Source organism: Callospermophilus lateralis, chromosome 4 (assembly GCF_048772815.1).
Source record: "Callospermophilus lateralis isolate mCalLat2 chromosome 4, mCalLat2.hap1, whole genome shotgun sequence".
NCBI lineage: Eukaryota > Metazoa > Chordata > Mammalia > Rodentia > Sciuridae > Callospermophilus > Callospermophilus lateralis.
In genome coordinates, this window is record NC_135308.1 from 49,948,890 (window position 1) to 50,093,068 (window position 144,179).

General features: G+C 42.4%; 1 protein-coding gene across 1 annotated transcript; it reads left to right on the forward strand.

The window, feature by feature from the left end:
• Window positions 1-13,261: 13,261 nt before the first annotated feature.
• Window positions 13,262-53,925, forward strand: Sfrp1 (secreted frizzled related protein 1). Its single transcript, XM_076852475.1, has 3 exons — window positions 13,262-14,092; window positions 19,150-19,227; window positions 53,603-53,925. The coding sequence occupies exons 1-3, from the start codon at window positions 13,549-13,551 to the stop codon at window positions 53,923-53,925; spliced, it is 945 nt and encodes a 314-aa protein (XP_076708590.1). The 5' UTR covers window positions 13,262-13,548.
• The last annotated feature ends 90,254 nt before the right edge of the window (window positions 53,926-144,179 follow it).

Below are 144,179 nucleotides of genomic sequence, written 5' to 3' on the forward strand. Positions count from 1 at the left end.
AAATATTTGTTGATTGATTGTTGGCCTAAGAATCCTCGCTCCTTTATTCACTTCTGTGTGGTCTGGAAGAAAGATGGAGAATATGACTCCACATGCATCATGAACTGGACAATGGGGGCAATTATCCAGAAAATGTGAGCCATCGCTCACCTTCCCTCTCCCCACCAAGTCTTTTGCAATAATTACCTGACATTTCAAATGAAGTAGGATTTTTTCAGAACCTATGTAATGGAGGCTACTATGAGAGACTCATATTGTGCCTCCAGCGCATGAGGAGATGGGTGAGGTTTTGTGAACCCAGCTTTTTTTCCTTTAAAATTAATATTTATACCTTTACCTGTTTTTTGCAAACATGATGTATGGTTATTATAGAACTTCTAGAACCTGAAGCAAAGCAAAAAGGAATCAGTACAAACCATCTATGAGAAGGGAGAGTTAACATCTCAGTATCCCATTTCCAGTATTTCTAGCTTTTTCTTCTTCTTTCCTTCCCTCCATCCTTTCTTCTTTTCTCTATTCTTTCTTTCCGCAAAATTGGGATCATACTATATTCGTTTGTAATTTGTATTCTTCTCTGATATTCATCTACTCCTTCCTCCTTTCTGTCCTTCACCATGTAGTCTGGAATGAGCACTTTCCTGGTATGACAGGTATATGACTTTCCAAGTCTCCCCTGTTGTCATGGCTCCCTTATGGGTGAATTTCTGTCTTTCCTTTCTTTTTTTTCTTCCACAAGCTTTTACTTATTGTGCCCTTATCAGGTAACAGAACACAGTTCTGTGGGATGTGACAACAAAATTGATACAAATCTGTCCTTGGGAAGTGTCCATTGTGGTGTCAGTGGTGGTGGGAGACAGACAACAAACAAAATAAGTGGATGAACTGTAGTGCATTCGAAGATCATTAGACATATGTGGGGGAAAAAGCAGGAAAAGGAACTGGGCATTGCGGAGAGGGGCAGGGACCATTTTTAATAGGAAAACCTTCACTGAGAAGGGATCTCTGAGTCTGAATTGGCAGGATAATGTTCTTTCCAAAGATACTCTGTTTCCAATGTCAAATCTCTTGGTGCTTGGAATGACTTTCTCAGGGACACAACAAAATCAAGGCAAAAATTCTCACAGCAGCAATATTAATAATGCAATGATTAAAAGATACAGGACTGGGAGTGTAGCTCAGTGGTAGAACATTTGTCTAGCATGTGTGAGGCCCTGGGTTCCAACCCTAGAACTAACAACAATAATAACAAAAAAGTGCTAAAGGCTTATGACCCAGTAATCCTGGATCTTTCCCCCATGGTGATGAGAGTAAATTAATGGCAGAGAGTAAGTTAATGATCTCCCCAGCTTTAACATATGAACTACAGAAATAAAAAATATTCCATCTGAATATCTCATTTGGTGTTGTCTAAGGTTCATAATAGTCACTAACTAACATTTGCATTGGACTTTAAAGTTTTCAAATTTTGTTTTCAGTCTGGAAAGGTAAAGGAAGCATGGTCAGAGTTTTTTTTTTTTTTTTTTTTTTTCTATTTTTTTACACATAATAACAAAGTTTGCAAGGGATTTGAGTCTATCTAGCTTAATTTCCTCCGGTGCTAAGAACCCAAGAGTCAGACGGGAAGGGATTATAAAAGCACACTCAGTTCCCTGGGGTTGGGAGACTGGACTCTGCTCAGTGTTCTTTCCACGATGGCAGGTACCCTACCTAGGTTGACATGGCTACAGCGCATTCCCTGATAGCAGCCAAATTGGTTTTTCCTAAGCAAACTCCAGATAATAAAGCTTGTTCTGGAATCCACCCATGGGATCAGGTCTTTTACGCTGAACACAAAATTGGTTTTCCCCCATCTCAGGACTGGCATGGGCTATGGATTGTCTGGGTGACTGGTGTCAGCTTCAGGGCTCTTTCTTGAGCACCAGGATGTTTGGGTGCAGGGTCTAGAAAATAGCTGGTGCCCTAGTGCCCATTACCCAAGTCCTTCTGAAGCCCTGAATATGGACTTTGTCTGGCGGGCTCCACACTGCTCCGAATGGACGAAAGCCAGTCATTTGGCAAAAATCAGCTCAGTTGCCGCCATTGTTCTTAAAGAGGCAGAGCTGAATGGCTGTGAGACTAATGTATTCTATTATGCCCCAAGGCCTGGCCTCTGCCTGTTGAGAAGAGGGCGGCATTCCTCAGGCTCCCTCCCCCAATACTCCACTCTCCTGCCTGAAGGCCCCAGCCCCAGAGGGGAACTGCTCAGCAGCTGAGCTATCTGTCTGGGGGTATCTCTCCACACAGAAGAGCCCTGAAAATCTGCTGTGGGGAAGGCACCCCCTTGAACAGAAAAGATGTTGAGAGTGACTGAGAATCCAGTAAGAGGGCTAGGAATGGAAAAGGGGTGTCAGGACAGAGAGGATGAAGAGGGAGACTAGATGGCTAGGAAGAGCAGGAGGCAGCCAGGGGCTTCTACGTAACAGGGCCCCTGGCCCCTGCCTGCACTCTGTCTTCCCTCACAGGTCAGCTCTGCAGGGCACAGACACCAACCATGCAACCTGGGTTTGCAGCCCTTCTCCTCTGCATCAATTTTCCCATCAGGAATATACTTCCTCCAGAGGACATGGGGGTCGAGGGTCTTGCTTTGAGTAGTCTGCAGATCTCTTGTTCTGGGTTCAGTTATGCCTGGACCAGGAGAAATATGATGTGTGAAAGATAAGTGGGAGAAGGCGTTGGAGACGAAGAGCCTGCATTTGCCCATTTATCACATAGGCCTTTTAAGTACAAAGGAGGGGTTTGTGTGCATCTCTGGGTCACTACCTCTGGTTGCAGCATTTTGCAAAGCTAGGCCCCCATCCAGGACCTCCCTTACCTTGGAGAGCTGGAGGGAAACTCGGCCAAGGGAGGAAGCAGGGAAGGCAGGGTGCGGCAGCCTGTGGGCTTAGGTGTCTTTCCTACCAAGACAGAGGATTGGAAGTGTGACTTCTCTGACTCTGGGATTGGGTGAGCTCATTCTTCAGAGCTCCTTTCCTTTTTTGGACATTAGCACTGCCTGACTGTATCCCACCCCACACCCTTAAACCTATTATAAGTGTACTTATTCTCATTGACAACAATTACCCAAACTTTGGGAGACAACAACTACTCAAACTTTGATCAGCAAAGCTGAAGGCCTGTTTGTGGAGGATAGTTTGAGTGAGGTAGAGGGCTGGACAAAATAATGGAGGGGTATGTGAGTGTAGAAAAGAGAGAGAGAGACTACCTTCCATTTGAACAGAATCAAAATCTTATTCCTCTAATGCCACAGTGGGGTGAGGTGGTGTCCTGTGGGCTTGTTCTGGGCCATGACCGTAAGATGTCTGCTAGTTTCTCTTGCTGTTGGGCAGTGGGAAAGGCAGATGAATCCACCAAGATAAAGTGCACAGTCCTAGCTGACTATGTTAATTAGCTGTTTGTACTTGAGATAATCAACTTAAAAGGTGGAGAGGGGAATTTTGGCTAATGGTTTCAGAGGTTTCTGTCCTTGGTTGCCTGGCTTTGTGGTTTTGGGGGCCTGTGGCAAGGCAGCAAATCATGGTGGAGAGCATGTGGTGGAGCCATGGAAGGAGAGAGAGAGAGAGAGAGAGAGAGAGAGAGAGAGAGAGAGAGAGAGAGTGTCCAGGGTCCTTGAAATGGTATGCCTCCAGTGACCTAACTTCCTCCCACTGGGCCCTACCTTTTAAAGATTTCACCACCTCTCAATGATGCCACAGGCTGGTGACCCAATCTTTAAAAAAAAATTTTTTTTAATTTTATTTATTTGTTTTCATGCAGTGCTAAGAATCAAACCTAGTGCGTCATACGTGCTATGCAAGCACTCTAGCACTGAGCCACGACCCCAACCCTGGTGACCCAATCTTCAGCACATGGCCTTTGGGAGACATTCAAGATCATACTGTAACATTGACTATCAGAAGGTGATTAGTCACTGATTAGTGACTATGATTAGTTATAAGGTGGGTGTGTACTCCCTGCTCTCACTTGCCCCGTTTAACGCTTTGTTCCACACACACTGCCTCCTTGTTATCTTTCGTGTATTTCTTTCCTCCACACCCCAAAGCTTCTTGGAGCTAGGGAATATATTTTAGAGATTTTTCTCCCCACATGACCCTGCACAGGACCAGGGACACACTATGTGGTTGATCAATGTGTACTTGTTGATTCATTCCAGGAGAGGATAGCTCAGAAAGGGCCAGCCGTAGGCCAAGGTTATGTCTGGAGAAAAGGGAGCCTGGAATTAAACTCTAATCTAAAATACCTTTTTGTGAGGAGGCAATTTCCTTGGGGGTGAGGATAGAAATAAAACCCCAAAGCTGGGAATTTAGATGAGTTAAAATCATGCAGGATGTAGAACATTTCACCCTCCAGAAAGAGCAGTTACTCTGCTGTCAAGACGATGATGATAATGGCAGTAAAAGAAAACATAAGTGATGGTGGTGAGGATTATGCAGCAATTTAAGGAGCAGCTGGTTATACATTTATGGACCAAAATGGCTGGAAAGCCCTTCACACCGGAGGAGTTAATGCAGAGCTTGGAAAACACTCTGAGACTGAGAGGCTCTATTTGGGAAATTGTTATTTATGGAGCTTTATGCTCCATATTAAGCAATTTGGTGGTCTAGACTACAGTTAAAAATAAAGAAAGAACAAAAGGGCTTGATGGACAAATTATGTTTTTCCGGGTGGGGGAACTAAAGCTTTCTTGTAACATTAGGGTTAGAAGGATTTGATAAAAGGCAATGTTTGTATAGCAACAGATATTAAATATGATAGAGTGTGAAACTGCTTCATTACAGAAGCCTCCAGATACACAGCTGCTTATGTTTCTGTGTGGGGGGAAGAAAGAAAGGTCTGTGGGGCTCCTGGCAGCTCAGAGGGGCCTCGGGAGGCACTTCCTTAAGAAAAGAGAGTTGCTTTGTCCCCTCTTTCTGCTTGGGAACTTGATTTCATCTGATTGTTTAAATGCTGTGTACCTGGGTGGCTGATGAACCTCTCCACCACTAAATCTCCTCTTCTGAAAAGTGGGGCTCCACAGGATCCACCAACAGTATGCTAAATAGAGGGACACAGTGTAACACATGGGTCCAAGCATTGACATTTACAGTAACACTCAGAACGGGATGTTCTAGGAATCAAAACAAAGATGTACAGATTTCCAGAAACACAGTAGATGATTCCCAAAATGATGTTTCTCAGTCTTTAATATGCACCAAATTCACCTAGGAATATTATTAAAATGCAAGGTCTGGATTGAGCATCTGTATTTTGAACAAGTTCTCAGAAGACATTAATGCTGCTGGACTGAGGACTAAGCTTTGAATAGCAAAGTCCTAGGAGATAGTAAAAATTGATCCTTCAGTCTTTGAGTTTCCTGACTATTGCCAGAGTCCCTAAATTATTTGGGTTAGTTTTTTTGTTTTGTTTTTTTTTTTTTTTTTACCTGAAAGAGAAAACCCAAATGACTGTGGATTTAAACAAGTAAGCATGGAAAATTGTGCAACTCATCTAACAATGTAAGGATAGGCAGCTCAGGGCTGGTACAGTGATTCTTTGTAACCTAGGCTCTTTCTGTCTTTCTGTTCCACCACACTTGTGTGTAGGCATTTATACTCATGGTTATAGTCTCATGGTTGCAAGATAACTGGGATACCTCCTAGTATCACATCTGAATTCCAGGCAAGAAGAAGATAGAAGAGTCTAAGTGCATGTCCTTTAAGACTGTCTATTCAAAAATGTTTTTTCACTTCTCATTGGACAGAGTTGGGTATTAAGACCATTTTTTTCGGGGTGGGGGTGGTAATAGGGATTAGACCCAGGGGCACTCAACAACTGATCCACATCCCCAGCCTTTTTTGTATTTTATTTAGAGAAAGGGTCTCGCTGAGTTGCTTAAGACCTCACTAGGTTGCTGAGGCTGGCTTTGAACTTGTGATCCTCCTGCTTCAACCATCCCCTTCTGGGATGACAGGCATGCACTCCATGCCTGACCATAAGACTGGTCTTGAGAAGGCAGCTTATTTAGTGAGTGTGTGTCTGTTACACACCTGCTATATGGCTACGCTGGAAGTATAAAGATAAAAAATATATAGTTTCTCAAGAAACTTCTGGAAGAACTCCAGACATGTAAGCAAGCAAAAGGTGAAGAGAAGATCTCTGATGACCGTCATGTCTGGGGTATACAGAGTCTGACTATTTTAGCTGGAAGGCTTTGGAGACAGGTGGTTAGCTGAGTCCTGGATACTGACTGGGAATACAGGCCTGGTGGCAAGGCAGAGGCATGAGACTAGAAACTGCATGTCCACTTACCACCTCTGTCAGAGCAGCACCAGTGCTGGGCCTAGCTGGCACGCTCCTGCCAGGCTTGAAGGTGACATTTGTCTTTCTACAATCCAATGGGTTGGTTCCCATGTTATATTAGGTTTTAAATATTTTTATTACCACTTTTGAAAAGATGGAAATTCTAAAAATCTCCAGGCTCTAGAAAGGACCAGAGACCTCTTGGCATCTATCCCGGACTAATTCTCATACTGCCCCATCTTTCTCTCATGAGTATATACAGAGCCCTCTTTCAGTGTTTTCACAACTAGAACAGTTCTTTGGGGCCTCCGCATGTTGGCAGGTCAGCTATACTGGGTTTCTTGGCAGCTGCTTGCCCAGAGAACTGGGGTCCCCTGTGTGACACAGGATAGGCACCCTTCCCTGCAGCAGTCCCAAATCTCCTACTTCCAGTCCTGCAGGTGTGTGCTACGTTATCCTCCTTGCCTTCTATCCCAGGACCCACCGTTTCAGGACTCTTATGCACTTGCCCAACCTCAGTCCTGTATCTCCACTCTCCCCTCTTTCAAAAGCATTTTAACCTTCTGGATGAATTCACAATAGTATGTGACTGACTGTCAAAGGTGCTCCAGGTCTTTCTCCCCAGGGACTGGCATTGAACAAAAGCAATCTGGTCTATTAAAAAGTCAACAGGAATTAGAATCCAAAGATCTGTGTTCCTGATCTAAGCTTGTTTCACACCGGAGTGCTTTGGTGGGTAGACTGCCAGCCTAGGATCCCAACACACTGAACCTCTGTGTCTTCTTCTGTCAGCTAGAAATACTGAAACTCTCTGTTAGCTCAGAGGCTTTTTGTGCCCAGTTGTAATAATACACATAGTGTGCAAACTGGGAAAGATGGCAGAAAGGCAGCCTGCTTGCTGCTCAACAGGGGACTTTGCCTTAACCTAGATGAGTGATGCTCCTGATCGCCAAGGATAAATGCATTATCCAGGCAAAGAAGAGCTGGCAGGAGAGGCTCTCCAGCACCACTGGATGGAGACATGTTGGACATGGGTGCTTTTTCAGCTGAGGGCGAGGGCATCAGGCGTGAAGCCAAGGGGTTCTCCCCTGTGGGAGAGGAAAGTGATGATGGGCACCCCCTCTTGCCAGCACCTCATTTATTTATTTTTCTGCTCAAATCCTACAGGAAGGCAGTGGACTGTCTGGTGTGCTTGCCATGAAGGGTTAGATAAATAAGCGTGGGGCTCTTTGGGGAAATTTTCCTGGTGCTGGGCTGCTGCCCATCCTGCAGCAATGCTGGCAGATTTATTGGCCTCCCATCTCCAAAGCATGTGCCACTTCACTTCATTTCCCTGGGGAAGGGGTTTCCTAAAGGCCTTTCTCTCTTGCTCTGTAGAGTCTGAATGAAGCTTTCAGGTCCTGAAGCCCAGATGTGGCAACCAAATGTTGCATCTTGGAACCCCCTCTCTTGTTCTTCACTTCCAGGTACTGTCAGAGGCTTCCAGAAATCCCAGACTTCTAGGTACTAGTGCCTGTTTTTGTACAGTGTTGAACTGGGGGTTGGGGGAAGAGTTGTCCAAGAAGCTCTGCTCTCCTCCTAGAAATGGCTGGTGCATTCCTAAGCCCACCCACTTCCCATCCTTCACTGAGCAACCTACTGGCCCTGTGGGGAAAGAAGTGACTTGGATATGGCTCCTGTTCACAGGTCAGCTCTGGTGTGGGAAGAGAGCCAGTACTAAAATCCTATGCTCCATGGTCTCTGTATAAAGCAATGAGGACCAGTTTCCTTAGGATTCAGATCTAGGAAGATTTTTCTTTCCTGAAGACAAAAGAAACCATGTGAGCTATTTCTGCTTACTTATTGTCTTGGTTCTCAAGACATTCAGTGCAAAACCAATGCTGAAGTACAAAACATGGATGAGCCTGGGTATTTTACATATTTGTTTCAGTCTACTACATATTTATTTATATGTACTTATTGAACATTCAATATATACAATAGGCTAGATGCTGGGGATGCAGGCATGGTACAGATCAAATAAGTCAAGGTCCTGGCTATCCAAGAGCTCACAGTCACATAGCATATACTAAGAAGTCAGCTGTTATAAAATGTAGATTGAGTGCTATAGGGATGTGTGCACAGGCTCTGAGCACAAGGAAAAGAGGGCTATTAATTTGACTAAGGATGGAGGAGGGAAGTGATGGGCACAGAGGAAACCAGGCATGTCTACTTGGAGGAGGCCATGCTAGAAGGAGAAATAGGTGAGTTTAACAGATAAAATATAGGACTTCTATAAAATTTGAATTCCAGATAAATAAGAAATAAATTTTTAGTATAAGAGTGTCCTGAATATTGCATGGGACATACTTATACTGTAAATTTTTCATTGCTTATCTGAAGTTCAAATTTTATTGGGAACCTTATATTTTTATTTGCTAATTTCATGAATTCTATGAGAAGAAGTTTGTATAAAGGAAATGGAGGGTATTAGAGACAGAAAAAGCAATATAGAAGAATAGTACATAGAAAAGATTGGAAACAAGAAAAAGCAGGTAGGTTGGGGAAGTGCAAGTATTTCTTTGAGACTGGAGACTGGGATGGTAAGAGGTGGTGGAGAGACTTTGGAGGGTAAGATCCTGAAATCCTACTGGAGTTTGGGCTTTGTCCTGTGGAACTGTCCAAGAGTCTATGAGGGTTTGAATCTGAGAAGTAGCCAGTTAGATAGCTTTGTTTTTAGTTTACAAATCATGTTAAAATTATATCTTTTACTTTCAGATCTCTCCTTCCTGGAAGATAATATAATGCTGCTGGCTGATGGAGCGGATGCTGAGTGTATCTTTGGAGAGTGTTCAAAAGTCAATGATGATATGATAATAGAATATATATTTACGAGTGAATGACTATATTTATGAATGAATGAAAATTCTCAAGCCCAGTTTGACAAAGAGTCATCTGGAGAGTGGGTTGAAATGTCCATCTGAGCAGAGAAACAGAAACTGTGATCATGGCCTCACCATTAAGGGCATGGCTGAATGCATTTTCTCAAGGTCACTCTGGTAGATGAGAGTAGGAATCAATGCATGGATAGTCTCATGAGTAGCCATTACAGGGTACAGTTTCTCTCCAGGGAAGGAAGAACATTCTGGTGGATTGCTTCAATGTGGTGTCCATGTCCTAAAGAAGCAAAAGGGTCCAGTGATGGCAGCTGTGATGCCAAGGTATCCTCCATCAAAAATGGGACAGAGAAACACTTACATAGGAAGAGGTGGATTGGAGTTTGCCTTCCACTCCAACTTTTCAAAATTCTTCCCAGACATTCCCAAAGCCCAATAGCAGGTCAGATCAGTTCCTGAACAAGTTGGGGGGCTTGAGATTGCTTGACCACAATGGTGGGATAGAAAAGATGTCCAATTAAGAATAACACTGAGCTTCATGGCATCTTGTACCAAATTAAGCTTTTCAAACAATTGAAAGCCTGATGGGGCACCTTATGTGTGCCTAGATGCTGAGAACTGACACCCATTATTTCAGGAGACAGCAGAACAGGCATGAATAGCTATGTTTTGGAAAATTCTAAAGCCAGAGGGATGGAGTGTGTTTCTTCAGAGTTGTCCAGCCTCTTAGGAGCAGAACTGAGGCCATACCTCCTGTTTCCTGACTCAGGGCCAGAATGCTTTTCTCTGTCTTGTGCCAGACCCATGTCCCCCCCATTCCACCCCCCAACCCTGATCCCTGGCCACAGGCAGGAGCCCCTTTGTCCTGGTATAATGCTGCTGGCTGATGGAGCGGATGCTGAGTGTATCTTTGGAGAGTGTTCAAAAGTCACTGATGATATGATAATAGAATAGAATAGGAGCAATGGGCTGAGAAGGCTCCTCCCCTCCCAGTTTTATTCAAGAAGAGGCCACCAGATTGGCACCAGGAGGCTCCTGGTGACCCTGCTTGACTGGATAATCAGCTTCAAGCAATGGGAGACTAAGAATACCTCCTTAAGCTGGTTCTGTGAAGCAACAGATAATGTACTTCCAATGTTCATCTACTGCAAACTTGCAGTGTGGGAAAATCAGAACTTTTTCAAAATGAGAAATTTAAGTTTTAAACTTTATTTTTCCCTGGTTCATTTAAACCGTTGGAGAAACAAGGTAGCCTGAGTTTCTCTTGACCCACAGTTTTCATACTCAGGAACCATGGTTTCTAGGAGATGTGTGTCAAGCATGTTTAGAATCTTTGTTCTAGAACTTTCTCCTGTGTGTGCATGTGCACATGCACACACACACCATTAGAGAAAGGAAGACTGGATTTGAAGTGTAAAGTTCTGATACTGTTAAAAAGGACAAAAATACTGTATGCACCTCTTAATCACAAAAAGGCATCAGCCTATTCCACTGGGTGCTACATACAGCATGTGAGCTTGACAGTAATCATTTCCCCAAATCCTGGGAATGGATTAGAGTCTGTTCTAATGGAAGTGGAACTTATAGTTCTCTCTTTTCAGTTGAGTCTTGTAAGGAACCAGAAATGTACTGGATTTAGAATTCTGGTGTCTACTAATTCTAACACTCCCTGTGTGACCTAAAGACAACTGTGTCCCAGGCAGAGCCCCGTGGGACTCATATCTCAAGTAGGAAGACCTCTGGAGATGAGGTAAGAAGATTGGGCACTGGGGTGATCAGTGTCAATGTGGGTGACCAGATCCATGCTGGGCTTTCCCATGAATGGATGTGTAACAGCAACTCCTGCATTGAGAAACTTCAGGGTTGGTGGAGGCAGTTAGTTACCTGGATGAATTTCCAGAACGAATTTTCTCTGGGTTTCCAGAATTTTAATGGCTGATTAAAATTGATGATTGATGAAAGTCCTCCTACCATTTGGGAAAATTGTGTCAATATTGTGGGGGCGGTGTGTCCGGTCAGCTTAGACTGGATTCAGGGTGAGAGGATGTTATCTACAAACACCAATCTTTCCAGTGAGTAAGTAAACAGACACATTTGGCTCAGAACTGAGAGCCTGTCCTGAGGAGAGAAAAGGACCCCCTACCAAACAGCATTTTTCTCTAAATGCCCCTTGAATTGAGACACAGTTGCCTGGTCTCCTGCGGTCTATTCTCTGTGAGGAATGTCTTCCATAGCTCCTCAGGCTGAGCATTACTAATTGTCTTGGGATTAACCCTTGGGCATCCAAAGTGTTGCTCTGTATTCTCCCTGTCTTTCCCCCTATTCTGCCCCTCTGGCTTTGGGTCAGCTTTTATTGGCCTAGAGAGGACAGCAAAGTTGACCATCCACAGATGCTTCCTGAGTACATCATGTAAATACAACCTCTGTATGGGCATGGTTCCTTTAAGAAAATAGCTCTGCTTCTTCACAAACTCTAGTTGTTTTACTTGGAATCTGTCCATTATGAAATTAGGTCTGCAGAGTCCAAAGCAAGTTTCCCTGAGAGCTTTACAAACAAGCTGGCCCAGCAAGGCAGCCCCTCATATGGTGCTCTGTCTTGAGAGCTAAAATCTGAGGCTCACTTGCCACATGGGGTAGCATCCCTTTGCTCATTATGATTTTTAGCATCATCAGCTTCCCTCTTCCCACACTTAAGGACACTGATAAAGAGACCAGTGAACTTCACAAAATATTTACTGTTGTCTTCTGCCCCGGGATCATTTATGCTCACCCTCTCAGTTATGAAGCTTGACTATTATCAGGGGAATGTTTGAAACATACAAAGAATATCCAGGAACTTGGAGGTGGAGGAAGACAGCAAGACTCTGGGATTTTTTTTTTTTTTTTTTGGTAGTTGTAGGTGGACAGCATGTCTTTATTTTACTTGTTTATTTTTATGTGGTGCTGAGGATCCAACCCAGTGCCTCACATGCGAGGCAAACGCTCTGCCACTGAGCTACAGCCCCAGCCCAAGACTCTGTTCTTGGGGACTAGCACAGCCGTGTTTCTGTTCATACTGTTCTCTTGGCTTCTGCCTTCGTGGGGGACCTTTGGTTTTGACCTAAGCTTCCTTGACTGGGTCTGAATGTAGCATGTGTGCCCAAGCCATGACTTGTTATTTACACAAGCCGCAATGATAGGTGCACATGTGTTTTTAATGTTTTGACTTTCGACACCACAAACATGTCACTGTGTATATGCCTGCACACATAGACATGCTGTCAGCTGGGTTGGGGCTTGAATAGGGTTTTCAAACTTCATTTTAAAACTTAAAAAAATTGTCCTCTTGAAGCTAACAATTTTGTGAGCAATATTTCCCACCATACTGAGCAACTTTTATCCACTGCTGGGGGTGCTGTTGAAGACCACCATCCTGTTGTTCCACCAGGGAAGATGTTGCATTTTAAATGCAGCAAACACCAAATGCCACCTTCTCATCTTCACGGGGGCCCAGCTGAACACACTGGGGATTTAAAAGCAGCCCCCACCCCTTAACTTCAGCCTTCTCAATTCCCAGTTAGCCCAGAAAAGACCGGTCTTTATATTGTTGTTACAGAGAACAAAACCTTGGAGCAGAGCTGCTAGTCTGGTGAGTTGTTAGAAAATTAGGAAAAAGCATTAAAAAAAAATTTGTAATCTCATGAATCTGTAAGACCCATGAAGATTCTTTGCTTTTCCCCAAACTGGCCCAAGTTAACTACAGAACTAAACATTCTCTTTATCCACTAGGCCCTTGTATGTATACCCCCACCCAACTTTCTTTACTTTTCCTTTTTTCTTTTCTTCCGTCTTTCCTTCTTCTTTTATTTATTTATTTAATTTTTTGGTTTTGCTTTTTAAGGGGAGTTGACCTATGTCTAGTTCTAGTAAACCAAATCCTTTCGCCCGTGAAGCGATTGGTTAATTGTGCTGGTGACTGACAGGGTAATGAGTGCGGCTTGCGGCAGCCGGGAGCTGATTGGCTGCGCGGGAAGACTCCGAGGGCTTGGCCACTGGAGCACGGCGCACTCGAGTCCTGCGGCTTCGGGAGGAGGTGTCGCGCGCCCGCCTGCAGTCCGCTGCGCCTCCTGGGAGCCGGGACGGCACTTGGTCCGCCGCGCTGCGCTTCGCTCCCGGTGAGAACTCCCGCCACAGCGCCTGCGGCAGGCAGAGGGCCGCCACCGGCGGGAGACCCGGCAGGAGCGCGCGGCTTCGGTGCTGGGCAGGGTTGGGGACGGCTCCTTTTGTCCCTGGAGATCCGGAAAGTTTGCGGCGGGACGCGCGCGTGAAGGTAGCGCAGGCAGCCCCGACGTCGCGGCAGCTAGTGCTCTGAGCCAGCATGGGCAGCGGGCACGGCGCGGGGGGCCGCCGCTGGGCAGCCTCCGGCGTGCTGCTGGCGCTGGCCGCGGGGCTTCTGGCCGCGGGCACGGCCAGCGAGTACGACTATGTGAGCTTCCAGTCGGACATCGGCTCGTACCAGAGCGGGCGCTTCTACACCAAGCCGCCTCAGTGCGTGGACATCCCAGTGGACCTGCGGCTGTGCCACAACGTGGGCTACAAGAAGATGGTGCTGCCTAACCTGCTGGAGCACGAGACCATGGCCGAGGTGAAACAGCAGGCTAGCAGCTGGGTGCCCCTGCTTAACAAGAACTGCCACATCGGCACCCAGGTCTTCCTCTGTTCTCTCTTCGCGCCCGTCTGCCTCGACCGGCCCATCTATCCGTGCCGCTGGCTCTGCGAGGCCGTGCGCGATTCGTGCGAGCCGGTCATGCAGTTCTTCGGCTTCTACTGGCCAGAGATGCTCAAGTGTGACAAGTTCCCCGAAGGAGACGTCTGTATCGCTATGACCCCGCCCAATGCCACCGAAGCCTCCAAGCCTCAAGGTAAGGGCGTTCCTTTCCTTGAGCCCGGTGTCCTGAGCGGGCGCTATCCGCGGGATCCGCCAGGACTTAAGCGGGGCCGACGTTAGAGCCCTTGTTAGCTCACCCCGTCCCACCACTCCTCCCTGTAGTTGACATGTGCTGCTAGACGTTGCTCTGAAGGTATGCCTACTGACTCTTAAAAGCGCCTATTCTGCCCGAAGTGTCGCTCTGGTCTCTCGAGACTCAGTTGCCCGGTGTGGCTTGCTTAGGAGCCGTGGCTCTCGGCCTCGGACTCCGCAGAGGCTTGGTCCGGTCCCTGGAGCAGCTCTTCTTGGGATTCAGTCTCTTTTTCCATACCTGAAACAAAGCATTACCCTTCCAGTAAAAAGGAGAGGTCTACTTTCTTTTGGGAGGGTACCAAGCCCCCATCCAAAGTTTTTAACATCCTAATCAGGAAATTGGGTAGGAAACCCCCAAACTCAAATGTAGAAAGCCCAGAAAGGTCGGGAGAATGCTAGATGCAGCTTTATTTTCATAGGTTCCAAGAGGATTCAAACAAAAACTTCTTTCCTTAGCGGTCATTCAGTCAAGTAGTCCTAGGGCTGCTGTAGAACTGGCCAAGAAAAAAAAAAAAGTTTAGAAACTGGAGATTTCTGTTTCTTTACCCCATTTCAGGTAACTGCTCCGAATCTGGGAGGTTTAGGAAGTAGAAAATCTCTTCTCCAGCATCCTTGCATACCCCCTGCTTCTCTCATTTACACAAATCCTCAGGTAATTAGAAAGATAAAAATGTAATTAGCTCATTGTTCATCTCCTCCACGGGGGAGTGGGGTGCTGCAAATTGGGCTTTGTAAATTCTTAACAGCTCCAGGGACCTGAGGTTCCTCTCAGAGACCCCTCCCGTTTAAAGGGCAGTTTTCTAATGGGAACAAAAAAGTTTTTTTTTTTTTTTTTTCCCCCTTTGGTGTGTGTGTGGGGACATCAACCAAAAAACCCACAACAAACAAACAAACAAACAAAACCCAGCCTTGGGCCTTTTATAGGAGTGAATCCAACCCTGAATTCTTCTAAAGCAGAGTTAAGGCTCAGATACTCTAGGATGGGGGAGCTATGCCCCAGGTATGCTTAGCACAGGGGCCAGCATCTTGAGGGCTCCTTGAGGAGTGGGGAGAATTTAGCTTATCTTGAAGTATTCAGTATTATTTACCTCTGTTGTTGATGATAAAAAGAGGAGTGAGTGGTCACCTCACTTCGGAAGAGATGTGGGAAGAGGGCTGCCCCAAAGTTTGAATACTCTTGTTTATTCTAGGGAGGGAGATGGGTCCAAAGTGACCAACATTGGGTGGCATGGGCTCCAGTCTACACCACTGGCCCCGGCGCTGGGGGTGGGAAGAAGAATAGGAGTCAACCTGCCTGTAAAGATGACTTCTGGCACCTCTGTTCTCAGGGTTAATCTTGTGCAGTGGGGTATAGCTCTTTGAGAGCAAGAGCTGAGCAGTTACCCAGAGCAAAGCCCGTTAGCTCTGTTGGTATAGAACCATCCCCTGTAGCCGGCAGGGTTTTCCTTCTTCACTTCCTCAGCCAGCTGGGGGTTTATCCCAGTCCTGCAATGCTTGAGAGGTTGTGGTCAGTTTTGCTTGGGCTGAATCCATTCCCCATGGCCACAAATGATTGCCTCTTTCTGAGACTGAAGGTGGACATAAAGTGGAGACCCCTGGAGGAATAGCGTTTTGCAAAGTAGATGATGCTTAAGGACGAAGTAGAGGTGGGGGGGCTAAATGAGGTAGGGCCTGCTAATGAGAGGAAAGAATCCTCCAACCCAACCTTCCAAAAAGGCTGTGGCAGAGGGATGCCTGGCCATTGCTGACTTCTGAATGCCTTTTACCCTGTGGCTGCTGTTCTGCTTGTCTTCTCCTTCTTGCTCTGGGCTCAGGTAGTCACTTTCCTAAGACCAGTTCTTTTCTGAACCAACACAGAAAAGTTGTGAGGCAATCAGTCAAAAGAGTGGGACTGTGGACTTGTTCTCTTCTCAGCGATTTTGGTGGGAAGTGTCCTCCTGAGAGGGCACACATTCCTTTCAAGACTGCAGCCCCTGGGTATGAGGGAGCCCCACATGACTTCCCTGAGACTTTCTGGCCATTGACTCTTAGCTGAGGGTGGAGCTAGGAGCAAGTTGTGTGTGTGTGTGTGTGTGTGTGTGTGTGTGTAGGAGTCAGGCTGAGACAGACCAAACTAATAGTCCTCAAAACTTTATAGCTAGTGGCTCCAGGACAAAAACTGGACCTTTTGAATGAGAATACGCACTGTGACACACTCCATTTACCCTTTATTCTTTCAAATTAAAACTGGATTTTAAAAGCTGGATCTTGTATTTGCATACATTAGTCTGGTTTCTGCTCACATACTTGGACGTATACAGTTTTGGCTAGCACTTTGTTATTAAGGATAAGCCTGATATTAAGAAATGACTCAAAAGATTTTTTTTCCTCCCAAAGGCAGATGCCTAAGTCACAGCAACTTCTGTTATAGGAAAGGCAATTGTTCCTTTTCCAGGGAAGCGATTTCTAAATCTTACATTTACATTAGACCTGTTAACTCCCAGGCCAATAACTTGTTCCCCTTTCCTGCCAGTTTTTACTGATTCAAATTGTATGAGTGATCACATTTAGTTTAGTTGTTGTTTAGGCATGTTGTGCATTAAATCAGCCTGGATGTTTTAGTCGGACTGTAGAGGTGATGGTACCCTCACTTCCCCAAGAATCTTCCTTAGTGTTCCTTTTCTGTCTCACAATGAGCTGGCCAGGGAAGATCTGGTGGTGGTGGTGGTGGTGGGTGTATGTGTGTGTTGTCTTTAAAGATTTCACTTAATTTTGATTCCCAGTGTTGGGCTTACTCCTCTTCTCTCCTTTAAAAATTAATAAAATATAAAACCTTTTCTTTTTCTGTTCATTTGCTTTAAACATGACTTTAAACACACTTTTAAATAGTGATTTACTTCTACCTCTTAGACGAAAGAAAGCCTGGGAGGATTTCTCCTGCCAAGGCAGCCTGCAGGGCCCCAAGGACACACGAGGAGGCGCAGATTAATATTGCATTACACATTCCTCCTTCTTTCTCTGGATAAAGCTGCTCCAGAGTCTGGCTGTAAGAAAAGTCAAGATGAGGGAAAGCCATGTTGAAAACACACAGAGTTCACCCTGCCCCATGGAGTTTTTTCCGTGGAATTCATGAAGTCCAAATGTAATTGATGGGACTGAGGAAAATACCCTTGTGGGGTGCAGAGCCTATAACTGCCAAGGGGACCAGAGGGACCAAGAGGGGCTGCAGTGAATGTGTAGAGCCGGCAGAGACGGACCTGCTACTTGTTTGGTTAACTTTATGTTTGTAGAACCTTGCAATGTGATAAGTTCTACTTAAAAAATTAAAACAAAGCAAATGCAAGAACATTCAAATGAGAAAAATCCCAAAGCAGGTTCATAGTCCTGGTATGGGTGACACGGTCCTTTCCATATTGCAGGACTTCCTTTCTCTTTTTTTTTCTCCCCAAGGAACAAGAACCATGATGGAAAATTCTTTTTTTTTTTTTTTTTTGGTCCAAAAGCATTACCTCTAAAACCTGATTTCAAGTTCTGGGTGCAAAATATGTTTCCAACATCAGGCCTAATGGTCGTCATGCCATCCTTTGCTTGGAGTATGGTTCTTGCTGCCCTGAAAACCTGAAAGGTGTTTGGTCCTGGGTGCAGTACAGCACAGGTGGAAGAGGCATCTTGTTAATACAGAGTAAGGGGTGTAGCCTCTGCTGGCCCCTTCAGGCACCCTGCTTAGAAGACTGGAGAGTTCTTGGAGCCCTGATGGTGGCGACTTCCTCCTCCACCTTGGGGTGCTTTTGCTGTCAGAGACATGGGGAGTCTCTTAGGGGAAAGAGATGCTGCTACAGAAACCACTGGAGAAGGGAATGGGGAAGGAAGACAAGGGGTAGAGATGCTCAGCACACGAAACCCTACTTGGTCTTCCATCTCCCTTGGCTTCAGTCTCAAGGTGACCTTCTTGTGCTCTGTAGCACAGCTTGGACCTCCTGTGCAATGAGAGGGAAAGGAGTGGACTGTCCTCAGAATATGCTAGTGCTCCTAGATCCTCCATAAACTTCACATTGTTTGATAGATAATGATGGCCATGGCAGGGATGATAAGTCATTTCATCCTTTGGAGGATTCCATTGCAGTGCTTTCTCTGCCCTTCCACAGAGGGGGATCCCAGCTTTGACAGCATTTTGACTTGGAGAAAGCCTCTGGCCCTGGTCTCAGGATTTTCTTCTCCTGGGGCCTAGCTCCTTCCTAGTGGTATGCATGCACACACGTGTCATGCGCGCGCGCGCGCACACACACACACACACACACACACACACACACTTCTTCAAAGCACTTCACAGTGGCTCATGAAAGAGCCTTCAAGGGGTCCCTCCCCAGCCAGCTCCATTTTCCCATTTGGCGGCCCTCACTAGTGTCTCCCCACCCCCACCCAGCTGCTCTGCTTCCTGCTCAGCCTTTAACTTTTACTGAAGTGACCTTTTTGGAGAGGGGTTTTCAGGGCCCTAGGGTTGAAGTTAGTAAGTTTGACTCCTTTTTCTCTTGGCTTCTAGAGAGCTGGTCTCAAATTGATAGGTTGTCTTGTTGGGAGTGTGCAACTGGTGGGGGGGGGCAGAAATCAGAGGGGACTAAAAGGGAGAGGGCAAAGGACAGGAAACAATGGACTATTTTCGTTTATAAGCAAGCTTTTACCAGGGACTCGCAATAGCCCCTAAGTCATGATTCACAGGACCTGCCTTCATCTACCTCAGACACCTTAAATAATGTGTCATATTCAGCTCCTCTAGGCCAAAATGTTTCAAGAAACTATTGGATTGTTTGTGGCTCTAGATTCTGGGCTCAAGAGCCTTTCTTTTCTATTCTCAGATCATCCTTTATAAATTCCAGAAGATGTTGAACCACTTTCAGCTTGGTTCCAGGCCCATTTCTTCCCCAGGGGTTGTTTTCTTTTCATAACTTATAGCTTTCTGTTTCTTCCCCTTTCCCTTCTTAGGTACAACTGTGTGTCCTCCATGTGACAATGAGTTGAAATCTGAGGCCATCATTGAACATCTCTGTGCAAGCGAGTTTGGTAAGAAAGTGTTCCTGGCAGTCTGGGGTTGGGGTTTGGAATCCCCTGCCTTTTCCTGGCCTGTGTCTCCTGAACAGAGAGCCTGTGGGGGGGTTTTGTTGGAGTTTGACATTCTCTACCTCCATCTTCTCCAGGTGGCTACTTTCTCAGGTAGACAGAAGACAGGCTAGGGCAGGAACAGAGCAGTTTCTATTAAAGTCAAACTGTTTCTGCTTTTCTGCACAGGGAGGTGTCACGGTATAGGTCTGGGGAGACCTTCTCTAGTAGCACAGGGTGACAGATGTGGGGATAGGTGGAGAGGAGTCTGGGAACACACCAACCTTGGGAAGCTACAAGGAGGCACAGCCCCCTCTCACCTGCTCCAGTGGGCAGCCTGCTGGCCTCGGTCTGGATGACTCTTTTTTTTTATATTCACCCCTAGATGTCAGCACTACTCTACACAGGGTTTAAAAGGCTGACTGCAGGGTACTTTCCCAGGAGGGGGAAATTTCAATGCTGGGGGAGGTAGGGGGGTTCAGAGGAGAATCCCAGTCATGTTCTTCCAGGTAAAGCACATTGACATCCCCATAGTGGTGCGATTTCTCTCCCCTTTTCCAAATCATTCTGAATCAGCACCCAGGGCTCCCGGAGCTGGAAGGATGTGGCCTGAGGAGCAGATCCCAGGGGACTCTGGGGATGGTTTCTCACAGTCTGAGTGTAGGAGACCTGAGTTCTCAACAATCCAGGAGTCTTTTCTCTAGGAAAAGCAAATGTGAATTGCTTCCTTTTGGAGGGCCTGCTCCCTTCGTCTCTCTAGCTCTACCTTTAATAGATGCAGAGATGTGCTTGGGCCAGGTCGGGTTTGCTGAAGGACAGGTTCAGCCTGATGCTGAACAGTGTGTTTCTCTGCAATGTGTTCCTGAATTTGGATTTCTTACAGAATTCTTATCAGGAAAAGCATAAAGGTAGGTAATGTGAGTCTTCATGTTCATCAAGAATCACTTTGTGTTCATTAATCAAACTTACCACTTATTAAACTTTATCATATACAAAAAAAGGTCTTGTACTAGTGAAGTGCCATGTCTGAATGAAATTCACACCCATGTAGGTGCATACACAAGTCAAAGGAAATTGTGCATCACAACAGGTACATTTTCAGAGTATTTGCAGTTTTGCAGAAGATAGAAGTTGGAGAATTCAAACTGTTTGCTACAGAAAGCATCAGGAGAATGGATGTTTATTGTGGTTTTTATTTCAACAGCAAACTTCTGCCTGGCTTCTCTGTTCTTGGAAAAATTTGGTCTCCAGTCCTTTTTGCTATCAGTGTTTGAGTCATTCTTTTTTGCCATTTTAAAAGAACTCAAATAAAATTGTAGAGGGCACCGGATGAAGTTTTTCATGTGAAGTCTGATGTCCTTCCATCTAATTCATGGTAGTAGTATTTACTTCTTTATGGTAACACTCTTGCTTCATTAGGGGATACCCCAAACTGGGCTGAGGCTGGTGAGTGTCTTGCTATACAACTCCACACTACCTTGGCAGCAACAATATTTTCATCCACAGGATACATTTGGTTCCTTCCCGAAGGACTTAGAGGAAACAAGGGCACAAATAAAATCTCTTAGAAATCCTGACAGGTAGTGTTTAGTTGCATGGTCAGGACAGGAAGAATGGGCTTGGATATGACTAAGATCCCAAAGTATCCTCAGGAGGGATAGTTAAAGGTATGTGCTTTATAATATCTGAAGAGAATCAACAAAATTTGATTCTCTTCAGATATGGTAAATTATAACACATTTAGCAGTTGGCCCCCTGGCCTTTTATAAGCCCAGGGAATCATATTAAACTCTGAAAGGTAATGTATTAGTGGTTAGTTTATGTTCGTATGATTTGATCAGTTTCTGCACCCCAGAGAAGAGTGATAGAAGGCCTTGGATTTGAGTGTGTGGCAGACTGGCAGGTGATGTCTTCCCATTAAGAAACTCAAAATTTAGTGTGTCTATCATTTATATGTGTGTGTCCCTTCATTCAACATTTATTGAATATAAAGCACCATGTTAGACACCATAATCCAAAAGTATCTACCTTGAATAAATTAAAATGTAAATTTTAGCTTTTTAAAAAATTCCTGGCTAAACCCTAGTCAGTGATTTGCTGTAGAGTGAGGTAGTTAATTTATAGCTCATAGGCTCTAAAGTTCCTGGGGCTGCAGAAACTCAAGGCCAAAGTTAACATTAAGGAGCTGAGAAAAGCGGATCCATGTCTTTGTGCTCAGAATCTTGATCTGAAACTCAATATCCTCAAGTCATCATTGGGTCTCCTCCCTATTCTTCCAGTTGTCCCTCAAAATTCTGGGGGCTTTGTGGCTACTAGGTAAACTAGATGAATTCTTAAACGTGGTCTGAAGAGGCAGTCCTTGAATTTGGATGGGCAAGGTTGACTTTATAATGTAGGGCAAAGGTCTAGAGGGCACTAGGGTAACTCACCTGCTGCGCCCTGCAGCAGGCACCTACTAAATCAACAAACCACTGGCATACTGCTTACTGGAAGGAGAGTGTATTTTTTGTTAATAACCAATCCGATTTTGGTGAAGCTGAGTAATTAGCTATTTGGGATTGTGTTCCTTCAGCCTTGAGCTTACTTTCATCTTGGGTTCATAGAGTTCCTCTGGAACCTTAGAGATCATCTTATCAAGTCATCGTCTTTGATAAATAAGGAATCTGACTTTGCCACCTGGAGTCTTTTTGTTCACTATGGTGCTGGCTTCCTCACTTATGAAATGATGAACAGTGTTTCGACTTTGCCATTGAGGTACTGAACAGCACAAGTATGGTGTATACCGGATTTTTTTTTTTTTTTTTACCCTGGATGCAGGAAAGACTTTTTTTTTTTTTTTTTTAAATATTCTTATAAAACAATAAATAGGACCCCTAGCACCCCACTGTCTCTCTGCAGGAGCCGAGCTTAGCTCTGCCCTTCTTAGCACTCTGGAGAACACAGCCTTGTTGAGAAACTTGTTTCCTAGCTCAGTTCATTTCAAATAAGTGAGGCAGTCAGCCACGCTGATGGGATTCAGTTAGGAAACAAAGACATTCGACAATGCAAGCTGACACACAACAGAGAAGCAAAAGAATGTTTGACTCCCTACTCCAGGGATCAAACTTTGCATTAAGTGGTCTTGCCATTCCTGGTGGGAAGACATAGGTTGCTAGAAGGCTCTGTGAGCTCTGGAAGCAAGGGCTGCATTCCTTCTGGGTCAGCACTCACCCTTACACATTTGCCTGCATATCCTTGGACTCCGGCAACCTCTGTGGAGCTGACCATACCCAGCCCATTACTTTCCCCTGGGCAATGCATTTTTAACCCTCTGGCGGGTCTGCCTGGCCATTTTTCTCTCCACCTCTGCATTGTACCCCCTCAGTTCAGAGCACATTTTTTTCCCCCAACAGGGAAAAACATCAGCAGAAAAACTTGTGTGCTGATGCTTTGGAATGCAGCTGGATCAGCCTGGATCAAGCACCAGATGTGGGAAGCCAAAAGTTAGGTGGTGCAAAGTCTCTAAATTCAACATGGCGGCCAGCCTGCCTGCTATGCTTAAATTAGGATGCACTCTTCTGTTTTTTGTTCTCTCTGCTTTACTTGCTGTATGACATCAGGGTACTCCTCTTGCCTCTTAAATAGGCCAATGTAGAGTTTGCGAGCTGCCACACAAATAATCTTGCTGTTAACAACTTAGTACCCACATCCATCTTTCCTTCAGGTTAGTTTATCTTAGGGAAGTGAGGATCTGATTTATAAATGCTATGAAGTTAAGATCCTCGCTTCTGGCCACTTTTCTGAGCTTTTTTTTCCAGTACCTGTAAAATCCCTTAAGCATTTCTGGCAGAAATTTGCATGATGATATTTAGTACTTTCACTACAGATAGTTAGGAACTTCCTCTTTTTTTTTGCTTTTTGAGTTTTTTGAGCTTAAGAATTCAGGTGGCAATTCTTTAACTCCATAGTTTCTTGCAGTACAAAAATATTCCTTTACTCCCAGAAATTTTCCTTGCCTTCTGGGAGTATCTCTCTCTCTCTCTCTCTCTTTTTTTTTTTTTTGGTTTATATATTTTCTCATAAAGAGAAAAACTGTACTTGGCAACACTAATATTAGCCAAATAGGAAAGAAAAAGAAAAGCAGCTCTCACAGTTAGCATTTGGAAATTTCCTGGAAGAAATATTTTCTGAGGTCCTTGCACCTCTGCTGATCTGTTCTCACTCTGCCTCACACCTCTCTCAAGGTATCTGGACTGTGCTGCTATTTGTAGTTTCATTCAGCAGGGCAGTTTGCTGTCTTGCAAAAAGGAGTTTAGGCTTTCCAAACTAAACGAGTTTCCTCCCTAAGAAGAGGAAAATTGGCTGCCAACCCAGTAACAGCAACATCTGTAAGCTGCTTGAGAGCAGCGTCTGTCTTATGCCACATTTTAGTGTAGGATGCCCATTAATTATGAGATGCATTATTCGTTTTGCATCACTGACAAAGAAAACATCCTTCATGCTAAAATGCAAAAAGAATCTGAGTCTCAGAGTGAACAAAATAAGGCCTGTTTGTACTCAAAAAGTCCCTGGCACAGTGTCCTATACAGGGTAGGTAAAAAATAAAGGTTTGTCAGAAGAGTCCGTGAATGACAGGGACCTGGATATCGGATTTGCTTGTTTTTAAAGGGGAGAGCTCCTTTCCAAGTAAATATGTACTGTGTGTTTAATTAAGTTCAAGGAAAGCTACATGCCCTGTTTTTTAAATTTTTTTAAAAAAAATATGTTTTTTTTTTTTTATATTTTAAATGTGATGCTGAGGATCGAACCCAATGCCTTATGCATGCTAAGTGAGCACTCTACCACTGAGCCACATCCCCAGCCCTACGTGCCCTGCTTTGAGTGACTTGAGTGTCTATGTGTATCCGGAAAAAGCAACCCTAACATCCAGAAATTTAGTTCAATCAAAGTTAAATAGACATGGGAGAAGGAGCTATTACCCACTCCCCCGTGTAGAGTTGGCAGGCTGAAGACAACTGGTTTTTATTGTCACTGAAGATGTCTAAAATACATATCTTATCTACAGATTTGTAAATGCTTGGAATTAATTGTTGTTTTGTGTTTGAGAAAACATGGAATTGCCTCTTTGTTCAGTTCATTGGAGGTGTAACACATGGGTTACCATCTGTATCTCATTCTAAATAGTCTTCCCAGGCTTGAGATTGTATGGTGCAGTGCCGAGATCCTGATTAACCAGAAGCTTTCAAAGCCTTCCAGTTGGAGTGGTGTTTGTCAATTACTTGCTTATCCAGTCTCAGATTGGAGGTTCTTCCCAAGGAATCAGGCCCCTGGCAATTTAGGCTGAGGTCACACATTGAGGAACCCAAAGTAAAAGCTGTAAAGAGCCAAATTTTCCCCCTTCAGTGAGTATAATGCACCCTTCCTCCATCATGGATTCTCTCTTGGCTATGATGGTGGCAGAAGATGCTTAGATAAGGCAAATTCCACTGAGCATCAGTTTACTGTAGTAACTTTAAACCAATGAAAGTCTCCTGAAATGTGTGCAAGGGCACAAAAGTCTGGGGTCTGTGGATGGAGCATTGTATCCTCTGGAACTGAGTTCATTTCTCCCTCTGCCTCCTTTGCTACTGTGTGTACGCCCTGCCACACTGGGCAGATCTTCTCCATGTCTCGGTTTCCTTACAGTGAATGGTAGTTTGTACCCAGAAATAGATTTTGATGATGAGCAGATAAGGTGAGATAGTATCTTACAGCTGAACTCAGCAGTTGTTCCCTTTGGTGCTCTTTCCAGGGATGGAAGTGTAACCAGTGATTTGACTTCAGCATGTGAGGCCTCCTTGTATGGGTTTCACTAATGAAGTGAGGAGGGATGATTTGGAAAGCTCTCCTGTCCTCTACTGTCAGTGTATTTATTGAACCTGATTCTCTTTCAGTTCTTTGCCCTCCTTGCATCATGCTGGAATGGTTGCCTTTCTTTGTCCTGAGGCAGATTAAGGTATAGCCATAATTGGGTTGGAACCAGCTGACCTATGGCTTCTACTTGTGATTAAGTCCAGTTCTGACTGGGTTATTCCTTGGGATGGGCACTTGCCAAACAGTGTGATCTGGGTGTGCTTGGAAGTGCTCTTCAATTGCAATTCTGTGACTCTGGCCCTGACCCACGGGCTGAGCCCTCCCACCTCTTCCTTTCCTTTCTTTCTTTCACTGGGTGGCATATCATATTAACATAAAACTAACTATCGTAACCATTTTTAACTGTTTAGTCAGTGGCATTAAAGTACATTTACATTGTGGACCAACCATCATCATCATCCATCTCCGGAGTTTTCATCATCCAAACTAAAATTCTATACCCCCTGAACATTAACTCCCCATCCCACTCTCCCAGGCCCTGGTAACCACCATTACCCTTTCTGTCCCTATGAATATGACTACTCTAGGGACCTTATGGGAATGGAATCCTATGGTATTGTCATTTTGCATCTGACTTATTTTTCTAAGCATCGTGTCTTCATCTTTTGTGGTATATGTTAACTCCCAAGGAGAAGGGGAGCAAGGAGAAGGATTTGCCCTCAAGTTCACCTTTATTTTCTGAAGCTTTTCTGGTGGGGAAGATGGGAAAAGAGGGCTAAGGGTAGAACTGGGGTAACAGGGCTATTCACAGCCCATGCATGCTATCTTTGCTTTGGGCACCATGTTATTTGTCTGAATCAGTTATTTGCTAATTTGGATAGGACCCTGAAGATCAGCCAGTCCATGCCCTTCTCTTACAGACTGAAGAAAAGAAAAAGGAGTTAGTCATTCTGTTGCCCAAGGCTCCTCCATCTGGACTCCTGACAGCTTTCCTTCTCATCAGCACATGTTAAGGAGCCAACCCAGATTTCATACCCTCCTGCCTTCCTGTCCTCTCATGCCCATCACGTTCCCATCCTGCCAGGAGCCCTGGAGGAGCCTCCCAGGTTAGGGAATTGAGTGAGTGCTCTTTTACTCTCAGAGTTGGTGGAATCTGCAAGGACAGAGAGAGAGAGAGAGCTCAGTGGTTGTTGGATTTCTTCTTGGTGGAGAGGCAGGCAGTGTAGCAAACTAGAAAGAACACAGGCTGTGGCCCAGACAGACCTGGATTGAATCCCAGCCCTTCAAGCTGAGCAACCATGAGAAAGTCTCTTAACCTCCCTGAACTTGCCTCCTCATTTGCAACATATGAATGGTAATTCCAATCTCATTACATTGTGGGGAAAATTGAATTAATTAATCAGATTAATTAATTTCAGTCACTAGAATGTGATGGTTGTTCAATCCATAAGAATGATATTCTTTTATTATAAAGTAGTTTCAGGGTAGAACTTTGCCTGGGAAAGGGGATTTGATTCTAGTGCTCATGAAATTAGCTAGTTTGGCAAAAATTAAGTGAATCAATCAATCAATTAAGAAGTGGAATGGAATGTATGGGTTAATTCGTTGTTGACAGGATTAAACTGAAGAAGGCTTTTAAAAGACCTGTTTGGAAAAAATTTTTGCAACTTCTAGGTACTAGAGTTAACACAAACAAACATCCGCTGCCCCTAAACTTCAAAACTTATGAATGATAGAAAAGAAGGACCTCTGGATTTTAGTTAGATCGCTGACACCCTGAGGTCATTCTACAATTGGAAGCCATCAAAGAATTATGACCGAATCTACGCCACTTCCAGGACATGTCCACTTAAATTTTCTTTTGTGTGTTTTTAGGTGCTTTTAAGCAACCTTTTACCTAATATATTCTCTCATAATTTATTGGGGTCTATTTCAGAGAGATTTTAGCGCCCCTTTGTGTTGTCGCCCCTCCTCTCCCTCCCCTTTTTCTCATGCAACACCTCCTGGGCAGAATTTCTTTTCTTTTCCAACAGCTGCCCTGTGATATTCATTCCCTTTGACCAAAGAAATAGGCTATATTCAGAGGCAAAGGAGCATTTAAATATTGGTAGATTTCATCCAGTTTTGTAGAAATGAGCCAGAAGCTCCAATCTGTATTTTTTTTTTTTTTTTTAAAGAGAACAAATGGCCAAAGAAATGTCAGACCCTTGCCCTGCCCCAACCTGCTTAGAGCAGCCAATTAAACATGCATTAGCTTTGGAAGGCTTCTCAAAGGCCTATAGATTGTGCTTGAAATCTTTGTTTAGTCTTTCAGGAACACTGTCACACGGATGATTTATCAAAGAAAGTTGTTTATCTGGCAGTAAAATAAACTCTGGGCCTGTTCAGACTAAGATTTCCCGTGAATTTCTACCAAGGTAAACACTGGTAACTGGCAGGTTGCAAATTCCGTGTGAAAGCCAGACACATACAATAAATATTTGAACTACGGCTTTGCCGTGTAAGAGGCCTTGCCTGTCACTAGCGCTGTCATTCTCGATGTGCCCGAGAGGACCTGGCATAGCAGCCTGGCTGGCTGGACAGACTGGCATCATTGATGTCTTCAGGAGTCGCCTCTGCTGCGTGAGCCTTCCTGGATCTGAGTGCCACTTAGTGCTGGCACCTGGGGACTTCCTGGTTCAGAGGGGGCAAGCCTCAGGACGGCTTCCCTCAGCATCACAGGGACAGCTTGTGATGGGTTCTGAGGGAAGTGAACCAGAAGCAGCCAGCTTAGGTTTCTTTGAAAATAGACGTTTGTTGAATCAAATTGGCAGGGGGTTGCGTGTGTTGAATGATTTGGGAGTCGGGGCCAGGGCATGGTGGTAGGGGATGAAATCACCTTCTGGATTCTGCTGAATTGGAGTTACAGTGGGGAAACACTCTCTTTCTCTTTCTCTCTTTCCCCAGAGCCTCTGGTTATGCTTGTTAGTGGTTTCAAGAGATCTGTATTAGAATCAAGAGGAAAGATGAGCCCTGCGCAGGCAAGAATAAGAACCCAGGGCAGTTTTAAAAGATGCAGTAATGAAGAAGTGAAGGGCAATGATGAAGGAGCTGACATACAGTTGTCTAGGTCTTTCAAAGGATTATGTTGTGCTAATTGCCTATAATCATTTTTTCAGAGAGGGACTGTTGAGTTGTAAACCTCTTGTTTTCCGGCAGTCTGAGATGCTGGAGCTTCAGGATCACTGTGCTCTGGGCTCCTTACCGCAAGACCTTACTCCTATGACTTAGGCCCCATCCTAGGTGCTTCTTATCTTGACCTCCTTGGCGGAGCAGGGATGGGAAACAAGCACCTCAGAGGACAGGTGATATTTGTGTCTGTTGGAGGAAGGCTTTGGGGTGGGAGCCTCGGCTCATGTGCAGAGCTCCCATGCTCACATTTGAGTCTTGAGAGTAAAAAGAGTTGGTCTCTCAGGTTCTGTAGCGGGTTATGGGCCTGGGAGGAAGGCTGCTCACAGCTCTTAAGAACTGATGTTTACTGGCTTGCAGGTATTTGCGGGGAATAAAGGAGTATTTTCTTCAGGGCAGGAATTAAGGGAAATCATTTACAAATTCTGAAAGGATGTCTGTGAGTTGTAAAGCGTGCCAAAATAGTACTTTGGTGGTGGCAAAAAATGAGGAGTCAGGTTCCCTAAACAGTGTTCTTTCTCATTCAGGTAGGATTATGAAGGGGATTTTCTTTCTCTTGTTTTCTCTAGTCCTTCTATCAGCCTGCTCTCCAGGACATTTCCTCTTGGGACTATCTCAGAGGTGTTCTTCTCTGTTTGTGAACTTTTTGAAAATTAGTTCAGACCTGTGTCTTTTATTAGATATGAATCCATTCACACTTGGGAATTGGCTTATGGCTGAAGGAAATCCCTACCTCTGTGTCTGTGGCCTGAAATAAGCACTTTAAACCCTTAGACACAACAGCTACCTGAAAAGCATGTTCCATCCTGCGGTGCCTCAAGTGGGGTGGCCTTGCCAGCTTACCATGCATGGCTCAGGGACTCACAGGCCCCCATGTGCCTTCCAGACTGCCTTCCGTCTCCATTCTGTACCCAGGACTCAGTTCCTGCCCTTGACAAATTTAAGAAACCAGCGGTGAGACAGGCCTTGGCCACTCTTATCTCTGTCATCCACTCACTTCTGAAGCTTTAGTGCATGTTTTAGCTCTCTGGCCTGAGGGAGGGAGAGGTCTTCTGTGAGAGCTGCAGAAATCAGGGAAGTTTCCTTGAGGGGATGAGTAGCTAAATGTAAGGCTTAAGATCAGAGGAGAAAGTCAAGGGCATTCTGATGTCAGGTGATGAGGGCAGGGGAAGGTGTTAGGACTCACACAAGTAATAAATGTTCCAATGACAAAACCTGTCAGGTAAATAACTATGGGTGAAGAATGTCAGTTTTCATTTGTCAGTTCTAGCAATGAGCTCAGCATCCTCTTAGAGAGCTAGGCCTATCTAAATACTTGGGGACTCACAGGCTGATTGAGGTATGACAGAGGAATTGGTCCTTTTGATTCTCCATTTGTCTGTGTACCTGACTAAAAAGGTGACAAGGTTCTAGCAGTGCTGGGCCTGCTTTTGTGGAGTGGTAGGTGAATTGAAAACCCATATGTGTTAGAGTTGTCAACCAACCCACTTGTGGCCATGGGCCCTAGTCAGAGATACCACCCGAGGCACAGCTGTGGAAAGGAAGGCGGTCAGCCAAGCAAGTACTTGTTGTCAGCCCTGGACAAGGTGCTGAGAAGTAGAAGGGCAAGACTGAACCACTGAGGGCAGCCCCTAACCTCCATGTAGTAACCTGCAGGCAGCCTCTCCTACCAGAGGGAGCAGGGCTGGCTGCAGAGTCAGGGCCTTTGTTCTAAGGTGCAGAGGTGCAAAGAGGATCAGCTGCCTGCAAGGTGCCAAATGCTGGCCAGCACCTGGGCCTCTCAGGTTACAGATTCTTTACTCTTAACATGCATTCATTTAAAAGCAGGTGTGTATGTTTTCTTTTGAAAATCTAACCATGCACTCTTGCAGATTTAATTGAGTATACAATCATTGGGCTTCTACTGAGTACAGATTCTTGCTTATCTTTTATAACACATCCCCTAACTTTGGAACCATCACCTGGAGAGATTTTACCTGTGCAGACTGAAGTGTTTATATTGATTCTTTATTGATTCTTCATAGGGCTTGGGAAGAGGGAGGGGTCTCCACAGTCAGAGCCAAGCAGGGCAGCTGGAAAAAGTTAGTTCTGCACTCTGAAGAGTCCTGACTTCTTCCTTTCTCCAGGTGCCTTGAATTCTGAGTTAGGTCCTTGGCAAGAAAAGTAAAGCCTTTCTTGGCTATAAGATAGCTCTTACCGGTGCATATAGGTACAGGCAGGAGAAATTTTTCAGTAGGCAAATTCTTTTTGGTTGCATGTTGCCTTTAAAATTATATCAGGAAAGAAAAGCCGTGCAGAGAGTCACCTGGATGAGGAAGTGCATCCACTTTATCATGCCTTGAAATGAGCAGATAGGAGCTGGTAAGGTTTGGCAGTGGGGTTGGGGATCGATTAGTGGGTGAGCTCATGTGAAGATTAGGGCCCCTCAAAGTTTGGGGTCACTGGAGGGAAAGTTTCAGGTTTGCTATGGGCTTCTGCCAGGTGCATCTGTTCTGCCTCTTAGGCCTCAGTGTCCTGTGTTTTGTACTACTCCTGTGGTATTTCCTGCTTTGGGGAGGAAAGCACCTTGATGAATTTAATCACATGGTAGTGTTGGAGGCTTAATAATGCCAGGTGGATTGAACTGAGTGTATTGTGCAGGTCAGGCTTGTACTTAAAACAGTTATGTAGTTGGGATGTGGTTCCTGCCCTCAGTGGCCTTACAGCCTAGAGAGAACAGGGTAAGTAGAATAGAATACTGCTTGACCAAATGGTCAAATTTCGTAATAGTAAGAACTGGGGGCCATAGTAGTGTGGGGAAGGCAATAGTTCATCCTTGGAAAGGGTCAAGGAAAGCTATGGAGAAGGCATAACATGCTGTCCTCCAAGGAACTGCTGGTGGTGGTTTGTTAGGCAGAAAAGATGGGCAGAGGATGTTCTAAGCAGAGTGTGCAGCAGGGATCAAGGCATGGAGGCATAAAGTTGTCTCCATTTTGGAGAGCGGTGAGTCTCTTTGTGGTTGAATTGTCTGGTGTATGGTGGTGAGTGTCTGGAAATGAGGCCGATAAAGTAGGCAAAGGCCGGTCACCAAGGGTCTTGAATGCCATGGTAAAGAAGGGAGACAATGCCTTTTGGCAGTGGGAAAACATCAAGAACCGATTTTAAAATGTTCTGTCACTCTAAATAATTAAATAAGCAAACAAATAGAAGAAAAGGAGATGATGAAGAAGACCTCAAGGTCCAAAGGAAGGAAGTACTAATGGCAGAACTTCAGGCTTTGATGGGTGAGATGTTTTGGACAGGAGAGCCTATGAGTGGAGGGGAGAGAGAGGAGGCCAACAGTCATGTCTCTTACGAGATGGCTCAGGGTGGTACTGGCTGGGTGTGGGCCAGCTCAGGACCACCCACTTGAAGGAGGCAGGCCTGATGAGGTCCCAGCAGCCAGGGAAGGGGCCATCTGCTGCGGTCAGTGCCCCCGGGAAACCTCTATGCTGGGTGTGCTGAGCAGGAGCCAGAGCCTATAATCAACTCATACTTGGGTCACCGCAGAGCTGGTCATTACCAAGAGCAGTCATCATTAGGAGCTGTCATAAACCGCTCTGACTTTTCTCTCCTGAGCTTGTTAGTGGCCCAGGCAGGCAGCAAACACAGTGTTTCTGGATCCAGCCCCATAATCGCTGGATTGGAAATGACATTAGACAGGGCCTGGGGACTGGATCAGCTCAGGTGTCTCAGGCTTCTCTGGAGGAGGGAGGCAAGAGAGGCTGCAGCTGTATTAAAGGATGAGGGTCATGACATATAGATGGAGTGTGTGTGTTTACATCTCTGTGGGTGCATGAGTATGACTGAGATATGTGTGAAGATGTAAGTGAGCAGTGTGTGATGCAGTATTAGTGTTTGCACATGTGTGCTATGTCCGTGAGGTGCATGGTTGTGGTATGGTGGATCGTGTGGATGTGGCCCTTTTGTGTTTGTGTGTGGGGGCACAGTGTAGCTGCCGGCTGCTTACAAAGCTCAAGGGGAGTCCGTCGCAGCTGGCCGCGCTCTCCCAGGGTTGTGGTCTTCACTCATGGGACTGGAGGCTTACTTCTTCCTCCACTGCTTCACAGAGAGGTTTTTGAGAACATGCTGCTAATTCTCCCTCCTCAGGAAGGGCTTTAGAGAAGCCCATCCAGGATTTCTCTGCAGTGGTTGACATTGTGCAAACCAAAGGCCATCTTTACAAGGCTTAGTGTTTTGTTTTTTACTCCAAATGCTAAATAGACCTGTTTTGTTTAGGTTTTAGTATTTTCAGTAAATCTGTTTAAAACTGCTGATTTTCTGGGCAGGAGTCACTTCCTTAGCAGATTCCAGTGGTTAGCAGGAATTGTCCTAAAGGGCATGGTGTAATCCCTAGGGTTTTTTAAAAAAAAGCATGTTGGAAAGAACACATTAAGTGTTAGGAGTCAGACCGGCCTGAGTTCAAGGTCTGGCTCTACCCCCTGTCAATGCAGCCAAGATACTTATTCTCTTTGTGGCTCAAAGGTTTATGCACTTGTTCAAAAACCAAAATGAAAAATTTCTATGTTGGGAGATAAAATATGATGTGGCCCAAAATAACACAGATTCTGCTATCCTAGGATCCAGCTTCAGTGCTGCCTTTCGGACGTGGGCCAGCCAGGGAAGTCTTTGAACCTGCATCCCTAAGTGAATTGATGGGTCCCCATTGGTGGTCTCTCTGGCTTCCAGCTTAGAAATAATGTGGTTTTGTTGTATAAGAACTCTGTGACTAGGTTTCTTGATGTTATATCTTCGTGGACTCCCCAGGCATATCCACTGGAAATTTTGGGCCTTCTTCTTAGAAGCCTTTGTCTAATACCATGGTGTGGAGGAAAAGTGAATTGGATGCACACACTGAAGAGTTAAGTTGGGGGTGGAGTTAGAGATTGTGGGACCATAGCAAAGGACAGTGTATCATACATATTGTAGATAAGAATTCTCTGACCAGGGTCTGGGTGGCTGGTGGATGTCCTGACCTCAGCTGCCTCTTCTGGGGGTGGTCCTTATCTATGGGATCCCTCTCCTAAATGTGTCCTTGGGCTTCTTGTTCTTCCTTGTCTTTACTCAGAAACCCAGAGATGCATGGCATAGGGACCTCTTCACCTGCATGAGGTTGATAGTGTCTTTTAGAGAAGCAGTTTGGAAACACAGAAAAAGTATTTTCTCAGTAATTGCTTTCTACAGAATTGAGTTTTTTTTTTCTTTTTTTTTAAATTGAGATTTTTATTTCAACCTTTATGGAACAACATAATTTTTTTCCCTCATTTTTAAACTGGTGCATTGTAGTTGTGCATATTGATGGATTTATTGTTACATTTTCATACATGTACACAATGTAACAATATAATTTGACCAGTATCACTCCCCAGCATTTCCCCCCTCCTTCCCTGTCTCCCATCCCTTGGTCCCTTTCCTCTATTGATCTCCCTTTGATTTTTAGGAGACCTACCCCCAGCTTTGTTTTTCTTTTTCTTCTCTTACTTCCACATATGAGAGAAAGCATAGGACCCTTAACCTTCTGAGTTTGACTTATTTCACTTAACATGATGGTCCCTAGTTCCACCCATTTTCCTGCAGATGGCATAGTTTCATTTTTCTTTATGGCTGAATAAAAGTTCATTGTGAATATATGTCACATTTTCTTTATCTGTTCATATGTTGGTGGACATCTAGGCTAATTCCATAGTTTCACTACTGTGAATTATGCTGCTATAAAATGGGTATGCATGTATCACTGCAGTAAGATAATACTTTGATTCTCCAGGGTAAATACTAAGGAGTAGCACAGCTGGATTGCCTGGTGGTTCCAGGCCTAGTCTTTTGAGGAACCTCCATACTGATTTCCATGATAGTTGTACTAATTTATAGTTCTACCAACAGTGTAAAAGTGTTCCTTTTGCTCTACATTCTCTCCAGCATTTATTATTAGTTGTATTCTGATGACTGTCATTCTGACTGGTGTGAGATGAAATCACAGTATAGTTCTGATTTGCATTTCCCTAATTGCTAATTACATAGAGCATTTTTTCATGTATTTGTTGGCCATTTGTATTTCTTCTTTTGAGAAGTATATATTTAATTCATTTGCCCATTTAATAATTGGGCTATTCAATTTTTTTTGGTGCAAAGTTCTTTGAGTTCTTTATATATTCTAGATATTAATCCTCTGTCAGAGAATAGCTAGTAAAGATTTTTTTTTCCAATTCTGTTGGTTCTTTCTTCACATTCCTAATTGTTTCCTTTGTTGTGCAGAAGCTTTTTAATTTGATTCCATTCCTGTTGGCATTATTTCCTGAGCTTTAGGGGTCCTATTAAGAAAGTCTCAGAATTGAGTTTTAATTCCTGTTCCACAATTTGCCAGCCACATGAGTTTGGTCAAGTGCAGTTTCTCTGAGCCACAATTTTCTCATCTGCCAAGTGGGGGATAATCATAAATACTTCACTGAGCTGATGTTTGAACCCTATAGATTGTATTGGCATCCTGGAAACTACAAAGTCCAGTTTATATATAGCATGTTACTCATCCTGTGGAGGCTGAGTCACAAGGTGCCATCTTATAATTCTTCTTGGCATCCCCACAAAAGGCTTCCTCTTTAAGCAGGAGCTGGTTCATGGTAATGTTTTTCTTAGAGGAGCTTAAAAAGAATTTTTGAGGCTTATTAAAATAGAGGCTGAGCTAACCGTATGCATGTCTTGTGGGTCCTTGAGGGGAGCTGATATTAACAGAAGAATCAGATTGAAAGCACTGGGTAGGAGAGGAGGCTAAGAGGATCTAAACTGGAGACCTTGCCCTCCAAGAGGGGACAGTACCCACAGCAGACCTTGGGGCAGATGTACATGCCTGGAGACCGTCAATCTTTTGTAACAAATGACTAGTGCTTTTATCAACATTCTCAGTGCTCTTCCTCTGACCCAGTTCTAAGCGTGCAGAATGAGCACTCTGCATTCCTTTAGCTTCTGGTGGCTGACGGCAGATATTTTGTATAGGCAGGATCTGTGAGGAGGACAAAGTAAGCTACCAGGTCCCTGGTTTCCACACATGGCAGTGTTAGGTTGACTCCTTTCCAGTTTCTAGGCTTGGCAATCTCACATCTTCTCTTCAAATGGATGAGCCTGCATGCTTCAGGATGTCTACCTCTCAGGATTACAAATGTCAGGATGAAAATTGAGAGAGCCGAATCTGTCTAATCCAGCAAAGAGAATACTTATTCTGCATAGCTGATAGGACTTGACTTGTTGCAGCAATAAAACTCTGTTCAACAAAGGGGATGGGCTGTCTGGTCATCCGGGGGGGCTGCACCACAAGAATTATACAGAGGTACAATGGCCTCTCGTCTGTGATACCCGAGAGAACTGCCTTTGTTAGAAGCCAGAAAGTATGATGCAAAAAGTCCCTTCTAACCCTTCAAATCCCATGATTCAAGGATTTCCCAAGCACCTGCGGTGTGTCTTCTGGTGGGTGACTTCTACACAGTGGCGGATGTGTTGGTGGGTGAAACTTTCTTCTCAAGGGGGATGTAAGATGATTTTCTTGGAGAAGATGGAGGAGTAAATGGGGTCCTCCAGCTCATGAGATCACTGGCAGTATAGAAATCCTATCCTTAAAGTGTGTTTTTCTTCAGCCCCTGGCCTCACAAGTAGACAGACCTCTTCGATGAGAAAAGTAACAACACCTGGATGTGCAATACCAGAAGGTATGGGTTCTGAGACTTGCAGATGAAGACTAGGCGGCTCTGAGCCTTCTAATGATCATGACTCTGGGGAACAGCTGTCCAGTTGCCAGGAAGGGGGCCTATTGGATGGCTTCCTGCATCCTTCCCCCACTCTGTCCTTCATGCAAGCAAAAGCACCTGGACCCCCCCACCCCCCACTCCTTGTGCTTCCCTGGGTATCAGTTTTCCTTGTGAGTTTGAAAAAAAAAATTTTTTTTCCCCTTTACAGTTGTGTGTGATAGGGTGGGGGAGGTGGTGAGAGGGTTGAGCATGAGGCTGCCCTTCGCTGAGAAAAGAGTAGAATCAATATATTGTGTTGATTTTTCCCTGTGACTGACAGCTCTTTGCCTGGAGCCTTCTTCTCTTACAGACTTAATGTATCTCCTGGCAGATTTCCCTGTTTGGAATGGTTGCTCAAAGTCAAGAGCAGGCAAGCCTAGGGAAGCATGGGGGAGCTTTCCTGTTCTTTTGCTCATTCTCCCCATCCCGGCTCCCTTTCCTGATGCTCTTTGGGAATTGGATGGTGTGAGGAATCTGGTTTGGATCAGCTGAAGGCATGTATTCTCCTCCTTGCCATCCAGGTTCCTCAGAATGAGAAACCTGGATTGGGCTGGTATTTGGAAGATTTTCTTTTCTTTTCTTTTCTTCTTCTTCTTCTTTTTTTTTTTTTTTTTTTTTTAGGGAGTTCTCAACCTGGAAGTTCCCGGTGGCAGCAGGGTCAGAGGGGCACAGCCTCCCCAAACTCTAGCACAAGACTTCTGAGGTGACCTGGTGAGGTCATTGGTGGCCTCCTGGGCTTGCTTCTCTGGTGGTGCTGTGAGCACTTTCATCTGTGCTAGGTCTTTGCCTTCTCTGGATGCTTGGAAGACAGGGCAGGGACATACCTGCTGGATGAGCCGCAGGGGAGCTCAGTGAATGGTTTCTGAATTGGACCCGAGACTGCAGCCTGCTTCTTTGTCTGATGAATGGTCCTGGGAGGAATGAGGGGCCCAGGGCAGCTCTGCCCAGGCTCTCCCTGAAGTGAGAGGGCTGGGAGGACTGTGGAGGGGCCTATGGACATGGCTCTCCTCTTCTATTACAGCCATATTTCTTTCAGGAAATGATTTATCTGATAACGAGCTGGGGTTGTACTTCTTCAGGCTGGAGTGGAGCTTTGTTTTCTGGGGTTTGGCACTTTGTTCTGGCATTGAAATAGGGAGAGGACTGCTTGCATTTAGAGAAGGAGGGAGCAGGGGGTGGGGGAGGCAGTTTGAGCCTTTGGGACTGCAATCTAAGGGACTTCAGGGACTGTGCATGTGTGTGCATGTGTGTGCATGTGCACATGTAGGAAAATATAAGAGGAAAAAGTGTAGGGGATGAAGGGAAGGGAGCAATGGTGCCTGGGGATTCAGGGGTCTGTCCTGGGTCTGCTTGGCTGCTAATGCCTGAGTGATAGGTGGTCTCATTTCTATTCTGGGCCTCGGTGTTCTGTTCTATAAAATGAGACTCTGGTTACATGGCCTCTTAAATTCCATGCTGCTTGAAAGATCTGCATATTTGTCCCAAGTTAGTGTTCTTTAAACTGGGGGTGTATGTAACTCAGTGGTACAGAGAGCATGCTTAGTATGCGCATGAGTCTGGGTTGAACCCCCAGGAGCAGAAGAAAAACAATGGCATCTTTTAAATACACTCAGGCCATTAAGCAGCCTCTTTTCTTTGAGGGAAATCTTACCATGGACTCCATTATAGAAGACCAGCCACCATGAGCCACTAGGTAGTAAGAGGAGGGACCCAAGGCTGGTTGGTGTGGCCATTGCTTACTCTTGGGGCACATCTGTGGGATATATGGAAGAGTGTCTGACCTCAGGGAAGAAAGACAGCAATTATTCAATGAGAAATGCACTCTGAACTTTCTCCCTGCACTTAACATCAGTTTTTTACCAAAATGTCCCTGGCCTTGTAGCCTATGGGTAGAAATGATGTCATTTTTACCCAAACCAATGTTAGCCTATTAACCTGCACTTGTTTGAGTTCTTCAGTTGCTCATGAAGGGCTTTGTGCGGTCTCTAGGGTAGTGGAGACTCTACTCCCTGTGCTGCCCTTTGTGGCTCCATTAAATGAGCAGCTACTGTACCCCCTATAGGTTGAAGCCAAGATCTCTGAGGTTGCCTTGTTTGCTGCTGCCTTGAGCTGTTGTCTCCATTGCTGTTAGCCAATCTGGAGATCCCTGGGTATTTCCAGCCCAGCTCCTATAGAGCTGCACCCACTGCCATGCTAAGGGTCCCTGGTAAATGCTTTCAGCAGCTGTGGAGCTTTGCTCTGATCAACAGCTCTTTAATATATTTACGTAGTACTTCTCCCTGCATTAAAAAAGGGTCTGGCTAAGTTGCTAAAGCTGGCTTTGAACTCACAATCCTCCTGCCTCAGTCTCCCAAGCTGCTGGGATTATAAGTGTGTGCCAACTCACCTGGATGTTTTTAATTCCATAAAAATTAGTGCTGATGTGGGAGGTTTTTGCAAGCTCAGTTGCTGATTTTGGTCTGCTCCTCTGATCCTGAAATTGGATTTGTTTTTCAGTGCATCTTGAGAATGGCTGAAAAGCCATCTGGTGTTTACCTGTTGCATTTGCAAGGATGATTTCTCTGGGTTTCCTGTCTAGTCTCCAAGTCTGTCTGACATAGAGGACTTGACATAGTTCCAGGAAAAGGCCTGACAATCCTTTCACTCTCATTTGAAAGGGAGAATCCACAGACTTTGAAGGGAGACAAGGAGGAGAAGTAAGGATACCTACCTGGTAGTCTCTCTCATTGTAGCGCTCATCAAGGGAAAGTGCTTTTTGTTGTAACCAAGGAAAAAAGCAGCAAAGATGTGACGGTGTCCTGAAGCTCAGCAAATAAAGATCTTGAAATCTTTGTGCCAGAAAGAGAGGGAGAAACAGAACTGGAATACATGTTTTAAAAGAAGTCATGTCATCAAAAGCAAAAATCTATGTTAAGCAGTGCTTCTATGTGTTGGGTGGCCTGGAATTTTCATGCTTTTGGGAATGGGGTGAAAAAAGAATGAGATGATAGACAGTTACAGAGAGCTTCTTGAGAGACTGTAGGAAAAAGAATCCAAATTTCTAAAGCTGGAGTTGTTTTGGCCTAATTAGAGTAAAAAAATATTTGTGTTTCTCTGCGTCTTCTGAAGGCAGAGCAGTACTTAAAAATGAGATAGAAAGTAAGGAAAATAAAGTAAATGAATGAATGAATAAAATATAGATTAAAGGCATAAATCAATCAACCTATCTATCTATCTATATGTCTATCTATCTATTTAAAATTTATTTGGTGGAGGAAATTGTAGGTATGTGATAGTAACCCAAGGTATGCCGTCACAACTGGCAGACTCTGGCTTCTGGTACCTACTGGGAAGCAAAGAGCTGTTTAGAATATGGCAGGACTCTGCAGTTTAGACTCTGGGGCCAAGAGGATGTGACAAGAGCTAATTTCTAATATCACGGCCAGGCTTTGTGAGTGGAGTCAAATCCAGAGCCCTGAGGTATGCACATCTAACCACTTGGGGTGACAGGATATCTGCCATGCAGCCAAGGCAGGGACAGTGAGGTTCAGACATAGATAGGGCAACTGATAGTTACCGCAAAAGGCCCAGAAAGCAGGCTTAACAGGATGACAAGAGGGGACCCCACTGTGCCCCTGGCACTGAATGCTCTAAAGGTTTCTAGTGTTCTTATTGCCCCAGCAGCTCATTTCAAACTCTTCAGACAAATAAGGACCCTTTAAAAATTCTTTATTTATTTGTTGATTATTAAGCACAGATACGCACTTGCCAGATACTCTGGGGGATCACGGTCAAGGTAGACTGCAATACCTTGGGAAAGAATCCTAGATCTTGAGGATGCTTTTTTCTCAACTGGCCGTGTCAACAAAATTCTTCATCCCTGAGGGTGTGACTCTGAATGCTGCACATGGGCTATGATGATCATTGGCCATAGCGTGTGCTATCTGAAGCATGGTTTCATAGCAGACCCACCATTTGTGACAAATTGGCACCACGGCTGTTATTTATATAATGTGTCTGTATACACATCTGTCCACAAGATGTAATCTTGTCCTGGTGTCTGTACAGCATGTGACAGTTGTCAGGATGCCCTCCCACTCACCACTTGTCTGAAGTCTTTAGATGGTGGCCAACAGCTTGAACATTTTGTGTTCTGAAGTGACTTTGCTAGTATTGTAGCTCTGACTGTGTGCAAGGTGACATTTGTCTTCCATGGTCCCCTGCCTGTGGCTGTACCAGTCATCATCCCATGCTGAGAAAGTGAGAGATGCTGCTACCCTGTTCCTCTTGCACCTCCATGAAGGGCCTGCCTGGCATCCTGGATGTTTTGGCTTTGTGATGGGGAGCTTGCTGGTGAGGTCTGTGAGGTGGGAACATAAAGGGGGTGAAATCACTGGGGGCCTTGGACAAAAACTTGGAGAAAACCCCCAGACCCCTCCCCACTCCCCGTGTGGGGTGGAAGCCCTTGCACAGGATGCAGGAGCCTTGGGCCCGTAGCAGGAGAACAGGGAAGAGGAACTCAGGGGAAGTGGGGGTCCAGCTCTGAGGGTTGACTCTGTAAATCAGTAATGACACTCCCACTGGGGGATCTGGGGGCTCACAGGACTGTCCCGTGGTACTCAGCCATCACCCTAATCCTGGATTTTGCCTGTCTTCAATAGGAAGAGAAGTGCTATACATGGAGGGTACTGTGATCCATTAAAAGAAAAGCTGTTAGTTTTGGAGCTAGGAACTTGGTCAGTATACCTAGAAAGCATTTGCCTTCTGAACAGTAGGTGTGCATTGAGAATTGAGCCTGAATGTTGGCCCAGTAGGTGTCATGGGCTCTTGCAGGTCCCTCTGTTGTTACTGAGTCTTTGCTGTACCACTCGACTTCATGCAGGTCTCTGTGGAGTTGTCCCTCTCCTGGGGCCAATGTGGTCCCATGGGTCAGCAGCCTCCAGAGCCATAGGAAGCTTTGTGTTTATTTCTTTTCAATAGGTGGCTGTCTTGAAGAAGCAGGAAAGGAGAGCAAAGTTGGGGGTTTATGAGTTTGTGTTGCCTTCATTTTTCCTAAACTATTTGCTTTCTTTCAGTTCTTAGGTTCTCAGAATCCCTGCAGTGTTATTTGTGAGTGAGAGTTCGGATGGGTTGAGAGAGAAAAGACTCAATGAGGGTCAGAGGACCCAGAAGCAGAGGACCCAGAAGGATATTCAGCTCAATACTGATAGCCATGGCTGCCCTGGATGCGGGCCGGCCAAGCTTGGCAGAGAAGAGGAACTCTAGTAAACAGGGACAGTGCCAGCCTTGAGACAGGGCTGGTGCCTGCTACAGTTCACTTTTTAGGTTCTTGGCTTCAAACAAATCCATTTCAGGCCAAGACCGATTTCACCTCCAAGAAATTATAGGAACATCCGTCCTGTTTGGTGCATGTTGTTGTCCAACCTGACGTGTCTGTTTCTGGTGGGCCTTTGCAGGGTGGGTGATAGATAGGAGAGTCATGTGTGTTCTGTCCCCTTTTTATAACTGTCTCCAGGTTTGCAGTGAACCCAGGCCTGCCTGTCTGATGGATGGGAATTTATGTGTCGTGGGCCCAGTCTGGACTTTGGTGCTTGCCAAGGGTCAAAATTGGGGCAGGCTGCCAAGGCAACCTCATCTTCCCAGCATCCCTGCTATTAGCATAAAACCCAGAAGGGCTGAAAAAAAGAATAAAAGGGAAAGAAAATGTAAGTGTAGAAAGTTGAATAGATAGGCATGGTCAGGTGTGTGAATGAGCAAGAAGGAACTTAACCTATGATTGGGACACTCTGAGCGGTTTGGTGGGCTTGGATATAGAAAGAATTGAATGATGGTTCGAATGAGGGATTTGGGGCATAAACAACTTCTTTAGCTTTCTTAACAGAAGTTTATGATGAATCACTGGAATGTCTCCCTCTCTGAATCATTTTATACCTAGAAAGCCCTCAGAAATGGAAAGGGTCAGTGTGAGAAACCCTTCCTTGGTAAGGCATTGCACTATTCCTGCACAGAGATGAATAAGGCTGGCAGGAACCTGCAGTGGGGAGGAGGACATAGAAGGTACACCTGGGAAATTATCATGCAAAGGTTGAGACAGGGAAGGCCATGAAGGTCAAGACTGGAACTGGCTAGGGGCTTCCTGGGGAAGATGGACTATAGCTTGTGTTGAAGAATGGGGAGGAAAAGCATACATTTTACCTGCAGTGTACTCTCTGCCTTTAAATGAACTGGACTGAGAAAATAATAGAAGGAGAAGAGCTGAGGTGTGCCCATGGCAGCCACTGTGCAGGGGCACTGGATTCACAGCTTCTTCAGGGGTATCCCATCTCAAGGGGGGTGGGGGATGCAGCACTTGCTCTAGATCTCTTCTTGCTATCTGTCAAATGAGATGGCATACAGCCTGCTAGACATGCTTCAAGTGTTTCAGGTCCTTCTTTGGGGTTGTCCTTGTGTTTAGACAGCTTCATGACCAAGACCAGTGCTATTGGGTCTGGGCTGAGGTACATGCAAATGAAGTATTTGGATGATGCGAACAGACAAGGTTTTTTTTTTTTTTTTCCCTCCTCTTGGATGGCCTAGGCTTCAATATTGAATTTCAAAGACAGAAGAAGGAAATATGAAGATTTAGATTTAGATTGCCAGTGATGGTATGGGAATAGAGATGACTTGCCTAACACATTTGTTTTGAAAACGGCTACACTAAGATCCACGGAAGTGAAGTGATTCATTCAAGTTTATACAAAAAGTTAGTAATGGGTTTAGTCAGCAGGCATCTGCTGACTATGGATTTGGGATCCTTTCTTCTGAAATGTGCTGCCTGTTGGCTATCAGAGCCTTGTTTTCTGACTTTGCAAGTATCAATAGCTATGCAACTGGTGTCTCACAATCCTTAGCAATTCTGTAAATGGTGCTACACCACATTGCCCGGGGTCAGCTGGGTTCTTGGACATGCTATGCTGATCTTCCTGCCATCAGTCTCAACTTCTGTGAATTTGAGGGGCTGCCCTGAGTCCCTGGATTGTTTAAACATCATTCAAGAAAGAGTCCTTAAAATGTGCCACTGTGAATAACCAAGGTTATTCATAGCTATCGATACTTGCAAAGTCAGAAAACAAAGGCTCTGATAGCCAACAGGCAGCACATTTCAGAAGAAAGAGCCCAGCCTATCCCCACCCTCCAACCCTTTAAACCAGTGGTTCTCAAATGTGGTCACCAGCTCAGCAGCATCAACTTCTCTTGAGAACCTGTTAGAAATGTGAATTCTTGGCCCTCATCCCATTGCTTCTGAATCAGACACTCAGGGGTGGACCTCAGCCATCTGCATTTTTAACATGTGATTTTGGTGGTGCTCAAGTCAGACCTGAAGCATCTCTCAGAGCTGGGGGAGCAACTCATGGCTTTTCCAGTTCATTAGTTCTGAAGCCCACTTTCCCACTCCACATCTTTATCCTTCTGAGAGACCATCTCACACTTCAGCTTGCCATTTGGGTGAACACCAGGAGGTAGAATGAAAAGAGATGGAAAACCAGTGACCCCATGGTAGGAACATCTGTTTTCCTTGGCAGATTTGCCTGGACTTGGAGCCATGATTCAGTCCATCCCAATGGTGGACTCTAAGTGATTCTTCACTGCTCCTCTGTCTCCTGCTTAGGGGTTGGGAGCTGGCAGGTGGAGGTGGTGATGGAGTGCCCTGGGAAGGGAAGAACCAGAGCTCTACTTTGTTGTCCTGCGAGACCCAAGCCCTTGCTACCAGTGCCACCAACACACATGCTTTCCCAGATAAAATCACACAGGGCAGTACTTTGCTCTCAAAGTGGGTTTTTGTTTTGCACTATTAGCTTAAATCAGTAGGGATTTAACACAATCCACAATGTCAAGCAGTTAGGCAGTGGGATTCTGGATGGTTGAAATTGATGCTGCTTGTGTGTTTGTGTGAGTGTGTGTGTGTGTGTGTGTGTGTGTGTGTGTTGAGTGTTGGGGGAGCATGTAAAGTTGCCACCTCTACCCTCCTGCCTGACCACTTCCCTAAGGTGTCCAGGATCCAGAAAACAGGACAACTTCAATTTAATAATTTGCCTCAAAAGAGTCACTTAAAAGCATTTTCTACATCTGCTTCTTATAGATAAGAGGGGAAAAAAAGCTGCTTTCAATCTTTTTAGGTATATTTTTTTCTGTAATGTATGAGCTATAGTCAGTAAATGCATGTAAATATGCAGCATGTGGTTTGTGGTCAGGGGAGGGAGTCTGAGTTATTGTGACAAAGTGCCAACTCCTTTCTCTGCTAAGCGAATTAATGATGCCAAACACCAGCTCCTGCTGGGAACAGAGGGTTCCGCTAAGCTGCCATCAGGAGGCCTTTGTCACTAGGACTCATTTGGGCCCTAATGCCTCAAAGCCAGCTCTCCATGGTGCCCAGACCCTCTGCTGAGTGTTGGAAAGAAGCAGCAGTCTGTCAGAGCCAAGGGCCCTTACCCAGCACTGTTCCCCAGTCTCATTTGCACAGTTGATTTGAGGATGGTGCTTTCTGCCTTGGGCCTTGGGGTTGCCCACCCAAGATTTGTGAACCATGCAGAGGAAGCAGAAAATAGGGTCCCTCTGTCTTCATAGCTTAGCGCGGCTTTGTTATCTGAATAGACTCTTTCACGTGGAGGCTTCGTGTGGTAGGAGGGCTATAGGCCGGGTCTTCAGGCTGATGGGTTGCCCATCTGTGTGCCCTTCCTAATTCAAGTGGCTGGCTGACTTTGGCTGGTGAAAAGCCACTTTGTAAAGAGATTACCTGTCTCTGTGACTGGCTTTCCCTCCTCCTCAAGTCATCTATTCGGAATCTTTGGACCTCTCTGAAAGAGAAAGCCATTTAGGAAAAAAGCAAATCTCTTCAGAATCAAGATGTGCAGTCTAGTATGTGCCCCTGGTTGAGTTTTTCATTGGCATCTATTGGAGAGAATGTACCCAAGGGTTGGTGCAGTGTCCCCACAGTTGCTGGGACTCTATTCATCTCCTCTTACTTTCCTACTCACTACTAACATTCCAGACAGAGGAGCAAGGAAGTAGGTGGGAGTCACAGCTGTGAGAACCTCCAGCTGTATAACCTTGGCAAGTTACTTTTGAGCATCATCCCAAAGAAGTTTAATGTCCCTTCTAGTTCAAAAGTAAATAATCCACATTCTACACTCTAACCTAATTTTTTTTTTAAGTCTGAAACTTGATGGGGATTGACTAGATCTGCAGGTTTTCTCTCGTTCCCTTAAAACAAAACAAAACAAAACAAAACCCCCCCCAAACCAAAAAAACCCAAAAGGTTGAAAAAGCAGAATTCTTACTCAAAATCCCTAAGAAGTTTCAAGTTGCTCCAGTTGACTGGAGAATGGATGGCCTGAAAATGTAATCTCTTGTTTCTTTAATGATCTAACATTTTGTGATTCATTTATATTTTTATAATTTATTGGACTATAAACTTTTAAAAAACAAAGTATTTTTGCTTCCAAATAAATTCAGTTTAGAAAGTCAAATAGGAATAAATGGCTTTTAATAAAAAATTGCAGTTCATTACCCCATGCCTTCTCACCCCAAATTCACATGACCCAAAAATAATAATTTTCAACTATTTTAGCAATTTCATGCGGTATTTAGCAAACTGGAGCGAATATATGACATATAAGTTGTTTGATTTCTTGATTTTAATGTTTAGACATTATTTAATGATATTTCTGTTATTGAAGTTAAAGATTTCTCTCCCTTGCACTATTTCTCCTTTGTAGTTGTAACATACTTTGACTGAGTTGATATTCAATTTTTAATTTATTGGAGTTATGCAGCTATCATTTGTAGCCAAGCCATTAAGTATACTGCATTTATATTTCGTTTCTTTTCACCTGTGTATGTGTGGGTGTGTGTTTGAGATACTAATAGTCTAATTTTATTTGTCCTATTTTTTATGTTCATGTTGTGAATTCGGTCTCTGCTTTTTCTGGAAGATTTTTCATTCAGACCCTCTGCCTGAGCCCTCTTGCCTCAGTTTCAATTTGGATTGATTGAGCTTTAAGCCTGCTCTGCAACTGTTATGGAAAAACATTCTAAGCCTTCTTTTTGCCTTTTTTATGTTTGATCTTGCTTGAATACTTTCTGTTCTTATGTACTTCTGCATTTTTATAGATTCTTAAGCTACATGGGAGATAATTTTGTTTTTAATCCTGTAATACCTGAAGATATTTTTATTCTACTCTCATATGCTGATTGATATATTCAGCCCAGTGTCAAATTTTGGGATTTTATTTATTTATTCATTTAATTTTTTTTTTTTTTTAAATGGTACTGGGTGCTGGGGATCAAACCCAGGATCAAACATGCTAGGAGAGTGTTCTGCCACTGAGCTACACCCCTGGCCCTTAGGAATTTTGCAGACATTCATTCATTATCTTATAGTTCTCTAATGCTGGCTATTGAGAAATCTAGTGCCTGCCATTCTGATGCCTGATCCTTTGTATTAGATATATATTCTCCTCTTCTCTAGAAGTTTCTAAATGTCATGGTTCATGTGTTGGATACTGTTTAACCTGGGAACTCATGTTCTTCGTTTATAGAAAACTTTCTTGTATTATTTCTTTGATATTTTTTCCCATTAATTTTCTTGGTTCTGTCTTCCTATAATACTTTTTATTCAGATCCTTAGATATATGCTGTGTCTTCTCTTTTTTTCTATTTCTTCTCTCTTGGTCATTTTGATCAGTTTTTCAGGAAATTTCTTCAATCCCATTTTAAAGCACTTGTATTGATTTTTTTAGTTTTCATCTTATATTTTAAATATCTAAGTATTCTCTCCTGTTCTCTGATGGTTCTCTTTAATAGCTTCTGTTCTTGTTTTATGAATGTAGTATCTTATCTAATACTATCATTTTTAAAAGTTTTCTCATGATTGTTGCATTGTCTCTGTTATTTCTGAAAGAATTTTTTTTTCTATTTGTTTGGAATGTTTTGATCTCCACCATTCACATTTAGAAACTTTCCTTAAATCCTACCAATTTTGACTGAATTTGAATTTAAGAGTGAGGTATGAAATTGGAAGCTGTTTGTTTATATGCAGGGCCTATGAGTTTTGGGCCTCATTTTGGAGGTTTTCTTGCGGGGTTAGGGTGAGGGCCCATATGTCTTTCCTTTGGAGCAACTAGCTTCTTTAGAGGAAAAGCATTCAGTCTTTTGCCTGGGTGATATAAATGTAGTTTCCTAAGATCTGAGGGTCTCACTTTTTACTGTGCAGATTTTCACTTACCCCTTTGGGGTCTGTGTAGCACTTTACCACCCTTCTTCCTATGTTCCTGGTTTAAACCTTCTGTATTGGGTAAACCTATTGGCTACTCTTGAAGCTGGTAAGGGAATGTTTTCTTGGATTCATGACTCAGGGGAGTGGATCTAAATGTCCCTATACAGACTTCATACCAGTCCTCATGTTTAATATTACCTCTACACTGGTATGCAAGTGGCCCCAGTCCATGACCACTTCTGGATCCTGCAGTGTGGATCAGCTTGATTCTTCCTGGCATCTCTCTTGTAACTAGTTAGATTTCAGCATTTATTTTCTCTGGCAAGCCAGGTTCCATCATCCATTTGCTTTCTGGTATACAAAATGTTGTTGATATATTCTTGTTTCCCTTACCATTTTTGTGCCTATGTTTATAACTTTTTTTAAACTATAATCTTAAATTGATTTCAGGAAGGAATGGAAATGATTGTACATGCTCAATCTGTTTGGCCAAAAGTGGCCAGTGGTAACTCTGTAGGTTTCCAGGAGTCTAGTGGTTGTCTGTATGGCATGCCTTTGTTTTTTTTTTACCTCCAGTTGGTTTTTAGCTCTCTGGAATTCACCCTGGCCCCTTCAGATCCTGGCCTTCCATAGGGCACCAGTGACCCTAATCATCAAGTCAAGTGACCTAATTTCAGATTCAAACTTCTTCAGCTTTGGGGGTTGAGGGGCATCACCTTCATTTAAAACTGCTTCCTCCTGTGGCTTTTGTGACACTGGGCTTCCTGGTTTCTTTCTTTCTTTCTTTTCTTCTTCTTCTTTTTAAAAAATCTTTGCATCTGATGACTTTTACAACAACTTTTCTCCTTGCTGTCACTCCAGCAAGGTTTTGCTTCCTTGTTTTTTTTTTTTTCTTCTTTTCTCTATACCCTTCATTGTAACTGTTATCTATAATCAGATGAGTCACAAGTCTGATTCGTAACTCAGCCCCATTCTTACTTTCCCCATCATCTTCTTTTAAGATCCCTACAGAAATTTCAGATTATTGGTTATATAAATGGCTGGCCCCTGGCCAGTGTCTGCCTTGTGTCTAAGCACTGTGTCTAGGTTATGGGAAGAATGGTGGTTCCATTAGTGAAAGCAGGAAAGTCAGGAGGAATCGATAGTTTGAAGAAAGTATGGGTTTGGGATGAGTGGAATGACTTTTCTGATTTTCATCTCAGCCTCAGAAATATGGCCAAACTTTGTGGGAAGGCTATCAAGGAAGTACAATTTGTGAGCAAAAAATATGGTTTGAGTGACTGAAAATGCAATGAAGCTTTAATGATCTACTCAACCGTAAGGGATTATTTGTTTTCAGATGGCTGAGAAAGACCCGGAAGTCCCTAATTGCAGCTGCAAATTTTTAGCTTTTAAGGTTTCCGGGTCTCTGAATTCTTGCTGACAGTAATAGATAGGTGGGAATAATATCTTACCCTTAGGGGATGTTAAGTTGTTAAGGTATTTTGTTTTGTTTTAGTTCATTCTCCAACTGTTACAGGTAACTGAGATCAAGGGTCTGAGATGGAGTTTAGATGTAGTGTTATCCATCAGAGTGAGCCAGGCACATGATGATGGGAGGGAAGAACAAATCTAGGGTAGAGACAATGCCGGGGATGAACTGAGATGGTTTCTCAGTTTTGCCTAGCCTGGGATCCTCTGGATGGTAGTTTTGCCAGGCTAGTGGTCAGATTGTGCTGTATACCTTTCAGATGGGAAACTGAAACACCAGGTGTTTAAAACCAGATTTTGAGGTCACACAGAATCTAGGACCCAGAACTTTGGTCAGCTGTTGTCCCCACTTCTCCCTAATTTCTGCCACCATTGGCACTGTGGGCTCAGCCAGGGATGAAATCCCTGCGATCTAGCCATGTCAGCATGGTGGACTGGGGAGGCAGTGGTGGTCAGCTCCTGGCTATCCCTGGGCCATCACCCACCCTGTCCCTGTAGTGCCTGGGTGTGGCATGGTGGGGGGTGCAGATACATCAATAAGGCACAAGAAATCAACCTTAGACAAGTAATTGCCTATCCAAACATTGCTGGTAATCTGCATCCCTGAAATAAACCCTTGCATGATGGAAAGATGTTAGCAATTTCTGGCCATATGTTCCCTCTTCCCTATTTTCCCCACCTCAAAATAGAAAGTGATCCAAATGGCAAGAAGTAAAGAGTCTAATGCATAACACATTTCCATCATCTGATTTCCCTTCTCCCCTCACCGTTCCCCCACCTATGTAAACTAAATTCCTTTACATGGTCATGGCAAAGAAACATTAATTTTTGATTTGAGTTGTGATTAAAAGCAACACAATCAAAAGAATGAAATAGTTTCCACTGAAGCAATATTTTAAACTGAGTCCTGGTACAGTAGGAGAGAGTATACTCTATAGGTTTAGGTGTGGGTTCTAATCCTGATTATGTCTCTTGCAATTTGTGTCTCATGCAGCTTGTGGCCTTGTGCTGCCATTGTAATAAGATACTAATGATGCCTATGTAGCATGGTTGCTATAATAAACAAGGAGTCACAAGCAGAGCACCCATCCTATGTTTATCTATACAGCTTAACTCATGGTGGCTACTCAGTGAATAATGGCTCACTCCTCTGCAGAAAAGAGGATTCCTACATTATCAGGTAGTACACCCATTAGTCTCTCCAGGTGATGTACTGGTCACTGCTGTAGAAACACTTGATTTCAAGCTTTAGACTTTGGGAAGTAGCTTGGGACTTATCTAATAACCTGGGTCACCTTTTGGAGGGTCTAAGGAGAGGAGCAGAATTGTTCTTACTCCGTTGCTTTACCTTTTGAAGTCTTTCTTTGATCAATTTTGTATTAGCCAGCTTTCTGTTACTATAAAGAGAAAAGGTTTATTTTGGATCACAGTTCTAGAGATTCCAGTGCATGTTCATTTGGCTCTATTGCTTTGGGTGAGGCAGCACATCATGGCAGGAACACATGACAGAGCAAAACCACTGGCCTCAAGACCAGGAAATAAAAAGCAGCAGAAGAGGAAGGAGTTGGAGTCCAATAATCCCCTTCAAGAACATGCCTCCCCCCAAGTCTTTGCCCCGCCCCCACCTCCGCCAATGACTTAAACACCTCCTGCTAGGCCCTGCCTCTCAAAGGTTTCACCATCTCCCAGGAGTGCCAGGTCTTTAACACATGGTCCTTGGGGGTGCTCTTAAGATCTGAACCATAGCAAGTGCTTTCTCCCATTCCTATTTGCTCTGTTTCACAGAGGGGAGGCAGAGATGAGATTTGTTTCTGCTTTGGCCTGGGCAATGAGTCTCTTCTTGCTGGTCCCTCACTTGACCCCCTTGAGAATTTTTCTTATTCAGTAAACCACACACTGGAACAGGTGAAGTCCTGTGTCAGTTGAACCACCACTTCATTCAAGGTTTGTAAGGCAGCAAGGGAAACTGAGCCAGGTGTGGGCCTGTGTGGGCATATCTGGGGTGAGGCTTCCCCTTCACTGCACTCCTACCTGTTGGTTCCTAGGTGCTCTGTCCATTATGGGGATAGGAGCTAAGCATGATGCCAAGCCCTGGGCAGTCACTTACTCAGGGAAGAGAGAGAGAGTGTGAAAAAACCAAACTCATTGGGAAGCTGTGCTCAAATCACTCCCGTGTGCTGGGCAGCCTGGGACAACTTGGAGGTCAGTCTTAATCCTCAGCTAGAGCAGTCTGCTCATTAATACCCAGTTCTGACCTTTCTGCCACCCTTGGGGTGAGGCATTTCTCAGGCCCAGGCTATTATATGGGGCTTGAGTTAAGTAGGCATCAAGATCTGGAACTCCTTTTGTCAGAAAAAGAAAACAGTGGGAGAGGATTTAATTTACTGACTTTGACACATTCATTACAGATTTGCTCCTAGGATTTTTTTTTGCCCTTCTTTTTACTTGTGGGTTAGCCAAGGGTGTGGTTTTCTAATCAACTAAATATTAAATAACAAAGCCTTTGCAAATGCAATTCTTCCTTTGCTAGGGTAGTCTCTTTCAGCCCCAGGAACTCTTTCATCACTCCATTTTAAAATGTGGGAAGAGTGTTTGAATTCCTCTCCCTTATTTTCTCAGTCCATTTAATGAGCACTCTTAAGTTTTGGGTTTGTTACAAAGAATTTTGGAACCACAGAGTCAGCAAGGATAGCATCATGATTAAAAGTGCACAATCAGACACGGTGCTGCCATTTGGATAAGTGTCCCCCAAAGGTCCATGTCTCAAAGGCTTGTTGCCTAGTCTGTGGAGCCACTGGGAGGTGGTAGAACCTGTAGGAGGTGGGTCCCAATGGGAGGAAGGTAGGCTATTATCCTTAAAGAGGATATTGGGGGCCTCTATCCCTCTTCTTCCTTTCTTTCTCTTTTTGCTTCCCAGCCATCATTAGGTGAAAAGATTGTTATGCCACGTGCCTCCACCATTAAGTGCTGCCTCACCAAAGCAATAGGGGCAATTGACATGCCCTGAAACCTCTGAAACCGTGAGCCAAAATGCACCTTTCCTCTTTATAAGTTTACTATCTCAGGTATTTGTTACAGTGATGGAAAACTGACTAACACACATGGGTTTAAGTTTAGGATTGATGCTAGGCGTGGTGGCACACACCTGTAATCCCAGAGGTTTGGGAGGCTGAGGCAGGAGGATTGCAAATTCAAGCCAGCCTCAGCAAAAAGTGAGGTGCTAAGCAACTCAGGGAGACCCTGTAAATAATATGCAAAAAGAAGACTGGGGATTTGGCTCATTGGGCAAGGGAATATGCTAATGGGGCAAGTGCTCCTGAGTCCAATGCCCAGTACCACACCTCACTCCAATATTGTTTAGGATTGATGACTTTGGGCAAGTCAACAAGTCAAACATTATTTTCTCATCTCTTAATCGGGGAAAATAATTGTACCTTCCTTATGAAGTTATTAGGATCAATTGAATAAATACATGCAAAAGAACCCTCTCTAGCATGCCACATTTCTTTATGATCACTGACTTCTTATGGAGTATAGGTGGAAACATTGGGTTATTAAAAAGAGGGCCTTGGTGATTTTTAATTAAGAAGATTTCAAAGGACATCCATATTATCTGGTGACTGGCACCTGAAAAATGATTTCCAATTTCTAAATACCTGGGGTTGGCCAGTTCTAGAGGGGAATCAATTGTGAAAGTGACACTACATAATTAGCGTGTCTACAGTTTATTGAGTGTTTCCATACTAACTTGTCTTTATCGATGAATCCTGTCTGGCCATCACTGAAGGATCTGGCCCATGGGTTAAAAACAATGTTAAGGGCTGGGAGTGTATCTCAGTGGTAGAATGCTTGCCCAGCATGTGGGAGGCCCTGGGTTTCTTCCCAGCACCACAAAACAAAACAAAACAACCGTCCCCACATACAAGAAAGACTCCAAGTTGTGGCACAGTCTGTAGAGAGGAAAAAAAGAGGAGATGGACTTGGTGGGTAGGCCTATTCTTCCTTTCTGCTGGGGTTGTACTGAGAACAGAAGCAACCCTGTACCATATTAGGTTTGAGGAGAGACCATCACCTAGTTTTATCTATCACAACCTCACTGGGGCTTGCTCTGGTCTGTCAGGAAGTCAAAGTCAAATGCACTAAGTCTGTGTTGGTCTTCTCAGTTGGTAGAACCTTAGTGGTACTTGTAAATGGTTGATTGATTAGTGGTGAGGGGACCTTAGCGGTACCTGCTATCCAACTTTCATGGAGAGATAGCCATGAGAACTCTGATTTTGCCCATGCTGAAGTTGGATGTTGATATTTAATGCACCCAAGCCTGATAATTCAAAGCGTTCTTTAACTTTCCCTTGCTGAATGTGAGATGAGGCAGATTGTCTCTGCCTTATTTATAGGACCCAACTTTCAAGGAATTTTTGAATCTACTTTCTCTTAAAAAAAAAAAAAAAATCAGAGTAGGATTTCTTCTTTGCTGGAATTTATAACATTAGGTTGCATGGATGAAATTGGATTGTTTGACCCCTTTCTTCCCTGAAAGCATCGTATGATATTCTGAGTTACTTGGGGTTTACAAAAATGAAATACAATTTAGTTATGAAAATTTATTTGAAAGTCTTATGGTGCCCTATGGCAATTCCTGAGATACCCTTAGACTCCATAAAACTAGGGGTCAGAATCAGCGGCATGGTGAGTGACTGGGACTTTGGTTTTGGTTTTCGAGAACTGCCTCCTTCTTGCTATTCCTCTCCACATCAGCCAGGCGTTTGGGTTTTTGTTTTAGATGAAAAACTGTGTTCTAAAATGCTTTCTTTTCCCTTTTCTTTTTCTTTTCCCCCATCATCTGTAGCACTGAGGATGAAAATCAAAGAAGTGAAAAAAGAAAATGGTGACAAAAAGATTATCCCCAAGAAGAAGAAGCCCCTGAAGTTGGGGCCCATCAAGAAGAAGGAGCTGAAGAAGCTGGTGTTGTTCCTGAAGAATGGGGCAGACTGTCCCTGCCACCAGCTGGACAACCTCAGCCACCACTTTCTCATCATGGGCCGCAAGGTGAAGAACCAGTACTTGCTGACGGCCATTCACAAGTGGGACAAGAAAAACAAGGAGTTCAAAAACTTCATGAAGAAAATGAAAAACCACGAATGCCCCACTTTTCAGTCGGTCTTTAAGTGATTTTCACGGGGTGGGTGGGGGAGGGAGCCGTGGGTGGGGGTGAGGGGCGGGGGAAGAGCGGACGACCCTGGAACCCGGTGGTTCCCACACACTGCTCCTGTTGGTAGTGGACGTTTCCACCCAGCTGGCTCTGTTCTTGCAGATTCCCATTCCCTTCCCTTGGTAGCCACACTCCAGACCCCAGTATAGCCACGTCCAGGTAAGGAAAGGGCCATTTAGATTAGGAAGGCTTTTAAGATCTGCAGCGCCGAATAGCAGCCACTGTGCTTCACCCAGAGACAGAGTCACCAAATATAGAAAATATTTTTTTTTGCCAGTTAAAAAAAGAGAGAGAGATTGGGCAAAAAGTGAGAGAGAGCATCTTTCCTAGTGTTATAAATTGCTTTTGGGTCTGCCAGCTAATCTGTGCCTCTGGAACTAGGAAATTCTGCTGGTAAATTGCATTGCTTTTGGTTCCAGATAACTTCTCTGTCTGCTTCAGATAGAAACACATACACCGCACTTGTTGTTTAAGATAAATTTTGAAAGTAATATGAAAAGCAGTGAGTAATATTGAAAACAAAGTGACTAGAAGAGAGGTCATTGCCTGCTCTGCCCTCAGTTCTCTCATGGGATCCTCTTTTGATATGAATTGGCCAGTCTCAGATGCCCTGTGTGTGGTGGCTCACGACGGCCTTGTATATGACCTCACTTCCACACACGTGTGGGGCTGCACATGTGCCCTCTTTCATGTAAGGAAGAGGAACACAGTGGGCATGAGAGAGATGAGGATTTTCAGGCATGGTTAATTGTTTCCAAAAAACATAAAGAAGAAAAGAAAATCTTTTGAATGCTTCAGCAAATAACTAGTCAGGGTAAATGGTGAAATTGGGTGAAGAGCTTCATATTCTAATTTCACATGTTCATTTCACATTTTAAAAGAATAGAAATGACAACAAAAAACATACCAACTTTTCAAAGTTTAAAAAAGTTTACATTGAGCATTTGAAAGGTGAATCAGGACCAAGGTCCTCTGATCCCTATGAGAAGCTCTTTCACTGGGCCTTTTCAGGTGGAGGTGGATTTGAAGTCCTCCTTCCTGAGTTCTCAGATGCCCTGGGGCTAACACAACACTGATGAAATTCCTAGCACTTCCCATCCTATGCTCTCCTGTGAAGGAACTGATTCCTTTAAACTTGGCTTCCTATAGATCAAAGAAATTCTGAACATCCTGCCTGTCTGACCCCTCCACTTTTTACTTTTGTTTTTCCCCCACCCCATTTCTTCTGAGGGAAAGTTGACATAAATGTCCTCATTGAAGAAGAGAGTTTCAAAGGCAAACCATCTCTGCAGTTTTTTCCTAAGTGCCAGGAGATGTTCCTCAAAGCCGTTATGCCTAATAAGTGATGTAAATAAAACAATTCTCTTAAACCACTTTCCTTTTTTTGTCCAATGTAAAGCAAATAATTCTAAAACAAAGAAAACAACACATTCATTTCCTCTGCCAAAGCCTGATTCTTAATTCCCTATCACATCTCAAGGACCTTAGTGGTTGTCCCTCTGCACAAACATTCATACCCAATCCGAATATAGTAGTGAAACTGTACGGTGTCAATCACTGAAGTGGCCCTGAGCTGACACAGAAGCAGTGGAAGATTCTGTTAATTATGAAAAACTCCAGTCTGAAAATCAGCATGGAGACTCAGTTACCTACCTGAGAGTTATCCTGATGTAATTAACCTCTCACAATTAGTAATCCCATCATTTTAACACTTTTTTTTTCTCTCTGATCCTTAAAGTATTGGAAATTTAAATGATTTGCCTGTAATTTTGGATGGTTTATAAATGTGTGTATATATATACTAGTAATTAGAAATATCATAGTTTTCTTTGTTCAACTGATATTCAGAGCAATTTCATGAGTGCATGGAGTTGGGCCTTCGTTTTGGTGGATTAAGTCAAGAGCTCAGTTATCGTTATGTATCTAATGCACATTTTGACAAAGTCTGTCATAAATCAGGGCCCTTTACAGAGGGATTATTTTGGGTACCAGCAGTTACCACAGAAAGAGTAAGGAACAGCAAGTGGCCATGCTGTACAACGGAAATTCTCAGGTAGGAAGCAACATTTCAGAAAGGGTTCAAAATAACTTGGCAATGTAAACGGTGGCTGCACACTTCACCCAGCCGCCGAGTCTCTGGCCTTTGGGTTTGACTGTGTACTTTGATGAAGAATTCAGACACATATCAACTTTGTCTCTACCACATCAGCAATTTCAGGACGAAATGGGTGATTATCCATGGGCCCAAAGCTGCATTATTACCAGCTGTTTTTTTTTTTTTTTAAAAAAAAACCAAAAAAACAACAAAGAACATAACAAAACCAATGTGCAGACTCATTGGCTTAGTCATTGGTTTCCAAAAGAGGAGGTCTATGAGTGATTTGATAGTTTTTGCTAGTGCGAAAGTTGGATTCGTGAAGCTTTAAAATAATCATTCTGGAGAGAGTCCCATGAGGTCGTTGGCAGATCGCAGCTAAATCTTTGAAGAATATTAGTAGTTATCTTAGAAGATAGCATGGGAGCTGAGAATTCCAAGAACATTTTATTTTTAAGATATCTCGTGTAACACTTGGCTCTTGGTGTTGGTGGATTAGCACCAAGTTCTCCCCAGGGCAGAATCCAATCAGAGCTCCAGTTTTCATTTGGATCTGTAAATTACAGAAATCCCATTTCCCAAACCTAGAATCTGTTTTTCTCATCAAACTCCATGTAGCTAGTTGCTCTGTTGTAACTTCATAGATGTGTTGAGCTCAGTGACCGAGCTGTTTTAGAAGTGCACCTTAGACAATTTCCCCCAGAATAATGTGCTGGCCGTTCTGACCTGTCTGTCATCAGAAGATATGCAGGACATGGACGGAATTCCCATTTCCTTGAGTTCTTTTGTAGTCCTTCTCTCTTAGAGTCTAAATCTTTTACACAAGCTTTGAATACTGTGAAAATATTTTACATTCCATTTCATTTGTGTTGTTTTTTTAAATGCATTTTACCAGATGTTTTGATGTTATCACTTATGTTAATAGTAATTCCCGTATGTGTTCATTTTATTTTTATGCTTTTCCTGCCATGTATTCACTTGACTAAAATCACTCAATTAATCAACAATAGTGTGAATTGTGACTCCCTATCCCCTACTCCCCAATCATACACTTGTCATCTTCTTCCACTGCACACATACCCACTGGCTCTTGTTTCAATGTTGTTTTCTGGTTCCAGTTCAACTGCTGTCTGGGTGTGGGTGGGCTGGGGGAGACCCCGAGATGCACTGGATGTTCTCCTACCCTCCCTGTGCATTTAGCATATGCTCCTATGGATAACTGCCTGAGGCGCTTCTCCTGGCTGTGTTTCAGATCAGAGAGGTTAAATACTTACTCTACAAGAAGACAGTTTCCAGCTCTGCCTGAGCTTCTTTTCCATGTTTTTGGTTTTAGGTGCTCTTTCCCCTCTGGCCCAAATCAGTGTTCAAATTACCAACTAGGACTTGAAAACTTGTTTGTGTCTGGAATGGTGGATCTGCACGAGACGTTAGAGATCATGTCTTCCTTCTTTACAGATGAAGAGTCTTAAGATGGGATATGGTCAGGACTTGCCAGGGGACCTGTAGGTCACTGGCATTGCTGAAGTTAGAACCCAGAGCCTTTGAACTCCAGTTGTGTAGGCACAGGGTCGGAATTACTGCTGAGCTTCCTTTTGGACCCTGAATGTCACACTCTGGTGAGCCCAAGCTGTTTCCTATTAGGCTGTAGGTTTTTTGTTTTTCCCCTAAGGAACTCTTCCATGTGACTTTTAATTCTGTAAACAATTACAATAATGACTTCATATGAAGTAGTTCCCTGATTGATAAGGCATCTCCAAACCTGAAACAACTGGCATTTCCCGACAAAGTGAGCATATCCCCAAATCACCCCAAAGCCCACACCCAACCACAGAGACAGTAATTTAAAAAATTAGTTTAAAAAGACTTCTAAGATTCTATTAAAGTCATCGTCTGGCACAAAAAGTTGTTCATATACTAATGTACCTGGGGAAATCATGGGATGCTAGCACAGCCAGGTGAAAACATTAGCATTTACTTTTAATTCCCCTGTAGTTAATATGAAAGAAGACTTCTTCTAGGCTACCCCGAAGCCTCATCACCATGACCTACAATTTCCCATTGCTATCTTGACTTTTTTTTTTTTTTTTTTAAACAAACCAGCACAAGGACAATGAATTGGGTGTAAAGGCATCTCAGCTGCAGCTGCTGGAGTTGCCTTGGAGTTTGGGGTGTGTAAGGGCCAGAACTGCTCAGGTCTTATGCTGAAGGATGCTGACAGCACCAAGAGCTGCAGGCTTGCCCTCAAGCTGCACAGCACACAGCCCACCTTAATGAACTACACAGGTGCTTCCATACCTTTGGGAAATAGAAGACATGGGTCACAATGTGCTCCTCCAAGTAAGATTGGTCTAAAAGCCATCCCCCCATAATGGATCCAGAAGTGCCAGCAATTCACACTTGTTTCCAAGGAAGAGAAATCTGTACTCATCATCCAATAGCAATCACAAGAGAGAAGACTAGAACCATTCTTAAGTTTTAGCAGGTGTAAGTATCACTGAGGGGAGCTTGCTCACACACCATTCCAGCTTTTACCCCCAAATATTCTGATTAGGAAGGTTTGTGATGGGGCCTTGAACTTGTAACTCATGCATTTAGGTTTTTCAGGTGCCCACAGTCCATTGCATCTTTGCAAACATTCTAATACGGTAACTGGCCTGGGGATGGGAGTCAGGGGATTATTTTGTTTTCTTCCTTTTCCCTACCTGCACATGTCATATTGCTGTCATCCCGTCTGAAGTTTGGTGAATTATTTTACTTGGGTATTGGTTATTAAAAGTAAGTTTCATATGAGAGGGAATGACTTTGTTCTTCCCTTTAGGGCTGGGTACATCTGGCTGTTCAGAGTGCTTCTCAGATTTTAATATGCACATGAGTCTTGTAGTAACCAATGTTAAAATGCAGATTCTGACTTGGTAGGTCTGAGGTGGGGCATTTCTGCATTTTTCATGAGCTCCTGAGTGAGGCTGGGATTGCTGGTCTGCAGAACACACTTTAGGTAGGGACACTCTAATGGGCTGGTGGTGTCCTTGCTTTTGTTGTGGTAATGCCATCCCTGGGATCCCTGTGTAGAACCTATGTAGCTCAAAATATGAACAATGCTTTGGGCTGAGAAGATAAACAGGAATGAGAGCTTGTCATAGCTGATCAGAAACCCAAAGACCAGTATTTAAACCAGTTACTTGATTTTTATCCCCCAGGGCTTTGTGCATGCCAAGTATGCTGCCACTGAGCTATGCCCCTGTAGCTAGGTTTTATTGCATGCTAGGCAAGTCCTCTATGCCCAGCTTTAGATTTCAACTCCTTCCAGGTTGATTCTTTTCCCTGACTCTGCTCATTCTGGAAACACAGATCCCATCATCTGTTTTTTTTTTTTTTTTCCTCCTCAGTAAACTAAAATTCCAAACTGTGTCCTTTTTCAGACTTCCCCATGCCTGGCCCCCCTCATCCGCACATCCCCTCATCCCCACATCCATAGGGGTTATCGTAGTTAACCAACTGGTGGTATTTACCTGGTCAGCTAAAGTAATACAGGGATTTGACAACAGAATTGGAACTTTTCATGTTCCATTTGCTCACATCTGGGCAGTTTCAAACTCAGGTTCTGGGAGAAGTCGAGAAACGCGGGGTGACTGAAGTAGTTGGAGGGGAAATCCCACCTCTGATAAATTGAGGCCCACCTGCCATGCAGGGCTGATTTACTGGGGCAGCAGGCCTTAGGAATTTCTGCCAGCACAGGACAAGGAAGACAGCTTTTTGTAGGTTTGGAGGAGATGGGTACCAGAACAAGCTCCAAATAGGAGCAGAAAGCTCCCGTGTCTTCATACATCTGTGGACTATTTAGATAAGAAGGGGCTGTGCTTAATCATGGAGAGAGTTGTTTGCTTAAATAAAGGGAGGAAAGTTACATGTGTGTGTTTAAGAAGAGAAAGAGGAGGTGGGAAGGAGGAGAAGGGAGCCAGCAATTTTCCACAGCTGAAACCCTGCTGCGTGGTTTTGATTTAAGTTGCTCTTCCTATCACCTGAGCATCAGGAGTTGGCGGATGGGAGTTGGCAGTAGAAGATTCAGAATCTACATGGTCTCATCCTTGGGATTTCAGCTGAGCTTACTGTGGGCAGTTGTGACCTCCAAGGAAAAGTTCTTGTCTCTTCCTTCCCTAGAGTATCTTCAGGAAGCCCATGCATTGGATGGTTTCATGGGCCAGAGTTTCCCTGAGATCCCCTACATGTCAGGACCTAAAGAACACCATCAATACCCAGATATGCCCGTTAGATTTCTTTCCAAGAAAGAGAATTAGAAAGAAAATGGGAGATCTTGCTGGGATTCTTTGTACACAGTCCCATCTCTTTGCATTCTTTGCTGATCTATACTAGTATCCACCATTTCCATTTGAATCTGGGAATGGATGGGGATGGATAGGGGCTTGGCTTAAGCACCTGAGTCTTTATTTTTCCTGCCTACTTCTCCAGAGAATTAGGTAATTTTACCTAGTGGATTAAATCCCTCATCTGAAGGAATAAAGGGATTATGTGCCAAGACTCAAGTGACTATTTCACAATGTGGCCCAGGGACAACCAGGGTGGGTACCATTGAATTAACTGGATTCTTCAAGGGTCAGTTTTCCCTCCCAAGGCTGGCATCTGAGGCCACTAAGAATCCAAATTTGGCTGCTAGTCATGGTAGGTTACTCAATGACTTCTAGCAGCAGTACCTCCCTCTGACATGGGTCTTAACTTGGGCCAGGCTTAGAGAGTCCCTGGTTCCTATAGAGGAGGAAAAAGAGGAGGAGGCAGCTAGAAGTTGGCTGTGGAAAAAAATAAGTACCAGCCTATAAATTGCAATTAAAGTCAGCATGAGGCCTGCTTAGCTTCCTCACTTGCCAGCCACGGCCATGTGTAAACTCTCTGCATCCTCTCAGTCCTCCTAGGCTGCCTCCTGACTTTTGGATGCCTCCTCCCTGCAGCTCCAGAACTGACAGCCGTTAATGATATAAGGCTGGGGATTGGTGATGATGACATCCCATGATGAAGACAAAGTAGGAACAGGTTAGATGTGCGCCAGGATATAGGCTTGCATTTATTTCCATTCAATTGGTTGGAGGGAAAGAACTCATCCTTGAAATCTTAGGAATTATCCTGACTGTGTCCTGAATCTTGATGAAGAAAAAGGACAGCTGCTGTGTTCCTGTTTAGTTCCTAGCAAATAAAGCTTCCTCTTCATTATGACCCTACTTCTACCCTGAGCTGAGCAGCATAGCTGCATATTGGGAGACAATTTCTTCCAGCAATCCTCAGACTGAACCTGTGGCAGGCCCAGAGAAAAACCCTCTCTCCTTTCTGACTCACTATTTTCTCCTTCCTGCCTGATGGATGGAAACGTGTTTGTGCAGGAGGAGTGAATTCAACCGAGGGGAAAAAGATCCAACTTTTAAATCAAGTTGAATAAAACTCATGTGTTTTAAAAGGTACATATGCACATGCACACACACACATACACACACACACACACACACACACACTCGTGGTCGCACATGTACCTTAGGGCAGGGTCACAGCTCCACCTCTGGAAGACTCTTTTTTTTTCTCAAGGTGCAAGGGGCTTGGCTCTTAACTAGTGGCTATTGTTTTAATGATCACTGTTGTGTGTTCAGGTGATTGTGAGTGGCATTCAGAATGTTTATTCTCATCTAATTGCTTGCTTCCTGCTGGAATTTCCATGTCAGACCCTTTCACTATTTTCATTATGTCTTGCTTTCTGTTCTGCCTGACAGTTGGCCACATTGGTATTGATTATCCAAGGTGGGAGCTGCTGTCACAGTCACGTGCTAGCCACAGGACTGTGGGCATCTCCTTGCTCTGACCCATTTGAGGACTGTGTGGGGAACCATTCTCAGTTGCTGGACCAAACATCAGGAAAGAGACTTGACTAGGGCCTGGACTGCCTCCTGAGTTTGGATGAGGCCAAATTTGGAGTGCATTTTGCACCCCCACCCCCAAGTATTTCGGAGGAAATGTGACCCTTGTGTTTCTGCTTCATGTGCACTGAACTCATTAAAATGTTGATTTACAAAGGGTGGGTGATGTCCAGACAAACCTCTGGGGCCTCTGTTTCAAGCCAGTCTTTTTTTTTTTTTTTTCTTGGTGACTTTTTGTGGGAAGGGTAGGTGGGAAGAAGGAATCAAAGATTTTGTTTCTAAACCGGGAAATCACATTCCTTCAGGAATGAAACTTGGACCTAGCAGGCAGAGGCAGGAACTTAGACCTCTGGAGTTGATTGGGTTCTCTATTGGACGAGTCATGTGCTTCCAGACCTAATCAGAACCACCTGGACTTCCTCAAGGCCCAGTCACTGTCCAGGCTGCATGAAACATTTGAACTTGACCTGTGCTGAAAACGAGCCAGGGTACATAAAACACGAGCATTCATTTACAGAGCAAATGTACATCTACAGAGAGCACTTGGAATTCTGCAACAAACCCTCCAAGCTTTGCTTTTCAATTCCTCTGAAATCCCAGTGACTACATCCCATGAACATCAAGTTACTCCTTGTTTAAACAATCCAACCATCCTGGAACTTGGGGGTGCATTTTCTTACAGGGTGCACATAAAACCTGTTTGGCATGGAGCGAAAGGATGATGACATATTATAATTCAGCCATGGGCCACTGAACTTCTTTAAAAGGCCCTGAGATTTTGGATTTTGCCCCACTTCTCATTTTTTAAGGGGAAGAATGTTCAAAAGTCATTCTGTGTCTATGTGTATGTGCGTATGGCTGTCTGTCCGTGTGTCTTTGCAGTATTGGGGACTGAGCCCAGGGTTGCTCTATCTCCGAGTACACACCCGGCCCTTTTTATTTTACTTTGAGATGGGTCTTGCTAAATTTTCCCGGCTGGTCTTGAACTTGTGATCCTCTTGTCTCAACCTCCTGAGTCCCTGGGATCACAGTTGTGTGCCACTGTGCCTGGTGATCCGAGTTTTTATTTTATTTTTCCACATTTTTAAATTGGTGCATTATAATTGTACACACTGATAAGATGTGTTGTTACATGATTGTACATGCTCACAACACACAATATAACAACATAATTTGGCCAGTACCACTCCTCAGCACTTTCCCCCTCCCTTCCCAACTTCCACCCCTTGGTGTCTTTCCTCTACTGATCTCCATTTAATTTTTAGAAGATCCACCTTCATCTTTCTTTTCCCTTTTCCTCTCTAGCTTCTACATATGAGAGAAACATACGACCTTTAACTTGAGTTTGACTCATTTCACTTAGCATAATGGTCTCTAGTTCCATCCAATTTCCTGAAAATGGCACAATTTCACTTTTCTTTTCAGCTGAATGAAACTTTATTGTGTACAAACCACATTTTCTTTCTCTAGTCATCCATTGATGAACACCTATGCTGGTTCCATAGTTTGGCTAGTTGTGAATTGTGCTGTATGTATATATCATTGTAGGATGGCTTTAATTGTTCAGAGTAATTACCAAGGAGCGGTAGAGCTGGGTCACATGGTGGTTCTATGCTGAGTCTTTTGAGGCACCTCCATACTGATTTCCATAGTGGTTGTGTTAATTTACAATCTCACCAACAGTGTAAAAGTATACTTTCCCCCCTCATCCTCTCTAGAATTATTATTTGTATTCTTGATGAATGCCATTCTGACTGGTATGGGATAAAATTACAGTGTAGTTTTGATTTGTATTTTCCTAATTGTCAATCATGTTGAACATCTTTTCATATATGTGTTGGCTATTTGTATTTCTTTCTTTTTTTTTTTTGAGACGTGTCTGTTTAATGCATTTGCCAATTTAATGATTATGATATTTGCTTTTTTGATATAAAGTTTTTTAAGTTCTTTATATATTCTAGATATTTATCATCTGTCAGAAAAGTAGCTAGCAAAGTTTTTTTTTTCCCATTCTGTAGTCTTTACGTGTCTGATTGTTTTCTTTGCTGTGCAGAAGCTCTTTAATTTGATGCCTTCCCATTTATTAACTCTTGGCATTATTTCCTGAGCTTAGGGGTCCTATTGAGAAAGTCATTTTCTGTGCCTCTGTGCTGGAGTGTTGAACCTATGTTTTCTTTTAGTAGTAATTCCTAGATCTTTGATCCATTTTGAGTCAATTTTTGGAGCACAGCTGTGTGTGTGTGTGTGTGTGTGTGTGTGTGTGTGTGGTATTGGTGTATATTAGTGTCACCGTGTGTGGGTGAAGGTGTTGGGATATGTGTGCTTGTATTTGTACTTGTATTTCTGTGTGTAACGCAGTTCCCATATCAGGCCACTTGCTCACAGTCTCCTCTCCTGGGAGCACCTACTTGGGATATAATGGAACATTAAATTGTGTGGCACTAAGTCTGTTTTGTATTGATCATTCTTGTTTCTTGAATGACTTTTAATCACATTAACCTATTTATAGGAATCTCCAAGATAGAAACTAGGAATATTGGTTCTGGGTCACCCTCTTCCACACTCACTGCCCCCACGCATGGCTTATACTCCAGGAACTTGCATTAGATGGCTAAGAGAGAGGAATGGGTAGAAACTGCTGGTCCGTGGAGTGTTGTGGACCAGGGTCGATGTGGGGCCTCCCAGGACAAGGGAAAGTTACTCTAAATGGTGAAGAGGTTGCACAGCATTCCAATAGCTTCACTGTCCCCACCTGGGAACCCCTTCCTCACCTCCTGTTGTCACTATTAAGTTGAAGTCATCTTCCTTTAGATCAACTTTATTTTTTCCTTTATGAAAGGAAAACGGTGAATTCATTCCAGTAGATTTGTATTTTTGAAGACTAGTCTGGCTTCACAGATGATGTCTGTCAGCTGCTGACATACCAATGAAATTAGAGAAAAGCTGGTTTCCCAGTGTTTCTTTGGCAGAGGACCCAGTGCCTGATACTGGACCAGAATTAGGACTCATAAAAGATACAGCCAGGACCTTGAATGCTAAACATCTTCTTATAAGATGCTTTCAACTGTTTATCTTTCAGCACAGTTTCAAATGTCTGCATTTGGCTTGCTCCCCCCTGGGACCATTTATTGACTTTTCAGGATGATCCCTTCTGGTGCAAGGAGTCAAGATCTGAGCTGGCCAGCAAACCTGGAATGTTTTCTTCTAAATACGTGGTTCAGCTTTGGATCTTTTATGTGAAGTTAATTCTTTACATTTCTTTGCTCCAGGACTTGAAAAAACCATGCTTAGAAGAAAGGGAAAACCAACCAACCAACCCTAGAAAATGAAAACAAAACCCCAAACAAAACAAAACACCCTCCCCAAATCACCACCATCAAATAAAACCCAAGGAGACGATGACAAAACAAATCTGCAAAGAAAGGATTTCTGAAAACCTCATGTACAGACTCAATAGGGAAAGTAACAGAAAGGGAGGGTTAGCTCCTAACCTGCTCAAAGCCCACTCCTTGGAGGCTGGTCTGAGACCCTGGGCCCACACACATTGCAATAATCAAGGCAGGGTTCCATCTTGTTCTGTTTCTCAGTGGCATCTTGAGAAGACCCACAGTATTAGTTGACTTGAAATACTGTTCCTTACAGGCAAAAAAAGAATAAAAAAGTGATTCATTGGACTATATCTAAATTAAGAGGGGAAAAAAACCCACTTCTGTATATCCAAGAACAAAATAAACAGAGCAGAAAGACAACTTATGGAATGGGAGAGAATATTTGCAAATTGGAAGTCTGATAAGGGGTTACTATTCAGAATATATAAAGAACTTCTACAACTTAATAACAAATATTCAAATAAATTGATTAGAAAATAGGCAAAGGACTTGAATCAACATTTCTCTAAAAAAGGTAAGCAAATTACTATGCAAAGAGCTACTTGCTGTATTGGCTGTATGTGCTTCTTGCCCATTAAATGATGCTCAATATCACTAATCATTAGAGAAATACGATCAAAAGCACAATTTGATGTGAGATGTCCCTTTACACCCATTAGGATGGTACTAACAAAAACACAGGAAGCAACAAGCGTCAGTGAGGTTGGAGAAACTGGAACCCCTGTGCACTGTGGTAGGAATGTGAAATGGTGCAGCTGTCGTGGAAAACAGCATGGCGGGTTCTTAAAAAATAATAATAAAAAAATAGAAGTAGCATATGATCCAGTATTTCCAATTCTGGGTATATCCCTAAAATAACTGAAAGAAGGATCTTGAAGAAATTTGCATGCCATATTCATATTCACAATATTCAAAAAAGTAGATGAGTGGAAAAACAAAATGTATTTTATACATACTACAGAATATTATTAACTCCTGAAAAGGAAGAATATTCTGATACATGCTAGAACATAAATGAACCTTAAGATCATTATGCCAAGTGAATGAAATAAGCCCATCCCAAAAGATAAATGCTATATGATTCTATTTATGTACTTAGAAGAAGTGTAGAAGTCAACTTTCTAGAGAGAGAATGGTGGAATTAAATTGACCAAACTATCCTTTATATATATAGGAATATATCACAGTGAATTTTACCTTTATGTTTATCTATAAAGCACTAATTTTAAAAAACTATAAATAAATAGAAGGAAGACCAGTAGAGTAGAGGAAAAGAACCAGAAGGGAAGGGAAAGAAGAAGTACTGGGGACTGAATTGGATGAAATTATATTTCACGCTTGTATGATTACGTCAAAATGAACCCAATTTCATGTACAATGCACTAATAATTTTTTTCTAGAGACAGAAAGTGGAATGGGGGCCTCCAGGGGCTGGGGGAGGAAGAATGGGGTGCAGAGTTTCAGTTTTGCAAGATGAAGTGAGTTGTGGAGACAGAGGGTGGTGAGGGTTGCACAATCCTATTGTGCTTAATGCCACTGAAATGTACCCTTAAAAGGGGGTCAGATGGTAAAGTTTCTGTTATGAGTATTTACCACAATTAAAAATAAAAAAAATAAATTAAAAAAATATTTTTCCCTTCTTTCATTCCTGGAACAAAAGAAAATTTCCAAAGTCCAGGAATATGTGAATTGAAAGTTATGTGTGCAGCAGACCCTGATTTCTGAATTACGCAGTTTCGTGGCCTCCTAATGGAAAAAAAAAAAATTAAAAAAAAAAAATCCTCGGTGGAGTGTGTTTTCCATCCCCTGTTCAACCACACTGAGGATTACAAAAGGAAAACAGAGACACTGGAATTAAAAATGATCAGCTCTCTCATAGTGGCAGGATTTTCCAACTCGACAGACAAGTCACTTGTGTACACACACACACACACACACACACACACTTTTCCAGCCAGCTCAGCAGATTTCCTCTGTGAGATGACACCACTCTTCAGCCTCCCAGCTGGAGTAGTGGAAACTCATCTCTCTGGGCTCCCAGGACTGTGGTTGCTTATAAGGAAAAGGCAGGAAGCGATGAGCTTCACATAGAAACTCACAGCTTACCCATGTGACTGGGTGCGAGAGAGAGAGAGAGAGAGAGAGAGAGAGAGAGAGCGAGCTTGACCTAAGCAGCACCCATACAGGGGAAATGGATCTAGGAAACATTTTCTGTCAATCAATGAGGCCCTCAAAAATTATTACTACTGGGGCTCGAAATGTGATTCAGTGGCAGAGCCATGATTGACAGTGTGAGGCCCTGTTGATTGCAGCTCAAATACAAACAAGCCAACAAACAGAGAAAACCCCCAACTTTTACTACTAACATTTTTTTATTTGCCATTTCTTATCTCCTACCCTCTTCAAATGTCCTTATTTTCTTTCTTACGTTCTTTCTGTCTTTTCTCACTTTGAAAACATTCTTTTCCTATTATCTCTCTTCCTTAGGCCCCAAGCCTACCTCCGAACTTTCTGTTTTCCTTTCTCCTGCCTTGTCTTTCTTCTTTCTGGGCTCCCCCTCGGGTCCATGAAGGAATCCTTGCCAGAGGGACCAATCTTGGGACGATGTTGTTCTGAAGTGTGATGTGGTGGGAGTCTGCCTTAGGGACCTGCTTGCTATTGGCCCTGCGTGCTGGACTCTGTCTCTGCTGTGGAAGGCCAGGTAGCCTCTGTACAGTAGCAAACCTAGGTGGAGCCGTTCCTCCTCCTCACATACCTTGGTGGCCTTGTTCAGACTGCCTGTAACTTGGGTGAAGCCCCATCTGATTTACGGCAGGGGCATCCCAGTTGAATTGCAGGAAGAGCTGCCTCCCTGAGAGGCAGGAGGGACAAGGGTTTGGTCCCTGAAGGTATGAAATGTGGCACATTGTGCCTGCAGGCTGCCATCACTCCTGGCACATTCTCAGATTCAGAAACAAAAACAAACCAGGGTTGTTTTCCAGCTGGGCGGCACATTCCTCCCAGAGCTTCTTACCCTGTACCCAAGCCTCGTGCCTGCCACGCACCCGGGGGCCTAAACAAAAGTAGTTTCCCTCACACAACACTAACCTATCTTCCATCTGTCAAGTCCGCTTCCTCATCTAGGGACAACTGGCACTGGGCTCTCACACCCCGCTGGGCAGTAAGAGGCCCGAGAGAGATGAAAGGAAATGTCCTACTTGACTGAGACAGGGGACAGCTGGTGTCCTCATTTTCTGAAGAGCTTAGAGAGGCACAGAGCCCTTCCAAAGTGTCCACTTAGCAACCAATCATTTTCCCGAGTGCTGATAGGACGTCCTGGCTGGCTTCCATCGGGGCCTGGACCTTCTTGGCACTGGAGGTAGGAAGAATAGACAAATAGCTATTTATCTCTGCCTAGCTTGCTCCATCCAGACTGAAGGAGGAAGTGTGTGATTTTTTAATCATTGACGAAAGTCAACTTTGTTGGGTAGCCTTTGTGCCAGATATGATAAAGGAGGCAAAAATAAGCAGAAATAGCTTACAATCTCACAGGAAAGGGAAGACATGGACATAAAGAGCCAATGTGCTGGGTAGGAAGTAAAATAAGAGAAGTGTGGGTGAACTCCCATGCAAAGTCTCAGAAGAGTGTCTAGGAGGATAGGAGAAGTGGAGCAGGAGGCATTGAGTTGGAGCCTTAGAAGAAAGAAGAGGCACTACAGGCAGAGAGAATAGTGTGACTTTTCAAGCAGAGAATGAGGAAATGGAAATACTTCTGGGGAACCACCAAAGGATGTCGCTCCAGATGAAACTTCCTCATCACAAGTTGCTTTAAGAAGATTGGAGAGAATGGCAGGGAGAAATGAAAGGCCCGTTGTTTTTTTTTTTTTTTTTTTTTTTTTTTTAATCTTTAAGTACTTTATTTATTTTGATGGACACATAATATTGATGCATATCTATGAAGTGATGTTTTGATTCAGGTATACATTGGGCAGCAATCAACTCCACAAACACTACATGATCTCATTTATATGTGGAATCTAAACAAATCGGTCTCATAGAAGTCGAGGATAGAATAGTGGTTACCAGAGGCTGCAGAGAGTAAGGGTGAGTAGGAGGAAGGGAAGGAGAGATGGGTCATCATGTGCACTGTGCTGTTTGATCGGAGGGATAGATTCCGGTGTTCTATGGGATGCCAGTTTCAATGACTGGCTGCTTCTGGAGAGCACTGGCCTGGACTGGCTGTTGCTTATGGTCCCTGGCTGGGCCAGCAGTACTCAGAGAATGCTCTGAGAGCCGGCTGTCAATGTTTTGGGGAGAAACAGAGTCATTTATGTTTATCTCATCCAATAATACACATGGGTAGCCTTTGTTTTTATTAAATTTTTTTAAAATAATTCATTTTAATTACATTTTATGAAGTGTAGTTCTGTGATGGATTGAAGGAAAAGCAATGGGTCTTCCATGGCAGGTAGTTGGAGAGATCTTTTTCCATGAAAAAGGCTCCACTTGCCCTCAGTGACAGGCGGTCCAGCCACATGCCCTTTGCTGAGGTTTGCTCCCTGCAGCCTGATCTAGTTCCTCCCTGCAGACAGACCACAGAAGGCACAAGTCATAGCTGCATGTCTGTGTGGCGAGTGGTGGGGCAGGGACTGTGAGGACTGTGAGGACAGGGGCTGGTACGTAGGGGCCTATTCTCTGAGCAACCTGGAGCATTGAGGCAGATCTGGAGCTGTGTCCTGGACAGTCAGGAGGAGCCAAGTCACAGCCAGCTCTTTCCCTGCAGCCATCTAGGGTCCCGTCTTCTTTCCTAGAGAACATTTTCACATGTTGCATATTTGCATCCAGTTTATGGACTGCACCGACCTAGTGAAACGATATTCTGTTTTCCACCTTCTTGACTTTTCCACCTGCTCTGTTTTGGGAACTCAGATTTCACAGAGCTTCCTTCCCTTCCGGGTACTAAGGAACCGTCCCTCTTCCTGTACCAAATAGTTTAGGCTAATTAAAAAATTAAGTTTAAATTCTTATTCAGCATAAACTTCTCCCTTCCCTGCTCCTTCTGCCCTCAAGACCTGCAGTAGAGGAAGAGCAGGTGGAATTTTCATCCCTTGTCCTGACATTTCCCCCATGAATTCTTCCACTTATGGGAATGGGAAGGGGAGGAATTAGGGACCAACAGGGGTGAAGCTCTGCAGCTTGGTTGGTGTGCAGTAATCTGGGTCAATGCCCTCTGATTTGGCTGGTGCCCAGCGATGGGCTTGTTCCTGTGAGGACTTCTAAGGATTACTGGCCATCTCCTCCCTCTCCACAGAGAGCTCTCATCTTGCAGCTGTCACGGCCATGCCCTTCCGTTCCTGCTTCTGTAGGTACAGCCCACATCATTCTGTTGGGGTCACCTCGTCCTGGAGGGACCATTCTCCAGTGTGACCATTTAGATGGCTCCAGTCTAGCCAATGTTTCTGGCCCAGAAGAATCATCTGGGGCCTGAGGCCTCTCCAGGGCCACTTCCAGGGCAGCCTTCTCATCATTGCCTTTGAAAAAAACTAGCCATGGTCTGCCCTGAGATTCCCTGCTGAGAGTCAGACACCTGACCCTTGGTCTTCCCCACATCTTTAAGTGTCCATAGGAACTCCCCTAATGGCTTCAGCCATGCTCGCACGGCTTCTTGGCCTGAGTGGGGAGAAAGAGGGAAACATCCATATTGGCTTGCCAATCCACCAACCCTCTTCCAAGAAGGACTTTCTCACCAGTCCTCTTCCTCCATCTCTCCGTCTATTTTTTACCCTTTTAGATGGAAGGAAGGTGACGGGCTCTGACAGGAGATGGAAAACAGACATTATTTTAATAGAATGTAATATACATAACTGTGAACAGTAGGGTTCTCCAGTTGTGTCGGGGAACGGAAAAGGAGTGAAGGAGTACTAAGTTCTTAGAGAATGGAATGGCAGCAAGCAGTTGGTTGCTCCTCTCTTGGAACAGAGGAAAGCGAGGAATTAGGAAAACTTAGACCCATTGCCCATTGTTAAGTGGTAACAGCATCTGTAATTGTTCTACTGCCATGAAAATTGTTCCTCTGTCCATAAAAAGCTGGACAAAATATATGCAGACACTGGATAACAGGCAGCCTGGGACTAAGATTGCTGCAGAGAGAAGGAATACAGAAGAGTTCAGCCCTACAATGGCCCTGGCTGTCTGCTTGGTGTGAATTTCTGAACTGTGGTGTGAGGAAAGGGAACTCAGAGGCCCAGAGGCCCTGCTGAGTTTAGGCATCAGAGGTTAGAGTTTGGGAGCTGATGTAGTTGGGATTTTTGAGGCAGAGTACCAGAGATAAATGAACCACACAGGGAAAGGGCTGGAGAAATGTGCACCAGGGACCTTTTGAGTCTTTGGCTGAGCAGGATGATAATCTGTGAGATGGGAGAAAAATAGCTGGTAAGGAAAGAATCCTTCCTGAGGATCTGTCGGCTAAGCTATTTCCAGAGCTCTCATACAGGACTAGGAATCCTTCCATTCCACCACCCAGCATAGAGAAAGCTTATTTCTGCAAAAGCCCCAGAAGTTACACACCTGAACACTGGTACTAAGTAGGTTAGAATAACCCCTTCCTGTATACCTGCCAGAAAAAGGATTTAAAAAATATTCCCAAATATTCAACGGATGTCTAACTAACCAACTGTCAGAACAAAATCCAACACTCTTTAAAGAAAGGCGACAAAATTTAAAATTCTAGAATGTAAAATTCTCAAAGTTGCTAGATTTGCAAAGAAGCAGGAAAATGCAACCCATAACTAAGAGGAAGAGAGAGAGAGAGAGAGAGAGAGAGAGAGAGAGAGAGAGAGAGAGAGAGAAAGTTGCTCAAAAGAAACATACCCAGAAGCAAAGAGCCATGATGGAATTAGCAGAAAACTATTTTAATTTTCCCTATTCCCCTCCCCAAGCAAGGTTGGATTTAGAGCATGGGAGGGGAAAATGGTAACTCCACAGTGAGCAGCCTGACAGATACCGCCTTAGCCAAGCGGCCCAGGCTTACATCACTAGTGTATGTCATGTTAATATCACATATTCCCGGACATGACATCATACAGGGCATTTCACTTCTCTGCATTCTTCCAGCAGAACTCATATAACCCCAGCCTAACAAGGGGAAAATAGGAGAGACACTCTAATTGAGGGATACTTACAAAGGCTGAGGAGTGCTTCTTAAAATTGTGAAAAACAGGGAAGCCTGGAATGTGCCGTTGTCCAGAGGAGACTGGGGAGAAAAGCAATGTCTTGGAGAGGCTTCTGGAGCAGTAAAAGGACATTAGTGGAAAAAGTGGTGAAATCTGAATAAAGTCTGGAATTTAGATCATAGTAATGTACCAATGTTAATTTCTTATTTGTCTTGTTTTCCTGGGCTGCTGTAATAAAGTATCCTAAGCAGGGGTCTTATAACAATAGAGACTTATTATCTCAGGGTACTAGAGGCTAGAAGTCTGGAGACAAGATATTGGCAGGAATATGCTCTTTCTGAAGATTCTGGAATCATCCTCGACTCTTTCTACCTGCTGGTGGTCATCAGAAAACTTGGCTGGCAGATGCATCACCCCCATCTCCACCTCCTCATAAAACGGCATTCTCCACATGTGCCTCTGTCTTCTGTGTCTCTTCTTATGAGGACTCTGGACATATTAGAGTTAGGGTCTACTATATCCAGTATGATCTCATCTTAATCGAACTGATTACATCTGCAAAGTGCCTGTTTTCAAATAGTCTTGTTCACAAGCACCAAGGGTTAGGACTTCAGCATATCTTTTGGGAGAAATTCAACCCACAACACTTAGTTTTAACTGTACCATAGTTATGCAAGACTTAAATTAAGGGAAACTGGGGGAATAGTATACAGAAACTTAATACTCTCTTGGCAAATTTTCTACAAATCTAAAATTATTCTGAAATAAAAGTTTATTAAAACCCCATCTATTGTAAATGTGCTTAATATGCTCAAAAATCTAGTGGAAAATATGAAGATAATGAAGAGAGAGATGGAAGATATAAAAAGAACCAAACTGAATTTCTACAGCTGAAACAATATCTGAATTGAAAACGGCAGCTTCCAGCTTCCAGTTCTGCATGGAAGAAGCTTAGAGGTTGATACTCGGCCTTAGCAACAATAAAGAGCTGAACAAACTGAAAAATCAACAACTCTTGCTCCAAACTGGAGAGTGTCAGGCAAATACAGAGAATTATGACGTGCGGGAGCAGCAACCTCTGTAGGAATCACTGTTGGAGGACAACCTGGACTGTAACTGACAAATGTAGGAAGCTCAGTGTGGACAAGTTTAAGAATTAAAAACTGCAAGGAGATCTTGTGAGAGCCCCCCCACCCCTTCCACTGGTTAGTTCTATCTCTGTGAGTCCAACCAGGTTCTCACAGGAAATACTGGAGAAAGGCCCCCCATGCTTCAAGTGGAATGAAAGGGGAGAGGGAAACATGTTGAGTTATGCCATAACACTCTGTTCTTAACATGGTCTTTCTTCAGGAGAAACTAGTTAACCAAAGTCTATCTTGCTTGGCCATTGTGACCATGGGGAAGGGAAATACACAACTCCAATCATCCCTCTCCTTCCACTAGGAAGAAGGGAAATATCTAACCGCAGTAGCTCTACCAGTCCTGTCCCACCTAAGAAGGGGAGAAAAAAATGAGAAGCACTGAAGTTCATGATCCAAAGGCAGAGGCCCTCTAAAAGACAGACCTAATCACAAGACAGAATACTTTCCTTCCCCTCCCACCTCACCACCACGTTACTAAAGGTCAATTTATTGTAGCTCCCTTTACGTAGTACATCATGTCTAACTGTCAAGAAAAAATTGCAAGGGATACTAAGAGGCACAAAACAAAACAGTGCAAATGCGCATGCGCGTGCACACACACAAGCACATACACAATTCTTTGAAGAGATAATACAAGCATCAGAACCAGACATGGCATGGGTGTTGGAATTATGATAGGAGATTTTAAACAACCATGACTAATATGCTTTAATGGATAAGGTGAACAGCATGCAAGAAAAGATGGGTAATATAAGTGGAGAGATGAACATCTTGGGAGAAAACAAAAGAAATGCTAGAGATCAAAAACACTGAAACGGAATGAAGAATAGACTTTGGACTTATTAGTATATGGAAATAACTGAGGAAAGAGTTGTTCAGATTGTAGATATATGGACAGAAACCTCCAAATATGAAAAGCAAAGAGAAAAAAGTAAACAATATTAAAGAACTGTGGGAGAGCTATAAAGAGATCTTATATACTGATAATAGGAATACCAGAAAAAGACAAGAAAGAGAAAGGAACAAAAGAAATATTTGAAGTAATAAATACTGATAATTTCCCCAAATTGTGTCAAACACCAAACCACGGATCCAGGAAGTTCAGAGAATATCCAGCAGGATAAATCCCCAAATCACTACACATTCAACCTAGTCACAAAAATCCTAAAATAAGTCAGAGAGAAAAATAGCTTTCTATAGAGGAACAAGGATAAGAATTCTATCAGACTTTTCAGAAAGCAGGCAAGCAAGGTGAGATGGTATGAAATATTTAAAGCATTAAGTTAAACCCTACCGGTTTAGAATTCTGTACTCTGCAAAATTATCCTTCAAATGCTAGAGAAAAAACAAAGACATTCTCAGACAAAAATTGAGGGGATTTCTTTTGTCAGTGGATCTGCCTTATAAGAAATGTTAAAAATTCTCTAGTACAGGAACATAGTATGGGTCAGAAAATCAGGTCTACATGAAGAAAGAAAGAACAATAAAGAAGAAATAAGTGAAGGTAAAGTAAGTTAATTTTCTTATTCTTAATTTATCTAACAGATAAAAGTTTGTTCAAAATAATAACAAATATGTATTCAAGATATATACTTATGCATACATAATTACATCTAAGTATATATAATGAATATTTATGTGTGAACTTGTAGAAAAAAACACATGTATATATTTAAGTGAGAATGACAGCAATCATACAAAGGACAAGATAAAGAATTAGTATTAATCCTTGTTATTATAGACTATTCTCACTCTACCTGTAAGGGAGCATGTTGTTATTTGAAAGTGGGCTTGGATTAATTCTAAACATATATTGCAAACTCTAGGACAATCACTAAAAAGAAAGTTTAAAAAGTATTCAATGGACAGTCTAAAAAAGGAAAGAGAATAGAATAATTTGAAATATTCAATGAAAATAAAACATTTACTGGAAGGGAGATCAGCAGTTCACTGTAGAAGAAAAAGGCCAGTGAACTTGAAGACACATGGATAGATATGATCTAAATTGAAGCATGAAGAGATCAATAGAAAAAAGTGACTAGAGATTCAGTGACACATTAGACTGTATTAGTCTGTCAACAACATATAATTGGAGTCCCAGAATAAGTGTTTGAAGAAATGGTGCACAAAAATTTCCAAACTCATGAAAAGTAGAAATGCACCAATCCAAAAAGACCCAAGAATCTCGAGCAGGAAAATACAAAGAAAAGCATCCCAGGGCACATCATAATCAAATTGCTAAAAATGCACGATAAAATGGAAATCTTAAAAGATGAGGCAAGATAAGAAGACACGTGATACATCAAGGTAGAAGCATAAAATTTAAAGCTAACTTCTTGTTTGTTATAAAGTTGTGCAAGTGAAGAGAGGTGTGGAAAGGAAATTGTCAAAGTAGAGTTCCAGCCCAGCAAAAGTATCTTCCAGATGTAACAAAATGAAATTAAACCCCTATCTCTCACCCTGCATAAAACTCAACTCAAAGTGGCCCAAGGACTTGGGCACCAGAACAGAGACCATGTGCCTAATAGAAGAAAAAGTAAGCCCAAATCTTCACCATTTTGGCTTAGGAACCAATTTCCTTAATGAGACTCCTAAAATGCATGAAGTAAAATCAAGAATCAATAAATGGGATAGATTCAAACTAAAAAGTTTCTTCTCAGCAAAGGAAGGAATCAAGAATGTGAAGTGAGAGCCTATAAAGAAAATCTTTACCACAGGCACCTCTGATAGAGCATTAATCTTCAGAATATACAAAGAACTCAAAAAAGGTAGAAATGAAACGTACTCATGTGAGGTTTTCAGCCTTCTGCATAATATTTCAGGTAGACTATGTGATTCCTCAACTAACACCAAAAAACAAAACAAAACAAAAACCAAATAATCCAATTAATAGATGGGCAAAAGAACTGAACAGACAGTTCAACAAAAAGAATTATAATTGGTCAACAAATATATTAAAAAAAATGTTCAACATCACTAGTAATTAGAGAAATACAAATTAAAACTACACTGAGATCTCCTCTCACTTCAGTCAGAATGGCAATTATCAAGAATTCAAGTATTAATAAATGTTGACAAGGATGTGGGGGGAAAGTCACACTCATACATTGCTGGTGGCACTGCAAATTGGTGCAACCATTCTGGAAAGATTCCTCAGAGAACTTCAAATGGAACCACCATTTGACCCAGCTATCCCACTCCTTGATATATACCCAAAGGACTTAAAATCATCATACTATGGTGATGCAGCCACATCAATGTTTATAGCAGCTCAATTTACAATAGCCAAAATATGGAAACTAGGTGCCCTTCAACAGATGTATGGATAAAGAAAATGTGGTATATATTCACAATGAATTATTACTCAGCCTTAAATAAAAATGAAATTATGGCATTTTCTGGTAAATGGATGAAGCTGGAGAATACATGCTAAGAGAAATAAGTCAGTCCCCCCAAAACCAAAGGCCGAATGTTTTTTTTTTTTTTTTTTTCTGATATGTGGATGCTAAGTCACAATGGGGGGGGGGCTAGAGAAAAATAGAAATACTTTGCATTAGACAGAGGGGAGTAAAGGGAGGGTAGAGGGTAGAGGGGTAGGAAGAATAGTAGAATGAATTGAACATTATTACCCTATGTACATATATGATTACATGACTGGTGTGATTCTACATTATGTACAACCAGAACAATGAAGTTATACTCAATTTATGTATGATGTGTCAAAATACATTCTAATTTTATGTATAACTAATTAGAATAAATTAGAAAAAGAGTATCTTCCATAGAAGAGTGAAATAAAGACTTTTCAAAGAGAATTTTTATAGAGGAGACCTTTGCTGTCAGAAATGTTAAAGAGAGTGCTTAAGACAGGTGAAAAATGATACCAGAGAAAGACGACCTAGAGACACAGGGAAGGAAAAGTTCCAGAAAGGGAAAATACATGATTAAATACAAAAGACATTTCCTTCATTTTAAAATTTCTTTAAAAGTTTTTTTGACTAATGATGGTGCATTGTAAAATATATATAGCTATGCCAATGAAATATCTGTAATATGTGTGAAAGTAAAATGTGTGATAACAAAAGCACAAAAGGGAAGGTAGAAATGAAGCGTACTCATGTGAGGTTTTCAGCCTTCTGCATAATATTTCAGGTAGACTATGTGAACACTAGAAAAACTGCTAAAAACATTGGAGAAAGATATAACTGATAACTCAGACGTGGAGTTAAGACAGGTTATTAAAAAAATACCTAAATACCCAAAGAGAAAGCAGGAAAAAGAGGGTAATAAAAGGTACAAAAACACCAACTGGGACAAATGGAAAACAGATAACCAGATTATAGATTTAAATTTGGCTATGTCATTAGTGACACTAACTGTTAATGGTCTCAACACACCAACAAAAACACAGAGATGGTCAGAATGGATAAAACAGCAAGACTCAACAATGCTGTTTATAAAAGATGCCCTTTAAAGGATTTACAAGGGAAAAAATTATACTATCAACTATTATATATCAACTATGAAATATAAAAATTTTGGGTATGCAGCTAAAGTAGCACATAGAGGGAAATGTATACTTTAAAATATATGAGAAAGATTATAAAAATCAAATGTTCAAATTGTCTACTTTAAGAATCTAGAAAATGGAAGAGCAGATTAAACTCAAAATAAGTCGATGGGAAGAATAATAAAGAATATGAACTGATGAAACAAAAAGGATTTAAAAAAAATAAGGAAATATCCATGAATACAGAGGTTGGTATATTTGAGCAGAAAAATAAAATTGCTGCATTGTTACCTCATTTGAGCAAAAAGAAAAGGGAGAAAGAGATGACATCATTAGAGATCCAATAGGCATGAATAGGGTACTATATGAAAAAACTATGCCAATAAATGTGATACTCTAGGTGAAAGGGACAGGGCATGAAAAAAAAATGCTGATTACCAAAATGACTCAGGAAGTAGAAAATGTAATAGATTCAAACCAATGAAAGAGATTAAATTAATAATTTAAAAGCTTCCCACAAAGAATACTCCAGGCCCAGGTAATTCTACTGGAGAATGTGATCAAACTTTTAAGGAAGAAATAAATGACAATAAACCCTACAAAAACATAGAAAACAGAGGCGGAAGAAGTACTTCTGGATTCACATTCTATGAAGCACATTTGCTCAGGCTGTTCTAGTCTCTGTCGTTTATACTATTTCACCTTTGCTCCATTGATCTCAAATGATCTTTATGTTTCTGTAAACCTCCCAATTACTCTAGAGCATCCTGAGGCCTTCTTTTCTGAACTCAGGAGCTGTTAAGGAGCCTAGTGTCTCCAGCAAGTGAATGAAGGTCACCCATAGGTCACATAGTTTGAGGTACACCCCACACATCCTACCTATCAGATTCAGAAGTTAGCAGGGACTTTTCTCCAACTAATCTCCAGGTATGAAAGTCCCAGCATCCACCTCCTCACAGCCTTCAGTGCTTCCCAGGCACTGTTCCATTCAATTTCATTCTGTTCCACTCTGCCTGTCCCCTTCTCATTTTTTAAAAAAATATTTTTTTTAGTTGTTGATGAACTTTTATTTTTATTTATTTATGTGCGGAGCTGAGAATCAAATGCAGTGCCTCATATATGCTAGGCAGGTGCTTCACCATTGAGCCACAACCCCACTTCACCCCCTTCTCATTTTGAGACGCAGGCCCAGGGAGGGGCAGCAACTGCTCCCGTCTTCCGTTTGCCTAGGCCAGTCTCCTGTCACACCTGTTGTCTTCCATGGTCACCAGTGCCCTTTTGCATTCCCCAATCCCCAGTTTGGATGAATAAATTTTATGGTTGCCTACAGGACCCTGGGAGGAGAAATTAGAGATTTGGAATGGTTGTTATGGGTTGAATTGTCTTTCCTCAGATTTCATAGACTGAACTTCTAATTCTTCTGTAGCAGGGGATATGACAGTATTTGGAAATAGGGTCATTGTAGTTTTAATAATTTAAGATAAAGTCGTACCTCAATAGGATGGGATCCTGATCCAATTGACTGGTGTTGTATAGAAAATTTGTCTTGTGAAAAGACAAACACACACACACACACACACACACACAGAGAGAGAGAGAGAGAGAGAGAGAGAGAGAGAGAGAGAGATATTTAAACATGAAAGCAAAGATAATGAGTGATGTTGCCCTAAGCCAAGGAACACCAAAGATTTCCAGCAAGTCACCAGAAGTTAGGATACTCCCTCATAGTTTTCAGAAGGAACCAATCTAACCAACACCTTATCTTCAGACTTTTTGCCTGCAAGAGGTGTGAGACCTTAGCTTCTTGTCGTTCCAAACCTCCTGGTTTGTGGTACTTCATTACAGGATCCATAGGAAACCCAACACAATGGCATGGCTGCAGTCGTACTAGGAGATCTGAGCATGCCTACACGCTTAAAAAGGGAGTCTTGGAGAAATTAAGTGGTTGCACAAAGTCACCAAGTAGTTAGTGGCAGAGCTGAGACTTTAAACCTGAGTCTCTGACTCACGGGCAGACTGTGCTTCATCAGTCGGATGCTCAGTGCACGGGCACAGACAGGGCTCAGGCGCGCCTTTCTCACACTCCTTCCCAGACTGCTAGAACCAAAGATTTATTTTCCCTGAGTGGATGTTTTGAGTTTGGAAAGTTATGGTTGTGACCTGTTGGGTCTGGGGCCCCAGCCAGCCAGGGACCAGGACCTTGGGAATTAACAGTGTTTAAGGAAAAGTGGTGCCGGTACTTGGGTTTAATGAGAGATAAGTGCACATCGTAATTCTCTCACATTTATTCCTATGCGGAGTCAGGGTGCCTCTTATCTCTGCACAAGCCCCCTAACCACAGCCACATTCTGTTGTGGGCTGTAGATCACATTCTTGCTAGGTTGCTAGGATGAAAAGTTACCTAGTGCCGATTTCCACACTCTCATTCAGAAAGTATTTGCTGAATGAACTGCTGAATGAATGGTTGTCAGAACTAATTTGTGAGCTCCCTGGGGCCAGAGAACATGCCATCCATTTTTTGCAGAGCTTGGGCCCTGCTGCAGGGTTGAGTACATAGCATAAGATTATTCTTTCTTGTCCCGTGACCCTCTTTTCAGCCAGGAACACCCCATCCTTTGGGTCACTGAGATGCAAAACTTCATTTTCATACCTGGCATAGCTTGCATGTAGAAATAGCCTGTGCATTCTACTGGAGTGACCTGTCACTTCCGATCCTTAGGCCCCAGGCCCTCATCAACTGTCATTTGGACTTCTGTGAAACAGGGTTTTCTGCCTTAGGGCTGAAAGGAAAAAGAATGCTAGCAAAGGCAGCAGTTTCTGTCTGTTTACTGGTACATCCCAAGTGTCAATAGTAGTGCCTGACCCGTAATGGACAAAATAAATATTGAATGAAGAAATCTTCCACACATTCTAGTTCTGATAAAGCCAGTTGTGGCTCCAGAACTTCCAGTTATTATCTGTTAACAATGTATCCATATAATTTTTTCCCAAATTAAATATCCTCCATCTTGAATTTAGAATTGATCATTTCCATACTATGTTATATACATGTCTTTGTTCTACTTCTTTCTGGGTTTTATTTTATTTTTTTTTTTCATTTGGCAGTTATGGGTGTTGAACTCAGGGTCTCAAACATGCTAGGCAAGCACTCTGCCTCTGAGTTATACTCCCGGCTCTCTACTACTTATTTTTGTATATCATGTATCCATAACTTCGTATCATAATAATGACAGCATGATTTTGCATGTCTGAATTTTATTAAATGGTGACATACACACACACACATATATGTATATACCATTCTCCAGATTTTAAGAACCGAACTTTGTGTTATCTATGCATGCTAAGTGCATGAATAAAGCCCATGGATAAGTGCATGCTGGATTATGCATTTGAACTGTATGTTACATGCATAGCCACAATTTATTTATAAATCCTCTTGTTGATGACAAATAGTTGGCTTCTTTTATGGTTTGGATATGAGGTGTCCCCCAGAAGTTCCTGTGTTAATGCAGGAATATTCAGAAGTAAAATGACTAGAATATGAGAGCTGTCACCTAATTAGTCCATCCCAGTTTGAATGGACTGACGTGGTAACTGTAGGCAGGTGGGGGGGTGGATGAGGAGGTGGGTCACTGGGAGCATATGCCCTGGAAGGGTTTATCTTCCCTGCAGAGCCTTTTGCTTTCTGTGTTTCTGCTTCCTGGAGGTCACGATCTGAGCAGCTTTCCTTCACTATGCACTTCTGCCTCACCTTGGGATCCAGAGCAACAGAGTCAGCCAACAGTCACAGGTCGGCTGAGACCTGTGAAACTGTGAGCCCAGAATAAACTTTGTCTCCTCTAAGTTGTTCTTGACAGGTATTTTGTTCACAGGGGATGCTAAGCTGACTAACCCACTCTGTATTTTCCAAAGAAATCTAAAAACGCTCTCAGGTTTCTGTTTTTATTCTCAACTCTTTTTTGATCTTTATAACAACAACAACAATAACAACATCAACAACCAGAAGTTGATGCTGTAGATGTAACTCAGAGGTAGAGTGCTTGCCTAGCATGAGCCGGATCCTGGGTTTACTATTTAGTAATGAAAATCAGGAGTTGAACTATATGGGAAAGCAAACATCTTTTTAGCAGGTGAGAGGAGAGGAGAAGAGAGGCATTGAATACCTGGTATGTAAATGTGTTTTCCTTTATATATCAACAATACTTACTGGGTGCCATACTATGTGCCAGGATCTCATGTACTAAGTAGTCTGAGACTCTACCCTTATGGAGCTTACCAGTCAGTGGGAGAGACTGCATGGATAAAGGGCAGAATTAGATTGCACCATAGAAGAAACTAGGAAAGGGGCTGGGGATGTGGCTCAAGCGTTAGCGCGCTCGCCTGGCATGCGTGCGGACCGGGTTCGATCCTCAGCACCACATACAAACAAAGATGATGTATCCGCCGATAACAACTAAAAAATAAATATTAAAAATTCTCTCTCTCTCTCTCTCCTCTCTCACTCTCTCTTTAAAAAAAAAAAAAAAGAAGAAGAAGAAACTAGGAAAGACTCAAGATTGGAGAGGGGCGCTTTGGTTCAGTCCCAACAACACTACGTCAGGCTGCCTCCTAAATACATGCTTCTAAACCGACTGCAGGTTGGAACAGCAGGAATTGGCCATGCTAATGGAGTCTTGGACAATTTGGATGGTGCCCAGAGAGGAGAGGTGGAGCTGGGCATAGGATCCTGCTCAGATGTTAAGGAATATTTAAAACCAGGGAGTGGGAGAGCTGTGTATGCTGAGTCCCACAAGGGTAAATGGAAGAACTGGAGGACAAGAACCCCAGAGGCAACTGGGACGTTTGAGCACATCAGGTCCTGACACGAGGACAATCAGGTAGCAAGTCCAGCTGAATTTGTGGGCAGAAACAGCTTCTGTCTTCAGGAGTCTTAAATGGTGGCCCCATTAAAGGGAAGGGCCAGGAGGGAGGATTTCCTGGCTGTTTTCAAGAGAAACATTCTGTGAATCCAGTATCTGATGAACTAAATGTAGATACATTCTCTTACATAATAACAATAAAATTTGCCATGTGCAAGTCCCTATTTTAAGTGCTTTGTTGTATTAACTCATTTAATTTTCACAACCTACGCTGGGGAGTTGGAGCAGATGATGGAACAAGGAACTGAGAAGTTGAATAATTTGCTCAAATTTCCACAGCAACAAAAGGGAATAGAGCCAGGTGTGGTGGTGCAGGCCTGTGAGACCCTGTCTCTAAATAAAATACAAAATAGGGTTGGGGGGTGTGGCTCCGTGTTTAAGCGCCTCTGAGTTCAATCCTTAGTATCCTCCTTCCAAAAAAAAAAAAAAAAAAAAAGGGATAGATAGGATTTAAATTAGTCCTCCTAATGTTTGGTTCTGTGAGGGACAGTGTGGTCTTGTGTCTTGGTGCATGGTCTTTAGAGTCAGACAGTAAATCTTAGCTCTACTTTGTTAAAAAGTTAAACATGTATTTATCCAATGGCCCAGCAATTCCACTCCCTAAGGAAGTGAAATAATATGTCCCAATAAATATTTCTATGAGAATATCCATATAAGCCTTTTTCATATAAAAGCCTCAAATTAGAAACAACTCACATGTCGTTAAACACAAGCACAGATAAACATTATAATATATCCACATAGTGAAATCCTATCCAGAAACAAAAAAAGAATGAGCCACTTATACACAAAACAGCATGTTGACTCTCAAACATATTATGCTAAGTAAATGAAGGCATTCACAAAACACACTTATTTTTTGATTCTATTTTTATAAAACCAAACTATAAGAAAACATAGTCTATAGTAAAAACATCAGATGGTGGTTACTGCTGATGGTGGAGTCATTCTGCATCTTGGCTTGGGGGAGGTTTGCAAAAGCAAAAGCGATTGTCAAAACTCATCAGATTGAATACTTAAGATGTGAGCATTTTATTGTGTGATAATTAGAACTTAATCAAAAATAAAACCTTGGATTTGGATTTGCCACTTACTGGCTATGTGATCTGTTTTTTGCGTTAGTTTACCTCTTTAGCCCGAGTTTCATTATCTATAAACATGAAGTACTTTGTCAGCTCTGATCTGATGTATTATGATTTTACACATCTTAATTATCTAAAAGATAATATAGAAGTATATGTAGCTGATCTTGGGATGTGGAGAGCTTTATAAACACCACATCCATGAGATAAATCACAAATGCAACTGTTGTTAGATTTAACTTCATATTACAAACAAAATCCCCCAGAATATCTGTATTTTTAAAAACACTCTATAATAAAAATTAAAGCTGAACCAAACAAAACATGGTGAAATTTGCAATGAGTTTGACAAAAAATAAGCAGCCTTAATTATATCAAATCAATAGATACTAATGTCCCAATTGAAAAAAAAAATGACCAAATAAAATGAGTAGGTGATTCATAAAAGAAGAAGCTCAAATGACTAACAAACCTAAGAACTGGTCAATAAAACCATTAGTTAAAGAAATATGAATCAAAATAACAAGAGACCATTTCCTCCTATTAATCTAAAAAGCATTTAAAAGCACTGATTTGTTTTTGCAGTACTTTTTGCACTATCACATTGCTGATAGAACTATAAATTTGTCCAACTTTTCTGGAAATAGTTTGGCAATAAGGATTTCTTAGAAATGTTTATGTCATTTGTCAACCATGCTTTTAAGGATCTTCTAAAGAAAAATAATCAGAAATATGATCAAAGACATATTTAATTATGTTCACCACAACACTATATATAATAGTGAAAAATCACAGGCTGAATGAATGCACACAATATATTACTTAACTATAAATGTGATATTTTGAAAAAATATTTAATGCTGACATTTATCATAAAATGTTGAGAGAACAAAGCAGAATGAAAAAACACTTAAACTATGTGATTCAATTTTACTTTAAAATGCAGTTAAAAAAAAAAAAACACCTAGAAAGGAATATATCAAAATGTCAGCATGAGTTATATTCTGGAGAAGAGAGATCTTGGGTGACAACAGTTTTCTTCTTCAAACTTCTAAGTATATTTATACCTCCTGTTTTGCTACAATGACATAATTTAATTTTAATGGGAAAGTGTTATTGCTTACATAATCAGAGAACAAAAAAATGTCATTATTCAGATTTGAAGGCACAAGCCTGGTTAGAAGCTCCTGCTCTTAGGGCACAGACCAGAGTGAGGAGCAGCCTTGTCCTTCCCTGGTAGGTGTGGCAGGATGCAATACCATGCCCTGTCAACACCTTCCACCATGCAGACAGATATGTTTCCTCAAGGAGGTGATACAGGGCTCCCGACCTGCGGGCTCTCCTGAGTGGAAGACTGGCTTTCCTCTATGTTGCCAACACCTGTAACCTGTGTGGGGCCAAGCATTCCTCAAACACAAGTGTCCATCACAGACTGGAAGGAATGTGTATTAATCTGTGTAAATCTATTCCCACTGGAAAAGAACTTACCCTCCCCCGCTCAAAATGGGTCAGGGATAGTAACAATGTCTTTCACAAAAAAGAAGACTCAAGGTCACCCAGCAACTTCCTAGGTTTGACATATATCCAACTATGTACAACTTCGAGCTTCCTGCAACCTAGATATCTCTTGTTCCAGCTGCCACTGTGGTGGCCAGTTAAGGACAGACTTCTATTGGCTCCACACTTCTCCTCATGCTCACGTTGGGCTCCTCTTCCCTTCAGCTCTGGGGCTTCCCTGGGACCCTTCACAGCCCATGCTTGTGCACCCTCCAGGCTCCGGATGGATGGTGATGGGTCTCACTTTACGAACGAAGCTTCTTGGAGGACAGTTTATGGCGTCAAAGTTGCACTCAATCTTAACCAGCTTGATGATGATGATGCCCTGCCTCCCACCTTACTCTCTCTTCTCCTGATTCTACTTTCTGGGGAAACCAGGATAAGTATATGTTATGTTGGGGAAATCTGCTCAATTTCTCTAACCCTCATTATCTTTAAAATAGGGAAGAGAGAACTGTGCATAACCTTCTGGGTGGTTGGGTGAATCACTGAATCAGTAGATGTAAGGAGGGGTGGCCAGTCCTTGGCATATGGTAAGTACCTAGTAAGTAAGAGACAGTATAATTGGCTAAGTATCTATCAGGAGCCAGACACTGTGTTATCCATGTAATGATTTCCCTTTTTTCATTATGACAGCTTTGTAAGATTGATGCTACCTATTATTCCCTCTTCATTATTAAGAAAATGGATTCTGAGGGACATTAAAGAATTACTGATGGTCAAAAAGGCAGAGCCAGGATCACACCTGGGGCTCTGGGAAGTGAATGCCTGCACTACCCTGCTTCTCCTACCCAAGACCATTCCAGGTCTCCTGTCCCTATATTTCAGCCCTCCTGCTTGTCTGTGACTTTGGGAAATCATTTCAGAATCATGAGCTTCATGTTTTCACTTGTCTAATGAGAAAAGTGTCTAACTGATCTATTTCACAGGTTGTCATTATTTAAGTCAAAGTAAGTCAAAAGCTTAAAGAAAGTATTTGTAAACTTCGTTGGTCATAAACATACAGTTTAGGGACTGTATCAGTTTATTCTATCTCTGTTGATGGATAAACCTTATCATTTCACTAGTTGAAAATAATAAAGGGTTATTTCTCATTCATGTCAAGTCCTATTAGTAAGGACTGGGCTCACTCCAATAGGGACATAATTGATGGGCACTCTGGAAGTGTGGTTTCCAACTTTGCTTTGGGTGCCAGGATATGAAAGAGAGTTAAGGCACATCTGTTTCTTGTCCATTTTGGTTTCTGGAAATGAGCCAATGACTTGCATTCATCATTCCCCTGGTGAGAATGATCACAAGGGGGTCTGGGAAATGTAGTCCTTGGGTGGGCAGCTGCTTTCCAGGAGCAAGTCTGTGCTGGGGAAGAAAAACTCAGATCTTTGGTGAACATTCAGCATCTCTGCCAAGGTTTTCAGATTCAGCATCCCTTTTACAGAAAGATGGAAACTAAGCCAAGAATGATGTTTTAGTGAGTTTTTTTTTTCTGCTCTGACTAAAAGATCTGACCAGAACTATTTTAAAGGGGGAAAAGTTTATTTGAGGGCTCATGGTTTCAGAGGTCTTAGTTCATAGAAGGCCGGCTCCATTCCTTGGGGCTCAAGGTGAGGAACAAGTCCTTGCCGAGAAAGAAAAATGCAGATCTCCACTGGCCAGATACAAATATAGACCCCCATAGCTCATCCCCAATTAACTTCCTCTCCAGCCACACCCCACCTGCCTCCAGTTACCACTCAGTTAATCCCACTAGGGATTACCTCACCGATTAGGCTAAGGCTATAATCCAATCACTTCTCCTCTTGCATTGTCTCACACATGAGCTTTTGGGGGACACCACCTCTGAACGATAACAAATGATGATACCATTTACTCAGTCACAAACTTAACAACAGAGGAAAATCCTGAACATAGGTCTCTGATTCATGCCAACTGTCACTGTCGTGACCACCATCTTCTTCGTTATCATTGGGAGGAAAGTCATGAGATAAACTCTTCTTTGCTTGCTTCTACCCTAGAGTCCTGGTGAAAACAAGGTTGGGATGATGGTCTTCTTTTGGTTTTCTATAATATTTCCCAAGTTCTGATGATAGACTCGACTGAAGAAGGGTCAATAGAATGAGTCCCTGATGCCACTTTGGCTGAGAGCACTCTCGGGCAGCCCTCTCCTCTAGCTATGCGCAGTTGTTCTTTCATGCTATTTCAGACAGTGTGGCTTCTTTCCAGGATAGACTCAGAATGCTACAAGAATGCCCTCCACTCCCCAGGAAGGCAAATCCATAAGCTCCTCACCTCCATCTCTGACCACTCTTTCTCCTTTTTTCTGCATCCTTGGCTCTGCTGGGGAGTGGGTTCTGACTCTATCCACTGGATCACTGAAAAGGTCTGTCATGATTCTCCATCTTCAAATTGCTACTATTTGCTTTCATCTCACAGGTGTTTCCTTTTTAAAAAGTTTTCCTTTGTTCTTTTTAGTTATACATGACATTAGAATGCATTTTGACATAGTATACATACATGGAGTATAACTTCCCATTTTTGTGCTTGTACATAATGTGGAGTTACACTATTTGTGTATTCACATATAAACATAGAAAAGTTATGTCTGATTCACTCTACTGTCTTTTCCATTCCCATTTCCTTCCCTTACCCTGGATTCTCTCTGTCCAATCTGGTGAACTCCTCTTCCCACCTGCCTATTGTGAGTCAGCATCCACATATCAGAGAGAATATTTGACCTTTGGTTTTGGGGGGATTGTCTTGTTTTGCTTAGCACAATAGAATCCAATTCTATCCCTTTACCAGCAAATGCTATAATTTCATTCTTCTTTATTACTGAGTAATATTTTATTGTGTATATGCACATTTTCTTTATCCATTCATCGGTTGAAGGGCACCTAGGTTGAGTCCATAGCTTAGCTATTGTGAATTGAGCTGCCATAAACGTTGATGTATGCTGATTTTAAGTCCTTTGGGTATATACTGAAGAGTGCAATAACTGGGTCAAATGGTGGTTCCATTACAAGTTTTCTGAGGAATCTTTGCATTACTTTCCAGAATAGTTGCACCAGTTTGCAGTCCCCCCAGAAATGAATGAGTGTACCTTTCCCCCCACATCCTCACCAACATTTATTCTTATTTGAATTCTTAATAATTTCCATTCTGACTAGAGTGAGATGAAATCTCAGTGTAGTTTTAATTTGAATTTCTCTGTCACTCTTGTGACATTCCTTGGAATTCAAGGTGAGGAGCAAGTCTGTGCTGGGGAAGAAAAATGTTAAACATTTTTCCATATATTTGTTGACTGTTAATATTTTTTTCTGTGAAATGTCTGTTCAGTTCCTTTGCCCATTTTTTGATTCGGTTATTTGGGTTTTCTTTTTGGTGGTGGTTGTTAAGTTTTTTTTATATATTCTGGAGATTAATGCTCTATTTGAGGTGAAGGTGGCACAGATTTTCTCCCACTCTGTAGGCTCTCTCTTCACATCTAGATTGTTTCCTTTGCCTCACAGGCTTATCTGAGAAGAACTTTGTGGCCTTTGGAGAACTGACCACAAGCTAATTTTCCTTGCTGTCAGCTAGACTTATTTCAGTGCTGAATAGGCATGCTGGCTCTCTTGAGCTGATGAGTAACTTTGATTATCTTTTAGTCATATATTATGAAAAATAATTGGTACTTAATAAACATGTTTGGATAGATAACTGATTTAAAAGAAGATATCTACAGTGGGTAAACATTAATAAATGGTTCTTGGGGGACGGTCAGGATATCTTACAGGTTTGACAGCTTTTAGCTGAATCAACGGCTAAGACAGTCTATAAATGTCTATTAAGATTGACAGGTATGTGGACTGGGGCTGTAGCTCAGTGGCAGAGCTCTTGTCTAGCATGTGTGAGGTACTGGGTTCAATCTTTAGCACCGCACAAAAATAAACAAATAAAAGAAAGGCATTCCATCCATCTACAGAATACATACAATTTTTTTTAAAAAAAAAGATTGGCAGGTAGAGGGTCTGGAATAGCAAATTATAACCCCCACAGTTCAATCAGAGAAACAGGACCATTAGACAAAGTCTTTGTTAAAGGAATTTGCCTTTACATAGGAGTTAGTTAAAAGGTTTATGTGAGGCTGCTGATTCTTTATCTGATACTAGAATCTGAAGTCAGCAGGCAGGCCACTGGAAAGAGAAGACGAACATGAACTGGGAATTCAAGGGCACTGGAACCCACACAGGTGAACTAGAACCCTGGGCATAGACTACAGCCTTCATTGACTTCTCACTGCCTCCAAGTCTCCAGTTTTGGAGTTGGGCAGTGATGTGCACTAGAAGTTATCAACAGAGTCAACCACTCAGGGCCTGGATAAGTGGAAGGGAGAGATCTGGCAGGTGTTATGGTTTGGAAATGAGGCGTCCTCAAAAGCCTCTGTGTTAATGCTGGAATATTTAGAGGTGAACTGATTAGTTCATGAGAGCTGCCACCTAATCAGTCCATCCTAAGTTGAATGGACTCACTGGGTGGTAACTGAGGCAGGTGAGGCAGCTGGAGAAGGTGAGTCCCAGGGGGTGTGCCTGGGAAGTGCCCTGTGGCTTTGTCCTCTTTTCCTCTCTCTGTTTCCTGGCTGCCACAAGTGGAGCAGTGCTCCTTCCCCATGCCCTTCCTCCACGATGTTCTGCCTCATCTTGGACCCTGAGTAATGAAGTGGACTGACTATGGACTGAACCTCTGAAACTATGAGCCAAAATAAACTTTTCCTCCTCTAAATTGCCCTAGTCAGATATTTTGGTCACAGCAATGAAAAACTAACACGGGCAAGAGCGGGGGGTGTGCTCCAACAAGGTGAGTAAGCAGGTGGGTGGCAGTCGGCGTGAGGGCTGCAGCAGTGCCTGATGACCTAACCAACTTTCTAAGCACAAAAAGAGTATGATTTGATTTCACTTTTGCCCTCTAGACCTCACACACCAAATGTGCCCTTTGGCCAGTGAGAACTTAGGATTTCTGGGAAATGGTTCTAGTTTAGCTGAGTGGCTTTGAGACAAACTTACCACAATTTACTCCTTATGAACTTCCTATCCACATACAGCTATTTTAGCATTCTTAATTTCCTGATAGATAACATCAAAAGCATTCATTCATTTAAGTAATACAATTATTTCTTACACAACTGAAGACAATTGTATCTCCTGAGAAGAAAATGCAAAGCCCATGGGAATAAAATTCATTCCATCTCTAGCTAAGTTACATCTCCCCATTAATATTATTTAACTTAAATACTGAGATATACAGTTAGCCATTATTAACATATTAGATGGTAAGAAATTGAAAGAGACTAAAAGAGGAAAGATGGGTTACTTTATATACAAATATGTTGTTATCAAATAAAAACATATTCAGAACTATTACATTTCTTATTCTGTAATTGTTTACTTAGTGGTAGATTTATTTATAAGTATCTTCTTGTACTTCTCATTCCATATTTATTTCTTTTGTTCTTTTTGGCTAATGATAGCTCCCTATCTGGTTGGGTGACCCCAAGCCTTTATTCCTGTCTGAAGTTTTCCATTACAATTATAATTCTATGCAAATAAATTCTACTAATTTAATTACAGGACCCAGGACAACTAAGAGGTAACCTGTTATTTAGTTGTGTCCCTCAAACAAATATGTCCTAACCTCTGGTACCTGAGAATGTGACCTTATTTAGAAATGGACTCTTTGCAGAGGTCATCAAGTTAAGATGAGGTGGTTAGGGCGGGCCCTAATTTGGTTGGTATTCTTATAGAAGAGGAAATTTGTACACAGACACACATGCACAGAGGAGCACACCATGTGAAGACAAAGGCACAGAGAGAAGATTGCTATATAATGATGGAGGCAGAGATTGGCGTGGTTCTTCAATAAATTAAGAAATTACTGGGATTATCAGAATCTGGGAGAGGCCAGGAAGGCTCCTTCCCTAGAGATTTTAGAACTTCTTCATTTCAGACATCAAGCCTCTAGAACTGTGAGAGAATAAATCTCTGTTGTTTTAAGTCATTCTGTTTGTGGTGATTTATTTAGCATACTCTTGAGGGCTCTCCTGTAGGAGATCCTTTATATCTTTTATTATTTATAATATTTATACCATTACAAACTTTTTTTTACCACAACTTTTTAATATAATAACCAACCAGTCTCCCCTTGATAATCAGAATTAGTCACCCCAGCCAGTAGTAATTGCTTTTTTGGCCTGATTCACTGACATGAGGAGCCCAGTGTGGCTAGATGGCAGTATCAACTTGTCTTTTAATGGAACCATCACTTTGTATCCTGATAGAGATTACTCCTGGGAGATTAGGATTCCTGAAACAGCAGAACCTACAGTTGCAGGGACAGAAAGAAAAATTCCTATAGAAGGATATTAGGGTTAACATAGAGAGGATCTACTCTTATTTCCATTCCTCTGTTTTAAACCTATGAATCTTGAATATGGGAGAAGTAGCACAACTTATTTAGATACCTTTTATTTTGGAGGATATTACAGAAGCCCTACAAGGTGTTATCTTTCACCTAGCACTATAACTGAGCTTTCAAAAGGCCATTCCATCATTATATCAGGCAAGCTGCTTTAGCACTCTGGAAACATGGGAATACCGGTGAACTTTGTAAGCATGAACCCATTGCCCTACTTTATTTGTGGCCACAGGAATTCCTCAGTGTATTAGTCAAGGTTCTCCAGAAGAACAGAACCAATAGAATGTACACAATTAAAAGGGGATTTATTAGATTGGCTTATAGAATCAAGGGATGAATAGTTCTTCAATGGCTGTCTGCAAGCTGGAGAGGTGGGGAGCCAATAGCTATTCTCCAAGAAGAGGAGATTTCAGAATAAGAGGGACCACTGATGTGGCCCAAAGCCCCTGGAGAATTTCTGGTGCAAGACCATAATTCAAAGGCTAAAGAACTTGGAGTCTAATGCCCATGGGTGACAGGAGCCACAAAAAACACACTTGCTCAAGAAGTGTCCAGCGTGTGTGGGGGCATGAACTTCCCTCATCTGCTTTCTCATTTTGTCTAAGCTTCCAGCCTCTTGGATGGTGTCATCTATACCCAGGATGGATCTGTTCTTAGTTTTCTGACCCACATGCCAATCTTCTCTGGAAAAACAACTCTCACAGACTCACCCAGAAGTATGTGTTACCAATTTTTAAAACATCTCTCAATCCAGTCAAGTTGACAACCACAATTAATCATCACACTAGGCAAAAAACAGTGCTACTTGGCATACCATAGCAATGACTAAGACAAAGATCTACTGATGGTGGGGTTAACAGAGAGAACTGTGGGCATGAAAGGAAAATCACATTCAGAGAAAGTGATTATTTTAGTAAGAACAAACTGCTGCTCTTTCCTTGACTACAATGTCTGATCCCCCGAGGGAATGGTGCTGGATTTGAGGGCTCTGTGTTAAGTGTCTAATGTTGGCAGACTGAACACAGCTGTGGCTGCCGTCATATCAGTCAAAGTGAGTACATGCCCATGCCATGCCCATGCCAAGTCCATGCAAATCTTCTATCCGTACTGTCCCAGCCATTTTGTTCATGAGCCCATTGAGTAAGGACAAAGGTATTTGGCAAATGAGGCTGACTAATTTTGTCCGTAGGAAGGGTCATTTTATCCATCTGATTTTTATGATCGTTCTCTGCTGTGGTTGGTCTTCTAAGAGCATTCATTAGACAGATACCTTCACAGTTAGTGCTCAGAAAGTTATACCTACCTACATACCTCTTTCTCCAAGCTATGTTGACACAAATTTTCTAGTTTTGCTATTTACTCTCCCCTACCAGCCTATAATAATCCTGGTGAATGGCAGCAGGTGTCTTGGGGAAAAACTTGGAGGATTTATAGCATAACTTTTTGGTTGTGGAACTGGGTCCTTTTTAAAGAAGACTTGGTCTCCTTTTCATTCATGGGGCCCTGGGATTATGACCTAGCTTTAATTGGGGAAGGAATTCAGTGGCCATGACTGAATTCAGTGGCCAACTCCCTGTTGTGGTGACTGATAACAGACCTAGAACTTCTGAGCTTCTATGGATCAAAGAAGACTTTAGTAGACGGCTATCCATATTATTCTTACAATCTCCAAAAATTTCTGCTGTTGCTTTATTCAACATTTTTTGTTTTTGTAGCTGTGACCAAAATACCTGACAGGAAGAATTTAGATGAAGATAATTTCATTTTGGCTCACCATTTCTCATGATGGAAGGATAAAATGGAGGAAAGTAGTTCAGGACATGGCATCTATGAAGGGGTTGGCGGGGAGAGAGAGGGAGAGAGATTGTTAGGTCTACACAATAGGGACAAAATATAAATCCCAAAGGTATGCCCCCAGTGACCTCTGTCCTCCAGCCACACCTCACCTGCCTACAGCTACCACCCAGTTAATTCATATCAGTGGATTAATTCACTGATTAATCTACAATCCTCAGAATCTAATTTTTTTCTCCTTTGAAAATTCTTGCATTGTCTCACATGAAATTTTGGGAGGCACTTCAGATCTAAATAGTAAATAACAGCTGTTAATTACTGTAACCATGTCACCTTGTCTTAGGGGACTAAGTGCTACTGCTTGACCTCTACCACCAAGGATCACATTACTTCATCAAATTTAAGGATCTCAGTTTGATGGAAGCAATTTCTATGGCCTTTTTGGAAGTACATAGAATAGTCCCTTTAGAAAAATTCAAGGATGCCAGAGCCCTGCTCAGAAATGTATTTCTCTTAATGATGGTGAAATGTGTGTGCTTTATTATAAAGAGTTCCATTACCTTTAACTCAGCTTCATCCCAGGAATAACACTACAATGGTCAAAGCTAGGAAATTTAAATTAACACACTACAATAGACTTTACTCAGATTTTGCTTTTTAAAAAATAGTTCTCCAAAATTTTACTGCGTGTACAGATTTTTATATGATTCCTACTAACAGCTCCATCACCCCAAAGAAAATTTCATGTACAATCCCTACAGAGTCACACCCTCCTTCAAACCCAACTCCTAGCAACCACTGTTCTCCATCACTACAATCTTGTCATTTTTAGGGATGTTGTATAAATAAAATCATATTTTATTTATTTATAAATCATATTTTATTTATTATCACATGTAATCTTTTAAAATTGATTTACCTCTCATCAGAATAATACCCTTAAGATCCATTGATGGTAGTATGCCCATCAATAATTTGTTTCTTTTTATTGCAGAGTTATATTCCATTGTATGGACCTAGCAATTTAACTTCTGGGTACATATTTAAAGGAAATGAAATCAGTATGTTGAAGCAATATCTGCACTCCCATGTTCCTTGTAGCACTCTTCACAACAGCCAAGATATGAAATCAACCTGTGTTCATCAATGGATGAATGGATAAAGAAAATGTGATATGTACATATAAAAGGAATATTATTCAACCTTAAATAGGATACGCTGTCCTTTGTGACAACATGGATGAACTTGGAGGACACTGAGTGGAATAAACTAGGGACAGAAATACAAACACTGCATGGTTCCACTTCTTTGTGGAATCTAAAAATGCTCAACTCATACAAGGAGAGAGTAGAATACTTACCAGGAACTGAATTGGGTGGGACTGGGGGATGTTGATCAAAGATATAACATTTTGGTTAGATAGGAAGTTCAAGAGGTCTTTTGGACAATTTGGGGACTAGTTAATAACAATATTTTTTTATTTTTGAAAATGGCTGACAGTAGATTTTAAGTGTTCTCACCACAAAAAAAAAAATATGTGAGGTAATACATAGGTTAATTACCTTGACCTAATTATTCCACAGTGTAAACATATTTCAAAGCAGCATGTTGTACAGGACAAATAAATACAATGTTTACTTGAACACAGGGACACAGAGTCCTTAATACTTTTATGTCTGGTCAGATAAAAAAGTCAATTCCAGAAAAGCCAAGTCCAATCCAAAGAGCTCCTTCTATATCAGACAGATGTGATTGGAGACACTGAATACTCAGGGCTACATGCAAGAAGGGGCTCATTATAGGAATTTGACTTTATCCACATGTGGATGCTCCGTGAGAGATTATTACTTATGAATAAGGCACCCGATCCTGAAGCTAGCAGGTCAGGCAGACTGGGAAGGTGATCAGGAGGAGGGGGAAACAAAGACAATATGGAAGCTATACAGATGATCTAGAACCCATAAGTATGGACCCACATTAGTCTTTTGTCTTCTAATTCTGCATCTTTGGTGATGGGTGTTCTATAGAAGAGGCTACTACTGTTTGTCATAGGACCTAAAACATTCCTGGCCCAGAAGCTGAAGATGCTCAAGTGGTGGTGGGTGGTGGGTTCTGGCAGAATCTGGAGTTGCTGAAGGCTTGCTCCTCCCCTATGCCACCGAGGAGAGCCATAGGTAAGTGATGCGGTGCATAGGTTGTGGCAGCACATGGTATGCTGCCTCATTCTTCTGAGGATCAAAAGAATCTGGCTTCTGCTTTACTTCTTTGCCTTCCAAATCTTACACAGAATGTCTCTAATGGGCCATGCTAACCTGGGACTATGCAAGGAGATCTGGAAGCCAAGTTCAGAGCTTATCAAAGTTGACACCCTACAAATCCGCCTTAGTCACTGAGCTTGGGAAAACATTCCTCCCAGACTCCTTTGGTTTTGAAATGCTGACACCTTTAGAGACAGAGGGTTGCAAGGTGTTTTCAGCTGTGTCTCAGAATACAGACACATTGCTTCCCCTTGCACTGATGCTGACATCTGGGTATCAAGCAATTAGACCCTACCTGCATGATATGGAGCCATGGACTCAGGGCTTGAGATTGTCACAGGCCTGTTCTCCTCTGAGTCTTCCCATCCTGAAAGTCTTGCAAGATGTTCTGATGTTTATGCAAAACATCCGTGTTTTGTTTAAACTTTAAAAATTACCTTCACTTATATTTTCTCATTTGGTTTTCACAGAAACTGGAGCCAAGAGAGATTAGATTGGTTTAAGTCATCTCCAAAAAGGCAAGGCACCATGAGAGTCCTGAGTCAGGGATTCAAGGTCATCACCTAAGGACTAAAAGCCTTTGTGCGTCATTATTTATGTCCTTGGCAACTTGAACAGGAATTGTCAGAACAGGAACTAATCATGCTAATTGGTCACCACTTTGACTGCTTGGATACCAGTCATGTTTTTAGCACAAATCTCAGAAGTCCTCAACAAGTGGTTGGGTCTCATGAAGAGTTATTTTAAAATACAAGTTTTCAGATGCAAGCTTGGGATGGGAAGTTGTATGGTGGTATGTGTTTCTGATTTTTTATTACCTTCACTTGAAAGTGACTATTCCTATCTTTGACACTCAGGGTAATTCCAGAAAGTGATTATTCATCTTTGCTGAGCTAATGGGCTGAAGTAGTTAAGTGATATGATAGGCTGAAGTAGTTAAGGCCTTAAAACTAGAGTCAAATCACATGTTGACATTAATTCAGGGGATGATTTATCTTGGTACTTACGATTTGTAGCTAAGGTCCTATTGCGCTGTGCATAGCAAAACTATATCCATATTAAATTAGATGGTCCAGAGGAATATTTCACTCTCAATCTTGTTATAGTAAGTTTAAGAAGTTCTCAAGGAACTGCTTGGTTCTTCTCCCAGAAACAGCCACTTTATATAAGGGAAATGCTGATGATGGGCTTGCACTGTGGGTGTGTAGGAAGAAGAGAGGTGAAGTGGCCAAGCCCATTGGACTTCTTCCTCCTGGGCCAGGACTCTCTATCAACCCCATTATTTTGCATAGTTAATATGCCAACAACTAAACCAGTTTCTCAAATCAAATACTAAAATAAAAATGGTCTCCAAATTCCAGCTCTTGGAAGAGAAAAGATATATTTATACACGTCATTAATGTTCTCTTTTGAATTCAGAAAACTATTTTCCCCCCATTGGCTAATTTGTTTTCCAGCAGATGGACTCAGTTCTTTTTCGTGGCCAACCCTCGCCAAATACGTCAGCAGCGTGCAGAATGTCTTTAGCTGGATGAGGTTAAGTTGTAAAAAGACAAATATGCACTCTAGTTTCCCAATGGCATAGACTTTGCCTCTTGACATTTCTTACGATTAACAGTGTCTTGCACATAGGAAGTGCTTAGTATTTGTGGCTTAAAGTGATAAAAAAGAGAGGAGGCTTTCCAGCTCAATCACAGAGTAGTATGATATACTTATTTGCTGGTACTGCTTTGATATTTAAAAAACAGATTTCTGAAAATAACTCTTCCAAGGGTTAATATTTGTTTAAGCTGCTCTTTTTCTGGATACACGATTTTTGTCTTTTGTTGGAATTCATGACATTCTGAAAAGGAGGATGGGTGAAAAATAAGAAATGAGTAAGAAGGTGTTTACTGAGTACATACTATATCCTGATTACCACTTAAGGTATACCCAAGGAATATTGAGAATAAGACATGATCTGTGCTCTCAAGGATTCATGGTCCATTTGAGAAGAGATTAAACAGAGTCTTTTATGGGAGTACACAGTGCCATTCAAGCACGTGGTGATTAAGGAGGTTGGTGTGCTTAGGGAGACTCTCTAGAGGAGATAGATTCTGAGCCAGGCTCTGGAACATCATAGGATTTTCATAAGGTCCAGACAGAGTCTGAAGGAAAGAAACAGGGCTCCCTGGGCTGGCAGGGTCTACAGTAGCTCACCAGTTTAAAGAGAGAAATGACATAAGTTCACGTGGTTGTGTTGGTGGAATCCCCTCTCATTTATGACTTTTCTTCCAGCAATAGGCTCATTTTGCTCCAGGGTTGATCTTGACCACAGCAGTTGTATCTCTTGACACACCCTATTTAGCAGGTGATCTTTCTATTCTTAAGTCAAGGGTACTTCTGTACTTAGTCTTTTCCTTTTCTCTCATCCTGCTGTGTCTGGTCAGTATGTTACTTTAATTCTCCAATATATTATCCAATTTTTCTGCTCAAACCCTCCAAACCTAGGCAGCCTCTGTTCCTAGGACCTAAGCCCTGTTATCTACAATACCAGCCGCTGGTATTACCTTCTCTAAACCAGAGAAGCTGCCAGGGGTCATGCTATTAATCTGAATGCTTGCACTGCGCTTCCTAAGACTATTGTCCTCCTGAGTTTTTTAGGATCCATCCCGTGTAGACCTGGCTTATGGTAACTCGGTGGGTAATATGGACCCATAATTGTGTGCTCTGTGATTTTACTTTTCCTTCGGAATAATCTGTGGAGGTACCAAAAACATACATTAGGAAAAGGACAACCTTTAGAATAAAGAGTGTTGTGAAATTGGATATCCACCTTCAGGAGAATGAAACTAGACTCTTATATTTCACCAGTTACAAAACCCAACTTGAAATGGATTAAAAGACTGAATATAAGACCTGAAACTATGAAATTATTAGAAGGAAACATAGGGGAAGCACTTCAGGACATTGGGATGGGCAAGGATTTTTAAAATAATATTTCTAAGACACAGGAACCTAAAACAAAAAGTAAACAAATGGGTTTATAACAAACTTAAAAAGCTTCTTCACAGCAAAGGAGTAAATAGAGTGAAGAGACAACCTATAGATTGGGATAAAACACTTGGAAACTATACATGGGAGAAGGGATTAATATCCAGATTACATAGGATCTCAAACAACTCACTACAAAACAACAACAATAATAATCATCCTATAAAAATGGAAGAAGACATTTCTCAAAAGAAGATATATAAATAGCTAATAGGTATATGAAAAAATGCTCAGCTTCACTAATCATCAGCAAGAATAGCTATTATCAAAAAGGCTAAAATGATAATAACTGCTGGTGGGGTGCACTTATTAGTTAATTATATTAAGTACATTAATTAGTATAGCTGTTGTAGAAAAAAGTATGAGGTTTCTTCAAAAAATTAAAAAAAGAACAACTAATATGATCTAGCAACCCTACTACTGAGTATATATTCAAATGAAATCAGTCTGTTGAAGGATCTACTCCCAGGTTCATTGCAGAATGATCCATAACAGCTTAGCAATGAAAACAACCTTGGTGTCCATCAACTGATGAATAGAAAAAGCAAATGTGGTCCTATGTGCGGTGGACTACTTATTCAGCCATAAAACAATGAAATACTGTCATTTGTGTTGATCTGGTTAGAACTGGAGATCAAATGAAATAATCCAGGCATAGAAATGCAAGGACCACATGATCTCATTCATATGTGGAACCTAAAAAGATCAAGACCTCGAGGCCAGAATGGTGGTTACCAGGAGCAAGGAGGGAGGAATGGGAAGAAGCTGATCAACGGGTACCAAGTTGTAGTTAGATTGAAGTGATGATTTCTGGTGTTTTATGGTATAGTAAGGTGACTACGAATAATGATAAGGCATTGTATATTTCAAAAAGCCTGAAGAAGGGATTTTGAATGTTTTCATCATGAAGAAATGGCGAGAATATAGGTATGTTTAATCTGGTTTAAACATCATGCAATATATACAAGGTCAAGATAAGGCTGAACATCATGGCAGAAGAGTATGACAGAGGGAAGCAGGTCACATCATGATCAACAAGCAGGGGGAGAGACTCCACTGGCCAGATACAAATACACATACCCAAAGCCATGCCCCAATCCCCTCCTCCTTCAGCCACACCCTACCACTCCAGTTACCACTCAGTTAATCCCTATTAGGGGATTAAGTCACTGATTGGGTTAAGACTCTTACAACCCAATCATTTCTCCTCTGAATCTTCTTGCATTGTCTCACATGAGCTTCCAGGGGATACCACATCTAAACTATAACAGTGGGGTATAGTGGGAGGCTTGATGTCATCAGGGGAATCCCTCAGAGGGGACCAGGGTTTGTTCTTTCTCCCCTCCCCTCCTCTCTCAGCCTCTTCTCCCCTCCTCTCTCAGCCTCTTCTCCCCTCCCCTCCCTCCCCTCCCCAGTCCCCTCTCCTCTTTTCTCTTCCTGGCCATAAAGTCCATAGCTGGCTCTACCACACTGCTGCCCACCACGTGTGCTGCCTTACCATAGGCTCAGAAGTGACAGGGCTAACCAACCATGAACTGGAACCTCCAGAACTGGGAGCCAAAATGAGCCTTTTCTCTTTAGTTATTTGTCACAGTAATGGAAAACTGACTGACACAGTGGCAGAACTGGAGTCTCAGCCCTCCTCGGATTCAGAAGCCTGGTCTCCCTCCGGCAGACCTCCGTGGGAGGCCACAGCCTCGTGTCTGCAGAGCCTCACTGAGAATAGTCTGCTGTTCTCTCACTTATCCATCTCTGATGCTTTTGGGAACTCAATTCCTAAGATGAGAATTTCTTTAGTGTTTTGAAAAACTATTTATATGGAAAGAGCCTCATGCATAAAATATATAATTATATTACAATACAAAGAGAATTACACATCCTAGTCTCTGTAAGCAAATACACATGTTGGAGACTTCAGATAGGCCCTGCCAGAGGTTGTAATCACACAAGTGGTAAGTGTTCTTTGGAGTCACTGTGTGCTATACTATAAAAATAACCTCAACTTGGAGAAGATTGAACCTTGTTTGTGGAAGTTCATAACTGATTCAATATGTAATAGCAAATGCTATTTACTAATTCTTTCTCCTTTCCTTGCATCACTGGCTTTAGTTCAACACAGCAGGAATAGGTCAAAGTTGGACTTCTGAGGTATAAGTTGAGACCATCGCAGATTTGGGCAGGTGCCGAGGTTTGGTTGAAGTATCTGGAATAAGTTCACTTCAGTCCTGGAACGGCCCGTGCAGCCGAAGCCAACAGCTGCCAGCCCAGTTGCAATGATTGCTGCTGGCCTGATTTTATCACCAGAAGGACAGATGTTCCCTTCCTGGCCAACTAACAAGCCCTACTAATGTGCCAGGTGGCAGAGAAACAGCAGCCATAGTCTCGGATCCTAAGGATTGAGGGTCACAGTGAGGAGGCAGGACTAATGTACTTGGCACAAAGGGAGCAAGCCAAGGTCTTGGTTTGAGAATGCTGGAGGGAGTCGGTGGAAGGAGGAGACTCTGGCTTGAAGTGGGACAAGGAGGAAGGTGAAGCAGTCCCTGGACGGATGGGAGCAGTTTGCAAAGTTGGAAGTGATCTACACCTCCGTGGTGGATGCTGAAGAAACCTGGGCTGAGAGAGAGAAGATCAAGAGGTAGCAAAGAGCAAAATGCTGGCTGACTCTGAAGGTCGATAGAAGGGCAGTGGGGGAAATGCCAACCACTTCTCACCTTCTAAATGGATGGCCTTGGGGAGACCTTGGGGATGCAGGTGGCAAAGAAGCCAAGGATATGGAAAGATCTTCTGGACAGAGGCAATGGCATAGCTTGTCATTGAGGCTCTAGAAAGATGCTACTAGATGCATCTGGCTCTTTTTTTTTTTTTTTTTTTTTTTGCACTTATTAAATCATTATTTATTTACTGGCCTTGTCTGGCTTTGCTTTAAGTTCTAGTTTCCAGAGCTACAAGGTGAATCCAAAGGTACACTGTTGGGAGATGGGTCTGTGGCAATCCCTGGTGTTTGACCACCAGTGTTCAGGGGAGTCAATAGTGTGTGTGTGTGTGTGTGTGTGTGTGTGTGTGTGTGTACGTGCACGTATGTGTTTTGGGTAGAGGAGCTGTCCTAAGGAGACACACCAACTAACCTTAAGCCTATGGAAATCTGGGATAGATGAAGCACTGGCAAAACTATTGGTCAACCGAGTCCCCATGGCAGAACATGAAGAAAGGCTTCCAGATTCTCTGTTAATGGTGACATTGCCAAAAATCACCCTCTCTGACTCAGGCTTGCTCCTCACTCCCTTTTGCCTGGACTGATTGGAACCATGTGAGGAATCAATCCACTGCAAATTAGTAGCAGGGAATGCTCCGAGAGGCAAGGAGGGACACAGAGGCTGTGTTTTGTAAAGCCCTTGAGGTCTGTGATCTCCACCATCGATGTTGTTGTTGTTCCATTTGTCACTTTGGCCATGGCCTTCTAACTCCCACCTTTTCTCCCAGTCTTCATTCTTGCTTGAGGTGCCCCTGAAAAGGGCTTGGCATGAGCCTGGCATGACACTGTGGAAATGCAGGGTGATGGTGTTAAAGAAGTGGGCACTGGAGCATGTGGATTGGAGGTGCCACTCTGGCTCTGCCACTCACTCTGTGACCTTGATCCCTCTAAGCCTCAGTTTCCCCCTTTTTTGTGGTCCTGGGGATTGAACCCAGGGCCTTGTGCATGCAAGACAAGCACTCTACCAACTGAGCTATATCCCTAGCCCTCAGTTTCCCCTTTTGATAAGAATCTGTGAGCCATGGGACTTGTTCTGAGATTTCAGTAAGGTATTCAACACCCAGCTGCGTCTGTTTGGTCCTATGTTGGCTTCCTGTTATTCTAGCTGGGGCAGTTTGGAAAGTGAAGCCCTGAGTCAGGTATGCCCCTGCAGCCATGTTGGATCTGAGGTGCTACCCAGCACCCTGAGCATGAATATCAAAGTCAAACCAGACTGTTGAGATGAACAAAGAGAAGCAACTCTTTTCCTCTGCACGTTTGCTGGTTGGCACTCCATCTTGCAAAGGGGAATTTAATTTTAAGTATTAGATAGCTTTGTTCAGACCATTCCTGCATCCTCATAGACTTATGACCAGAAGAGGATGGAGGAATGACCAAGCTACTCTCCCACAGAAAATGTTTACACTTTCCTTTCCATTTCATATTCTGCCCTCTCAGTCATCCTAAATGTTTATTTAACATTGCTCAAAGACCTTTTAAGTTCCCTTAGTTGAATGTTTGCTAAACATTCTGTCACTTCTACTTCTACTGATAATTTCCTGCTTGCTGCAGAATTGCCCATGCTTACGCACTGTCTGGAAACTCTTAATAGAATGACTAATGGCTCAGTCTCCCAGTGATGGGCTTCCCACACACTTGTGGGGAGCCCATAAGGTCAGGATGCTCTTTGGGTCAGAGAAAATGAAGAGGGACCCTGATGTTGGGAAGTTACTTAGAATTCGAGAGCTTCTAAGACTTGTGGTCCCAAATGTCCAAAGGATACTAACGATTGTCAGAATCCCAGGCAACAGAAATGTGGTTCATCCTTTGGTTTGGCTTCAAAGTCCTGCACAGGGTTTCTTCATTGTGAGGTGGAAGCAGGCAATGAAGGGACAAAACCAGATGCCAGGGGTTGGTTCAGCTCATTTCTGGCGCATAAATTACAGAATGCCAAAGCGCAGAAACTGGCTGCTTCCCAGGCCACAGGCTAAATTTTCAACGAAACTCCAAGCCCAGCTCATCTTCTGCGGGATTTTTTCCCCCTGGTAGTTGTAGATGGATAGCTACCCAAAGAGACAAGTTGGAGAGTGCTTCCATATGTGGCTGTGCAGCTTGAGGAGGTGACAGTCATTTTGTAGTTTAAGTGTATGGATGCTGACACCCTGGAAACGGAAGGCAATGTGGCTGCAGCTTTTGATTATCTGGGCTCTTCTCCCAGAATATACAGAGGTTCTTTCCACCTGGTTCCCCAGGTGGGGACTTGTATAGTAACATGTTAGATAGAGACCCAGAAACAAGTTATGCAGCTTCTGCCAAAGAACTGGAGTAAGGGCTCTCAAGGAGGAACCCCCACACTACAGTAGCACCTAATATACTCCATCACACCTACTTAGATGCAGCAATTTCAGATGAAAAGCTGCTCAGACCTTTGACACATAAGCGTGGAGTCCATTCATTTACAAGAAGTATATCTTGAAAAATTCAGCATATATATATATATATATATATATATATATATATATATATATATATATACTTCTTCCCTTCAAAGCTCATAGTCCTAGTGGAAATCATATAACTACCAATAAAGGGCTACATCAAGACATCAAGACTCTAGTTCCTCTGCTAAGGAGAGCAAACAGCAAGAAATATATTTCAATATATTTGAGGGAGAAGAGTATCAGCTGGAGTGGTTTGGGAACACTTCCTGGAAGAGGTGGATCTTCACATGCTGCTTGGAGAACGGGTTGGATTGAATGGGTGTAGAGGCTGAGGGAGCAGTGTTCCTCCATGTAATGAACGGGTGTGAGGCTGGGTAGGTTGGAGGCTTGTGAGCATTGGCCTGGTGGGAAATGTTCAGGGTTCTGCAAGCATGCTTTGCCCAGACCACTTTTTTTGCCAAGTGATGGGAGACACACTGAGATAAGTCAAGTGGGGCCAGACTGGAAACGATTTGATCCAGGGGGACAGTTGGAATACTTTTTTTTTTTTTCCTGGGGACATGATTATCAAATGAGAAGGGTGCTGCAGAGCAGCTCCCATCTTTAGCCCCTCCACTCGAGCCCCTCCCAGCTTAAGGAGGCCTTGGGAGGCCCTAATGGGAAACCCCTAACTGGGAGAATTAGTGATTCTTGGTTTAGTCACCCCACCTCTGCTCTTCCCCCAGCCAAGTTCCTTTCTCTCTGGACCATGGTGGCCCCATCCACAGGGACAGGGGATGACTCTCTTTCCCTGGAGGCACAGCAAAGTCTCCAACAATGACCAGTGCACAATAGGTGAAAGGGGTCAAATTCCCGCCCCTGCCACCTCTCATTGTTGATGGTTGGCTGCTTCTGAATAGCTGGCTAATGCTGGCATTTCCTGTGCTCTGCAAAGGTCTTCCCTGACCACTGTGGGGGTGGGGAACCAGGTGGGAAGAACCTCGGTATATTCTGGGAGAAGAGGCCGGATAATCAAGGGCTGCAGCCACACTGCCTTCTCTTCCCAGGGTGTCAGCATCCAGTGGCATGTTCCTTGGATGGAACAGAGGAAATATTTGAAATGATGTTGCCTGAGATGGCTACAATGTGTTATTTCCGACCCAAAGACCTCTGCTAGTTTTGGGAGCTGGGCTTCCATGCCATTCAGCTTTAATGAAGGCCTTTGCTCCCCAGTGTAAGCCTTTGGAGAGCTTGACTTTTCCTGACCAGGCTGAGGCTGTTCTGGGAATGGACTGACCCCAGGGCTTCTTTCTTCTTTGAGCCTTCTTGTCACACTCTTATTCCCAATCTAAGAAAAGTGATGATAGACAAGAGGGACGGACACATCCTGCCTCCATTCAGCCTGTCAAGTAACAAAGCCATCTGCTCTCAATTATGGCTCTCGAGGCTGAGCAATGAATTGACAGGGCTAACTTCCTAAATTGATAGGAAACCCCCATCAATCTGTAACTTCTCCAGAAAACCATCACTCATCTCCTTATCTGGGTGGGTGAGCCCGTCATGTTCCACAGATCTTGGATGGTGACGGTCATCTGGTAAACCCACACCCTGCAAAGCGGGAGCAGAAAAAGCGTTTCTGTTCCAGTAGCATTCGGTTCTGACTCAGGAGGCTCATTTTAAAACCCATGAGGATTCGGTGTTCCAAAAAACGGGGATTTAGTCAGCAGTGCCAATCATATTGTTTTATGTGACTGTGGCATGCAGCAGGGATTCCGGTGCAGCCAAATGTAATACCATTTCAGGGCCCCAAGGTGTTTAGCTTTACAACATTTGTTGGGGTTTGGGACTGAGCTCCTGTTGTGTGTGGAAGTTCCTAGAAGCGAGTCGCTTTTCTTGTCTCCTTGAGTTAGGAGGCTTCTAAGTTCCCTGGAGAGTGATATTTAAATTTCTCCCTTGATGACTTTCAACCAGATCACAGGGATAGTTAGCAATTGTTTTTCTTTCCTAGTAGAAGCCTGAGTAACTCTTTGTTGTATCAAAGAATTGTGGACTTTCAGAGTTGGAATTCATTTTAGAAGTCTTCGTGATTTACCCCCAGGACCTTTACCTGAGGGCACTGAGGTGATGTATCCATAGTCACATTGCTAGTGAGTGAGCAGATGGACTGGAGAAGATGATCCATCCCCTGACTTCTAGCCCAGCATTCCCTCCACCTACTGCATTTCATTTCCTGCACGTTTTGATCTCAATCAGTGCTAGCAAAGATGTGGGAATTCTTTCTCTTGGACTCTGGCAATGTAGGAGCGCTTTCTCTCTCTCTCTCTTTCTCTCTCTCTCTCTCTCTCTCTCTCTCTCTCTCTCACACACACACACACACACACACACACACACACACACACACACAGCTATTTCTGATGGGAGGAAGGGTTGAAAACAGAAATTTGGGGGTAGATGCCTGGCCCAGCCCTGGCCTATGAAACCATAATGTCCCGTGGTGGAACCCAGTTGTGGGCATGCTTTAGAAGCTCTACAGGGAATTCTGAAGTACAGCCAGGATGGAGGAACCATGGTGTCATTAATGCTATCTGTGGAACTACCAGGGCTGTCATGCTGTTCCAGGGGAGGCGATTATCAACTGATGGCTTTTGTATGGTGGCTCAAGGGGAAGAATGATTGCTGATAGGGAAAATCCGGGCAGTAGGGGAGACCGGATGCCATTAGAATGTGAATTCTTTGAGGATGAGAAATTCCTCTTATGACATTCTCAGCACAGAGCACAGCACATCAGCCTCCTTGACTGCCTATTAAATGGACTGACCATGGTGCAGAAGGCTGTGTCCAGCGCAGCAGGAACCGTCTCCAGCCCGCATTATGGATGGCGCCCATTCCGGCTCAAGTGATTTAGCTAAATTTAACGGATGCTCATGGAACTTCTGCCAAATGCATCCCTGGTTCTGAGGGCCAACACATCTGGGAGAGTCAAGAGCCCTGACCTCAAGTTTCTCTACTCTGGAGAGAGAGAGGTTTCCTACTGCCAGGGCTCCTGGAAAATTCTCGAACTGGCTCCCGAAGTACTGGGCTCTGAATCTCAGGAGCAAACCCCAATCTTCTCTGTTCCTCCCTTGGCTCCATGAAGCTTTCCTGTACGTCTAATTGTGTGCCTGTGTGTTTGGCAGAATACTTTCTAAAGCAGCCTGGAGCTCTCATTCACTTTTCTTGGCCTTTTCATGCTGATTAATATTTTCGGAGTGATGATCTCATCATGGCAATGAATTGCTCTGTAGAACAAGAAGGTAAAGTGGCTAAAAATCACTTCATTGATCCATCAATCTGGGGGTTGTCAATTATATTTCCTTGAAGCATAGAAAATGGGAAAATACTTAAATTCTCAGGTAGGTGACTCAAAGAGATGGAAGAATTCAGCATGAAAAGAATGCAAGTCCCCTGGATGGAGGGGAGGCTGGGAGAATTTCAGAGCTTTCACAATAGCAGAGTTCAGATACGTTGACCTTTCCGAAAATGATAAAAGCTCTTGCCTCAGGGCAGTAAAAGGGGAGTTGACACAGACTTTGACTAGAAAAATGAGAACCATGTTCCAGATGATCCTGTGTCTGAGTCAAAGATTCAAATGTTTAGGCAAGAATAAAACCGAGACCTGGAGAAGAAAATTATTTTTCTCTGTAAGAATTAAAAAAACATAACAAAACAAAACATGATTTCTACACTGAGGAAGATTGCCATTGCCTAAATTAACCATACCCTGGGTGTCTGGTTAGTTTCATTTCTGAAAGGTTCAAACTCCCCTCCCCCATGTCCCACCCCAAACCTGGGGAATCCCCTTAGGAACAGGTCCTGTAGTAAGGGACCTGTTACTTGCCAGGGTCCCAGGGCTCCTCTAAGGGTGGATCCTGCGAATGGTCTTGCCTTGCTTCTGGGCTGGCCCTCAGCAGGCACACAGAGTTCTCCCTGTGGGCTGGGGAGCACACACCTCCCTCCCACTCAGGAGCTACCTGGAAGAGCTCTGGCTCTGTCACAGCCACCATCGAGTCATGCCTGACATTTGTCTAATCTCTTCAGAGTTTGCAAAGTGCTTACCCTGAACCATCTCATTAATTCCTCAAAGCAACCCTGAGCAAAAGGGCATGTGTTAATTATGCTGAGCCCACAGGCATTTATGGAGAAGTGTCTCTGTGCATGCCAGGCTGTGTCAGGCCCAGCTAGGGGAGAAGTAGACAGGAAGCTCCCAGAGAGCAGGTCCCTGAATATTGGTCAGAAGTAGTAGAGTACTGGGCTTGCTTCTCCTCAGGAGGCAGCCTCAGTGGGGTTGGGGAAGCTGGGCTGCCCACCCTTCTAGATGGCCAAGCCTTAGGGGCACTTGGGAAAGGAAGGAGGAAGCATCTTAGAAGTTCAGAATCTTCAGGGGATGATGCATCATGCTTGAAGCTCTTTTTTTTTTTTTTTTTTTTTTTTTTTTGCAAACAGCATTGCAGGAGGTTCTTGGTCTCACAGTTGGCTGCGGAATTGCCAGGCCCAGCACTCTGTCTGTGTGAAGCTCTGCAGGGCAGTCCTGAGGGAAGAGAATGTGATGACTAATGGAGACATGTCCCAGCAGCTGGGCGGGTGGGCCTGGCCCAGGCTGGCTTCTTGCTGACACGACACAGGCTCACATCTCAGGCTGGCTCGGGGAGGAGGTGGTAGGGCGCAGGATCCTCCTTAGGTGGCCACTCTGAAGCTTCTCTCAACTCATTCAGAAGGATCCTCATCTAGTTGGGTGCTGATCAAACAGGAAATAGGTGATCAAATGTATTGCTGTGTTGTCAGGAGAGGGGGTGAAGAGCAGAGCAGCAGGGTGACATGGACACTGAGGTGCAGGACAAGGAGCCCATCCCTGGAGGGGCTACAGTAGAACATACCTGGGGAGGGAAAAGCCCCAGACCTGGAGGCAAGAGGTTAAAGTTCTCCCTCTGTCACTTGAGGGCTCTTTCATGTGAGGCTAATTTCAGAATCTCCTTGTGTTACATCTTTCTACCCACATGGTGGATGCAACAACATCTTCAACTTGACCTCCTATCACACAGGGTCACTGTGGGATCAAATGAGATCACATCATGTAAATAACTTGACACGGTGAAAAATGTGTCATCATAAGTGTGTGGCCATAGTGCTTCTGCCCAAGGGCTAGCAGTGGGTGCTGTGTGGGCTAAGTGGTTTGATCATCAAGTTCAGTGCTGTCTAGGGTCTGGTCATGTCTTCTCAAGAGTTTTTCCCAATGACCACTTCCTTCCGTATTGTGCCTGGTACCCTCAGCTCTTTTTCTATCTCTAACTCCTTAGCATCCTAGACTCTGGAGACAGTAGACCTGCCAATCAGTTCCTACTGTACGATTTCAAAGAGGGCACTGATGACAACTATGAGACTCTTCATAGTTGAGGACATTGATAAGGCTGTCTGTTTTCAAGGGCTCAAGCGAAATACTGTTTGAGAAAGTGCTGGGAAACTTACAAATGTCAGTTTTTATCATTGCTCTTGACAGTTGCTCATCCTCAAAACCAGTGTGGAATTGCCAGTGTGACCCCTTCTTTAAGCCATTCTCTAGACTGTGTGGTGGGTGCTTTTCTCCATCTGTCTTCTATAGTTTGGATCTAGAATGTTTCCCAAGGGTCCCCGTGTTGAAGACTTGGTCCCCAGCTTGATGTTATGAAGAGGCGGCGGTAGAAACTTTGAGGTGGGCCTAATGGGAGATTTTTAGGTCATTTGGGGGCATGTTCTTGAAAGGGATAACGAGACCTCAGTCCATCTCTTTCTCTCTCTCTCTCTCTTTAGCTTTTCATCTAGTAGGTGAGTGATTTTCTTTTACCACGTTCTTCTGCCAGGATGTACTTCCTTACCACAGGCTCAAAGCAATGGAACCAACAGGTGTTGGACTGAAACCTCCCAAACTGTCGGCCAAATCAAAACTTTACTTTTGGGGCTGGGATTGTGGCTCAGCGGTAGAGCCCTAGCCTCGCATAGGCGGGACCCAGGTTCGATTCTCAGCACCACATAAAAATAAAGGCATTGTGTTGTGTCCATCTACAAAAAAGATTCTCTCTTTCTATCTTTAAAAAAAAAAAACAACTTTACTCTCCATAAGTAGCTTATCTCAGGTGTTTTGTTATAGTAATGGAAAGCTGAGCAACACAGTGTCCATCTTCCACCTTTTTCCCACTTGCCTTTCCCTTTACATTGGAAAATTTCAGCAGCAGAGCATTGTGGATTTAGAACTGAGAGTTAGAGCCAAGGATAAGGGGGTGCTCTAGCTTTTTAAGGATTTCTTAGCTCTTCAGGATTGTGCTATAACACAACCTCCATGAATATATACAGGAGCACCCACCATTCAGTGAGTCAGGGGAGGAGACTCCCAAAAGAGAACTGAATGATAGACATTTACCAAAGAAAATAAGCCAAACTAAGAATTTGCTCTTCTCCTGTGATCTTCTGGAGCTGGGGGCTGGAGCTCTCATGGAGCTGTTTCCTATTGTTCACTGACTTTCCTTCTAAAGGATCCTGAGGGCATTACAATTCCAGACCTTAAATTAAACCACAGAGCCATAGTCACAAAATGACACGGTGCTGGCACCAAAACAAACATAAAGACCAATGGTACAGAATACAAGAGACAAACCCATAAATATGGTGACCTCATGCTAGACAAAGGCACCATAAACATACGTTGGCGAAAAGATAGCCTCTTCAACAAATAGTGCTGGGAAAACTGGAAATCCCTATGTAGTGAAATGAAATTGAACCCCTATCCCTCACCCTGCACAAAACTCAACTCAAAGTGGTCAAGAACCTAGGCATTAGAACAGATACCCTGTACCTTCTAGAAGAAAAAGTAAGCCCAACTCTCCATCATGTTGACTTAGTAGCTGAATTTCTCAACGAGACTCCTAAGGCACAAGAATAAAATCAAGAACCAATCAATGGAACAGTATCAAATTAAAAAGCTTCTCCACAGCAAAGGAAACAATCAAGAACATGAAGAGAACTGGGCGCCGTGGCACACACCTGTAATTCCAAGTGGCTCAAGAGGCTGAGGCAGGAGAATCATGAGTTAAAGCCAGCCTCAGCAAAAACGAGGCACTAAGCAACTCAGTAAGACTCTGTCTCTAAATAAAATACAAAATAAGGCTGGGAATGTGGCTCAGTGGTTGAATGCCCCTGAGTTCAATACCTGGTACCAGCCCCTACACACAAAAGAACATGAAGAGAGAGCCTACAGAATGTGAGAAAATCTTTGCCACCTGCACCTCAGATAGAACATTAATCTCCAGGATATATAAAGAATTCAAAAAACTTAATACCAGAAAAACAGATAACCCCCCAAATGGGCAAAGGAACTAAATAGTTATTTCACTGAAGAAGAAATATAATCCATCAACATATATATGAAAAAATATTCAACATCTCTAACAGAGAAATGAAAATTAAAACTACACTGAGATTTCATTTTATTCCAATCAGAATGGCAATTTTCTAGAATTCAAGTAACAGTAAATGTTGGTGAGGTTGTGGGGAAAATGTACACTCATACATTGCTGGGGGGACTGCAAACTGGTACAACCATTCTGGAAAGAAATATGGAGATTCCTCAGACAACTTGGAATGGAACCACCATTTGACCCCGTTATCCCACTCCTTAGTGTATACCCAAAGGACTTAAAATCAGCATATTACAGTGACACAGCCACATCAATGTTTATAGCAGCTCAATTCACAATAGCTAAGTTATGAAACCAGCCTGTGCCCTTCAACAGATGAATGGATAAAGGAAATGTGGTACATATACACAATGGAATATTACTCAGCCTTAAAGAAGAATGAAATTATGGCATTTGCTGGTAAATGAATGGAGCTGGAGACTATCGTGGTAAGTGAAATATGCCAATCCCCCAAAACCAAAGGCCACATGTTCTCTCTGATATGAGGATGCTGACTCACAATAGGTGGAGGGTGGGATTGGCGGGGAGAGAAGGGGAGGTTCACCAGATTGGACAGAGGGTAGTGGGGGTAAGGGGATGGTGGGAATGGGAAAGACAGTAGAATGAATCAGACATGACTTTCCTATGTTCATATATGAATATACAACTAGTGTAACTCCACATCAGGTACAACCACAAAAATGATAAGTTATACCCCATGTATGTATGCTATGTCAAAATGCATTCTACTATTATGTATAACTAAAAAGAACAAACTTACAAAAAAAAGAACATTTAAAAAATGACCTAAAAAAAGGCTCCTGAGATCTTTGTCATCACTGATGCTTATAGAAAAACTCTAAAAGGAAAATGAGTAGAGCTGGGGTTATGGCTCAGCGGTAGAGTGCTCGCCTTGCACGTGCTAAGGCCCTAGGTTCAATCCCCAGCACCACATGTAAGTAAATAAAATAAAAGGAAAATGAGTAACATATTTGTATGAGGAAGTCAGAGGGCTGGGCAAAGGACCCATTTCTTGGAAATAGCACATACTTCTCATAGGAGATTTAAGCAGAAAGAGAAGTCTGCAATTCTGCACCAAAACACGTCAGCCATTGTGTTGTGGGTGAAGATGGAAAAGTACTGGGTATGAAGTAATTTTGTTCATGGAGCACTGTGCTAGAAGGAGGAATTGCATAGCCATTCCTAATTGGAAGAGGAGGGATTGAATTTTATAATTATTATTGTGCCTCTCTCTTCTGCTGTGTTGAGTAATGAAACCTGTATTCTTGTTTTGTGTTGTCTGGCCTAGAAGCCACTAGCCACATTTGAACTTAAATTAATTGACATTAAATAAATGAAAATGTCAGTCCCCTAGCTCGCCAGTCAGATTTCAATTGCTGAACAGCTGCATGTGGCTAGTGGTTACTGTATGGAGTAGCACAGAGGAAAAGCACAAAGTTCTCTTGGACAGCATCGCTCCATCTGGTCCAAACATTCTACTGTTGGGAGTGGGAGGGAATGAGAGGAGTTATTTAAGACATGCAAAAAGGAAGAACAGCTTAGCATTCATCCCCCAACATTCATAATCTGATCTTTGTACAATAAGTTAGCTGGGTAAGTAGGAATATTGTCTGGAAAACAACTTTCCACATCTCAGCAACAGCCTGCATGGCTCATCCCGAATACTTCTTCTTAGTGGAAAGGGGGAGAGAAGAGACAGGGTTAGTTGGAATCAGAGGTAATAAGAATGTGAGATAGGGGAAGTAAAATACAAGGCAGACCCTTTTTAAGCCAGAAGAATGGAGGCAGAAGGAAGGAAAGGGATGATGGTTGGCCAGCAGCTGGTCTGCTGAACTGTTCTTTGTAGACTTAGGCTGGTGAGGGGGAAGTAGTGTTAGTCAAGATGGGAGTCACACTGAAGCAGATTCTGCCACACATCCGCCTGGGGGACAGTCATATCATATTCCTGGGAGGCCTAGGGACTTTCCTTCTCAATGTGTCACCATGTGCGGTCTACACTGAATTGGCAGTTGGGGGACCTACCATGATGTTCCCTACAACAGGTGGAGGTAACCTATTCTAAGGGCTGGCTTTGGACTTCCAGGTGAGCAAACAAGTTGGTGGGTTGGCAAAGATGCAGCATCTGCTGCCAAGGGAAGGTTAGGCCAAAGCAGTCTGAAGTGGTTTTTAAACTACAAACAAGATAAGCAGGACCAGCCCAGGGGAGATACATGCAGCAGACTTTGGCATAGAATGATAGCAAAGCAAATATCTCTTGGGTGAACACGGGATAGTGTCTAGACATTGGAGGAGGCTCCAAATACCAAGCGTAAGGCACCTGGACCTATTCTCACTGACATAGGACTAGCAAGCCCCTTTCTTCTCATGCACTCGGGAGACCATCTTATGAAGTGAAGCAGGAGGGAGGGAAGTCTGGTCTTAGTGACTGAGAATTTTTATCCAATTAAGTCTGCACACTTCCTTAAAAAGTGGTTTGTGTGATTGAACCATGGTCATTTTAAATAGGGTTTAGTTCATATTCTTCTTGCAAACCAGTGGATGGGACTTGAAAGAGGAAAGATCAGATAGGAAAACCCAAAGGATTACATTTTCTGTGTCCATCCAGGTTGTGGTGAGAGGTGAATTTAGAGACCTGTTATATGAGCAAAGACTGAGAAGTATGGATGATCAAGCATCAGGACTCCACAGGAAGATCAGACCAAGTGGGACAAGAGCAATGGAAGACCCAGAGAAAAAGATGCAGCTGTGTCATCCTGGTGATGATCACACTGGTTCAGAAAGATCTCCTTTGTCCTGGTGAGGAAGGAATGGAGCAAGAGGCAGAACTGACTGGATGAGTCATCACACATGTCCTTCACGGTTGGCGGTACCATGTTGTATCAGGATAGTCTTTGTTGCAAGTGACAGAAAAATCCAACTCAAATTAGCAAATAAGGGAGTTTACTGTGTTATGCAACCGAAGACCCAGTAGCATTTTGTTCCAGCTCCAGCAATAGCTAGTTCCAGAACTCAAATGATGTCATCAGATCTCAGTCTAAACTATTCTCTTGGCTTCTGCTCTCCTCATCTTGGCTTCATTCCTGAGTATGGTGTCAACGTGGCTGCCAGCATCGCCACAAACCTAGGAAGAATAGCTATGCCTTTCTCCATAAAGTCTCTTGAAGAGTCTCATTGTTTATCATTGGCTCTGATTGTGTCTGACATCCATCCTTCACCCAATCTTTGTATCCAGAAGAATCCAGTGCTCTAATTGGGCAGGCCTGGTTCACATGCCTACCTGCAGTCAGGGCAGAATTACCACCAGCTGAAATACATGTACTGTACTGTTGGAAAAAAGGATTACTTGAAGAGCTTAGAGAGTAAATTGTATCTGGTTATTATTATATGGGGCAGTGGGTTTAATTATTCTAAAAAAATATTGTGTTATTGTCTAAGAGACTGAAGCTTATGAACCCCTTTATGGACTGTTGTAGATAGATTCTACCTGCCTCAGGGTGGCTTTGTTTTAGTATTATGGTCAAAATCATGATACTGAGAGGGGATTGAAAGCTGTGCTGTCTCAGAGAGGGCCAAACTGCAGTGTGTCCTGAAGGCATGCTTTGCAGTGCCCGTTTCACTGAATTCAAGAGAAATGTTCTGGCCCAAGGGGTCATTAATATCTAACCTCCTGTTTTATTCTGAATGCAATTCTAAAGTTCAGACCATTGGTGTTCACTGGAATTTGCCCTTGGGTCACAGCAAACTTTAAGATATTGGTAATGAGATTGGGTATATTTGCATAAACTTTCAAGGTGAAATATCTTAAGGGTTTTTCTGTGACTGCCATTTGTTTTACTTTTTTTTTTTTCATTTACTACAATTGACTCAAACCCTGGAGAGAACAGCGGAATAAAGGAATGCTAAAACTGGGGGAAATACAATAGTGGAGACCTTCAAATTAGTCCAGAGCTGTGGCCAAAGGCTATCAGATAACATTCAAGGACCTGTTTTTATGTTTTCCCCATACTTCAGTTTTGAGGGTGGTAGTGGGTTAAATATATTATCCTCTCCAGAATGCATGTCTTTGTGGAACCTTAGAATATGACCTCATTTGTAAATAAATAGTCTTCAGAGTTCTGTTAGTAAAGTTATGATAAGGTCATTCTAGGTTAAGAATAGGCCCTCAATCCAATGACAGGTGTCCTTGTAGAAGAGGCAGGATCTCAGAGACACCCTGAGAGAAAGCCATGTGAAGATGGAGACGGAGATTGGAGTGGGGCAGCTATGAGCCATGGAACCCCAGAGATCATCAGGAGCCACTGGCCACCAGACAAGGAGGAGGGGAGTCTTTTCTAGAGCCTGGAGAGGGAATGTGGCCCTGCTCACACCTCGATTTCAGACTTGTAACCCCTAGAACTATGGAAAAATAAACATTTTGTGTTAAAGCATCTAGTTGATGGGAATTTATTGCAACATCCCTAGGAAACCAGTATTGAGTCTTTCAAAGAAATCTAAGGCCTGGAGCAAAATGTGGGTCAGAGAATGGAAATGCTGACATGGAGCTCCTCTTGGATATTGCTTGACAGGATCTGATCGAAAGATAATTTCTGCTCCAAGACAATGATAGCCGGTCCATACCACAATCATTTTTTTGTATTATCACATTGGGCCCAGAAGTTTGAACAGCCCTGGGGATGAGGAAGGACTGAAATTTGGTCTGTGCTCCATCTGCCAAGCCCCATGTGCTGGTTCAAAGCCCATTCTCCTGGAAAAAGTTTTTATTTTCCTCTTTTCTTGAAGATACTAACTATTCTGTTCCTCAAGCAGTGGTTCTGGTCTGTCTGTGCACAGCCCTAACATTGCCCAACAACAGAAGCTGTCATTCTTTCCATGAGAGTCTCTCTCTCTCTCTCTCTCTCTCTCTCTCTCTCTCTCACACACACACACACACACATACACACATGTTTCAATATTCAGCTGATTCTCACTTTTCATATTTCCAAATTTTTCCTACTTGCTAAGTTTATTTCTGACTCCCAAATCAATCCTCACTGTGCCTTTATGATTACTTGTGAACTTGTGTAGAGTGGCAAAAAAATGTGGGGACTCCCAATGCGCAAGTTTACAGCAGAGTTCAAATGAGGCAACTCTCTGACTTTTTTTTTTTCCTTATTGGAAACAAGTGTTCTTTTTATGGTCTATTTAGTGCCACGCTTTTTAACAATTTTGCATGTTTGTTGGTGATGTGATGGTTTAAAATAGACCCCAAGGAAAGAGCTGAAGTGCTGCCTAGTGTTCAGAAACCAAGAGGGATGTGATGTGTCTTCCAGAGAAAATATGTGTCAGATAAGCTTCATTCAGGTGTGAGTTATAGTGTAGTTGGCCGCCGTTCAATGTGTTCATGATATATTGTAAGCAAGGTGCCTTAAACAGAAACAGACAAAGAAAGACCTTATGTATCAACCAATTGATGAAAATGCACAGACTAGAGCCTTATAGAAACCCAACCTAACCCTGTGTTTCCCCTGGGGCAGGGGCTCAGTATTCAGCATTCCTGGTGATTTTAAGGAACGTAAGGATCAGGACTGTACATAGCTTTCATTGGGCTGTGAGGTTATCCTCACGGATCAATTGACAGAGTTCCTGTTCTCTAGCGTCTCTTGATGTAACAAAATGAAGGATGCCCTAGCATTTGGGCCTCTAGAAGGCCCTAGGTATGCACCTGTGAAGGTGGTTCCTCTCATTCAGCAAACATCTTCAGAAGACCCGTGATGTGGGGGGAGATTGGCTAATGTGGGGCAGAGTTTCCCTCCAGAATTGACAGAGGATGAGGACTTTCACTGCAGATAAAGCAAAGTAAAGCAAAAGCAAACAAATGAACAACAAAATAATCCCCACTCACAAACAAGAACAGAGAAATCAGAGTGCAAAAACAATAAAAGCCAACTACTAACCACAGGCATCTCATAGGAAGTGGTTATTTGCTATTGGTCCAGTTCAATTATATCAACCGTCCTTTTGGGAGGAATTTCTGAATACAAGTAACAAGGTAATCCAGTCACTCTCTCATAAGGATGTATCTGAGTCATCCCCATTCTTTTACATTAAAGACAAAATAACAATGAGAGAGAGAGAGAGAATGAATGACAAAGGTCTCCTCATTCACTTTACTAAGTGTGTAACATAATGGTGTCAGGAAAAAATGTGATCTAGTGTCTGTGAAAATTATAAAGCTGGAAACACTGATATAGGTGACCTGGCATAAAGAATGAAAATCCCACTCATTTGGGAAACTCTCAAGGCTGAAGTTTAACCTGATAATTACCTGAAGAAATTTAAACTGAAGAAAGGAATTACAATGCAAATTAATATTGGAAAATTATCTACTCCAAGGGAATGTTAAAACTATGTAAGAACAAACCTTTAAAAGTAGCCTCCGGCGATGGGGGTGCAATCTACACATACTTATGGCATTTTAGTGCCTTTCCCTGCAGAGTGTTGGGTATTTTCCAAACTTAAGATCAATTTATGCCACTAAGTGACCTTGGGTGAGTTACTTGAGTGACCTCTTTTGAGTCCTCATTTCTTTATCCAAAACTTTCTAAGTCAAGGAGTCATTGTGAAGGTCAGAGACAATTCACAAGAAAGAGCTCATAATTTCTACAGAGCCATGAAAAAGCTACTGGTTATAATTACAGGGCCATCTGTGTCTTACCCCAGGTTCACTCTCACTGGGCTCTTTACTGGCTCTGTGTTCAAAAGGAGCCAGAATACCTAGGACTCCTTTCTGTCTTGACTCAGGTTCTTAACCTTCCTACCCATCTGTCCAAATTCTCCCTTTCCCTCCATAGCCAACTAATTTTTTTTTTTTAACTTTTATAAAACCTTGTTTGATCCCTCCAGCTGGTTGAGACCTCTCTTTCCCGCAAACTTCCTTGGTATGTTGTCTCAACAAATTTTGTGTCATGTGTCATATTATATATTATATGATGGTCACTAGTGTGAAAGTTGTATATTCTCTACTAATCAGCAGGCTCCTTTATGATCAGGCCTAAATCTTATGGATCCCTTCTTCCCACCCATTGCTTCATGCAGTGTCTTCCATGTAGCATGTACACACACTGTGGAAAGCACAATATGTTTTACACACTGCTTAACCCAGCCAGGCCCTTTTGCATAAGGTAACTTTCAATCTTTGAAAAGTGTGATTGTGCCCTGGAACTCCATTCTGCAGATGTAGTTGCACTGAAGAGTTTTAGGAAGGCTCTTCCAGCCTCCATGTCCAGATTAGACTATTGCAGGACAGTAGCTGTAATGGATTTGGGCCACTCAGGTTCAGAATCAGTGCAGTGAAAACCACCAAAGAAGAACTTAATGTGATAATCTTTGTGAGGATAGAATTGTTCAAGGTTGTGTTTTTAAGCCATAGAAATGATCGGAGATTGCTGCTTGACTGCAGACATTACATGTAACACCTGTTCCCCTTGAACCACCACTTATATTTTGTTTTGCTTCTGCAGGAGGAAGGAAGTTGTGGAGGAGGGAGCAACTCCTCTCTCTCCCTCCATGAAAGTAGAGGCTGGGAGTTTAGGAAATCTGCTTCTCATCAGCCCTGTGGAGGGAGTTTGATCTTTATAGCGAGGGAACTATTGATAATAGAAATATTTGGGGAGACACTATGCAACCTTGTGTTTAAGCAGAATTGTTTCAGGGACAGGGGGACAACATGGAGACCTGAGCAGGGCGGTTGGCTCTTCTGCCCTGCCAAGAACTACCTTTTAAGGCAATGGAAATATCGGGAGCATTGGGAGGCAGTAATGGCAGAGGCAATAGATGGGGGTGAGGTGATGCTATTCCAGGTTGATTTTACAAGCATAGCATTGCAGGAGGAAGGGTGTGTGGAGAGAGGAGAGGCAGATGATTTACCGATATGATTGGCTTGAGGATGCCTGAGAAGCATTCCTTTAGAGCTGCCTGGAATGACAGGGTCCCTGTGGGGCACAAAGCCTCTGCTACTGTTTGGGGGGGAAACTGGAAAGCCAGCAAATTGTTGGGTGCCATATTACTTCCAAAGAAGATTTGGAAAAGCTTAGTGGTAAAAATGAAAACACTACTTATAGCCAACAGTTGGGGCACTGATTAAAATGGTTTATTTACTTTGATGATCAAAATTCAAATAGTACTAAAGGATATACAGTTTTAAAAAAATGCATCTGAGCCAAGAGAAGTGGTGTATACCTACAGCCCAGTGACTCAGAAGGCTGAGGATCATAGGTCCCAGGGCAGCTTCAGCAAGTTATCCAGACCCCGTCTCAAAACAAAAAGGCCTGGGGGTGGAACTCTGAGGTAAAGTGCCCCCGGCCTCAATCCCCAGTACCCCTACTCCCCCCAAAAGTCTGCATCCAATCCCTCCTTCTCGGACATCCATTTTTTCCACCCTAGAGGCAATCAATACTACATTTCTTGTTTATCCTTGGAGATATTCTATGCATTTTAAAGTGCATGTAAATATTTTCTTCTTCTCCTATTAGTTTATGCAGATAACAATACTTTATGCTGTATGTTATTCTGCACTTTGCTTTTTTTTCACTTAATAAAACATCCATAAAAACTTCCCTAAAAGCTCTTTCTCCCCTCTTTTTTTTAAATAGCTGCACAGTATTCCAATGCATAATGCACCATCGTTTTTGTAAGCAATGTCCCCTACTGATGAACATTTAGGGTTTTGACAATCCTTTGCTATTATAAAAATGTTAATATGAATAATATTGTGTATGTATTATCTCATAAACATGTGACAGTACATTTATTTGGCAATTTTTTGTAAGTGGAATCGCTAGGTTAAAGGTGTGTAAGTTGTAATTTTAATGAAAATTTCCAAATTACATGTTAGAGACATTATATCAACTTATACTTCTATAACCAACTTCTGAGCTTTCCTATTTTCTCCACCTTTGCTCACAAGTTGCCAACAATGTATATTATCAAAATTTTTGATTTGTGCCTATCTGAGAGATAAAAAGTAGTGGATGATGTAGTTTTAAGTTGCTTTTGCTTTTTTCCTTACTATAAGTGAGATTGCACATAATTTCCTAAAACCAACTTTTATTTTCATTTATGTGAGCTGTCTGCTTGTATTCCTTGCCTATTTTTCTGATGAGGTTTGGTCTCTTTTAATTTTGTAATGCATTTTGTATATTAAGGAAATCTGAATTGCAAATATGTCATCAATTTATTGGTTGTTGTTCTGAATAACTAGGTAAGATACAAGTATTGACCTAGGTTAGCTACTTACTTACTTGAAAAGTATACAATTATATTCTTGAAAAAAGATTACAAATTAAATCTTTCCTATTTCTAAGACTTCTCTATTCAGATATTGAACATCCTAATAAATAAACAGTGATTGAAATATTCAAGGAACACTTAGAAAACACCTGTGTTTGTCACTGTGAGAAACACAAACAAATATATTTCAAAATGTATAATTAAGTCAGAAAGCTGGCCCAATGGAAGGATAGGACAGGAGAGAGGTGTAGGCAGGCACCTTTGGGCTCAGCAAGGTTGGGGGTGGGAATTCCTTTGACTGCCTGGAAGAGACTGCTGGGGGGAGCTCAGCATAACGCAGGGACAACATACATCACTCTTCAAAGAGTGTCCAGGAGTCCCTGGGAGGAAGGGAGCTGTGCAGTGATCTGGTGGTGGTGGTATTGGAGAGCAAGGTGCCAGCCAAAGGCAAGACCTTAAAGAGGCCCAGTCGTCAATTCTGTTCACAGCTACCAAAGGAATCAAGGCCCCATGTCTGCAGGAAACAACCTTCTCACTAGCAAATTCCCTGTCTTCTTCTATGGTTGGGATCATAAATAAATCTATGACCTCTTTCCATGTTCTCCCCAGCCAATCTGTTGCTCAGCCCCTCCAGGTAAGGCCTTTAGCAGCCCCAATGAGTGTTGAAGCTATAGGTCCAAGCCAGCCTAGAGGAAGGTGGCATAAGCAACTTCAGGCCAGCCCATCTCTCTCCTTAGTTCCTGCTTTGGGCCTTATTCCTCTGTTACATATGCCAAGAGAGTGGGAAAACAAACAAAGCAACAAATTTGTTTTACCCTAAAGAACAAGACTCTAGCAAAGCTCAGGCCTGCTGGACATGGTGGGACAAGACACCAATAGACATGTCAAGGAGGCCAAGGCCAAAAATAAAGCTAAGGTGTATTATCTATAGCAGTAGCAGTCAACTAACAATATTTGGTAGCTATTCTAGTTATAACTCAGTCAACTTTTGTGGTTGAGGTTGTTGATCTGATTGGTTAGGGCTTTTGGTTCAGGCATATTCTAGTCCTATAGCGTTTCTGTAATCAGAACTTCAGGTGTTGGAAATCTGCTTTTTTGAGAGGTCTAGGAAAGCACCCTTCCCAGTTCATCATTTTTGCTATTTCCTATGCTTATTGTCCAAATTTCACACACTTGGATACAAATGAAGATCATATGTTAGCTTGGATGCATACAGTACTAGAGTGGCTAAAGCCACCTATAAGTAAGACCTCAAGATTATTAATAAACAAGTTGTTTCTGTAGCAACATAATAATAGCCAACTAACTGTCTGTTTATGCGTGTATTCTAAGTCTCTTAGAACTAAGAATTATAAGTCTCTTAGAACTTTACATTTTACACATGAAGCAACCTGAACATAGAAGGGTTAAATAATTGCCCAAGGATATACAGCTAGCATGGGATTAGCTAGAACTGGGATGTGAACCCAGATCTATCTAAACCAAAGCCTAAGCATTTAGTGCTACTCTCTGCTACATTCTCTATTGTCATTGCAGTGGTTCTTTTCTAAACCACCAGATTTAGAGCTCTGTAGTATCTCAGGATTGTTTCAACTTTCTAAAGCCCCAATACTTGTTCTTGATCTAAAAGATAAATCTTGTTCTTAAGATTCTGACAACCTTGCAAAAGAGAATGATTAAAATTATGTACTTGTATGAATATGGCATAATGAATCCCACCATTATATATAATTACAATGCACCAATAAAAAAGTTAATTAACAATGAGAACGATTACCTGCTCAATGCAACCAGAGAGCAATTGAACACGCACACACACACACACACACACACACACACACATTCACATCTACAATGAGCTGCTGAACCATAGATTATAGATGACAAAGGCATTAAACTTTTGGATATGTTTGGTACAGTGAGCTGAAATCATGGAGGAAGGTTTTGTGAAGGAGTTTCTGTTTTGAACCACAAAAGTTGATTAGAATTTTGAGGCTAAAATTATCTTTGGTTTCTGATAATGTGATGGGATTAGATGTCCTAGAAAACGTCCTTACACATATGGCTAAACTTGCTGGATACAAAATTTCTTTGAAATGCTTTGAGTTTGCAAAATAATTCAGAGTAATTCCTAGGAGTTAAGCAAAGAAATACTTGCTGGTGCTTTGGCAGCCCTGGTTTTCTGGTGCAGAAGTTGCAGGCATTTTATGTAGAGTCAGATTGTAAATATTGTTGGATTTATGAGCCCATGTGTTCTCTGTCAAAACTACTCATGTCTGCCTTTGTAGCATGAATGTAGCCAACGACAATATGAAAACAAAAGAATGTAGGAAGATTTGACTTGTGATAAGTTGGATTTGGCCCATGGGCTGTACTTTGACAATCTCTTGTCTAGAATCTTAGGTTTTTAATGTCTTTTGTAGATGCTTTGATCTTGGACCCACACAAGGAGAGAAGATCGAATTGAGATAACCCTTCCACATAAAACAGGATTACCACGAAAAGTGAGGGCTAGGAAAACTGAAGTTTCCAGCAAAAGAAAACAGGAAAACTTTTATTACTATTATTATATCATTTTATTTTAGATTGGGCTCTGGTGCAAAGTAACTTTGAATTCATTACTCTAGGAAGACCTACTGCTATGATTTGAATATGTCTTTTCCAATATGTAGGTATTGCCAATAGAATGATATTAAGAGGTAGGGCCTTATGAAGTGATTAGGCCATGAGGACTTCTCTCTCATTTGTGGCTTAAAGTCCTTATGAAAGACACTTTTTGTAGCATTCAACTACCTTGCTCTTCAGCTCTTCTATCATATGAGGGTATAGCCTCTCGGCCTCACCAGCTAACCAACCATATGAGTGCCTTGGTCTTGGACTTCCTTCCCAGCCTCCAGAACTATGAAAAAGTACATGTCTGTTCTTCATAAATTACTCAGTCTCAGATATTTTGTTGTAGCAGCACTAGCAGACTAAGACACCTACCTTCACATGGAATTAGGGTTTGAACTGATTTCACCTGCCATGTAGAGGAAACTTCAAGCTACCAAACTAACTGAAAGCATCCTTTACTGGTAGTGCCTTAGGGCACCTTACTAAACAAGAGTTAATAATCCCAAATCACAAACCACACAAGGAAAAAAGACACGGTGAACAAGTCATTGGAAACAAAGGTGGCGGAAGTCTTCTAAGGATCCAATGCGCTGCAATTATTGGTTACAATTAAAGAAATAAAAGGATAAATGAAAAAGATATTAGGGGATATTTCAGGCAAGGGGGAGAACAGAAGCATAGACTCAATGATAGAGATTAAAAGAACATATTAAGGGATAAGGAGGAAACAGTTCCAGATAGGGTTCATATGAAGATGTTAATAAATGAATTAGGTAAGCAAGCAAGCATGAATTAAATTCATAGTGCACTCTCAGCCCTGTGCTAGGCATTAATAGGAGAGATGAATAGAAGACTCAGAATCTTCCCTCAAGGAGATTTTAATCAAGGGAAAGAATCAGATGATCAAGCATATAAATAAATGTCATAAAATGTGAAGGGTACCGCAACCAAAGACAGGTACAAAATATACAAGAGGCAAAGGAAGAAGTTGTCCATTCTACCCAGGAATCAGGGGCAGCTTCTTAGAGGACTTTCTGCTTTGATTGATGCATGAGGAAGAAGCTGTGGGAACCTTGACTTTATCTTGTCAATTATGAGGAACTTGCAAGGTTTGAAGGAGGGAAGTAAAATGATCAGACGTATAATCTAAAACATAACTATGACTGCGGGACAGTGAGTAGAATGGAGAGTGAGGAACCAGAGACAGGGAGACCCAATGTAACACTGTTGGAATGGAAGGGAGCTATGAGGCCGTAGCACAGGGCAAAAGTATAGGTAGACTTGAGAAATATTTGTAACAGTTGTGTTCATTGGGGATAACAAACAGCAATGACACAATGGCTATAGTTCTTACCATCTAGTAACACTGGACTGCATCCTCCCAGTGTTTCTGGGAGCTTCTAAGGCTTATGGAGGATTCTCTTCCTGCTGCCTGGCTCCTCCAGGCCCTGCTCAGGGCTTCTTCACCCTAGGCTGTTTTGCTCTGGCCTGAACAGGAGAGTGGCGAAAGCCATTTCTTTCTCTGTTGGAGGTTAGTGTCTTGAGTATTGCTTCTTCCCCAATGATTATAGAGCTTCCACAAAATGGTCCTTTGAGTTGACATGACAGATTTCCGGTTCAGAAGAGGCCAATGGGGAAGACATACGTGGATTCACTTCTGACAACCCTGTCTATGGTACCTGCCTCCTTATTCCCTGAGGACATCCTGCAAGAGCTTTGAGGGGCTGACAGGGAGGAATGCATTGCTTCTCCTAGAATGTTTCTCAGCTCTGATGCAATGGGCTTTCCTCCCAGTTTGCCGGAAATGCCTGCCCACTCAAGTAGGCCACCCATGCAAGTGGGAGACACAGAGCTCCAAGTTACCAATGATATAGGGGTTGGGAATAGAGAGGAGGATGTGAAGATTTTCAGAGAGAATTGGAAAGGTCATGCAAAAGATCAGGCAAAGCCTTTGATGTCTGCTAAATGAGTCTATTTTCCTGACAAACTAGTGGTTCTCCAAGAGTGAATTGGGAGATACCAGCCTTTGAACCACATGGGGAGCTGGCTTTTATTCAGCATTAAAAGAGAATAAAATCAGGGCATTTGCAGGTAAATGGATGGTGCTGGAGAAGACAATGCTAAGTGAAGTTAGCCAATCCCCCCAAAACAAATGCCAAATGTTTTCTCTGTTATAAGGAGGCTGACTCACAGTGGGACAGGGAGGGGGAGCATGGGAGGATTAGATGAATTCTAGACAGGGAAGAGGGGTGGGAGGGAAAGAGAGGAGGCAGAGTATTAGCAAGGACGGTGGAATGTGATGGACATCATTATCCAAAGTACATGTTGGAAGACTAGAATTGAGTGTTAACATACTTTATATACAGAGATATGAAACTTGTGGTATATATGTAATAAAAATTGTAATGCAAAAAAAACCCCAAAGTACATGTATAAAAGCATGAATTGGAGTGAACATACTTTATATACAAAGATATGAAAAAATTGTGCTCTATATGTGAAATAAGAATTGTAATGCATTCTGCTGTTGTGTATTTAAAAAAAACAAAATCAATTAAAAAAATTCTGGTTTTGGGGATTCCCTATATGAGTCAGAAGTCCTGATGATTAGGGTTTGGGAAAATTGCTTTTGTTACTTGTACTTCCTAGGTGTTTTATTGAGAATCCCCACACGTTTCTGTAACTGGGTCTATAGATCATCTCTTTAGAGACATTGAAAGCTCTTGAAAGTAGGTATCATGTTTAAACTTTCTCTTGCCATACCAACAAGCACTGGCACATGGTCTGTACACAGCACTATTTATTGCAACTAAGCAAAAGCCTGGAATGCTGCAAAAGCCTGGAATGCTACAAATAGAACGATTGTGCTTATAAAGTGCTCCCTCCAACAATGAGACATTTAGACACTCATTCATTTCTTTATTGTCCTTTTATTCTGTAAATACTTATTCGTGTCATCTCTAGAACCTGCACTGTGCTGGTGCTGAGACCCAAGAGGCTTACAGTGAGAAAGTATCAGGGACCCTTGAGGTGGAGAAGGGAGGAGGGGAAGGTGAGGATGAGGTAGGGTGGGAGTCTTGAGGCTTCTCAAAAGGAAAGGCTATGTCCAAAGAAGGGAAAGTGGAAATCCCTTCAGAAGGTTTCTTTGGGATGAGTTATAATTTGGCATTGTTCTGTCTCCCCAGATGAAGAAAGACACCTGGATTCCCCCCTAATTCCCTAGCTTCAAGGCGTGGCAGGCAGTCTGAAGACTTTGGGAGTCAAAAGATAAAGGGAAGTATTATGTTCCATTGGGTCCCATTTGATCTTTATACCATCAACATGGAGGCTCAGAACTTCCCGGTTTGCCTTTCCCTCCTCACAGGTCACCCAGAAGGCCGTGGGTGCTTTGATGTTCAAAGGAAGTTTGAGTGACTTACTTGGTCCTTTGTGCCCGACTGTGCTGTTGGCAGACTTTTTTGAATCAAGTCAGGCAGATGAGGATTCCTCATCTCTTTCTGAAGCAAATCCCAAAACTGTTAGAAACAGGATGAGCATGGTTTTTAATAGATAGCCCCTTATTTTTCCTGGATCTCAAATGGAGTTTTTGACCCTTGCATATCTACATTATCTCAATATTATTCCCTATCAGGAAATTTCCCCCTTACTTTTGGCAATTATAAAAGAGTAGTGAGGCACACCGAGAGGGCAAGTTGAATACTTTAAGAATAGTAATACATTCAGGCAGAACTCACAAGGCCATGCTGAACATGAATCTTTGCAGTTTACAACTTCAAGGACCTGAAAAGGAACAGGTGCCTGATTCCCAGAAAGAAAGAAAAAGCATAATAGGGGGGATGGGCACCTCCCTTTCTACTTGCTTAGATCTTTTTTTTTTTTTGGAAGGTGGGTATCGGGGATTGAACTCAGGGACACTCAACCACTGCTCCATGTCCTCAGCCCTATTTTGTATGTTATTTAGAGACAAGGTCTCACTGAGTTGCTTAGAGTCTTGCTGAGGCTGGCTCTGAACTTGTGACCCTTCTGCCTTATTGTTTCAAACTGTTGGGATTACAGTTGTGCACCATCAGCCTGGCTAAGATTGTGAACACCACTTTAAGGCTGTCTCTGTGTTGCACAACAATGCTAGGGGTCTGCCTCTCAGCAGGTGTGAACAGAGGCCTTCTCTTGATGCTGATGAGAACTCAGGACTCAGTGGGATTTAGGAGAGATTCTTTGGCTGGTTCTCAGGGCAGGCCACAGTGTGGGAGCAGGGACAACTCTGCACTTGCTTGACAGTAAGAAGAGTGTCAAGGAGGGAAGAGGGTTCATGTGTTAGCTTGCCTCCTTTGAACACTCAGTGGCTCAAAGGAATGAAGATTTAGAGCAAAAAAAACTATAACGGTTAATTTTAATTGTTAATTTGATTGGATTATGAGATGCCAATGATTAAGAGGCTTCTAGGTGTGTTAATGAGGGTGTGTATAGGAATGATTGGCATGTGGGGTAGCAAACTGAAGTGGAGACCCTCCCTAAGCCCAGCAGCACTGTCCAATAGCTTAGATGGAATAAAAGTTTAAAGAGGGCTGGGGTTGTGGCTCAGCGATAGAGCATGCCTGGGACGAGTGAGGCCCTGGGTTCGATCCTCAGCACCACATAAAAATAAATAAAATAAAGGTATTAAAAAAATGTTGAAAGAACAAGGAAGCAGCAGCAGATGCAAGCTCCATTCTTCTTCAATGGATTGTTGATTGCTGCTGTGATCATCTGAGGATATCAGATTCTCACTTCTTCGCTTTTCCAAAGCAGACTCTGCCAGTGATTCTCCAGGGAGGGAGTTTCCAGAAGCCTTCAGTCTTGGACTAGGGTAGCACCATTGATCCCTCTTGTTCTGGGGCTTCAGCCCTTGAACTGCAGAGCTACTGGTTCCTCCAGCCTGCAGACGGCCATTGTGGACTATCCAACTAATACAGAAATACAGCAGGGAGTGAGGGTGTCACAGTGTCCCTAGAAAGAGTCATATAGCTGGCCTTAGAGACAGAAGAACAGAGTCCCATAGTTTGGAACTGGAAAGATGAAGCTCTAGGCATTGTGTCCTCAGCCTCAGACCTGGCACTTATTAGTCCCCTTCAACTGTTGTGAATTTGAATGTTTTCATCTCTACTTCCAGCATTCAGTTCCCAACCAGCTCACTCTCTCACCCTTTATATATGTACATTTCTGTGGGTTCAGAATTGGGGTTACTCATTGTTCTGCTTACTCTTGGGCCCTCATGGCTTGTCTTCTGTGTATGTGTGTTTTCTTAAGTGCTTCACCTACCTACAAAACTATCCACTGATGCTTTTTCCCTGTAGCTTCTATTTAAGTTCAAGAAAAGAAGATTTGATTGGTTCCTGTGAATCATTATCATCTTTTCTGGTCAATGCTCTTATGTTCAAGAGAGTTCATAGGTCACTCTTCAATTGATAGACTTGTCCCATCTGGGAGCAGCTGCTCATCCCCACTCCAATCAGTTGGACAAAAGCAGGGCAATCCGTAAAAGAAAATATCTAAGGTTTATTTTCCAGATGTGGGCAGTGGGTTCAGCATTTACAAGAGGGTGATGTCATTTTGAAGAATGGTCTGTGTAGTGTAGAATGTTTTGGAGGAAGATATATCTGGATTTGAATTGCAGTTCTTCACTTCTTAGTTGGTTAACATTGGGAAGTTACTTAACGTTTTTGAGCTCATTTTCTTACTTGTAAAAATGAGGAAGAAACTAATATTATTTTGCAGTGATATGTGCATTAAAAATAAATGATCTGAAGTGCCTAATGAATAGCGAGTTCTCAGAGGCTTCATAAATAGCTTTATTAAGGCTTTGCTGCATTTAGTCTGTATGATTCTGGATTTTGCATTTCACTGAGACAAATTTGGAGTCAGGAGATTACATCTTGATTCAATACTATAGTTCCTACAATGCCTACTCTGGTGGTAAAAATGAGAATAAATTAGGTGCAGAAAGCATCATTAAGGAACATTTAGAATACATTCTTGACTGTATTTGCTGAAAAGAAAAGGCGAAATTTGATGTTTCCTCAACAAGAAAACTCCAGTTGTTAAATCTGAAACGATATTACCAGTCAATTTTTCTGGGCTAATCTCTTCCAACAATTTACTTCATGATTTCTGTGGTATCTTTAGTAAGACTATTTGAGTAAATACTTGTAGACAATGGAGACAATTTAGAGATATTTCAATATGTGCATAAATCTACAATATCTGGTTATCAGAGATATCAAACTGGCTTAGAGTTGCAATTGATGCAATAAGACATATAATCAAACATGGTCAGGGACCATCTGGAGAAAAAACAGATCTCAACTGAGATATTTTTCTCCAGATATGATCCCTGAGAAATAATGGCGACGGCCCCAAGCTTCTTATCATTTTCTTTGGCTAGCCTGGTGCATGCTCCATTCTTTTGCCTTCTTCTCAATTTTAGGATCAATTCCAGACTATCAGGCAGAGCTTCCAGCCATTTTTATTTTAATTGTGAAGATTTGCTGGATAACCTGCATTTAGTATAACCAAATCTTCCAGTTTTCAATGTGATTTCCCATCATCTTTTGTGGCCAGATAGCTTATGTTGATTACTTATGAATAGCTTAAATTTCATCAGACTATTTTGCACCAGGTTTGAAATAGGAGTTGGTTTTGGATTGCATGCAGCTGACCACAATGGGTTGTTCATAATGAATGGGTCAGTAAGGCTTGTAGGATCAATATCCCCATTGGAGTTTTTAAGTCATGACCTGGGGATGGACAGTTCCAGAGGCTCCAACTAGCAGCATCCTTTTTACTGTTCATTCAGGCTTGTTGACAAATATGGCATCAAAAATACTGACACCAGATAGCATAATTAAAGGTTTATAACCAAGTCAAATTTTAGAAAATGAGCTCAGTTTGATGGAGAAACATATCAGCAGAAAATATTTTTCTATTAGGTGATGAAACCTACTGATTTGGAGGCAGGTTGTTTTATTCCACAATTTTTGGAATAAACGACTATTTTTGGTTGAAATAAAGTGAGGCATAAAAATGATTATTTTCTAGGAGGCTTTTTTTCTCTCTCTTTGCTGTAAGGGAAATAAATCACTAAGTGTTATACCTTGAGGGGGTGAATCCCAGACTGACTAGCCTAAGTGGCAACATGGAAAGTACTATTATAAGTCCTGTTTTCCCATTCAGATGTCTGATGGAGAGGAGGACTTAGGAAATGTCCTCTCTACCAACTGGTCTTCTTTTATGATGAGTATTGATTCAACAAATATTTGCTAGGCAACTACTATATGCCAGACACTATTCCAAGTGCTGGGAAAATAGTGACAAACATGGTATATTATTCACCTATTGATAAAAATTCAGACTATTTTCAGGTTTTCTTCTTACAAAAAAGTGTAGTAGCATTAGGTTAGAAGCATTAGTTTGTAACAGAGGTTGCATTGATTTGTAATCACTTTGGAGAGTACTGCCATTTCAACACTATTAAGTCTTTCACTATGAATTCAGGTTGTCTATATGTTTACTTAGGTCGTCTTTAATTTCTTTATATATTTATTTAGGTCGTCTTTAATTTCTTTCAACAATATTTTATAGTTTTCTGTGCTCACATCTGGCATTTTGTTGAGTTTATTCCTAAGTATTTGGTTCTTTCTAATGCAATTCTAAGTGGATTGTTCCTCACTTTTATTTTCAAATTGTTAGTTGTTATATAGAAATACAATTGATTTTTTTGTATATCAATCTTGTATTTTATAACTTTGTTGAATTCATTTATTAGTTCTAATATTTTTCCCCTCATTTCTTAGGATTTTCTCTACATAAGAGTACGTCATCAGTAAATAGAAATAGTTTCCTTCCTTTTTCATATGGATGCCTTTTACTTCATTTTGTTGCCTAATTGTCCTGGGTAGAATCTCTGATACAATATTTAACAAAATTGATAAGAATGAATATACTTGTATGTGTCTTTATTTTGAAGGGAAAACATTTATCTTTTACTTTTAAATATATTTTGTTGTAAGTTTTATGCATATGGTCTTTATCAGATTGAGAAAGTTTCCTTTTATCCCTGGTTTATTGGATCTTTCTCATGAAAGTTTGTTGACTTTTATCTAATTGCTTTTTCTGCATCTGTTGAGATCAAATGATGTTTGTCCCTTGTTCTCTTAATACGGCTTATCACATCTATTTCTCTCAGTTTTCTTGTGATGTCTTTGTTTTGTTTTGTTATGGGGACAATATTTGCAACACAAGATGAGTTGGGAATGTTCTCTTCTCACTCTTCTTTGAAAGAGTTCATGAAGGACCTATGTTATTCCTTTGTATATTTGATGGAATTCACTAGTGAAGTCCTTCAGTTCTGGGGTTCTCTTTGTGAGAACATGTTTAATTAGTAGTTCCATCTTTTTACTTGGAATTGGTCTATTCAGATTTTCTATTTCTAAGAAAATAATTTTCTATTACTTAGAAAATATTTCTATTTTCTAAGTCAGTCTTGATAGTTTACACTTTTCCAAAAATTTGTCCTTTTCATCTAGATTATCTACCCTGCTGCCATAAAATTGTTTGTAATATAATTTTATAATATTTTACTTCTGTTTTGTTGGCAGTTTGTGGCCTCTTTCCAACTCCAGAATTTCTTTTTGTCCTTTCAAAAGTCTCTCTAGGCAGGCATGGTGATGCACGCCTGTAATCCCAGCAGCTTAGGAGGCTGAGGCAGGAGAATCACAAGTTCAAAGCCGGCCTCAGCTAAAATGAGGCACTAAGCAATTCAGTGAGACCCTGTCTCCAAATAAAATACAAAGAAGGGCTAGGAATGTGGCTCAGTGATTGAGGGCTCCTGAGTTCAATCCCTGGTACCCCCCACCCCAACAAAATGTTTCCCTTTATTGATAACCTCAATTTAGTGATATATCATTCCCATATTTTCATTATTTTATACCCAATGTAATTTATTTATTTGAACATATCTATCACAGATGATTTAAAGTCTTTGCCTATTAAATTCCATGTCTGGAGTTCCTTGGGGATGGTTTCTAGTTACTGTTTTCTTTCCTTTGTGTATTGATGATACTTTCCTATTTATTGATGTGTTTGGTATTCTGTTGTTGATGAAAACTGGATATGTAAAATAAAATAATGTGATAATTCTTGAAATTAGATTCACTCCCCTGTCATAATTTTCTGTTGTTGCTGTTTGTTCATTTAGTGACTTTTCTGTAAAACTTATATATTAATCTACATTCTTCAGAGAAACAAAATAGAAACAAAAGAATATGTGTCGCTTTCTCCCTCCCCAAAAAGGAATTGGCTCACATGATTATGGAGGCTAAGAAGTCTGAGGTTTATAGTTGGCAAGCTAGAGATCATTTTATTCCAAGTCAGAGTGCTTGAGAACAAGGAGAGCCAAATGGAAAGTTCTAGTCCTTGTTTGAGGCATGAGAAGGCCAATATCCTAACTTGAAGACAGGCAATGAGAAAGAATTTTTTCTCATTCAGCTTTTCATCTTATTTAGACCTTCACAATTTGTGTAAGACCCACCCGTATCATGAAGGGCAATCTTCTTAATTTTGTCTACTGACTTAAATGTTAATCTGATCCAGAAACATCCTCAGATATATTAAGAAGTAATGCTTATCTAAATATCTAGATACCCTATGGTTGAGGAAAGTTGACACTCACAATGAGCCATCACATTCTTTGTTGTGTGTAATCACGGAATTCCTGGTTTGATTAGCTTAGTGGTAAGCTTATGTTTGGGTAGAGACTTCCTTAAATGCCACAAATCAATAAGTTCCCAGCTTTTGCCATTCAGCTCAATGTGGGTGTGTGTTGGGGCACGATTTTAATGCTATAGCAAGTAGTTTATAATTCTGCCTTACCTTTCTTGCATCGACTTCAAGGTCAACAAGAAGTGAAAGAATAAGGAATAGGAAATTTCAAACATAAACATGTTTACCTAATTCATTTTTTCTTCTGCTTCTTTTGGTTAGCCTCTGGTTACCTCCAACTGGTAACACTGCCCTAGGCAACTGCTGTTTTAAACAACCGCAACTGACTGTTTTCGACAAATGCACTAGATGGGGCTGTTCACACTGATGGAGCTCTGATCCACCAAATATACATGATCCCTGAGAACAGACCTTTTCAGTGATCTTGTAGAAAGGTCAAATAGTGATAAAGGCCTGGGGCTTTTGAGAACCTCTAAAACCCAAACCTCTTCTTCTTTCATAGCTGATGGTTTTCGTGAGGCTATTGGCTTTCAAGGTTATAGCAGGGCTGGGTTGGGAAGAGACAGTGAGATTAGCACACATTGGAGTGGCAGAAGAATTATTGTTCTTACATAGATTAAATTGTTGAAGTAAATTGAACTAAAGGCCCCTTTGATTATTGCCTTTAATTAGGTTCCAGAGTTCTGAAAGACTGACAAATTTTGCTAGTGTTCTCATGACATTTTTGTAGAAGTAAATTTTATAGGTTCTTATTTTGCTCTTCTGAAAGTGTTTTTAGTCTTCTCTCTCATCCTACACTCAAAAAGTTGTAGATATTTTATTAGATTATTTCTAGACACTTTATATTTTGTGATGTTTTTGTTAATAACGTATATAAAATTTTTAAAAACATTATGCTCTTGCTGTTTAGGCATGAGATTGATTATTGTTAAATAATCCTATACAAAATGAAAAATTTCCTGAAAAATATAAGTTAACAAAAATGATCTTAAAAGGAAAAACAAAACCCAAATACAAAATAGAAACAAAAGAATATGTGTCTGTTTCTCCCTCCCCAAAAAGGAATTGGGGAGGGAGAAAGAGACACATGTGTAACAGTTATAATAGTTTAATCAGAGTAAAATAAAAAAATGGGGCTGGGGTTGTGGCTCAGTGGTAGAGTGCTCGCATAGCATGAACGAGGCACTGGGCTCGATCCTCAGCACCACATAAATGTAAAATAAAGATATTGTGTCCATCTAAAACTTAAGAATAAATATTTTTTTAAAAAAAAATGACGTTTGTTATGCTTGAATTCAGGACCCCCAAAAGACCATCAGAGACCAAGATGGATGTAAGCAGCAAAGAAGTGTTTATTAAGAGTTAGCTTGGTCCTCCACGCACACAGCAACTGGTGACGCTGAGAGGCCCCAAGCCCAGGGTTTGCAGCAGTTTTATACACTCTTTGGGGAAGGCAGGGACTTCACATACATCAGAGCATCTCTTAGCAAATCATCACACACTGTGGGAAAATCATAAAACAACTCTAAAACATGATTAGCACATTCACTGGCGGGAACAAGTTGGGTAGGGGTGATTGGTCAGTACAAAAGGGGTATTCATTTGAACTGATTGGTTTAAGCCAAGAGGGGTGCATGTACTGAACTACATGGTTTCCCAACATGTTATCAACCACCATAAACGACTGGGAGGGTCATCTGGCATCCCTATTTTCCTGATCTCATGCTGATTGATGGCTGCTAGGGGGTTGCTATGGGTTCTCACCTAGCCTGACTGAGTCAGGGACACCTGGCGCAGCAGATCTCTCCTGTTATTTGTAGATAAACAATTCAGCAGGGTGGGTATATGCCTAGGAGTGCTCTGTGGGTCTTTCCAAGGATAAGGGTCATGCCCCCTTCCTTGGAAAAGCTTTGCTCTGAGGTAGAGGCTGGTTTTTCATGTTCTCTCCCATCCCTTCCACACAGGCTTTACCAGATCCATGGTTTTATAGGTGAATTCTACTAAGTGTTATTTATGCTTCTTAATACAATAGAAAGACAAAATTATCTTCAACTCATTATATTCTTAACTTTAATACCAAAATAAGATAAACATAATATAAGAAAGGAAATTATAGCCAACTTGCTTGGCAATAGTAGGTGTAAAAATTCTAAGTAAAATGTACTAAAATATTCTAGACAACTTTTGTCTAATCCAGGAATTTAAGGATTGTTAATATTGAAAAAAATCTGTTAGTGTAATATATATCAACAGATAAAATGGGAAAAGCCAGTCTACTAAGACTACATAACAAAATATCCTAGACTGGGAGTATAAGGTCCTTATTTAGCATCTTAAGTGACAGCCACCATTTTAAGGAAGAAGTTTCCCTTTCCTGCCCAAGGGCATTTCTGAGAAAGCCTCTCCCTCTCTTACCAACCCAACCCCTAACTGCCCGCCTTAGGACCCGCCAGGTTTGGTTCCTGAGCCTGCCCCATGAAAGTCCTGGAACCCAAGCCTATTTTGCCTCTCTCAGCTATGGAAAGATGGCCTTTATTAGTCAGCTCTGACAAATAAACTCTCGTGTGTATCTCTGCCTGGTCTCCGTGTTTCATTTCTTGCTTACTGAAGTCTCGTTCCTTGCTTTCCCTTCAGGAGGTGCTTAAAGGAGAACTTTATTATCTTACAGTTCTGGAGGCAGGAAATCCAAAATCAAGATGTTGAGAGGTTTGCTTTCTCCAGAAGTCCCTCTCCTTGGCTTGCAGATGGCTGCCTTCTTTATGAAAATGGAGGCATGAATGGATGGCCTCTTTATGTAGTCACCTCTCTGTGCATGTGCACTCCTGGGGTCTCTGTGTGTCCTTATCTTCTTTTCTTATGAAGATATCAGATAGGACAAGATCCACCTTGATAGTCTCATTTTAACTTAATCATATCTCTAATATCTCTATCCCCAAATACTGTCACATTCTGATGTATTTGGTGTTAGGGCTTCCACATAGAAGTTTGGAGGGAATGCCAATTCGACCCATAAAAGCATATGATTATTTCAACAGATTTAAAATAAATATTTGATTTTAGTCAATACTTTCTCATTATTTGAAAGGCAAAACAAATATTTTATTAAACTAGCAAGAGAATTTACTTCCTTAATCTGATAAAAGGTATCTGATAGATACTTCCTTACTGGGGAAATTTTCTTTTTTCCAAAAATTCAAAAGAGGATTCCTGCTATAACCACTTCTGCTCATTATTATTCATACTGTAGGTCCATGCCAGGCAGAGGAGGCAAGAAAAGCATTTTGAAAATACAACTTGAAAATGAAGAAAAAAGTGTTCTTTTCCTTACCTATCTACATCTATGTAGATTCTCTTCATAGGCAATCCAAAAGAATTTATAGATTATTAAAACTATCATGAGAATGCAGAAGATTTTCTATATAAAATGAAAAGTATCTCTATCAGTAACAAATAGCTGAAATTTGGCATTAAAAATAAAGCATAAGGTACAGATGCCTCAGTGCAATGAAAGAAAGTCAAAACTTTTGTGGAGAAAATCTTTAATACTGTCCAATCCTTTGGCAGAGACTTCTAAGGGATATGGGGTGAAACAATAAAATGGATCACCCACTTTCGAAGCATGCTCTGGAAGACTGCAGTTAGAATAGAATAGGTCCTGTCTTTATGGAATTCAGAGTTTACACATCCAAAAAGGTGAAAATGGAGACATGAATGGATGGCGTAGAACAAAGAACATGCCAACTACTGTGCTGGGGAAGACCTGCTACTCTCTCAGACCTCCCACCCCTGCCTCCAATAATGGGAACCGTCATTCAGAGCATTGCACATGGTTTTCTTAGGTACAAGAGGGCTTTTGTTATACAATTTAAGATTATGGAGTGAAATAGATGCACTATTGGCATCAAAAGGTCAAGATTTCACCAGTCACAGGGAAGCCTAGAATTTATGAAAAATCTAATAAGAGTTTTTGGTGGAATCCTTACAGTTATTCTTACAGTGAAAGACAGCTTTGAATATTTACAGGAATTTTGTGATGGGGGCAAGGAGAGATTGAGATTCCAAGTGTAATCCAGTGCTGCTATGGTTTTAAAGTCATTTGTCCCCTCTAAAACTTAGGCTGAAATTTAATCACCATCCTGAGATATGGAGAGATGGGACAAGTTGTGACCTTTAAGAGGTGATTAGGGATCTGCCATTTTGAACTAATTAATGCATTCATGTGGTTAATGGATTAATGTGTTATCTAGAGAGTGAGTCTTCTACAAAAAACCAGTTTAGCTAGACCTTTCTATGCTCCCTGTCCCTTGCCACATGTTGTAACCAAAAGCTTGAAAACTTGGTCTTTGTCCCCAATGCCAATTAATGCCAATTTAATAATGAGGACACAGTTTTGAGAAAAAGGAAAAAGATGTTTTATTGCTTTGCTGGCAAAGGAGAAACACAGGGGACTCCTGTCTCTGAGGCTGTGGTTCTGCCCACTTCCTAGGTCCTGGGGCAGACATCTCCTTCCTGTGGAGCATAGGTAACTCAAGGTAATCTTGTTCCTTGCCCCCAGGTTAGGGAAGGGGAGAGGGAGAAGAAGAAGGAAAACTTGTCCCTTTTAAAAATAAGTCTCAGGACTGAGGCTCAGGGGTAGCACACTTGCCTGGCATGTGTGAGGGAGGCACTGGGTTCGATTCTCAGAAACGTGTATAAATAAATAAAGGTTTATCAACAACCAAAAGAATAAAAAAACCTCAGCACTATATTCAAAAGGTGAAGTGGACCACTGTTACGATGTGTTAGCCAGTTTTCCATTACTGTGACAAAATATCCGAGATAATCAACTTGTTAGGAAGAAATATTTATTTTGGGTCATAATTTCAGAGGTTTCAATCCTAGTCACTTGGTCCCATTACTTTGGGGCTGTGGTGACACCATTTATCATAGCAGTAGTGTAGGACAGAAGAGGTCTATTCATTTCACAGAGGTCAGGAAGCAGAGAGAGAGTAAGGGAGAGATAGGGAGGGAGAGAGGAAAAGAGGGAGAGAGAGACAAAGGGGTGGGGAGAGGGAGAGAGAAAGAGAGGGAGAGAGGAAAGAGACCAGGGTCCTAATATGCCCTTTATGAGCATGTGCCCAGTGATCCAACTTTCTTCCACTAGACCCCCAGCTCTTAAAGGTCTCACCACCTCCTAATAGCACCACCAGTTGGTGACCAGCCTTTAGCACTTGGGCCTTTGGGAACATCTAATATCCAAATCAGAACACTATGTGATGCTTTGAGTCACCTCCGGGCAGCAAGAAGGCCACCATCAGTTGCAGCTCCTTGACTCTGGACTAGACCTATGGACCAAAGCAAATCTCTCCTCTTTTTAACTTACCCAGCCTATGGTATTCTATTATTAGCAATAGAAAATGAACCCAGACACCCAGAGTTTTACTTTAATGGCTTTCCTTCATCTACCCTCTGGTAAATGAAGAAAGGTCAGCTGTCTTCTATGCAGAAGCAGAATTGGGCAAATGAAGATATAACTTGAGACTTGCTAAACTTTGAGAAAGGGGAAGAGTAACCCGAGGAACTGGACAGGGAGTTAAAAAGCACCAAAAATCAGGGATGGGGGTTTAGATCTCAGACATCTGGGCAGGGATACCTTGTATCGCTATATAGGACAAAACAAGTGACCTAGACTACAGCTCACAACTCCGGATGGTCCCATCTCTCCTGAATTTGTGAGGTGGTGGATTTCTTACTGAGGTTGACCTAAGGAGCAACCAGCTAAGGGCAGGACAATCCTGCCTCCACCCCAAGTCAATGGAGGGCAGAGGATGCTCTAACAATGTAGGCAAGAGTCCATTTGCTTTCAGCAGTCCACTGGACAGAGCAGGGTGGGTCCCCTTAACTGTTGTTTGCAGTAGAAGATGAAGCACAGGCAAAGAGTCTGTGAGCTTCGGTGCCATTGGTGATGGAGTTCCTGTGGAGGGAGGCCAGTGGGGGCATCTCCCACCCATTTGCTTCCTGGCTACCATTAAATGAGCAGAACTTCTTTGCCATGCACTCATGCCACGGTATCAGATAATGGGCCTGGGGCATGCTGAACGCCTCAAAGAACCCTTCTCTCGGCTGTCAGCACCTCCCCATGGGGCAGGGTACAGAATAGCCAGTTCCAAGCTTGTTTTTTGACAATATTAAAGAACACTGTCTTGACATTCCTTTCTGGTAGCACTCATCAGTGTCAAGCTCATCTGATGAGCAGGCCTCTTCCTGGGGTGTTACACATGAATGGAGCCCAAAGGGGAGGATTTCTCCACCACTGTTATGGTAGTCTATCACCTGGAAAGCCTCTTCTGCTCTCCTCCAGGTCAGACCCCATCCCTTTCAGGTAATCCTGGACAACATTGATCTGATCTTTCTCTTCCAAAGTTCTTGAGAGTCTCTTGTCTGCATTATTCCTTGACTATATTTATATATGCTGCCTGTGTCACATCGTGTGGGGTTAATTTAATTTGTTATAAGTGTAGATTTTTTTTTTCCACTGGTGAGAAGACTTTTTTTTTCTTTCCAGATCTTTTCATTTTCTTTGTATTAATGATAGTGTGTGTTCATCGTAGTTAATAAATATAGCTTGAATATTTTTGAATGAATTTATAAGTGAACGAATAAATGAATGACTGCCACACAGGAGAACTAACACCCTAGCTTTGGGTGCTTCTCTGTGATGACTTGGTATTAGGGGCAAGAAGAAGAGCCAGAGACTTGTCTCAGCTCCAGGCATGGATAATTATAACCTTGTGGATGAGGTTTCTGCACGACTATCCCTCTAGGGTTTGTTTTACTAAGGAATTTGTCATGTCATTAACTCCAGCTCTTTTCCAAGGATACATGTCACTCCTGACGACCAGGGTCCTCATGACCCCAGGTTTAGTTGCTGAGCACAGTTCCATGTTTACTCAAATTCTGTCTCCAAGAAGCCAGTAGTGAGGTGCTGGTTAATAACACTTACTGTACATGGCTACGGTACTTAATTACTTCCACATGCTCCTGGACTTCATGTTAGATTGTTTCAGCCGCTAATTTTAAAAATCCCTGAAACAGGACCTCTGCTCTGAGCCATGTGCTTCAGAGCTGTTCTTTCTGCTATTCTCTTCTAGAAAACTTACATGTGGTTTAACTCAACAGCAGGACTGAAGGGCGGGGGGTAACATGTTCCTAATTTCTCTCTCTCTTTTCCTCCTGTAAATCCCCTTTCTGCCAAAGCCCTTGGCCAGGATCCAGAAATGGCACATTCAATAATACCCAATGTGTTTGGGTAATATTTCATAATTACATTGTTGCTGGTAAAATTGTTGCCTTGAGAATAATTCCTCTGCACAAATAGAGTCTGGGACCCATGTGTCCCTCTGCTGGGGTAGGGGGGAAAGGAAGGCAAGAAGGCAGAATGAAAGAAAAGTCCAAAGCAATGAAGGAGAAAGAAATACGGAATTTGCCTGTTCAGTTTTAGTGAGGTGACACATTAGAGAAGATTTATACAACAGTAAAGCATGAGTAGTAAAAGCTTTTAGAAACCCCCAAATCCATTCCAAGTGTGGAACTAAATATACATGGAACTGATTTTCTTGAGAAGATCAATATGAAATCCACATCAACGAATCTAGAAAATGGAGATGGTACTGTGAACTGGCCCCTGAGCAGGTTGTCAAGTCTCACCCTCCCCATCACATTCATAGTGATCTCCACCAATAGGTTGCTCCAACATGGCTCCCTCAGGCAGCCACACTGTTCAAGAGCTCAGTACCTACCCTGAAGCTGGGTTCTAAGACTCTTAAGAGGGACACACAATTGGAAAGCTTCTTATGGGAGAAGGAAAGAAAGGTTGGTGCGAATAGTGGGGTAAATTGGGAGCTCAGATTAAATGGCAGTTATTTAGCTGTAGCTTTAAAAACTGGTATTGGCCAGGACTGTCTCTGAAGCAGCTGTTCCAAGATTGCATAGAAAACTTTGGGGAGGAGTGTTTGCACAGGCATGTTAGTTGCCACACTGTATCATAAGGGGCTTCACTACACTTTAATAACTAAAGTATTTGGGGAGGGGCTCTGTCCAGACCTCCTCCCTCAGTGGCTTCTATTCTAGATTTGAACTATAGATAAGGTGCCAGGATATGGATCCAGCCTCAGAAAATTTCATCGCCCACAGGAAAAGACATCTCTCCAGGGCAGTCACCCAAGAGTAAATGTCCCATAGGGATCACTGCAGAGCCTGGTAACTAAGATGAGCCCAGGGCACGTGAGTATGCATGGTATCAGAGGTCACTTGCTAGTTATTCTTGAGCTCTGTCTTGAATTGGTGACAGCAGCTTATGTGTTCATCATCTTCCTGACATTTCCAAGAAATTTTGGGATAGGCTATTTGGATAGTTTTAGCCAAAAGGAGCTTTTTAGTTGAAGTCCAAGATGTCATTTGTTGAAAACAAAACAAGTAAAAAATCACATTATAAATAACTACGTCCCTACCACCATCTTCAGATGACAGTCCTCCCAAACAAAACAAAACAAAAAAAGTCAAACCCCAACAAAACGAGCTACCACATACCAACACAATGTCCCCTGACACCCTAGAAGATTCACAGCACTCCCAACCCTGATGTGGTTGCCTATTCAGCCTGCTATAAACAATGCCAGAAGTTGGGCAGCTTACAATCAATAGAAATGCACTTCTCACAGTTCTGGAGTTTGGGAAGTCCAAGATCAAGGTGTTGTCAAACTCTATTTTTGGTGAGGATCTGCCTTTTTTTTTTTTCACAAATGCTTCCTTCTTACGGTGTCCTCACATATGACTCCTTATGGTGAAAGACTCTAATGAACTTCATATGGCCTGTTTCATTAGGCCACGAATCCCCTTAGGCTGTCCACCCCACAAGGACAGGAATTCATATTAGTTCTGCAATTTGTTGAATCCTGGGCACCTATACAGAAGCTGGAATATAATAGTCCCTCCAAAACATCCTGATGAGGCAATTACTGTATTAAAATTATTAATTAATCATTTTAAGAAGAACCAAGTAAAAACTGCCAGAAGATAAAATATGAAAGAATTTCCAACTCAATTTAAAGAATTGGCCATCTCCTGGCCAGGTTGTACATCTATTCTGCTTTTTGGTGTAACTTTGAATTCGTGTGTGGGTGGGAATGGTCTGTTTTCCCTTCAAATCTGGGAATACTCCTAAATTTTAATGCTATTTCCCTTCACTGTTCCAGATAATTACTGGGGCAACAGATGATAGATGATTCCTCATTACCTTGTCCCTTCTGGGATTCATGGAAGAAATGATCCATATTTATTTTAATGAAATTTTTACATTTGGGAAGTTCTTAAAGACAAACTTCGAAGCCACTTGCTTTTGGCAGTCTTCCTGGGCCAGAGCCATGGGCCACCATTTTCTGAATGTTTAAATTCCATCATTTCTATTCACCATGATCTTGGGTCTTCCTGTGGGAGAATAGAGGGTCTGACTGCCCCCTTTGGGGACTGAGCTTCCCTAATAAAAACCAGAGGGGAGATTTTGATTGATCCAATTTGTAAAGCACAAGGCTGAGCTTTCAGCAGCTCTTTTTTGTATCCAGCCAAAAGCAAATTCACCAAAACATGCTTATGGCTGAGACTCTGCCTCGTTTTAAGCCTTGATAAAACACTTTCCCTTCTGCATCCTCTCTTAATTCTCTCTTGTCACCCCCTAACATAAGGGGCCTGAAAAATTCAATAGGATCTGAGAAAGGAAGAGAGACTTAAGACCAAGTCACAGCAATAGGCTTCTGAGATGGGGGGTGGGGAAGCCAAATGTGTCTTAGTTTGCAGGAACTTGGGACACCCCATCACCACCACCCCTATAGAGCAAAGCCACTCCCCTTAATTGACCTGGCTGGAATTTTTGCCACAGATATTACAAAACTGGGAACAATTAGCTGGAGATATTAATAGGTTCTGTCATGTTAATATTTGTAACAAAGCTTTCGGTAGAATTATAAACTGAGAATTTTTACTCCTGGAGCCAAAGAGTCCTTTGTTCTGGGTTTTACATCATGAAACCATTTTTAGAGTGCAAGTCTTTTCTGGCAAGGGGGACTGATGGTTCACTATCCTTCCTCTCCTGCCTCCTGCTTCCAGACCCCTGTGCCAATACCCCCTTCCCTCCATTCCTCATTTCCCCAGAGCTGGGCACAAGGCTGGATGTGACTAGGGAGGGATAAAGAAGATTTCTTGAGGGTCAGGCCCCAATGGGATGCTGCCTCTGGGTGCCTCTAGACGTGTAGGAAAGGGTTATCTATCCCAAAACTCAACCCAAGTAGACAATTTTTTTTTCCAGCTTCTAGAAACTGGTTGGGAGTTTGAAAAGACTGGGGGAGGCCATCTATTCCCTCCTGTCAAGCTTCAACAGGAGATATTTGGTTCTGTGTTAGTTTTTTTCTTCTTTTTTCTAGAATTTCTTCACTTTTTAATGAATGCCTACAGTCTATTTATACAGGGCTTGTTACAGGAGCAAAGATCTGATTTGGAAGAATGGGAAAGGTCCTCAAACAGCATTCCTCTGAATGCCTCCTATTTACATAGTTCTTTGTACTTTTCCTGTTTTATCCATCTTAATGTGATCCTTTAATTACCCAGGCAGGACAGTGTG

Excerpts from the sequence above, each read along its gene's own strand:
- Sfrp1 (XM_076852475.1), top strand. The coding sequence starts at position 13,549 with ATGGGCAGCGGGCACGGCGCGGGGGGCCGCCGCTGGGCAGCCTCCGGC. Across the intron at positions 14,093-19,149 it reads CGAAGCCTCCAAGCCTCAAG|GTACAACTGTGTGTCCTCCA; the intron begins GTAAGGGCGTTC and ends TTCCCTTCTTAG. Across the intron at positions 19,228-53,602 it reads TCTCTGTGCAAGCGAGTTTG|CACTGAGGATGAAAATCAAA; the intron begins GTAAGAAAGTGT and ends CATCATCTGTAG.